Source organism: Dicentrarchus labrax, unplaced genomic scaffold (genome assembly GCF_905237075.1).
Source record: "Dicentrarchus labrax unplaced genomic scaffold, dlabrax2021, whole genome shotgun sequence".
NCBI lineage: Eukaryota > Metazoa > Chordata > Actinopteri > Moronidae > Dicentrarchus > Dicentrarchus labrax.
Genome location: NW_026136722.1, coordinates 24162720 through 24306898, shown reverse-complemented (window position 1 = coordinate 24306898; position 144179 = coordinate 24162720). Strand labels below are relative to the sequence as shown.

Sequence of the window (144179 nt, the reverse complement as noted above, 5' to 3'; positions counted from 1 at the left end):
ACATATCAAGGCTTTACCGCAGCGGCCTGGGTTTGAATCTGGCCCTGGGCCTGCCTTTCTTGTCACTCTGTTTCATCACCGTTTAAATAAAGCAAAACGCAAAAAGAAAATAAATTGGCCCTGACCGACACCCCCAATATTCCTAGTAAAAAATAAATAAAACTAATACTAAACTAACCTTTTTTAAACAATAAAAGCGAAACTGGAGTGACTAAACCCACTCTGGAAAAACTAATGGAAAATACTAAAATAACTATAATAACTACAGAAAAACAGAGAACACTTAGTACGGACCGACGGCCGCTGGGAGGAAGAGAAGATCTCCTGTGGTGTTCAGGGCTGTACCTTGGTGGTATCAGTCTGATACTGAAGACTATACTTTGTGATGCGAGGTGTATCCCTTGATGCTCTGCTGTAACTTGAGAAGTGTCCTCCTCTGTGACACCTCTACAAGAGAATCAAATTCCAGCCCGAGGATGGAGCCATCCCTTTTCTTAATGACACCACAGCATACAACAGGACACTATTAGTGCAACAAGTCAGAATCAAAGAGAAAACCATGTTTTCAGTTTATTCGCTGTATGTTTTCAGCTTTTGTTTCACAGCTTCTACTTTTTGTACTTTTGATGGTGCACATACAGCTGTCATGCCATGGCGATTTGCTCCTGTAGGTTATTTAGATTTTTGATTAGTAAATAAAAAAATAGGAGCACAAATACTCGCTGACGAGAAAGAAAAGAGAAAGAATACCAAAACTAAACCAAAACCCAAACTGGACTCAAATTAAAACTCCCGAGCCAAAGTAAACTTTATTACCTCTTATCTTCTAGCGCCCTCTGCTGCTATGGAGTGTAAAAAAAAACATCCCACTCTGTCTGTGAGTCTCTCTCTGAGTCTCTATAGAGGAATCTATAATTCTTTTACAAGATATAATGAATATTTATGAGCAGGGCCTTCGTCTGAGATCAGCCAATCAGCTGATGGCAGGGAAGGCATAAATCAGGTGACAGCTTGCCTTTTCTGCTCAGTGGCGGCAGTAAATGGCACTGAATTATTTACATTTCCATTTTTAACATTTAGCTGACGTTTTCATCTGGAGGAAGCTCAAATGGACGCGTTAAGCTGCAGTAACTAGTTGGACAACATTAGAGTACAGTAGAGGGTGCAGGGGTCAGAGGTCACAGTGCCTGATAATTGGTATGGAGGGATGAAGGAAGGGCTCAAGCATATGGAAGTCTATGACTGCCAATACCATTTAAGGATTTGAAGGTTTATTTGTCAAATAACACACTAATATATGTAGTGAAATGCAATGTGGTGTGCTTCTAAGGTTGTGCTACAGAGACCAGTGTATAATAGGGATGAGGGGAAAAATCATAAAGGAAAACTATTCAAGATAAACATTATAAATACACATAAAGGAGTAAATGTTTGTGTGCTCATAACAGGACAAAAAAGTAGGCTGCTCTTAAGAATAACACTGCCATAAGGATAATACAATTGACTTTTTAAACCTGCAAGAAAAAAATAGCAGATTGGACTTTTACACTCATGAGTTTGTATTATGACCTGATTTCAGTTCAATTATAATGAAATGGAAACTGTCTTTTTAACAGTAATTTAATTGTTGATTATGTCAGATAAAAAAAAAATGTCTGGAATAATCCTCATTTTTTTCGGTTTAATAGAATGATTTCATTTTAATATTGGCAGCTGTGGACTTCCACAGAGGAGATAAGGGACTTTCTTTAAAGCATCGAAATCAGACTTTTATGCTTGAAGCAGGAAATGTTGTGTTAAATTAAACTTTATCAATTCCAGTTGTTAAATTATACATAAGAGAAACAACATAGAAAGTTATGTAAAATGGGTCAGTTTTTTATGACATGAGTGGTGGAAAGTACTAAGTACATTCACTCAAGTACTAATCAGACGTTTCAGAGGGAAGTATTGTACATCACAACATTTGTTTGCCAACTTTAGTTAATTTGATAATTCAATACAGCTGTTGACTGTAAAACAAAACACAGTTACTGCTGGCCTACAGCTGTCTGTCTCTCACTGTGTTCACTGTGTCTCAGCCATCACTCAGTAATTACATAACATTGTATACATCATCCTTCCGTCCTTAACCATTGTTTTATTCCTTCTGTTGGGTCTTTGTTTCTTCCTTTCATAATGCCTTTATCCTATTCTCTCTCCGTTTCTAACCACGTTCTCAGTGTGGCTCTAGGGATGGAAATGCAGGTCAGTGCAGAAATATCTCAACCACTAGAATGAAATGTGATACTTTCATGTTCCCCTCATGATGAATTTTCCTTACTTTTCCTCTGACTGACTCATCTGGCGCCATCATCAGCTAAACATTCAAATTTTAATGGCAGTTGTGATACTTCAGTTTCACCAAACATTTACACATAAATTGGTACTCAATCTTAACTCAGTGTTTAAAATACAACACTTTAATTTTCACTGTTATTTCAACTACTTTCAGTATTTTGTTGTGAGTCAAAAGGTTATTTGATCTTAAGTTCTGTCTCAGAGGGCATTGAGAAATAGTTTCGCCTCTTGGGGGCGCTGTGGCTCAGGAGGTAGAGCGGGTTGTCCACTAATCAGAAGGTTGGCTGTTCGATCCCTGTCTCCTCCTGCTGCATATCAAAGTGTCCTTAAGCAAGATACTGAACCTGATGCTGTGCATTGGTGTATGAATAGATTAGTTTCTGTTTGTTGTAAATGGGTGAATGTGGTATGTAGTGTAGTGTAGCACTTTGAGTATAGTACAGTCCATTTACCATATAATAATTATTTTTTTTATTAAACTGGGGAAGAAGATTGATTTTAGTTTGTCTACCTGAAATTATCTCAAAGGCATGTTAGGCTACATTTTGTCAAGTGAAGCTAACTGTGGATGAATAGGTTGGCAATTCATTACATTCTTTAGAATTAAATCAAATAAATGATGTTGTGTATGGTAATGCATTATGTAATTTTGTAGATTGTGTTTAAAGCAAAACTGTTTCTAAGTGAAAGGACCAGTAGGACCTGTAGGATTTAGTGGCATCTAGGTGTAGTTGCAACTCCCTTGCTTCACCCTCCCCTTCCAAGCGTGAAGGAGACACTAAAGTGGCCACGAAATGCACGAAAAACACACTTCTATCTAGAGCCAGTGTCTTCAGTCTTCTCAGTATGGCCATTGAACGGGGAAAATTCCTGGAAGTCTGTAGATATAAAAGGTTCATTCTAAGGTAACAAAATCATAAGGATTCCTAGATTCAGATGATTACTAGAATGAAAACACAGTTTTGCATAATATTTTTATGCCAATAGATCTTCCTAAAAGTTACATAATGGATCTTTAATAGATATTGTAACATCAATTGTGGTATTATTACATATAACATTTTAAATGTGCATATGGATTTCTGACAATCTGGTGAGAATATCTACAAAGGCGGGACTTCCCCACAGAGTAACCAATAGGGACATAGGACACTGGATGTGCTTTGAAAGGTCGTTCCTCGTAAGTACGTCATTCCCGGCAATACTGTCCAATCAAACTAATGAAAGTTCATGTGTTCCCGCCCTCATAAACCGTACGACCAGTCAAAACATTGTAGTTCAATAAAGCTACACCCGATTGGCTAGAATGACGGCTGTAACATGGCGGCGGGCCAATTATGAGTGAAGGAGGGTTTTCTCTGACCAATGGGCGTTTAGGACGTAGACGCCGAGCTTATAAGTGACAAGGTGACAACCTGCACATCCTACATTCATTGACTGACGCTGTGTGCGAGAGCAGCTAATCCCGGACCCTCCGAAAGCCGTAACAAACCGGTAATATTTCATTGCATAGCTCCCACACTTCACATGTACTCACGTTGCTCTGAGTGTTGAATGCTGATATTTAAACTTGACGTCGGGAGTGCGTCGTGAGGAAGCGCTTGTTACACTAGCTGTCACCGCTAACATTCGGTAGCTAAGAAAGCTAGGTCGGCCATTCAATGACTTGGTTACCACGAATGACTCGTGATAGTATCTGTGCTCCCCGGTTACCTGTGGGACCGGTAACGGAGCGGTAGTGACAGGAGTGCCTTTGTGTGAACGTCAGTGGTTGTCGCTGTGCCGGTGCAAGCAGCGGGTCACACACCGGGCACAGCACGGCCGGGCGGCGTTGACAGGCTCTTGGATGTAAAATGTCTGACAGTCTGGGGCCTAGTGTGCTGTGTATCAGTCCGCCGCTGCAAGGACAACCTGTCCGAGACCTACGATCTCATGTCGGACGTTGTTCTTTCCCTGCAGCAGGGTTATTGTAGCGGGGGGTGCACTGTGTCTGCTTCCCAGGCCCACTGTGACCGTCTGTGGTTCATTTTTGACCTTCAAGTCTGCAGACTGGTTAGCTTAGCAGCATAGCATAGCTTAGCTCCGGCGCTTCCCCTCTTATAGTAGGACATTCAGCTAAAACCCGGGTCTGAACAGATGACACATTAAAGCGAGCTGACCTTCCGTCAGGCCTTGCGAGGGTTCATATCGGATTGCTGTTAACGCAAAACACTGACGTGCTGAAGCCCCACCTTGGACTAGGTGAGTCTTAGACGCAGAAATGCCCTCGAGGTTTCAGCTAATGGCGTCTGAAAGTGGGAGTGTTAGAGCCATTCATTCTGCAGCATGTGTGGATATTCAGCGGTTTATCTGGAGTTGATCCTCGCTGGAGTCGATGCAATTGGATTAGCCTCTTGGCTGAACCGGCCAGGAGCAACAGACTAGATGTGCTCTTCTCTATCAACTTGTTGCTAGTAGTCTTGACCTCTGCATACTGAAGATGATCCTTTCAGTGACCGGGGCATTTTACCTGAAACTGGATTCTTTCCTGTGGAGGTGGACTTTTTATGCACTGGAAACTTGCTTGCATGTGTACTTTGACCCTGAGCTGTGAACTGAAGGTAACTTCAGTCTACAGTGCAGCTGTCAGCTACAGGTCAGTAAAGAACAAGCTGTGGCTCAGAACTGCAGCCTCTAGCTGTATTTGAATATCTGCAAGATATATAAGACATGCACCTAACCCAGACATGCCAGTGCCCTTGTGAACACATAGATTTGCACAAATCTGCTCTCTAATACAGTGTACACTGTTTTGTCAGTGTCTGTTTGAACTCTGTCCAAACCTCTAGATGTCCACCTTTTTGTTTTCATAATCTTTCCCCCGTCACGTGTTTGACAAATCTGCTGCTTGATCACCAAGAAGTGATTGTGCATGAAAACACAGACTACAGATGTAAACTGTTTGTTTATTCTCTCTCCCCCCAGCTTCAAGCCATGTACGCCTGCGCCAAGTTCGTCACTTCTCCTGCTGTGGTACGTCAGCTGAAATACTACTTGTGAATTATATTCTGTCTAATGTAGACATGTACAAGTATAACTGTTGTGGGGTGTTAAGCTTTGTTTACTACTTGATTTAATGAGCCTCAGCAAGTAACTAATGCAGCTGTAATCTTGTGAGGGTATTCAGAAAAGTATAAACCAACCTGTGGAACCCAAAATGTTAGTGACCTGACTACATTCAGTTTAATGGCTGCCTGAACTTTTGCCATCTTTATTTGTCTTCAAGGACACAGTAGTTCTGAATGACAGCCATGTTTGGCTCGTGCTTTGACAGTTAAACAGTTGGGGTCATTTCCATGTCAGCTGACCCTGCAGCATTTAGGCATCTGTGTTGTGGAGGACAGGTTCCATATTTACATCTGACACTCTGTTCAGCAGGACAGGCAGAACTTCAGAGTGCAAGTTGTTCATACATAATGTATAAAGTCAGGGTGGGTTAAATGAATACAGATGCTATAATGCTATTATATATCAGTCTTGCTCACAGCATTGCAAAATTGCCTGCTGTGTGCCAGTTATAGCCAGAGAGATGGATACATTGTAGAACCAGCATCACTATTGTTTAAAAATGTATGTACAGTATATGTAGCTGCCTTGCTATAGCAAGAATTTAAATTACTGATTAATCTGTTGATCACTTTCTTGATTAGTTGATTAGTTAATTTGTTAAAATGGTAAAGAGAGAATTTGATCAGTTTTCTCATGCCCAAGGTAACTTCCTTAAATGTCTTTTGTCCCGGACAGAGATTCAGATTACTGGTAGAGGACTAAAGAAACACAATGTTCCCTTTTTCAGATGCTGAAATCAGAATTTAAACAGTTTTTCCAAAAATCTGAATGATTCAATAAATTCAATTATCAAAATAGTTTGCGATTAATTTCATAGTTGACAAATAATGACTGACTAATCACTGCAGCTCTATATAGCTGTACCTAAAACTACCTCTGACTAAATCTAATCGATTTAGTGTGCAATCAATTCTAGATAGTTTTGGTCTTTTTGTTTGTTGCAATAGAAAATGTACTAAAGGGTGACATTGTCAAAGTGTGCTAATATGGGTTACTTTTTGTCTTGTCTGTAGCTGCGTGGGGGGTCCAGAGTACTCGCCCGGCCAGTCTCAGTCTCCCTCTTCAACAGACCTGAAGCCACAGTGGAGCAGCAGGTCAGTCCTTTGACCTTCAATGATCCTGCACCCAATTGTCTTTAAATAGCTGCTTACAACACACCTGACAAATCCTGGGACGTGCATAGGGGTGGCAGATGTTGATCACATCTGTAACTGTATATTGCAATGGTTATAAACATCTGGGTATAGTATTTTTTTTTTTTTTTTTTTAAAGGGATTGCAAAATATCTGTATGTTGTAAAATGGTTCTGCAGTATTAAATAACATCGAGCATATCCATGAACAAAGATGTGATGGTTGGTGCTTTACTAACAATTTTGGTGTGTGCCAGCACTCCTCATATCCCATTTGAACATTCACTGTAAACGTACTAAGTACTGTATAGCAGACTGACAGTGGATACGCTTGAAAAAATGAAATGCATAAATGGCATTGACCTCGGCTCCTGGCTGATGCAGTAGTGGCATGTACTTAGCTGTTTTTTTCTCCCCTCACAGGCCCTGTTGCCAGTCAGCCAGTCTGCAGTCCTGACCCGCTCCTTCCAGACCAGCGCTGTCTCCCGGGACATCGATACTGCCGCCAAGTTCATTGGTGCTGGTGCTGCCACAGTGGGTGTGGCCGGCTCAGGAGCTGGAATCGGAACAGTGTTCGGCAGCCTCATCATTGGCTATGCCAGGTAAAGGTTTTAATTCAGTTTGTATTTGTATAGTGCCAAATCATAACAGGAGACACTCTTCAAATAGACGCCCCTCCCTCCTCAGGGGGCCAGGGGGTGAGTGAGTGAGACAACCATGATCCTCCATCTATGTACAACCTCAATCCATGGGAATCTGTGATTAGCAAGCACAAATTCTGGGGAAGAAGTGAAGTTAGTAACCTGCATTAATGTGACATGAATGTGTGCAGAAAGAGAGGAGCTCAGTGCATCAAGTCTCCTGGTAGCCATGGCTTATAGCAGGGTTCAGGGCTCACCTGATGCAGCCCTAACTATAAGCTTTATCAAAGAGGAAGGTCTTAAGCCTACTCTTGAATGTGGAGAGTACGTCTGCCTCCTGAACCACAACTGGAAGCTCATTCCACAGGAGAGGAGCTTGGTAACTGAAGGCTCTGGCTCCTGTTCTACTCTCTACAGAGACTATAGGAACCATATGTAGCCCTGCATTCAGAGTAGTGTTCTGGTGGGGCAATAGGGTACTAGCAGCTCTTTAAGATATGATGGTGCCTGACCATGAAGAGCTTTGACCATTTTTTTCACTCATGGTAAATGATACTCAGCACCCATTTGGGTTATCCACAGCACCCTTTAATGTTGCTAACTGGGGACAGCAGACGGTTTTTCAAATCCCTGATATCAGTTTTAGAGCTAAGTCTTCACTAATGTGAGAATTTCTGAAGCTCATTGAAATGGAGTAGAGGCATAATAAAATAGAGGCAGCCCTGAGAGATGGCTTTTTTAAAATTGTTTATATTAAATCAGTGCAGACTTAAACACAACAAAGTACGCACCAAAGAAATTTCCACATGTATAAACCCAGGTGTACAGCAGGTCTAGTGTACCTTTCCTCTATGCATCCCAATAAACGTGAAATTGACCGCATGTGTACAGGTGTTTTCCCTCAGGAGATGGATCTGTGTGCCTCGCTTCCTGTGCGTCATGGATATGTGCCCCTTATTAGTAGAACGGTGTCATGCGTTAACATCTCCATGTCCCAGGAACAGAAAACTGCTGTTTCCCTTGCAATCCTGATGTTAGTGCAGTGGGTATTTCACCATCACATACCAAGGTGAAAAGTGGGCAGTGCTTGATGTGCTGCACATGGAGATCAGTGTCAACCAAGGGTCAACCACACACTTGTATGCTATTGGTTGAGGCTGCGACTTTAGCAGTCAAAGTTCACCAATGTTGAACTTCACACGACGCTAGAAATGAAGCTGCTGCTTTGCTCACATAGAAGTGATGTTCTGCTATTGACAAGCCAACTGCAGGGGATGGCAACCCACCACTACAGAGTGGCTAGGCTGAAGAGTGTCCAGACACTACAGAAGTGCTGTCTGAAACACAGCGCTACTCGTATCCCTCAATTCACAGCCCAGGATTACAATATCTCAAAGTCATGAACCCCCCCACCTCGCTCGCTCTGGAAAACTCCTGACTGGAAAGACCAGCAGTCTTGTTTTAGAAATTGCAGACTGGTCCACTAATTATCCCAGTTTGTCACAGCTGTGGCGTTTGATTTCCCCTGCTCTCCAGTTTTTCGGTTTGATTGACCCTGTTTATTGGCGACTCTCAGCCCAGTGTGTAAACTAACTGCCGGCTTTTTAGGCAGAGTCCCCAATTAGCAGGGTCACAGACCAAGGAGGGAGCCAGAATGAAAAGTAAATGTGTTTTTTATATATATATTTTATTTTTTTTATGAATCACATGAAACTCTTGCAGAAGGCATCTAAAACAACCAGATTACTGCTTAGTGTTTTCTCATTTGTTGTAAATGCAGAAGAATGACTTTAATTTGTTTTCAGTGTTCGCTCACTCTGACCTTCTTGGAAAACATTGAAAATGCGTGTCTTGTGGAAAAACATAAGCTGTGTCCACAAGTTTTAGTTGTATACATGAACAGTTAATTGGCTGCATATCTGACTTTGTGCACTTCTCCTCCACAGGAACCCCTCCCTGAAGCAGCAGCTCTTCTCCTACGCCATCCTGGGCTTCGCTCTGTCTGAGGCTATGGGTCTCTTCTGTCTGATGGTGGCGTTCCTCATCCTCTTCGCCATGTAAACCTGGAAACACACGCCCACAGCTCCCTTCATGCACCCGTTTCCTCCCCGGTCTCGTTTCCTTCCTTGCTCCCTTCTTCCTCCCTTCCTTCCATCCAGAAGGGGGGTTTCCAGAACGGGAACTCTGAATGAGCTGGTTGGCCATTCCAATCAATGGAAAAATATTAAAGGAAAGATATTACCATCTGAGGGTAACAAACCTCCAATCCTACATTTTTATGTTCCTTTGCTTATTTTTGTTTTTCAGAAGTTTTATGTAAGACCTCACTTCGGTTGAAATAATCTGTCCAGAATAAAAGATTGGGATAACTAAAAAGAGTCTGCAGTGTTTTAATCTTTCTTTGCTAACAAATGAACTGTTGCATATGTACTATGAAAAACCAAGAGGAGGTTGTTGGAAAAGTCCCTCAATGTTCTCCCCTTTACTAAATGACACACGTTTGCAGCCACAAGTGTTTTTGTGAAGTGGGTTTTTATGAATTCTGACAGAATTAAGATTCCCCACTAGGACCTCCTGTAAAAACTTTACAATTTAGATTATATTGTGGTGATAGACAATGGCAAATTAGTTGCTAGTTGTGGAGAGGATTAAAAAATGTCCTGCTTTGCTACATTTACGGTTCACCTCAATTGTATAATTTTCACATGGGTACTTAAAAGTTACGTTTACTATTTTCAAATGTGCTATTATATCTATTATATTAATCTTACATAAGATTTACATTTTTACTATTTTTTGTTTGGGCTTGTATGTCTATTATTGAGTGACTGCTGAAGATGGATGGGGAAACATGGGGTGAGAGGGGCCGACATGCAGCAAAGTGCTACGGGTTGGAATTGAACCGGAGCCGCTGCACTACGGACTCAGCTTTAGGGAACGCAGGGGAGCCACTGAGCATAGATTTCATTCACTGATGTGTGTATAACTGATTGTGTTCATAGGTTTCACTCTTAATCTGCAGTTCAGACAGTTATGGAATAACTAAATATTACCAGAGAGGGACCCCAGAGACCACATCAAATATGGGTCCACGGTCTGATGTGTATCAATTTAGGGGCCCTTCACACCAAGAAGGTTGAGAACCACTAGTTTAAAGGACCCCACTTGTGTTTTGGATGTTTCAACATTACACTGGGTTAAGCTTTTCCTTCCACAGTCTTTAGTTTCCTTTCCTTTGATATCATGTTATGAAAAAACATTTGAGTTGTAAAACTTGACTGTCACTTCATTAGGGATGCAACTATTTCCAATCAATTACTTTGCCCATTACTTCCTTGGTTTACAGTTTGGTTCATAAAATCTCCAAGCACAATTTCCAGTGTCAGGTGTCCTTAATGCAAAACCTAAACATATGTTTTATGGTGATATAAAATGGGAGAGGGAGCAAATCCTCACATTTGTCTAATCTATTTGGTTCATTTCTAGAATGTATCACATGAACTGCTTGTCTGTAAATAGGTTGACTTTCATAGTGTAGTTAAATGAGTAGAAACAAATGGCTGCAACAACACATTGAACATCATAAAAATAAATATCCTACAGGAAACATACAGTAGTAGTGTCAATAGTATGTGACTGTAGGACGATATTACAAGTACAGTATTGGTGGTTATACCAGATTCTGTCACTGTAATGTTCAGTCATAATTTATGACTTATATTTTGCATATCTTAGCAGTGATTGATCTGGACGTCACATCAGAAGAGATCAGTTTTGGTAGACTATTGTAGTATCACTGGGTTTGACCCCCAAAGGCCTCCATAAAAAGTACAAAAAAAAGGGCAAAGGTTGTTAGCAAACTTACCACAGTGCATGGATAAACCATGATACTTCAAAGCAAAATAATGTAAACGGATTACCATTCATTGCCGATTTTCCCATAAATACTTTGATTTAATAATAACACGTTCATGTTCCGCGTACCACCACACGTAATATTGCAACAGAGCAATCTTACTTTGAAAGTTCCCACCGGATGTCCCGTGTTCTGTCTCTTCAGTCGGTCTGACTGCTGAGAAATCAGATCCTGAAGTTGCGTTGTGTGAATGGACTGGAGGGGATGTGGTCGGTTTAAAACCAAATATTGTGACACGATATTTCTTTAAACCTTTCCCAACCGGACGGTGGGCTGCTTCACTAGCTGTAGCGAGGTGGACGAGGTGACTCTGCTGACGACTTTACACTTTTTTGGAGGCCTGGGGGGAAAAAAACACACAAGCTAGCGATAAGTAACGTTAGCCACCATGTCGTGGGAAGAAATGCCTTGTTTTCTGGCCTCGCCTCTGCGCTCGGCTCTACCCCGTTTTTCTGCTCTCTGATCCCACTGGACAAAACAAACAGAGGTAACTTTCGCACTCAGCTGTCAATGCAGCTAACAGCTAGCCTTATAAATTAGTCAGCACCAACGGTTTTACTCTAGCTTAACGTTACTAGCTTTCGAGCCATGGCGGACAGCTTTGGAGAGCAGTCCAGCGGCGGTGCCCTTGGCTTAGGCGTTACCGGACAGGGCAGCGGGGCTCCGCTGCTGCCGACTTTGGGCATCTCTCTCCCGGGAGGACACTCGGCAGCCAGCGGTGCTCACTCCAGCGCTAACCCGGCCTCCCCTCCTCCAGCCGCGGCCGCGCAGAGTGGCCTAACCGCGGTGGTGGCCCCTATGTCCGCTGTCACTGCTACCCCAGCCGGTTTTGGGAACACATTCAGCCCTGGCTCCGTGCCACCCGTCGTGGCCGTGTCTCCGACCCTACATGCCTCCTCGGCTCTACCCGGTGTCGGGCTAGGGGTCGGCGGGGTGGCCGGGGTGGCAGGAGCGGGCCTCCTGTCCCAAATCCACGCCACTTCCTGGGACCCGACCCTCAGTACGGACTGGGACAATGAGAAGGCTTCCCAGCAGTGCATCCTGAGGATAAAGAGGTAATATAAACATTTGGGAAGTGGGAAAACAGTTTTGACAGTTTAATTCAAGGCCCTGAAATCTCAATGTGTAAAAAATCGAAAGTGAAAGCTTTCCATAAAGTTTCAGCCATCTTTAGAAACCTTTAAGAGACTATGCAAATGACGGTAGATTTCAGGAAACTTACACTGTAATGTATTATTAATACACAGACCACATGTTTAACTTGAGATATAAGGACATTTAAACAACAATGATTACTATGATGACTGTCTTTTTACAACTGTCACGTTGCTCAGTTGGCCCAAATTACAAAAATACACATTTCACTTCCTCGTTGTGGGATCTAGCCAAGTAGATTGTTTTGGATTTTCCTGCTTCTGTAGTATTGAGATATGAATCTATGATTTTCTTTGCTGCTATCTTGCACAATGAAGGTGGAATTTTATCTGTGGTCCTTAGAGCATTGAAAACTCAACAAAAGCAGTGTTACCGGTACACAAGAGTTCAGTGTATAATAGTCCCTGTGATAATTGTTTACACCAAAGTTGTGCTCAGGCCAGGGACAGATCTCTGTGTACAATCTCTCCATCTCTACCATGACTTTTTCCTTTCGGGAACCTCATTTGTGTCCCTCCCTGTCTTTCTCTGTCTCTGCAGGGATATCATGTCCATCTACAAGGAACCTCCACCAGGGATGTTTGTCGTCCCTGATCCTCAAGACATGACTAAGGTAAGTCTGAGGTCCCCTGTGACGGTGACACCACGGTAATTTCCACTGTCTCATATCTGGATTTCAATCTGGATGAGATCAGGTGATAGAACGACAGCTCATTTCACTATCGCTGCAGACACAGACACTGTAGTGGCTGTTCCTACAGAGGGCTTACTGACATGTTACACTTGGGAAGGGTAAAGATCACATGAGAGACGGATGAATTTACATCTTTTCAGCATCTGGATGCATTTACTCTTAGCTTTTTTGATATCCAGTAGTTATCCTATCCAGCCAAGGCTCATGACTTAACAAAGTGGGGTCTGTGACCAGCTTGATCAATGCTTCTCATTGATTGTGGGCAGGACCAAAGGCTCCAAACAATATCTGTAAAGCCACAGCCATATGCTGTTTATACTGATGTGCTTGTGCTTTTCCTAATGCTACTCTGATAGTGTGGTGGGGGTGGCTGTATACAAATATTCGCTTAATTAAAGGATCTTTTTGCGGTGTCCAGCACCCCATGTACCAAGGCGGAGTTCTTGCTGCAGCAGCCATCGGTTCGACTCCAAACTGTGGCCCTTTGCTGTGTGTCATCACCGCTTCTCTCCCTACTTTCTTGTCACTCTTTAGCTATCACTATCGATTAAAGGCCATAAAAGGCCCCCAAAATGACATTTTAATATATTATAACTTGGGTTTGGTCTGAACCATATGCTCAATAAAAATCTTAATTTAGTTTTTTCAAATGTGGGAACAATTCATGACCGAATGTTTTACTTTTCAAGAAAAACACAAGAAAACTAAAATATTATTAAAGCCACATGTTTTTACTACTGTAATAAATACAAGACCTGTACCACCTGCATGACTGTTTAAGTTATTTGCTGTCAGATGCTTCAGCAAAGTAAAGTGCAGTGTAATAATCACTTTCAGAACAGAGAGAGCAGGAACGTCCACACACTAATCCATCTGCTCTTGCTGTTTGTGTTTTGATAAGACACCAGCCTGATATTATGTGTGACCTGGCCAGATGTTATGGACAAACTTCAATATGCAGGTTCTTCTTCATTCAGAAAATAGAATGTGCACACTGGGCCTTTTGACTCGTAACCAGAGATAATGCCTCGTCAACACACAGAGCACAGATCAGTGTGCCGAGTCTTTTTCAGTCTGTCCCTCTCATAGGTGCGACTGCTAAAGTCACTGTGAGTTAGCCGAGCCAGCTAGCCACACTATAATCACAAGCTTTCAGATGATCAGACAAATTGAAAACAAACTCCAAGGTTAGGTAAATGTACTGTATTTGGACCGTAAACCAAAGACGTGGAAGGAGGCAACCCACGCTATCCTTACTAGCTCGGCCCCTGGCTTTTTTTTTTGTTGAAGAGTTTGGTCTCTGAGATTGACAGTGTTTTGTGAACAACATACCAACACACACTCCTAATGGACTGCCCCATTAGGGTGTGTGTGTGTGTGGTTGAGTGACAGAGAGCAAACGGCAGAGGAAAAGGGCAGCAGTTTGTCAGTGTGTTAAGTCTGCAGCTTCTCCAACTAAACTATATCTCCTGTGTGTTTGTGGTTTCCCAACCGCTGGAAGAGTGAAGGGCATTGCTGTGTTGAAGACAATGTTTGGCAGTTCAATGCGGGTGTGCATAGAGGGGAGGGTCTATTCACACATGGTCAGTTGTCTTTGTGTGTTTGAGAGAGCGACATAAGGAGCTGGGCAAGGAAGGGGCTGGCCAATCAATGCGCTGCCCGCAGCTCTACAGTCAAATAAGATATAACCGATTTTAAATAGTAAGAAAAATAGAAAATCAATATGTGGCAGTCAGTGTTGATGTTTTGGTGGTAATAAATCAATGTATGGGAAACACTGTGATCTCTCTTTGTCAGTGTTTATCACTATCACTGTATCTCTGTATCTCTGCGTCACTGTCTCTCTGCTTGACAATTCAACATACAGTCTCTTTAGAATATGAACACTTTTAATAACAATAACAGTAACATTAATCTTTGGTCATTTTTACAGAAGAAAAGATGAACTGGAAATGGTCCAACTAAACTGAGCCATCTCCATGACAACCTAACAAACTTGATCTAAATCTGATGAAGACCATTAGTTGTGGGTGACAGCTCTGGAAAAATCTAACAAGCGCACATTGAGTGAAGATTATTTTGTCCAGTAAATTGCTTTATTTATTACAGGTGTTTAAATTATTCATAGATTGTTTGTGAGAAGCAGCGAGTTTGTTGGGCGGTATCAGGGTCTTCTCCAGCATGTGTCACACTTTGACTGCCTTGATGGGGGTTTCCACTTCAACTAGAGTTGAAACCACACTGGGAACTACGATTAACAAAAAGGGAAGGAGTGAAGTGTTGAGGTCATGGAATCCCTTGAACTTTTTCTCTCTTTTCTACATGTCGTCCTCACATGTGGATGTTGTCGTATGTATTCCAGGATCTACGTACCCCTCTGATGAGCTCACTCAACCTTTTCCTTTTTCTTTCATTTCCTGCAGATACATGCCCTGATCACAGGGCCGTTCGACACACCATATGAGGGCGGCTTCTTCCTCTTCTTGTTCCGCTGCCCCCCAGACTACCCCATCCACCCACCACGGGTCAAGCTCATCACCACCGGACACAACACTGTCCGCTTCAACCCTAACTTTTACCGCAATGGCAAGGTCTGCCTCAGCATCCTGGGGTAAGTCAGGGTTCATTTATTTCATAGTTTCCATAAAGGATGGTTGGTCATGATGAGAAACAATTAGTGTGTGTTAATACACTGTAAACTACTACCGGTGTATTGTGCTATAACCTGTGTGTGTGTGTGTGTGTGTGTGTGTGTGTGTGTGTGTGTGTGTGTGTGTGTGTGTGTGTGTGTGTGTGTGTGTAGGACATGGACAGGCCCAGCATGGAGTCCAGCCCAGAGTATCTCATCTGTCCTCATCTCCATCCAGTCTCTGATGACGGAGAACCCCTATCACAATGAACCTGGCTTTGAACAGGTACCCTGTGTTTTTCTTTATGTTCAACAGTAGGAGTTGATAAGATTTTATTGATACCAATGCCATAATAAAGTCAAAATTTTTTATCGATTCCTGATCATTTTGCTGTGTGGAAAAAAAAAAAGGCCTACCCAGGTTTTCAGGGTCAACGGAACAGTTTTATTGTCTAGACACACAGTGTAGAAACAGGGTGTGAAAAAGGCATGTGACTCGGGTGTACAAATGCTCCACTGTTTAACCGCTGTTTAATTTGGAACCAGTTTTCGATTCCCATCTCTAGAAATAGGAGTATATTTGTACGGAATTAATTGTCATTTAGGTTTGCCTAGTCAAAGAAAACATCTGCTAAGCATGCCTGCACTTCAATTCAATTTAATTGAGAGATGATTCCAGCTGAATGTCAGTAGTGAAGTTCTTTAACTACTGTATGTATGAAATGATGCCACCAATGTATCAGTTACACACAAATCGATGAATAGATTTCAGTTCATCTTCTGCTTGCTTTTAAAAGCGCTTTTATTAAAGTTTGTATATAAGGCAATGGTCTGTCTGTGTGTATGTCTCTCAGGAGCGCCACCCAGGGGACAGTAAGAACTACAATGAGTGTATCCGCCATGAAACCATGAGGGTGGCTGTGTGTGACATGCTGGAGGGTAAAGTCCCCTGTCCTGAGGCTCTGTGGTGAGACCAACATACTCTTTACTTTCCTTCTTCTTCATTTCCATCTGTCTTAAACATTTTTGCCTCTCTGCACTCTTTTCCTGTCCTTTCCATTCACTCTCCTCTCTTCTTTCTGCTTGTCAGCTGATTGGTGTGTGTGCATGTGTGTTTTCAGGAGTGTAATGGAAAAGTCCTTCCTAGAATACTATGATTTCTACGAGGGAGTCTGCAAAGAGAGACTGCATCTGCAGGGACAGAACATGCAGGTGACTGTATTTATTATTTATTCAAATGCATTTTCTCATCCAAGTAAATTTTCCATTTTTACGTCAATGTCATGATGGAACAGAATCACATATGTCTAAAAAATATTAGTTATTAGAGCCAAATGTTCTGGTTTTCCATTTGCATTTGTCCTACTGACAGCACTCGCTATGTGACCTATTCACCCAGGGGCTAACCTGAATAGCATGGTTGCTAACAGACAACAGTCTCATTGCCAGAACTTTCCGGGTGGAACTTTGTGTTCCAAACGGAAGAATTTTGCATACTGAACCAAACAGCCTGTAGTCTAACTTCATATAACAGATAATGTGCTTTGAACAGATGTGAACAGCATCTGAATTTTTGCAGTATCATTTGTGCCCCCACTGCTAACTTACTATTTACAGTGCTATCAGAATCTCTGATGTCCACGGAGAGTAAACATCCATACATAAAGTTTAGAAGCAAAAAATTAGTAAGGAAAAAAAGTCACTCCTTAATATATTGGCCCTAATAATCAGATTCTGAGGATTTCTTCAGTATCAACAGTAATCCAGGTGATTGATGTCTGTACAGTCTGAAGAGGAACTGCTAGAAGCCAGAGCAACAGGACTTTGTATGAGGCAGATTTGCCATAATGTAATATATTGTAATGAGATATTGAAGCTTTTCAGATGTCAGTCAACTGGCTCGTTTGTTTTCATAGACACCTCAAATTATCTTTCTTCTTATCTGGACCTCCTTCCATTTCAACCTGATTTATTTAGATAATGCAGTATGATAAGTTAGGAGGTTCCTTTATTGATCCCCTGTGGGAGAAATTAGAGTTTGACACAGCAGCACAGGGGAAATGTAGTGCAAAAAGTACAGAACTGTAAAAATACAATAGATAAATATTATAAAGATATAATAGAAAATATAAAGACAATATACACTATATGCAGCAGTATGCAGTAAGAAATATGGTGTGCAAAAATATTTGAAACAGTGTATAACTGGTTGTACATGTGCAGTTATTACAGGGTAATGGCCCAGACCTTTTTCTTTCAACCCCTTTCTCCTTTTCTTTCTTTTTTTTTTTCTTTATATGTCCTCCCATTACAAACACAACATTCAATTTTAAAGAAAGGGCATTTATTATGGCCCAATGCAATTCTGACTTGTATTTTTCCCTGGTAATACATATTGCCGCTACTAATTTCCACTCACACCAACAGTTGCATAGTGTTTTGTTTTGTTTGTTTGTTTTAGTTTTTTTAGCTGTGGTTAAGATAATGTAAAGCTGAGAGGGACTGAAATGAAGAATATTTCTTTATAGCTGTATGCCAGCTCTTCATCTACAGTGGGTCTTGGGTGTGAGAGAGAGAGAGAGAGAGAGGATTTTCTGATACTCAGTATTCGGTGCAGTTACATCTTCCTATGTATGCCCTTTGCTGCGCGCCATCCCCTCCTTCCTGTCTACTTTCACCTGTCAATTAAAAAAAGGCAAAAATTATATTTTTTAAAATATCGCAGTACAATTGACATAAATCAATGCTAACTTTTACTTAAGCTTAAATTAGCATGCTAGCATATATTAGAGGTAGAATGCTCCACTCGCAAGTTAGCAGAGATGTGTCATTTTAGTATTTGATTGATTACATGGTTGGACCTCCCAGACATACCACGTACCCAGAACATCACTGGTTCAGTTCCATCTGGGGCCTTTGTTGCACTTATACCCCCCTCTCTCCCAATGTTTTCTGTCTGCTTCAACTGTCAACAGTCCAATAAATTAAAAAGTGATTTAATAAAAAGATGAAGATAAACTGGTAGGTATATGGTCGAAATGTATGTTGGAAATGTTATTTTCTATATTTTGTGAGCAACTATCCAAAGCAGTGTGAAGTGTAAAACAATTCAGCACAGAAAATGAATGTGTATCTTTTTTCCTATACAGAAACAGATGGTAGCCATATGTTACATCCCTGTAGCAAAGGCCAGGACATTTCTGAGTGACATGCTGTCCTTAACTCACTTGTTCATTTTTTGATCCCTCAACCCAGGACCCATTTGGCGAGAAGCGCGGCCGCTTCGACTACCAGGGCCTACTGGCTCGCCTCAGCGCCACCCACAGGAGAATACGCGAGAAAAGCCTGGCGGAGGAAGACCACAATGACGACGATTCGGACTCAGACACCAGCTCCTCTGGGACGGACCCCGACAGCCAGGGCAGCTCCCAGCCCTGACTCCCTGGACGGTGCTGGACTCAAAGCCAGGCCAAGCACTAAAGACAAAGGGACCTTTTTTTGTTTTGTTTGCAGTGGAGGAACAAAATCACAGAAGAGAATGCAAACCCCTACGTTTAAGGCTTTAGTGAGTCCAGGGTTCAGAATTGGAATCAAGCTTGTGTTGTACGGACGTTGCAGAGAGAGAAGAAATGGTAGTGCTCTCTTTACAATGAAAAATAAACACCATCCATTAGTCAAATGCTGGCAAATTTGGCCTGGAAAGGTGTATTTGTGCTACTTTTGTAGCAAAGCAGCTGTCATATTGATGCTGTCAGTTTGATTCTAAAACTCAAGTTGGCTGCCCGAATGCCTGATAGATTTTGAGATTAACCAGCCATCGTCACTTGTGGATATAGAAGGTTAGTTTCATGGCTCAAACCTTTAAAAATGCGCTGTAGGAATGGACAAAAAAACCCTCAAGCCCAAACAGAAATCCACTCAGGCTTAGAAGTAGAGGCAGGTTTGGGCCAAACGAAGGGACCTTCGTTACTGGGGAAAGTCAGGGTGAATGGCCTGAGTTGGCTGGAGTAGTGGAAGGTGATCATCAAAGTGTCCCTGTTGTCTTTAAATTCAAGAGGGGAGGAAGGAAGGACAGACCTTTAACAATGGAAAGTAGTTTGAGAAGGTTCGGCGAGGCTTTGCAAGTCACGTGCCTTTTCTCCTCTGGCCAGGGTGAGACCAAGCCACAGCTCTTTCAGACTGGACCTCATCCGCCTCTTCAACCAGGCCACATGAAACCATCAGCAGCTCGCGATTCTGAATATGATGATTCCTGTGTATTATACAAAAAAGTCCTGCTTAGCTTTCAGTTCTAATAGTGCTGTTGAAATCTGTTTACCAGGCAAGAAGCCGTTAATGTCAGTTTCATTGACGTCCACCTTTATACCCTTCGTTATGCTGTTTTCTCATTGTTGTGCTCAAACTAATGCTAATTTGCAGTGTGTAGGGTGTATTGTTTATTTGGAAACCCTGCCATTCTTTGGGTGGATGGCTCTTGTGATGAACCCGTCAAGACACAAACCAAACAATCCTGTGCTTTAGCTAGACCGACTCGGGGGAGACGACGACTGATGGAGGTGAAAGCGAAAGGAACTTTGCATGTGTTCACACTGCCAGCAACTCAGTTGCTCTGTTCTGTCTGATACCAGGGAGGCCAGACCGAAGGCAGCAAACTCCTTTAACTGGCTTTTTAATACTAATGGCATTTGTTAAAAAAGAATAGATAAACTCTTTACTCAACCAATATTCATTTGTCACTTTTCACCACTGGATATCAAGCTTGACACAGATTTGGGTTTGATCTTAGGGAAACATATCTAGGGGAAGTAAGGCAATGAAGAGATCTGATTATCAAACATTTCTCAGCTAACAGTTTATCACCCATCAGCCGCACAGGAAATGAACAGACTTGTTGACGGCTTTGCTCGCAGTGTGAACGCAGTGAGGATTTCTCTAGGTAAAGAAGAGAAGGGAGCAGAGTTTGTCTGGCTTTGTGTGCAAAGAAAACACTCCAAAAGCACAGACTGCTGAAGCCTCATCTAAGCTTCAGGTTAACTTTGCAATATATTTTTGCACTAAACATTAGGAAGAGATCTCTTTTACAGCCAGTTTGCAGAGGAGGAGTGATTATACTGAGGACCAGTAACTCTTCCAGTGTACCTACAGTATATGAGTGTTGTGTATTGAGATAGAGATGAATAAATCTGAACCTGTCCCATAAGGAGTTTTATATTTAGCAGAATACACTTATTCACTTTCTTGCTGAGAAGATTGATTCCAACACTATGCCTGAACGTTAAATAGAAAGCTCTTAGCTTAGCTCAGCTTAAGGACTGGAAACGGGGAAACAACTAGCCTGTTTCTATCTGAAGGTAACAAAATCCACCTTCTGAAACTCACTAATTAACATTTTATGTTATATATTATATAATTTGTTATATTTGTTTAATCTGTACAAAGTCAAGAATATGAGTCTCTATTTTATCGGGGGTTATGCCTCCAGTACGTAACCCCCCATAAAACCATACAATGTTTTTACACTTTACACAGCATTAGAGGTGCTACTGGGTGGATTGTGTTCCCTTTGGACAGAGCTAGGCTATCTCCTGTTTCCCGTCTTTGTGCTCAGCTAAGCTAACTAGCTCATGGCCGTAGCTTCACATTTAACAGACGTGCGAGTGGTATCAATCTTCACATCGTACTATCTACCAGAAAGCGAAGAAGTGTATTTCCCAAAATGTTGAACTGCTCCTTTAAGTCCATATACAGGCTCTTAAACTTGATACCAACCTTCTTATAGTCTTTTCTAGAAGCTTTCCACCATGGTGAGACAAGCGGTCTGTCAGGCTTGTTGTATTTCCTTTCTGCCTTCCATTGTCCTCCAGTGTCTGCCTTTAGCTCTCTGCAGCCGCGTTGATTCCTCTGCTGTCGGTGTTTTGTCCATCCCTGGTCCATTGGCAGGGGGTTAGGTCGCTAAAGATTCAAATGGGATCACAAATATAGGGCATTCCTTTTTATTTGTTTTATTATGTTATAGAATGGTTATATGAGAAGCAGCTCCTAGCAGAATATATGTGATTGCCAAAATGTTGATTGCAACACACTTCCTCAAGTGGAAGTGAAGAGATCATATCCCTGTTTGGTTGTGTTGTGTTGTGCTTAAAGCAGGGTTCTTCTGTGGCTCTATAAAGCCTGGATTACTGACAGAAGTAAGATTATTTCCAGGTCTTGAAAAATGTTGGTATTGTACAGAAGTTCTGGAAATGCAGAATAAAATGTTGTTCAGTCCTGATAAATGTGACTACTGTTTTTTTTTTTTTGCTTGCAGATGGTGGTGTTTGTTTTCAGAAATAATGTTTGGCTATCATATATTAATTTACTCATACTGACCCTATAAACAAATTAGCCAAAGTAAGGTTGTGGTCACTCTGGTACTGGTAGCGGTATCTAGTCTGACATATCCACTTGCTTCTTTTGTTAAATGAAAATTTAGTTTTTGTAGAAAAACATAGGTATTTCTCAAAGTAAGGTATCAAACAGGTATTGGTGTTGTATCAAACTATTTCACGAATACCCAGACCCAATAAAAAGTTAGAATAATCTCTAGCAATGTGAATATGTGACCGTTAGTGATTGAAATTGAAGTGCTGAAGTCTTAAAGGAGCACTCACTCCTAAAAACACTGCTCAATATGGCTAGTAGTAGATTGCTTATTATGTACAGATGAATACTTTTTACAACAAGAATTATAGCTAATAAATAAATAAATAACTTGTAGTTCTTATTTGCACTGAAACACAGGACTGTGGCAAACAGTGAATTGTGTTACTTCTCTTATTTCTAGATGCACAACCAAAATAAAATATTTGAACTTGAGTCTCAGTGACTTCTTCTTTTGTTTCAACCAAACTCAGCAATGTAAGTCAGTTTTCTCTCCAACCTCAGTCATTGTCAATGTAAGGTTTATTTTTAGGCCATTACAGTAGGACCTTTGTTTTAACTGATTAAATCATGTTAAGGCTGATCTCATTCTATATTTAAAAGATGAATTGATCGTACTACCTGTAACAAGTATTTTGTGTGTGTGTGTGTGTGTGTGTGTGTGTGTGTGTGTGTGTGTGTGTGTGTGTGTGTGTGTGTCAGAGCCTCATAGCTTCTTCCTCTGAGCTCCATTGACACATAAATGAGTCACACTGTTGCACTAGGTGACATGTTCCTTCTTTACTATGAACACACACTGTAGTTTATCTCAACTCAATCCCACACACACCGTCCTGCTGCCCCTAATACTCACTCAGAGCACCAAATGTGGATTCATCCGCCGTCTTAAACAATTGTGCTATTTCTTCCTGTTTGAGTTAACATCACTTTATACTATTTTACTTTATAAACTATATAGTTATGAGTCAGTTTTAAACCGTTACTTCTCAAGTACGAACCAAAAAACACACACTTTATTGTTTAAATTGGCAATGTGTATATGTCTAAATGCATATGGAAGGAATCTATAAAATTCTGTGTAACAACATTTGAAAACTGAAATTGCTTCGGTTGAGAATGTGAGATTTAAGAAAGAAATCCCATATGAAATGGCTCATAAGAAAGATATTTTAACCTGTTGATCATATACAGACACGTAATAACTTTTTATTATCAAAGTTATGTTACAACTCTGTTCATTTCAGTGCATTAAGACATTGATACGAAAATATACAGGCTAATAGCCACACCTTAAGATGTGACTACTGTGTGTGTGTAATCTTGTACAGTCTTGTTTCAGCAGAGGTGTTTCTCACCAGGAGCCGACTCCCCCTCCTCCATCTGACACAGAGACACTGTGGAGTCGAACCTAATCATATACTCGAACCCAAACGCAGGGTAGAGGGGTTCAGTGAACGTGCAGTAGAAGGTGTGGAGGTGCATCAGTGTGTCAGGGCAGACTTTGTAGAAGGACAGAGTGCCAGCAGGCCAGTCTAGATACACCGCTACTCTGTCAGAAACAGAGTTGGTGGTACATATGGCTGTCATTTTGTTGTTGCTAAAGGCACAGTAACGGTCACCAGAGCAGCACACGCTCCAAGACGTGTCGCTGACGCCGAGGTGCTCCCCTCCTCTCCTTCTGATTCCTCTGTAAGTCACTCCCACAGACACCCAGCCTTTCCTCTCCACCTCCCAGTAACAGCGGCCAGTCAGACCATTTGTACACAGCACCTGCTTCCAGTCGTGGAATCTCTCTGGGTGCTGGGGATATGTCTGTCTCTCTCTCACCAGTGACACCTTTGTGTTGTCCGCAGATAAAGAGAGGTATCTGTTTGCTGTGTTTGGGTCCAAGGTGAGTTCACAGGCATCTGATGTAGAACAAGAGACAGAGGTTAGCAAACAGTATGATTACAGTATGATATGACATGTATGATTTTTCCAAAAAAAAGTGTTATATTATTTATTAGAGCCTGTACATGTTCATACACATATACATAATACATGTCAGAGGGTTTGCTGTAAGGATTTTCCACTCTGCACGGCTTGTTAGTAAGGACAACAGCATCAGCCTGGTTTACTGATCCAACAGTGTGGGTCAGGAAGACACATGTTCAGAAGTTACACTTCTACACCGTCAATTTTGAATTTGGACAGATCAGTTCAGATCAGGTGTGAACGTATCGTGATATTGGCTTTATGGGTGTAGCCGTGTTGGTTTTCTGGAGCCAACAGCGGTAATGCAGTAACTAGAGATTGAGACCATAAACTCATTAGGAAACTGTTTACTGAGCTAATAAAGCAAGTGAAAAGTAGGATAATAAAGACTCCATACTATTGGACTTCTGTTTTGCAACCCATGGAACCACAGGTTTAAGACACTTGCGCGTTGGTTTAACTTCACATACTTGGAAGCACTATCCACTAACTATGTACTGTCAGTTGATTATTTCACATGAGTTTGGCTCTTTTGGGTTTTCGAAGCTGGTTTAAAGGAGCAGTGTGTAGGGTTTTGTGGCATCTAGTGGTGAGAATGCAGATTGAAACCAACTGAAACCCTTGACTCAACCAATCACAAAGGAGAAACTATGATACCACAAAAAAACACAAAAGGCTCTATCTACGGCCATTGGTAGAAACATTGGCGGTTCAACATGGAGGACTCCATAGAACAGGACTCACTACAGCTAATTCTAAGGTAACAAAAATGCAACGATTCTTATTTTCAGGTAATGAAAACATACCTATGAATAATATAATCTGGGTTTAGTTAGCATGATAACATTATTCAGCTCAGTTCCTCACTCTGGTTTCATCAGAAATTCAAATTTGTTGTGGAACATGAAAAATACAAATAATTGTAAAATGTAATAAAATGCAAATTTAGTAATGTTCAGTTGTTGTTGATACTTTTATTCCCTGTTACAGATCAAATATTTCATTTATTCTTCATTTGAATAAAAAGGGACAGCCCTAACAGAGCCTTGCTTCCCAATGGTAACATAGGGAAGCTTTCACACAAAACTTCTGTCCATTATTGGTTCATTTAGTATGAAAAGATTTCTTATGGCTGTGTACAGACTTACACTTCCTTAGACCAGACTTCAGCCAGTGCATGCCGATTTGGTCCACACTGGAGAAATAAACATAGTCAATCATGTTTTCATAGTAAGCAATTTCATTCATAACCTTGTTAAATATGAGACAATATTTCTCAGATCATCTCTGTGACTGAGAAGACTTACCTGAGAATGTCCAGTCTCCACTGTGGATCCTCTCTCACAGCCGAGAGCATCTTCACCCCCGAGTCTCCCGGATGATTGTAGCTCAGGTCCAGCTCTTTCAAATGGGAGGGGTTAAACCTCAGAGCTGAGGCCAAAGAAGCACAGCCTTCCTCTGTGATCATGCAGCCTGACAACCTACACACAAGAGAGAGGGACAGTGTCTTACTCCGAAGCTTTAAGTATGTGTCGTGACGATTTAGGAGAAAAAAATGTTCTATCTTCTATCAGACTGTATCCGGTTACTTTGGCAGTTCTTGAATAAATTGGCTGAATAATCCTCAAAATTAACTTTAGGTCTCAACACCGGAGACAACAAGCACACATATAAAAACACATTGATAAAAAGCAGATACAAAAGCCTGATATAAAACTACATATAAACTATGGTTTAAATAGTCAAAGTGAGGATTCCTGACCTAAGAGTTTCCAGTCTGCAGTGTGGACTCTCCAATCCAGCTGAGAACAGCTTCACCCCTGAGTCCTGCAGGTCGTTGTTACTCAGGTCCAGCTCTTTCAGACCGGAGGACTGTGAGCTGAGAACCGAGGCCAGAGTTTCACAGCTCCTCTCTGATAGGTTACACAAATTCAACCTAAAGAATTTTAAATAAAAAAGCAAAAATAATAAAGTTGTTTAAATGATAATAAAGAGATACAGTTTCATTCAGTTTCAGTCATACAGAATATGAGCCAGATATGGTTCACCCAGCATACTGGTTTGTGGGAGAGTTTCAACCAACTCCCTCATATCCGTTCCTCCTCTACCCTGATGCCTTATAACATAGTCTAACAATTCCAAACTCACAGTTAAACTTTGCAATTTCATGAACGTTAACCTGAGTGATTCCAGTTTACAGCACAAACTCATCAGTCCAGCAGAGAGCAGCGTCACTCCTAAGTCCTGCAGGTCGTTGTTACTCAGGTCCAGCTCTCTCAGACTGGAGGACTGGGAGCTGAACACTGAGGCCAGAGGTTCACAGCTTCTCCAGGACAGCTTACAGCCACTCAGCCTGAATAGGATTCAGAAATGGATTTTGCTCACAATACGCTTTGCTTCAAACCCCTACACCAATATGGACAGACACACAAATACATACATATTGTATATTTTGCTATATAGTAAAACTGTGTTTTGTTATTGCTATTAAAATTGAGGTAGGCTGACCTAAGAGTTTCCAGTCTACAGTGTGGACTCTCAAGTCCAGCATACAGCAGCTTCACTCCTGAATCCTGTGGGTTGTTGTTGCTCAGGTCCAGCTCTCTCAACCTGGAGGACTGGGAGCTGAGAACTGAGACCAGAGCTTCACAGCTTCTCTCTGACAGGTTACAACCACTCAGGCTGAAGAAAAATGAATTACAAATATACATTTTATAAATATAATATAAATATATTGTTAGCCAAAACCCATATTGGTAATGGGAGCTGTGACAGAAATGTATTTCATAAAGTTATAATAATAATATTAATAATAATGTCTATACTATACACCTACAAGAATACATTAGAGTTCTTGACCACTGGCAGCAGCCTGAGGAGACCTTCCTCGGAGGCAGAGTACTTCCTGAGGTCAAACATGTCCAGGTCTTTTTCTGATGACAGCAAGATGAAGACCAGAGCTGACCACTGAGCAGGAGAGAGTCTGTCTGTGGAGAGACTTCCTGAACTCAGGTACTGCTGGATCTCCTCCACCAGAGAATGATCATTCAGTTCATTCAGACAGTGGAACAGGTTGATACACCTTTCTGGAGATGGGTTCTCCCGGATCTTTTCCTTGATGTACTGCACTGTTACCTGATTGGCCACTGAAGTACTTACTGTCTGTTTCAGCAGACCTTGTAGACTATTCTGACTGGTCTCCAGGGAGAGACCCAGGAGGAAGCGGAGGAACAAGTCCAGGTGTCCATCTGGACTCTGTAAGGCCTTATCAATAGCCATTTTTTGGACCTCTGCCATAGACGTTTTGATGAAGAGCATCTGCACACTTTGAAACTTGAGTTGTTGTTGCGCCATTACATTTTTGTTTTTGTTAATGAGTGACTGCACCACATAAACAGCAGCAAAAAACTCCTGAATGCTTAGATGGACAAAGCTGAACATTTTGCACTCATCCATGTCCTTCTTCCAGCGGCGCTCCTTTTTAAAGATCTGCGTGAACACTCCTGAGTACACCGAGGCTTCGTTGAAATCAATGCCACTCTCTTTGAGATCTTTTTCATAGAAGATCAGGTTCCTCTTTTCCAGTTGGTGAAAAGCAAGTTTCGAAAGCGAGTGAATGTACTGAATGCTCTTCACCATGCCATATTTCTCTTTTGTCTGTCTGATCTGAAACATCAAGAATTCTGTGTACAACTCAGTCAGGGTCGTGGGCAGCTCTCCTGCATCACAGGTTTTCAACATGTCCTCCAGAACTGTAGCAGTGATCCAGCAGAAGACTGGGATGTGGCACATGATGTGGAGGCTTTGTGATGTCTTGATGTGGGAGATGATTCTGTCGGCAATCTCTGAATCTCTGAATCTCTTCCTGAAGTACTCTTCCTTCTGTGGATCAGTGAACCCTCTCACCTCTGTCACAATGTCAACAAAGTCAAAAGGGATTTGATGGGCCGCCGCCGGTCGTGTGGTTATCCAGAGGCGAGCAGAGGGAAGCAGTTCACCCTTGATGAGACTTGTCACCAGGACTTCTACTCCAACTGCCTGTGTCACATCAGTGGTGGGATTGTTATCAGTAGTGAAGTCGAGGTGAAGGCGGCTTTCGTCCAGCCCATCAAGCACAAACAGAAGTTTAAATTTACTTTTGTTAAAGTTGGTATTTCCTGAAGCCTGCAGTTTTGTGAAGATGTAATTCAGTGCTTCCTCTGTGATATCTCGACTTTCCCTGATACATTTGTGAATGAGCTCTGCAAAACTAAACCTTCTCCCCTTCAGTAAATTCAGCTGGCGGAAGGTGAAGGGGAATGTGAGATGCACATCTTGATTGGCTCGTCCTTCAGCCCAATCCAGGATGAACTTCTGTACAAGGAAGGTTTTGCCGATTCCTGCAATCCCATTGGTCAGGACCGTTCTTACAGGCATGTTTTTTCCAGAGGGGTGTTTGAAGATATCACTGGGATTGACTGGTTGCTCTGTTCCCCCTGGTTCTCTAAATGCCATCTCAACCTGCCTGACCTCATGCTGCCTGTTAATGGTTACAATGCTCCCATACGTGATGAAGACCTCTGTGTAGACGTCATCTAGGTGTTTTTTATCTGTCCTTTCTGTCCATCCCTCTTGTGCACACATAAACCTGTTCTGGAGGTGTGACTGGAGTGTGTGCTGGTGTAATGCAATCAGTTCTGGAAGGCCAGGTTCTGGCTCCAGCAAATCTGTGCAGAACAAATTAAGTATCAATAACCACAAACTACAGGGGTCAAATGTTGCCACGGAACAGCTACAATTATTTAATTATGTTTCAGGATGGATTGATGATTAAATAGATGATTAAATAGATAGAAAATATGGCTAAATATAGCCATAGAGAGAAAATGAGAGGACCTTTACCTTCAGTCTGACTGCTGCTGGAGCAAGAAAGGAAAGTGGAAGATGCTTCCCTGCTCTTTGACATTTCCCCAACATCATGCACAATTACTGAGAGAAAAGAAAAGAAAAGAAAAGAAAGAACAAGACCCAAGACCTTAATTTTATTCAAGCCAGGACTTTATTTTGTGTCACATTGCAGATTTGATGACTTACGTTTGGGTCCTGAGCTGATGTTGGACAAACTCTGCACCAGATCATTCCTGTTGATCTTTGTCAACACTCTCTTGGTCACCTCCACAGACTGTTCATTGTAGGTCTGCACTATCAGGTCCAGTGTGTCCAGCCTGTCAGCCTTCTCCAGGTGGCTCTTTGGGATGGCAGGGAAGTCTTCCAGGATTTCCGCTTGCTGCAGAAACCACTTGAAGATCTTCAGCTCTTCATCTCCCAGATCATCAAGTGTTCCCAAAAGCAGCTCCGTAACAGAAGTCATCATTGGTTCCCGATGTTTTTACCTCCAGCGACAAAATGATCAAAAGAATATCATCTCACAGCACCGGACTTACAGTGTTTTCAATATGTTTCTCATTTCATTAGCATTATAACATGCAGTATTAGTACTATGCACTAGGCTGTGTATTGGCAAGAATTATTCAGCATCACGATACAGGGTAACGATTCAATATACTGCAATACTATAGGCAAGGCGATATATTACAATTTTTTCAAATACAACCACCTTATACATCAAATCTGAGTTAAAAATGTACTATGGGGCACCCTGGTAGCTCACCTGGTAGAGCCTGCCCTAGCAGCCCACCATGCCTGAACAAAAACAACCAATCATTGGTGAGTCTCATTACCAGCATCAATATTTGACAACAGGGGAATGAGACCCAACCATCAGCTATCCTATATATTATAGGAAAGGGAAGACGACAGCTTTTACAAAGCTCAAAAAGTGTAATGAAAGAAAAGCGAGTGCAAATTATTACTTATTGTATCCAGAACATTTGTTTACCCTTTAAATTGAATAAATTGTCTGATACAATTTATCCCATATTGAAATGTATTTTGGAGTAGACAAGGCATTTTGATGGCACATGTCATACATTTCTTACTGTAGCCCACTGATCATACCTGCTACGTGTTTAATATGTTGCTGGATTCAGCACAATCAGACCTTTCTAACAAACACTGGTTGGTGTGTCTGGGACTATCCCAGACAAAGCTACCCTAAAGTAATTGAATTGTATATTTCTGCCCACTGTGAACGTCCTTGTGTGCATCAAGGTATTCATATTCTGTTTTTTCAGACCTGTAGAGGCCCCCTGCCCACGTCCCCACCAGATCTGGAATCAATCAGAGCTTGCATTGTGAAATTACAGTGTGTTATCTCCCATTCGGACTGGCTTTATTTGACACTTTATTCAAGGGGTGTGTCACAATGTCTGTCAATTTAACCACTTTTGCAATCAAATATATTTATAAAAGAATCAGATTCATATAAAGGTACGGAAGCCGAGAACGGCCATGGATTTTTCTTTTTTCAAGCACTGTTATCTCGTGATAACGACTTATTATCTCGTTATCTCGACATAACAAAGATTGTTTTCTCGTGATAACTATTTCATTAATAATGTGTTCGTCTTGATTTCAACCTACAAGAGCTGCCACGGACGGCTTCCAGTCAAATAAACAAACTAAAGTGTAACTTACCGGTAGACTACAGCTACCAGAGACCTTCACTATGTATATAGGAGACCTTAGAGAACACAATAAACATTGTTGTGCTTTGCTCTACCTCCGGCAGCGCTATCTGGGTGCCTTCCCACGAGCCTACTATATTTGTACAGTTGTTGAAATCAAACGAACTGTGAATGTTGCAGGAGGACTGCTTCTGCTTTCGCCCCACATCTTCCAAACACTTACACCCATAACGTGTTGCAACTTGTTGGCCCCATTCTCGCAGCACTGAGAATATCATGCACGATGGTCACATGACTCAAATGAATCTCATCTTCTCAATAACTGCAGACTAAATGGAGATTTGCTCATTAAACACAGAGAACTCACATCCACATGAAGAGGTTTTCATTCTTCATCCGCAGGAGGAGCACGGCTGATGTTGTGTCAGTCTTCTGTGTCTGTATTCATTTGATCTCATACTGCTGTCACTTCCACTTTATGTCCAGAACCGGCAGTGTGATACAAGCTTGGAGCCGTTGTTGTCCTGAGTGCAGCCTCCCAGGCAACATGTCCTCAGATGCTGTTTTCCTGCCGCATTCAGCTTGATCGGCAGGTACAGGTACCGAACCATCCGCTATCTTAATCTAATTCATTTCATCATTTAATTAGTATTGTGTATCTTGCTGGCGGCAGTATAGTACGTAGGAAGTGTTGCCTGAGAGGCTGTGCTCAGGGAATAACACTTCCATGGTAAAAAGCAGATGATTCTCTTTGTCCACTAGATGGTTGTCTCAGTCTTCTGCAGACTCGCATACTACCTACTCTTCCCTTCCACTCAGGAATCAAGTTATCCTGAATTGAGGCTCACAGGTACAGCTCAGTGTCAGTTTCTCCCACTTCCACTAGCATTAGTTTTAGTTTCTTTCGTCATGGTATGGAGTTATTTGTCAGGGGCCTGTCAGATTTAAGAAGGCATTATACAAACACAACACTGTGAAGGCAGCTGATTTACAAGTTTGACCAAACTTGACAGATTAAGACATTTCCTGTATATTTAAAAAGAAAAAAACAAAAGTTAGTTTTGTACATACACATTTCTGCGTTTTTAATTTAATTTCAGTTAACTGAAAGGTTTTTTCACACCTAGTTTTAGTTTTTAGTTTAGTTTCTGATAGCCTTGCTCTGTAGATAAAACAACTCATTCTAAGGTAACAAAGACACAATGATTCTTATTTTAAGTGTCACTTGTTGTTTTGCCTTTTTTTTTTTTGAGCTATTTTACTTTTGTGAAGCACTTTGTGACCTGCTGTGTGAAAAGTGCTGCATTAAATACACTTACTTTTCTGTGTGTTTTAATTGTTGACACTACAATTGGGACAATGTGCTAATGTCCCCCGAATGTAAATTAGAATTTAAAATTTTGTGTTACAGAAAAAAAAAAGCAAAAAAGACAGACAGACAGACAGACAGGAAGAAAAAAGTTGTTCCCATGATGCACCTGTCCTGCCGTTACACCTGTGTGAAACTGTGCCACGCGCGCGCAGAGCCAGCAGAAGGACGGCGCTCGCGCCCGCAGACAGTGTGAAGAGGCGCTTCATCAGTTCAGCTGCTGCTCTCCTCGCGGCCACGACGCTCTCTCCGTGTTAAAACAGGTCAGCAAAATGGCTTCACGCAAAGTTAAATGTTTGAAACCTTCTCAGTTTGCAACGTACGGAAGAAAGTTTTCAGAAATGATTTGGTGGTTTGCTTCAGTTTTCATTTTTGTTTTAAAATAATGTGACTGACTGAAACTTGGCTTGACGGCATGTTGGCGTGTAGTTCCTTTGGACATTTGGCAAGCTAGCTAATGTCAAAGAGTAATCTGAAATGTCTGTGTCGGACATATAAAATGTACCTTAATGCTGTTTCTCACGCTGTGGGTTTGTGTGGGTTTGGTGTTTGGGGTGTTGTTCACTTGAATCAAACCTGTTTATTAAGCCTACTAATTGTCCCCAACAACACACTCCTCACACACCCTCCTGTCTGTGTGCCTGGATGTTCCCCAACAGCCAGTTGGGTGTGTTGTCTGGTTTGTCTGCTGCTGAATTCACACTGAAAAGTCCTACTCTTTGAGAAGGTGTGTTTCTACTGCTATTAGAATCACTGATTTAGTTAACAGTCAGTAGGCCTACCTGGTTCCAAAAGGCCAGAAGATTTTTCCAGAACACTCTTCTAACAGTCGTCTCTGGCCCAAATATAGACAAATGAAACTTTTTGCTTTTTTATTGCAACACAAGAAACATATTTACACATTTTGTATAAAAATGTGGATTTTTGTGCAGAAATGAAAATAGACCTTTTCTGTGTGGATTGTGAACAGATTTAGCATTTTGTACAAGCAGGTACTGAGATTAAACATTACCCACTAATTAATTGATCCTGGAAATAATAATAGTAGTAGTTTTTTTTTATTCCTTTGTGTGCCACAATGGAATTGAGGTTTGAATGCCAGCACTAATGGCTGCCGTTGATGACTTTTTGTCTCTTTCCTCCTGTCACCATAGACTGCAATGGAATCTGCAACACAGCTTAACTGTGAGCAACTAACTAAAGCCACAGTGTGCTTTTGGTGGTATTAGAAAATAAGATCTCCTCCAGACATTTATTATGGCATACATCCTATACAAACAGTGATTGCAATATGTTGCAACCAACCGAATACCGCTCGCCTTCCAAGAGTTTAGGGGAAACTACAGTGGCCATGAAATAGGCAGAAGGGACTATCTAGAGCCATGTGGGCTACTGTAGAAACATGGCGGCCCCAATAGAAGAGGACCTGCTCCCCCTGTAGATAAACATGGCTCATTGTAAGGTAACACAAACAAATTCTTATTTTCTGGTGATTTATACACTGATAACATACCTGTGAATATTAGATTCTGCCAATAGATCCTCCTAAATGTTAAACACTGGACCTTAAGCACTTGACCTTCCTTTTATCCTACATATAAAGACAAAACTGCACCCATAACTGCAACTTTGGGTTGTAAACACTGTTCTAAACCTTGAGAGAACTCCCATCAGTCACGTGTGGCCAAACAACCTGTGCATGTTGCTCTGGAATGTTCCTGGAATGAGTGAGTGAAAGATGGAGGATAGGGAGGTGAGAGGGAGAACCAGTCTGTTCAGGTTCTTGGCTCTGACTGCAGTGACATCACATAGACATGAATGTGATAGAACAAATTGTTCTGGACACTTAAATCACACACCAAGATACAATCTGCATCTGTTTATATGCTCCGGTCAGGTTGGTTCCCATTGCTACTATTATTCACTAGAGGTTCTTCTCATTTGCCTTATTGTACGTCTTCTTGCTCCTTGGGTGACCTTGGAAATCTGTTAGTGATTGGATGCTGCAGCCGCTCACACTGCTAGGACATTGCATCATCACAACACCGCACTTCCATACTGGAACCAACAGCTGAACCAACTCAGGTCTAATATCACTCTCAATGTTAAAACTCTGGATCTGTGTTAACTGTGAGTCTGACAGCTTTGCAATGTGTGTGTGTGTGTGTGTGTGTGTGTGTGAGACAGAGGTTGTTTGTGTGAGGTGAGGTTCTGTGTGCTTGTTTTAGGACTGTTCCAAATCACAGAAGTTGTAATTTAAGGTAAACTGTGAGACAAACCAGTTTTATAGTGAAGTAGTGTAGTGCTGCAGGGTTCCCCCTCATTCTCCAGATGTAACAAAACTGTTTGTTTGGTACAGACACCAGTAAATGTCACATCATCATGGTTTTCACTGGAGTGATGCAGCAACACGGCAGCCATATTGGTGAGGGGAAGCCACGCAGCCTAATGCATGCAAGTCTGAAGAGGCAGGCGGTTTATCCACAATCAATCATCGTAACTCGCTGAATTCTCAGACCATTTTTAAGCAGTTTATTATTTATGATACAGCATACTTAGTTCATTTTATAATATATTGTTATTTATTGTTTTTATACCAAAATCATTTCATATTATGTACCTTATGTGCAAATACCAAAGCATCAAAAGTGCCACTGCGATCAGTAACTGACATAACTTCAGATGATGCATGCGAGGAAAGTGTCTTTAAAAACATTTTTCCTGGAGTCTTCTTTCCTTGGATATTTTCCCTCATACAGTGGAGGGACTAAGACCCAAGGAAAAAGATGCAAGTTCAGGAAATGACAAGACAAATGACAAGCACCCACAGTCATGTTTGCACAACTACTCACCATCTGATTTAAATCAGTCACTTTCCTGCTGACTGTGGCCATTGATCAGAAATAACTTTTATTTTTTGTTAAAATGTTTTAACATTAATAAAAACATGGCTGTAGCGTCTGACATCACTCATGTTCCAAAAGAAAGGTTTGAAGCTCAGTTTGTCGTTGTTGCTGTCATGCTGCCAATTATTTCTAGCCAGGAAATCCAAATTTGGGCAAAGGCGACGACCAAAAAACATTATAGACTGTTAGCCAGAGAAACCTGTTTGTCAAGGTGAAAATGCTTCAGAATATTTTTTTACCAGTGGTTTTACATGTAGAAGCCAAATAAAAATGACCCCTTATGTTGTCAGTCATTTCCCCAAAAAAACATAGCCTTATTTTAGCTTTTTTTAAAATATTTTGTATACATTTTCAAAATAAATGTTTAAGCATAGACCCACCTTTTTTGAATACACGTCCATTCATAACTCACTGTAATTATGATTTTGCTCCTAAAACAACCTTTACCTTCAGACTAATTTCCATTGCAGAGATATACATTTCTTCTGTGTCATTTCATGTTGGAACTACAGGCCAGATGTTCTGCCTTTGAGTAGTTCTGATTGTACAAGCTCATCCACTGCATTGCTTCATTTTGACTCAAGCGTTTCCAAAACATGGCAGCAAAACTCTTCTTGTCCTCTCCTGTCTTGCTTGCCACATCAATTCTTTCCTCTTCACTGCACCGCTGCAACAGTGGTTCTAAGGCTTTTATGCCACCGACCAAATTGCTCCGATACTACCGAGCAAAGACATTTTATTGTCAAAGTATTTCTACTTTACAGAGTTACGTCTTTGTTGTATTGAACTTGAACAAGTAATCGTTGTTCAGAATGATACTGGCAGTGACAAAATACAGCCCTCATTCATTTTAATGATGGCCTACATTCAATGACTTGCATAGAACGTGCTGGTTTAAAAAAAATAAAATGCAGGGTTGTTCTGCAAAAAAATTTATTTGTTAGAATTTTGTTGTTTGCTGTTGTTGAATGAGTTCACAGTAAAACACCAAATTGTACACCTGACACATGCTTTGTTTTCTGCTCGAGGCAGCGTTAGAGGTGTTTGTCATGTTGTCAGGGCTGCTCTTTGGCCTGTATCTGAGCCCCGGCTCTATCTCTCTGGTTTACTGGTCAGACCACATGCTTCTCATAGTAGTTCAGAACATCTTCCTCTGTCCTTGTTGATGACTCAACACATCATTGTCATACCTGCATTATGACAACAGCTGTGAGGTATTGTTGTAACCGCGGGTGTCCACCAAAGAGAGGCAGATGGAGGGGAGGGGGGGGTAGGGGCTATTGGTATTGTGTATGAGTGATAGCTGTGGTGGGGAAGAAGCTGATTGTTAATTTAAGTCCCTGGTACTCATAGCTGTATTTAATCTTTTTGTAGATATATTTAGTTATCACTGTTTCTGTTGCATGATCATAGGAAGTGTGGAGAAATGTCAGAAGTTTGTTGTCGTGGCACTGTGAGCCTGGCTCCCTGGAAGCATTTCACTAACAGGATTAGCCAGCTAATTAGATAAGGTAGCATAGCATGTTGCTGTCTTGCTTTTCTGTGTTTTGAGACTAAATATCTCCAAACTAAGGACATGTTGAGTTATCAAAGTGTTACAAGATCAGACTCTCATCTGCCTGTATTTGTTTGTGCATCTGCCCTTACCACAACAAAATGCTGGTGAATGGGATTTCACTTGTGGTGGTCACAGCTTTGAAAAAATGCATTCAAAATCTACAACTGCAATGTCTCATTCCATAAAAATCACAAAAGTTCAGTGTTCATAGACAGTTTCAGTTTAAAGTAGGTCTTTAATTTAGTAGATTTGTGATTTATGTTGAATACCATAATAACATTGACAGTGTTTTTTGGAAAGACTTTTTTTTTTTTTTTTTTTTTGTGCTGTGACTACCACAACAAAATTCCATTCAGTGCAATGCTATCAGAAATCTCAGACAGGTATCTAAAAATCAAAACTACCTGCATTATCAGATCCCGTAAGTGACTAATGAAAAAATCAGTTTATTTCTAATTAAGGTGAACCAACGTTTTCAGCATTGTTTCTTCCATATGATTATCAGTGTTAATCTGATGGCTTCACATCATTACTGAAAGGAGCATGTGATATGACCAATTCACATAACAAAGCAGACCGGCATAACGTGGACAACGCAGCTTTATAAGGCTGGGTGTTAACAATACAACGCCACTTATGACTTTGTTGATTGTTTTATACAGTGAGTCTGTAACCAAGATGTATAACTACACAATAATGATGACTAGTACAAAGCATGCAGGGAATGTTTTCTCCTCCAGCTGCTTCTTCTCTGGATCCAACAGGTAGTACAGTAAAGCTCCTTCCAAAAACCAACCGGTTTACTGGAAGGTTGGTAACTAGGAAGAAATTCCAGATGTTTCATAACCATGTCTCTTCTCTAAGTCCCCTTGTTTGAAGATGTAAAGGTCAACACAATCGCAGAATCACCAACGTTACAAGTGGCAAAGATGTGAAGGCTCAGGTCATCCAGAGGTAATGCTGTGTTCATGTGTTGATGGAAAGTCAGAAATGGGACAGTTGACGGTTGGCTGCTAGACGGTGCTGCTGCATGTACTGTTCTGCCATGTGAAAAATACATACGAAGTAAGCAAAGCACTCCATGCTTAATGCTGTACTATTTTTATAGATTTTTATATCGGTAAGATACAATGTTTAATACAAAGTTAGTTTTCCTAATGAACGTGTGGTATTTTGAAACCAAACTCTTTAGGCTGCGGGCTGAGCACGTTTTCCTCTCCATCTGCGTCATTACAAAGTAAATACCTGCTGTTATTGGGATACTGAAGACATAAATAAGTACAAACAGGAGGAAATAGTGCATTTGTTTGGGACTATTTTCAGGGGCGGATTAATCCACATTTGGTGCTCTCTGAGTATTAGGGACTGTGTGTGTCACATGCTGTTTGTTAGGATACATTACATACAACATACATGTTGGTTTAGTTCTGCATGTGTGATTTGTTGACATTGTTTAAGCTTCTATTATTCTATCTATATCTATCTCTTGAACTACTTTCTTAACTAAAGTAGTTCTGCAAAAGTAAAATTTTACATTATTTCAAAGTGGACTGCTTTTTATATAGTGCTTAAATAACACATGTCAACATTCACCTATTCTCTCACACACGCACACACACGCTGCCTCCTTCTGAAATGTTGCCCCTTGACCTAAAGTTTGACCCTTTTTAAATCTCTTACAGTAGTTGCTACTGTTGGCCTTTTGTAAGGCAGAATTGATTATCTACATCTTCGCACTGGTGTTTTTTTATTGTACTTCTGCTGACAACAAATCTGTTACATATTTTGTCATCCTCGTGATGACCGAGCTGGCAGGCCTGTTCGGTAAGGTAGAGAGAGAGTGTTGCTCCACTTTCAGCCCCGCCCAGATACCTGCAGGCTTTGATATGCACCAACCTGACAAGCACAGCACCAGTCAGGTGTGGTTCTACTCTCGGTTTAACACAGGAGATCTGACAGGAGTTTCTCAGAGGACATTTTGATGCTGAAGGAATGTTCAGAGGAAAATCTCTTGTGTGATATATATTTTTTTTTTCTTCTTTCAAACTGGAACTTTGAGGGGAATTTAAATTAATTGTATGTGGTCTACTGAGGAAGCTGCTTGATAGACATCAAACCAATACAGGTGTGTTTCATTAGTTATTGATGCACCAGTGCTTTCCTGGTTGTAAGTGTTGCTGCATTATGGTTTTGTTCACTAGGTTTTCATCAGTATTGCCTCTTATTGTAGTTGTGCACAATTCATGTTCATGGTACAGCTGTAATGAGTCGATTAATTGATTAGTTGTCAACTATTAGATTAAATATTGATGATGATCATTTTGAGTCAGTTTTAGAGGGAAAAAATCCCAATTGTCTGATTTCAGTGCCTCAATTGTGTACATTTTCTGGTTTCTGTAGTGTTCTGACAGTAAACTGAATGTCGTTGGTTAGTGGACAAAACAAGATACTTTAGGGTGTCATTGGGCTTTGTGAAGTGATCCTCATTTTTCTGACATCAGTGTAGAAGTGGGATGAATGTGGATAGAATCAGTCGCATTGAATTTCACAACACGTTATCAATGCATTTGTTGATATATGTAATGGTATTGTACATTTTAAACAGCATTGTCTGCAATCCCTAATTCACCGTGAGCTATAACAAGGGAAGTTACCAGAGTAAGGACCGTATAAATGGATTCAACGGTATTGTACAATCTCTGAAGGTTGTAAAATGTACAGTTCTACATTGTGTTTTTTTCATCCCGATGTCCTTTGAACACACCATGTGACGATGTCTTCTAGCAACAGACTTCAGGCTTCTCAAAATGTTCAACTGGAATTTCAACATTGAACACTTCCTCTTACTGACTGTTTTCACCTGCTGAATGAGAAAGGGAATGCTAGCAGTTGTGGAGGAGGGGGTGTGTTTTTCTCCAGAGGAGCAGGAAGAGCCACCACAAATTCAATGGGCCACCTGTCGACACTGCTTTCATCCTAATTATGCATTTCATTGTCTGTTGGTTTGACCTAATGATCTTGCAACTTATGGACACTGATATCAGGTGAAGGTAGCTCTTACTGCCCTTATATATGTGTGTATTATGTTGGAACTGTGCAGATGAATGTTGTATTCATACTTTGCACGTGACGTCACAACGACTAGCTGGCGGGCAAGAACATCGTTCTCCAGCAACGAAACCCAGTAAACTAATCAAGGCTCTTGCCAGGACGTCGCCAGTTTTACTATACAAAAGTGTGTGTGTGTGTGTGTGTATATATCATATGTATGTGATTTGATATGATGAGAAGAATACATGTTACAGTACACTTACATTAATGTTGTACTGCGTCTACTTAACGTTAATTACTTACTTACAGTTACTTTGCATACATACCATCGTACAGTTATTACTACTACATTAACGTTACAACCTAACAGATTGCTAACAGGATTGTAGGCATTTCACTGCCCCAGCTGCTCTTGTCTGTTGTCTGATGATAAGCAGGTAGGCTACAATGTTTGACATCCTGCTAGCCATATATGATACAGCCTAGTTGGCATACGTTTTTTTTTAAACTAACGTTACTTATCAAGCTGTCATTGGCTGGCAGGCAGGGTGTACATATTCAGATGAAGACTTCATCACACGACGGAACAGATGTCACTTTGTGTATAGCTACAAACATGCCAGCATTAGCAAACATTAGCGGGTAACGTTAGCTAGCTAACTAGTAACACTCACGTTTGCTTTGATTATGAAGATATTCCTGTTTTTCACCTCCCATACGACAGCGCTGTTTACCCATCCACTCTTGAAGAAAAGATAGCTATCCGTACTTTTGTAGGCTTTCATTTTTTGTGACGGATATATGTAAATATGTTTCTTGCCCGTCAGGTAACCATGGTAATCACGTGACTGCAAAGTATGAATAACATAACTGGCCTTCTTTGTTTCAAGAGATTCAACTGACAAAATGCGACTTCTCAACTGATGACTCGAAACCTCAATTCTTAGGTGGCAGCCCTACTAGAGACACTAGAGAGAATTCCTGAACCAGCACCTTCACATTAGGTGTGTGCATCCTTTAAGGTGTACTTCATGTGATGATGATTTAATAGAACTATAATTAATATAACTGAATGTTCAGAGCATGTAGAGAAGCGTTTTGCTTAATAATACCATTAGAGTTCTAACAATATATTGTCATCAGATGTTCCTCACTGTTCCTAAAACTACTTCTACTTTTCATCCTTCCTCTTGACTGTTTAGCAGAGCATAGTTTGCAGTCTGCTCTGCTTTTGTCATCATTTGTCTTAAAATATGTGCTTCTCCTCTGCCTACGTGTTCATCTAACGAGAGGTGAACGTCATATTCCAAAAAGTGATATCTGGTGCGGTGGTGTTGATACAGATTCTAAGATTGCAATACAGCATTGGACCAATACTGGTATCTGTGCATCCCCAATGACGTGGTGCAGGAGGCGTTAAAAGATGGGAGGAATGCAAAATATTTGTTTGTGCCATGGATTTTCTGTTTGCAGTGGTAAACCCGTTGGCCTAAAAAACAATGCTGGAGAATGCAGTTTTTCTTTCCTTTGTGGAAATGTTTGTTTTCCTTTTATTGCTGCAAATCAGTTTTAATTATGCAACTATGACTTAATGATTATTCATGGGAGGTTTTAATCAAGCTTTCTTGAAAAGGTGACTTTAGCAATAAGGTATCTGGAGCAGACTGAGAATATATTTGCATATTTGTTTCATTGTCTTTTGTAATGTTAGTTATACAGAAAAGTTATTTTAAATATTGGAATTTACATTTTGTTTTAAGGTCTTACTCTGAACTTTCATAACTATTTTGTGTCTTTGTGATTGGTTTATCACTGTACTGTTTACTTCCACAGTGCTACGTACTTTGCCATGAGACACAACCTGCCCTGAAGTTCCTTCGACTTCATGCAACGCTACCCAAATCACATTCTACCAATGGACCCTCAGGTTTGTCCGCCCCCTCTCAGCAGCAGCCAGTCGGTGATCAGCGGCATTGACAAATCCCCAGCCAGCACGTTCAAACCGAGCCACTCGCGGAACAGCAGCACAGGATCCTCCAAACAATCCAAACAGGTAACAAGACCCACGGGTACAAGATCTGCCTGTACTGTGTTGTTTTTAGTATGTCAAAAAAAGTTTTCCAGTAATTTGGTTTATTTGGCACTAATGAAAGTGTTTCCTCTGTCAGTCTCGTCACTGGGAGGTGATGGACGACTTGCAGCATATGGATACGTGCTCAGTTCCTGGCTCATCTCTTGACCTCACTATCCCCGGGATCTGTGAGGGCTACTTGATGAAGAGGAGGAAGTACCCGCTCAAAGGCTGGCACAAGGTGAGCACAGCCTCGATGGCATCTTTTCTGCTTTGTCTACACTGCTTTTAAGTGTCATCCTCTACGTTACTGTCTGTTCATCCTGTAAATAATTACAAGTTAACATGATAGACTGAATTAGACTGAAGCAATCTTCTAACCAGTGTCCACTGGAGCCTCTTTGCTTTGTTTCTAACATTTCACTGTAAATGGTCCTTTGCAGAGATACTTCCTGTTAGAGAAAGGAATTCTGAAGTACTCAAAGACACAGCAAGATGTAAGTCATGAACAGAACTGCACCTGCTAACAGCGCCATTTAAACATACTGTACATAACATACGGTAATGAAAACTGTTTAAATACTCTTTGTGGTTGTGTTTTAGATTCAGAGAGGGAAACTCCATGGCTCTCTGGACGTCAGCCTGGCTGTCATGTCCGTCAACAAGAAATCTAAACGCATAGACCTGGATGCTGGAGACAACCTCTACCACCTCAAGGTAACTGACACAACACAGTTCAGATAGATTTCAGGACCCCTCAGGTGCTTGCAGAATTAAGAACACAGACAACATGCTCCAATTCACTATCAGTAAAATCTAGAAGAATCCAAAGTTTACAACTAAATGTTTGGATATTCTTTAACGTGCTGTTAACTGAACTTTTATCGCTCTCTCCTCCTCTCTTCCTGTGTGGTGTTTTCTCTCTCTCCTGTCCTCTCCATTAGGCAAAGAGCCATGACATCTTCTACATCTGGCTGACAAAGCTGTGTGCTCATCGAGTGTTTAGGAAAAACGAGGCAATGAGTGTTCATCATGGCGTCCTTCATGCTCTCTCCTTGGGCCCGAGCACCCTGCCAGGCATGGCCACTCTGGCCCAGAAAAACAGAGCAATGGTCAGTAAAGACTGCAGCCAATGTCACACCTTTTTATCATAAAATAGTTTTTAAAAAATACACGTCTGAATGAAGTTCCTCCGCTGGCAGGGAAACCAGGTTTGTATCATTATTATGAAAATGTGCCCTTAGTGGGTTGTTTCTACGGTAACAACAAAGCACAAAGAATTGTGGCAGGTGGGCTCTATACATGTTTTTTTTAACCACCAGTATGTTGTATGCTTATTCTTACCGCGTACAAAAGATCTGTCGATTATGTTTTCAATTACTTGATCCTTTGCCTAATCAAAAAAAATCTTTTAAATGTATTTCTTAAAATGCTTGTCCTGTTTGACCAAAAAACAACGGTATTCAGTTTCATATGATCATATGAGATGGAGAATTGCAGGTATTTTTGATTGATTATCAAAGTTGTGACTGAATTCTTGTCACTCGTTTAGCTGAGTAAGTGACATTATTAACCGTGTGGCCCACAATGACAAGGTTTTTTTTGTCATTAATTTTATTTTTGACTTAAACTGTGCTGTGTTTGTGGTCCAGCCTTCTCACTACGCCAGCTCAGCATCAGTGTACCAACAAGAGATGGGAAGCCCCGCCCCTGCCGTCGCCTCTCACCCAGGCGTGACCAGCAAGGTGTCAGCATGGCTGCAGCAGACCCACGACATCGATGCAACCTCAAACGGTAAGAATCACCTGTAATCTGTAGTAGTAGTCTGGTACAGTCATATTTCATATTTAATAGTGACAGAATGCATGCATGGATACAGAAAATAAACATTTTTTGACGTGATAGTCTCTGTCTTTGATAGGAACATATTCAAAAATATGTGTGTTTTCCCAATTTGTTAACTGTGACCTTTGACCCCCTGTTTGTCAGACCTGGCTCGCTGTCAGGCAGAGCTGACAGAACTGGCTCAGCTCATCCAGCGACTGCATTGGCTGGAAGGAGGGCTGCCAATCACAAACACAGACCTGGAGATGCGGATCAGCATGCAGGTGAGAACTGTGGTAACAACTGTGAATGTGTGTGACTCTTCAGATTCAGTGGAAAATATTAAAACCGTAGCCTGAGATCACTTGTATGGTGTCTAATCCAATACTATAGTCTTCTTTTAACTACGTGTTCTGTAAAATAGATTGAAAGTATAGATTACAGAAAGTAGACCTTAAAAATACAAATGAACATTCAGCAATAGGATAATGTACTTTTGTATCTGGAAAGAAGCTATAAACCCTGATGGTCTGTTTTAGAATCTCTCCCTGGAGAAACCCAAGAGGAAGGCGGGGAAAGGGGTTGGTCACTCCAGGACTTTGTCCCGTGTTGAAGCCATGGGGGGATTGGTAGGACTCACTTTAAACTCTTTTTCAGGGTTTGGATTCACCTAAATTTTAAACATCCTCCATTCAACAAGTTTTCTCAGTCTAACACATTACATTGCTCTTCTCTTTGTCTTCTCCAGTTCACTTCCAGCCACTTGAGTACTAACAACAGCTCTGGTTTGGGAGCATCCGTTCAATCCATCCCTGGCTACGTCTACTCCCAGCTGTCCAACCCTCAGGTCACCTCACCTGAGGCCAAGAAGCTTCACCATGACATCTGCACTGCTTCTCAGAGGGGTACGGCCCTCCCACCCAACACCTGTATTTCTGTGGCTATTAGCTTTAATTGAGCTAGTTTTGAAAGACAACTTAAGGCTAGAAGTTGCACTAGAGCACCAGCATCTTAGACCAAAACAGTGGGCACTACTGCCGCAAAACGGTCAGCTATGTTATTCCTTGGGGACAAATGTGCCTGTAAAAGTACATCCACTGAAGCTTGTTTTTGTCACTGAAAGACTCAGATTGTTGTAAGTGTCTGATAACATTATGGGAAGGATCCCTACATATTGCCACCCGACTCAATAGACAAAAACTGTACTTTTAGCTCGCATATCTGTGTAACTTAATTTAAAGTGGACAGAAACCATATAAAACTCACCCAAACCACCTTGTTTGTTCCATCAATCACAAACTCTGGTTAGGTTTAAATAGGTGAGATAGAATTGCTCAGGACACCATGACTCCACTATATCTTTACATAGCAAATAGTTTGCTGCTATGTTAATGTTCTGAATCGCATCTCATTAAATAACTGAGTAATCAACAGAAATTGATAAAGTGACAACTTTTGATATGGATATCAATGATATGGATGTAAGCAAAAAATAGTTGGAGTCAAAATGAACCATTTCAACAAGGTGTCTTTTTAGGTTTTGATTAACACTAGTCAATGTGTTGACACTTTTATAAACTAAAATTAATTTTAAAAGTTAAATGCTCTAACCCAATGACTTGCATTTCTACTCTTTATTACAGGTAGCATTATATGTTCATAAACTGAACTTGTAGTTCATGCTTTCTGTGTTGTAGTTCACGCTTCTCTCAAGTCCGTTCACGACGTTTTGACCTTAGAGAGGGAGAGAGTTAGGCAGGCCTGGACCGCCCCGGACCTGAGGCAGAACACCTCACAGCAGCTCGCTTCTCTGTGCACCACACTGTCTGAGGTAACACACTCACCCTCATACACACACAGACACACACACAGAAGCTGAACTGGCCGACATAGAAACAAAACTCAAAAAGATCCTTATTCGTCCTGAAGCTAAAAAAATTTAATTACAACAAAGACTGACTGACACGAATATAGTAATTCCTAACCCTCTTTCACTCTATGTTCACTTAACTCTTTAAGTTAAAAAATACTGATTATAGTCTCAAAATATTAGTATCGGCCTGCAAAGAGACAATGGAGGCCAAGCCCTCGCTGTCTGTTGGTGAGGTGCTGTGTGAAACTGTTAAGCAGGTTTGGGTTGTTTCTAGGCAGAGCAGACACAGGTTATCACAGGCGCGACCTGAAGGAACACACCTCAAGTCTTTCTCTCCTCCATTTCCGCACACACACAAAGACACAAACTGCACGACTGTTATCACACACAGAAACTGAGCCTTGTCAGTCTCAGGGCTCGTTAATTCCTGCTGTCAAACTGCCGGCGCTCAGTAATCCTTCCTGTTTGGTGTTGCATGAGGTTTCTTCTTGGCTGCCTGTTTGCTGTCCATGTTGTATGTTTTTCAAGCATTGGGACAACGCTTGTTGTGACTTTGGTCTTTATTTTGTTTTTGGTTGCCTGGCAGCTGACTGTCACCCTGCATTTTCACAAGAGTCAAGAATTCAGATAATTTTCTCTGCATTGAGAAGAGAGTGGGAATAAATAACTCGTATATGAAAACTTTGTAATTGTTGAACTTATTGATTGGGTGATTTTCAAAGGAGAACTCCACCAATTTTACATATTAATGAGTTTACTCCTCGTGGTTAGTACCAGCCTGTGAAAGGTGTTGGTATAAGGTGTTTTGGAGATTTTGTCAAGAGACAAGGCATGGCAGGAGAAATGAGGCTGTTTACCATTGACAGGGTTATATTTTTCATTTTGACTTTTACAAAGAAAAGCAAATATGTTTTGTTTTGTTTTTTGGCAAAGTTTATATACTACCCAAACAATTTGATTAAGAAAATTCTATTTTGTAAATTTCAGTCTGATAAATAAAGGAATATATTTTTATAATTATCATCTCATTTTGTTAAAGGGAAAAAAAAACAGTGTACTGTTACATCCCTAATTTTGACCGTTGTTTTTAAATCTTGCTCTGGAATGCTCCATAAAACCTGACAATGTTTTCCTATTTATTAAACCTAATTGGTGGAGAACTAACCTGCTAAAATAGTTTAGGCACTTTTAGTACAAAAAAAGTCATAGTTGACCAATTCTAAATACATTAATAGCTGTAGACCACAACAAAGATGCAGCTTTGTCCTCTGGTCCTGCTAACCGTCTGGAGTCTGCATGACATTGTGACTATTTATGTTTGATCATCTGTCTTGTTGTGTCTTGCATGGCTGGTCTGTGTACGTGTGCATGTCCATGCATGTGTGTTTAGCTTGACATACAGTCACGTCTGACCAAAGTCCACTCGCTATCCTTGTCCTCTGACTCTACTGAGGATTCCTTCTGCACCGTCCGTCCTGACCAGGTGTGTACTGTGTTGTGTGTTGGTGTGTGTGAAACAGTCTTTTGGTGAGTCTCAATTTCATTGACTCACTGTCACTCATTTGCAACCATTATCATCCTGCATATGAAATTAGTGGATAAAATAATTTTTCAGAAGCTGTTGTATCACAGCAGAGCACAAAGTGGACGAAGTACAAATGAATGACAGTGTTGTCATGTGGTTGGTGTGGCTCAGGTTAGTTCACTTCATGCTATTTGGACACATCAAGACAATGTGTGTGGACATTTTGTGGGTGCCCGGTTTTATTGGACCGGTACGGTGTACAAGCTTAATCCAGTTTAACTTTATGCAAACCAAGTCATCTATTCAGGCTAATTAGACAAGAAGCAGCTGTCAGCAATGTCAGCCCTTTAGTGTATCAGAGTAACGTTACACACCACAGCTGAGCAGACGGCAGTGTGGAGTTAAGTCTTCACAGTTAGATGCTAACTAGTTTGTGAAATGCATTGTTGGGATGTTAATAAACAATGACCCCACAGGGCTCCAGAGTGCGACCAAAATTTTGAAGAGTGCGACTAATAATTTTTCTAGGTCGCACTGGTGCACCTGACGCTGCCCGGGTGAAAACATAAATTTATTTCGTATTGTGTTCTAAACCAATAGGAGACAGAGCTCGGGCGGATCTTTGCCTCTGATTGGCTGTGGTCCTGTTCACCGCACTAAATTGTGTGTGTTTAAAAATTGCGCGCGACCTGAGCGCGAGAGTAGCTGACTAACTGAAACGGAAAAATAAAATAAACGCAACAAAACGAGGGAAAATGAAGAGAGGCAGAAATATTGAAAGTTTTTTCATAAAGAAAACCAAGCCTACAACCAGCCCTACTACTATAATCCCATCCATCCCCACTACTGAGAGTCCATCCCGTCAAGACACGGAGCCCTCGGTCCCTGGTCAGATGCCAAGCCCCGGTCCTTCTGCGACAGCATCAGACTCGGAACCAGAGGAGGAGACTGAGTCTGGGATAGAGCCCGGCTGCAAGACCCAAATTAAAAAGGCTGAAACAATTTCCCTGGCTGAGGTACAACAAAGGACGTAACGCAATGCACTGCGTGTACTGTCAGGACTGCGGTCAGAATATGGCCGGAAATAGTGCATTCGTGAGCGGGTCAACTACGTTTCGTATCGAAACTTTAAAAAAACATAATGTGTCTAAAAAACACATGATATGCCGTGACAAGTGTGTGTAGAGAAAGTGGCCCCTCTCCCAGCTGCATTTCAGTGGCAGGTAGTAGTAATCATCATTATTATTATCATTAATATTTATTGTACTTTTGAGTGTGAAGCAATTTAAGCACAAGCACTTTTATTTGGAAATGTTTTATTTTGCTTAGTGTTTTAATTTGAAATGTTCAATTTCAGCTCAGTGAAGCACTTTAAACACTTTATTTTTTCTTCAAATAAAGACAAGCATTTCTCTACACCTTATTCTTGTTTAAAAATCATTCACATTATATGAAAGTTATGGAGAGCAATAAAAAGGTGACCTTATGGCGTTAAAGGCGACGCAATGAAAAATTTGGGTGCACCTAAATTTTGTGCTGGTGCACCAAAAAAAAAAAAAAATTAGGCGCACCAGTGCAACCAATGCAAAAGGTTAGTCTGGAGCCCAGCCCCATCATTTTCCCTTTTTAGTATAATTCTGATTAAACCTGTCCCTGACAACTGTCATGTCACACATGCTTATCACATCTTTTTGCCGCGTTTGCACGGTAGCTAGCCAGCTATGTCTGTCAGTACAGTGAGTAGCATAGCAGATTGAAAGGGAACAGGTTGTTCGCAGGGTCTCTAAAATCCAATCATTTGAATTTCAGGCCTCGATCTATCTTAAACTGTTAAATATGATTTTGACACGTCTTGACAGGATTAATAAAATTGATGCTCCTTTTTATAAAGTTGCATTTTTCAGTCTTTGTTTTGATCTTTCTTTTGATAATGCTGTAACAGCTACAATATGCGACCCAGATGGAAGCAATATTGATTTTCCTTTTTATACTGTTTTTTTTATCTATATTTATTAATTTTTATTTTATTTTTTTGTTTGTGTGGATGTAAAATCGGTCTTAAATTGCTTTCATAATGGTCTTAACAGCATAAATGTAAGACTTTTTAATACAAACTCATCACTTTCTATCCATTTCAAATTAAAAGCCCTCTAGCCTTTCCATGGACAGAAAGCCTTCATTTATTAACAAGGCTTTCATTTAACATTTGCAGGAACATGTTATGGAAAACTCATTGACTTGCAACTCCACCCATTCATGGGCTTTTATGTTCCACTCAGGAGCGGTTCTGTCACATACAACACCTAGTGGTAGAATTTGGTATTACCTGTTCAGTATTTAGCTTAATATTCATACTTTGCAGTCACGTGATTACCATGGTTACCTGGCGGGCAAGAAACATATATATATTTACATATATCCGTCACAAAAAATGAAAGCCTATAAAAGTACGGATAGCTATCTTTTCTTCAAGAGTGGATGGGTAAACAACGCTGTCGTATGGGAGGTGAAAAACAGGAATATCTTCATAATCAAAGCTAACGTGAGTGTTACTAGTTAGCTAGCTAACGTTACCCGCTAATGTTTGCTAATGCTGGCATGTTTGTAGCAAAGTAACTGTAAGTAAGTAATTAACGCTAAGTAGACGCAGTACAACATTAACGTAAGTGTACTGTAACATGTATTCTTCTCATCATATCAAATCGTGTGTGTGTATATATAGAGACAGACAGACACAGCACACACACACACACACACGTATAGTAAAACTGGCGACGTCCTGGCAAGAGCCTTGATTAGTTTACTGGGTTTCGTTGCTGGAGAACGATGTTCTTGCCCGCCAGCTAGTCGTTGTGACGTCACGTGCAAAGTATGAATCAACCTTAAAATCAGCCCAACCCTAGTGTGTGTTCTAACAAGTTTCTCGCCTGTGTGTCTGATACTCCTCCTGCCTGTTGGCCCTGACTCTTACTCTTACAACCTGTTAATTTGAAAACTGAACAATAGTTTGAACCACAAATCCTTTCCTCCTCCGTGCTTCCTCACAGAGAACACCGTCTATGGGTCGTCACAGTCGCCGTGCACCCTCAGTGGCAGAATCCATGGCAGAGTATTTTGATGCCAGTGAGGTGATAGTGTGCGAGACCTCATCGGAGGCCGAGGCTTCGGATGAGTCCGGCCTGAGCGACATCACCACCACCAGCACCTCAGAGCCTGAGGAGGGACATGGTGAGTGATTACCTGCAGTCCAGTAGCAGGCAAATTAAGATCAACTTTGACTGGTATGACTGACTGAGTCTTTCTTTCTCTTTTTCTTTCCTTCTCTCTGTCTCTGTCTGTCTGTCTCCCCCCCCCCTTCAGCCACTGCCACCCTCAACTACCGGGCCAGTCTGAGCGCCGCTGATAAACCCAACCCAGTGCCCACTAATACTGGTAAGACCACCGTTTTGTCTCATCTATACTTTGACTGTTGTCTACTTCCAGTCTAAGCTCTTTGGAACTGATTTCAGACCAGAAATGGAAGACACTGCTTCCTGATGTTAATAATGAGCGGACTGGCTCGGCAGTGAAAGCACACAGCTGTTCCTTACAGCACAAACCTGACTGAAAGTCTAAACTCTTTGATATACATTAATTTTGAATACAAGGAGGCATCACTGCATGCAACGAACATTCATTGGATCCAGCTGCTCTGGTGTCACAGTGATACTTTTTCTATTTGAAGTCTTTGTCACAAGCATTCTCAAATTTAACAAGTTAGCCTAAACACACGTGGTATCACACAAAGGTATAATTTGTCAGTATAAGTCCTGTAACATTACTGGCCTGATATTCCACTGAAGTGAAGTTCTGTGGATGCTGCTGTGTCATCTTTACAAAACAGCTGACTAAAGACACATGTCTAAATTAGTCTTTGTTTTTTGTTTTTCCAGGGATGCACCTTTTGGTTGATACGATGTTTAAAGTTACAATTTAGCTGATGGCCGATAGCAGTGTTTTTGTTATTTTCCCTTTCGTGCCAGGGGGGAAACAAAAATCTATAAAGATGGGTTCTGTGCCTTGTTGCAGCTCCATTTATTTCTCTTCTCATCCAAAATGTGAGACGTAGACCTGAACAGTTGGAGTTAATTATTTCTCCAATATCAGTTGTAAATGACCAACACAACATTTAGCCAGTGCAAAATGTATGTGACACAACAGATAAACACCGGCCACTGATATTAGTGAATGCCATTTTATTTGCCGATAGGCAGATATCAGCCGATCCTGATCAAGCCAATATATCACTGCATCCCTAATATTTTTTTATTCTTTGTGGATTATTGGCTTACAAGAAACCCTTTGTGATTTGATTTTTTTTTTTGGATGATTTTTCCTTTTTAATTGTATGGATTTGTGTTGCTGTGATCCAGGCCGTCGCACAGCCCTTCCCGCCCCAGGATCAGACAACAACCACATTGGCATCATGACCATCCTGTACAACAACATCGGCAAGGACCTGTCCAGAGTCTCCATGCCGATCGCTCTCAATGAGCCATTGTCTTTGCTGCAGAGACTGAGTGAAGAGCTGGAGTACTCAGAGCTACTGGATATCGCCAACCAGATTGACGATCCATATGAGAGAATGGTTAGTTTGGTTTACTTCTAGAGTCTTAACCAGCTGGAGCTGAGAAACAGTTGAGTTCAGTGGCAAGTTTATTTAAAAAAAAAAAAATCTTTCCCAGGTTTATGTAGCAGTGTTCTCCATCTCTGGATATGCCTGGGCAACCTGGAGGTATGGCTACAAACCATTCAACCCTGTTCTGGGAGAGACCTACGAGAATCCCAGAGAAGACAGAGGCTTCAGCTACGTCGGTGAGCAGGTAACTAACAAGGAGGATGAAGCAGCATGATGATCAAACCTCTGACTTAAGAACATAGTGGAATCATGTGTTATATGTATATATATTTATATGTATATGCTTTCAGGTCAGCCATCACCCTCCCATCTCCGCCTGCCACGCGGAGTCCGAAAACTTCACTTTCTGGCAAGGTAGGAGCCGTGCGCATAGAGATGAGTGCTGGATCTGTCTTTACGGTATGAGTGGACCTAATGCTATGTGTGTTTCTGTCTGCTCTCAGATCAGAGATGGAAGTACAAGTTCTGGGGGAAGTCGGTGGAGATCATCTCTTCTGGAATGGTCAATGTTACCTTGCCCAAGTGAGCTGCTGCTACATTGAACAACAACTGTTACACAATGCAGATAACAGCTAGACGTACAGCAGTAGTATAAATCAGTGATTACCAACCAGGGAACTGAGAGCCCAGCTCTAGATGGTTAAAAAAAAACTAAAAAACAAGTCTGTAGAAAAATGCTCAAAATTATTTGGAGTTTAATATTATTGCATTAATTGTGTGTGTGTGTAGGTACGGTGATCACTATGAATGGAACAAGGCAGTGACCTGTATCCACAACGTGCTAAGTCAGCAGCGCTGGTTGGAGCACTATGGTGAGGTGGTTATCAAAAACACAAAGAGTGACGTCTGCACCTGCAAGATCACCTTTGTCAAGGTCAGGCACACACACACACACACACACACACACACACACACACACACACACACGTCTTCATTAAATTAGCCTTTCCTCTGCGACTGCTACTTCAGTTGGAAAGCAGAATAATGCACATGGTTGTCCTCTAACCACACTGACCCTTTCCTCCCTGTCTTCCAGTCTCGCTACTGGAGCTCAGACAACAGTAAGAACGAGGTGCAGGGCGTGGTTCTGGACCGGGCCGGAGAGGTGGTTCATCGTTTTGGAGGCCTCTGGCACGAGGGCATCTTCTGTGATACCCTGCCTACACCAAAGTGCATCTGGAAGCCCAGTGAGTAGCATCCATTCCTGAGTTTTGGGAATCCTTAAAAACCCTGACATATCTAGGTTGTTGACCTCATCTATTGTAACATTACTATTAAATACACACTAACTTTCTACAGAGCCACCACTGACTGACACCCAAACACTGAGACACACTTCCATTTTCCCACATTGTCTGATGTTTAAAGTCTCAATATGTATGATGTTATTTCCTATTTAGACGTGCAGCCTGATGACTACTCCGACTTTTACGGCTTCTCTCAATATGCCAGAGAACTAAATGAACTGACGCCTGAGCTGAAGGCAGTCCTCCCGCCTACAGACACCCGCTTCAGACCAGACCAGAGGTACAAACAGGATTCTTATTTATTTAAACTGGTAAATGTGGTGCTTTTCACCCCACTTCTTGCACCATCTCCCACTTGTTTAATTCCTGCCCCTCAACTCTCCATCAGGCTCCTGGAGGAGGGGAAGTTAGCAGAGGCAGACAAAATGAAGGATATGGTGGAGGAGAAGCAGAGGGAGAGGAGGAAGGAGATGGCCAAGAGAGGGGAGGAGCACGTCCCCAGGTTCTTCAGGTGAGGGGCTCTGCTATGGAACATTTGGGAAAGAAAACTTAACATTACACATTTATCCACAATTTGTCCAAGTTTGTAACTATTAAAATGTTAAAGGAATAGTAATCGGTCTACCAGTATCTCTAATGCAACAAATTACTGGTACTGTAATGGTTTTAATCTGTAACCCACATTGTGGTTTTATGAAGTAAAGAAGAAAAGAAGTCACAATGAAGTCAAAACGGGCAGAATGCAGACAGTGCACAATTTTCTCCCAAATGAATGTCCAAAGGAAGTGGAGGAGCTGAAAAAATGTTTAACATTTTGGTGACTCTGCCTTTTGCCAGTACATACTAATTATACAGAGTACATACTATATAGTAAAATAAATATACACGGTATGTTGAATGTTTGCTTGGCAAAAGGCAAGTCATCTGACCAAGATGTAGTCCAGCACATATCCTCCCCATAAAACCACTTGTCTTTCATTTGCTTCAGTTTTTGTACAGATTAAACACAAGATATTTAATGAATTTTGTTGGACAGAGCCAGACTAGACTAATATTTTCCAAAATGTCACACTATTCCTTTAAATGTTTAACGTTAATGTTAACAGAAACAACATATTTCCAAGATGATTGCTCAACAGCAACACATTTCTTTTGTTTACTATCTCAGGAAAACTCTGGATGAGGCCGGCAGAGAGGTGTGGCTGTCCAATGGAACCTACTGGAAGCTCCGCAAAGACCCAGGCTTCGCCAAAACTGAAAACCTGGACCTGTGGTAGAACACTGCACCTAGTGTGAAATGAAACTAGCCAGGTGCTAAACACATGGTAATGTGATGAACAATAACGGCCTTCTGTCAGTAAAAATGATGAATTGTACCTCTTAGTCTAATAATCTGTGCATGAATATACTCTAGTAACTGCCATTACTGTGAGGATGAAGAGGAGAAGAGCGTTTGGAAGCATAAATGAACCTCTCATTGGGTTTTTTAGTGCCATGTAGGGGTGAGGTGCCACTATGGAACAAATGAAGACTGATTTAGATGAGGCCGGATGTCTTTCCAACCTTTCGCCTACCTCTTTCCATAATGGAGACCTTCAAAATAATCATTCATGATTCAAAAGCAAATCTTAACTTGAAATCCAGTTTTATTGCTGCCCTTGAGAAAATTGTGGGTAAAAGTTTTTCTGTCAGGACTGAGGCCTCTCTCTGTGTAAAGTGTCTTATATTTGTGGGACAAATGTCAGATTATATGTTTTAACATATCTGTATAAATATTTTTAGTCAGGCTCATTTTTATGACATTGTGATGAGCTCAGGAATAGTTTGAGAAGCTCGATTCCTGCGGAGGGATCCAGAACACATGCAGGGCTTATTCTGGTGCTTGTGGGGTATATTCTAGGTGAACTGGTGCTGTCCTGCTTGTTTTCTCAGTGGGTCTTACTGTATGAACTTGTGTTGATTTGTAAATTCAGTGTGTATTTTCTGATGTTTAGTTGTGACACATTGGTGATGCATTGTTTTTACAAGCTGTCCTTGCGCTGGTTAACCCTAGCAGCCACGTTGGCCGTCTTTCTCTCGCCTGTATGAATTGTTCATGTCCAAAATGAGCTGACAGACGAGGATTTTGTCTCTTGGACCCTTTATGCTATCAGTTGATGCAATGAAGTATTTTTATTGATGTTTCAACAATGGATTTTAATAAGGAAAAGAGACTACTGTTAAAACTTAGTGAAATGTTTTCTTCTTAATGGTTTAGTTTCAAATAAAAGGTTCAATAATCAACTGTTTTGTCTACTTTTGAACTTGTATTCACTCACTTATTCATTTTACTGGCTTTTTAAGAGTTATAACTGCCACTCATTTGACTTAAAGGTCCAGTGTGTAACATTTAGGAGGATCTATTGGCAGAATTTGAATATAATATTTATAGGTATGTTTTCATTGGTGTATAATCACCTCAAAATAAAAATAATTACTTTTTTTAGAATAAGCTAGGAGTGGGTCCCCATGTTGAACACTGGCTCTAGATATGGCCTTTTGCGTTTGTCATGAGCTTTGAGACCACTGTAGTTTCTCCTACACGCTTGATTGAGGCAAGCTGCATTCAGTTGGTTGTAATCTGCAACTTCACCACTAGATGCCACTAAATCCAACACTGCTCCTTTTAATTAATTTGATGTGATCATTTGAATGTGGCTGGAAGGAAATGGGCAGAAATCATTGAGGCATGATGGATCTGTTGGTACACATTCTAGTAAGGCACTCTATATAGAAAGGGGCTTATCTCACTGCTAGTGTTGAGGGGTGGGGGCCGCACCCTTTGTTGGACTTGTAGGGAAAATGGTTTACCCAAGAATGCTTGCCCAGTGTTGCTTGGGTGACCTGGACCCGGACTGCCTCCATGTTTGTAATAAATCCTTGTGGCAGGTTTATTATATGCTGAAATGTTCATGCTTTAGTTTTAAAATGCACAAATGGTTTGCCTAACTGGCCCACTATAAACAAAATGTGTCACAAATAATCTTACATTTTCTGTGCACTTTTCCCAACTAAGTAACTTTTGTACAGTCCCAAACAAAACCTGATGTCTCTCGGGATGTTTGACACATGCTGCTCACACTATTGAACCACATCATTATTACTGACCTTCAACATGTAACACACTTATTTTTTATTTAATATTACCCTTTATTATTTTTTATATTATTCCAGATCATTTACAGCACAAATCCCTGTCCACAGTTCTACATATGATTTATTAAAGCATTCACTCTCTCTCTCTTGCTGATGTTGTAAACAGTGAAGTAACAGTGAGGTATTCATGACTACAGTGAGTGGAACAGTGAGCGTCCCCTGCTGGCTGCGTTCAAATCCTCATTTAACAAAGCTAAAAGTGCATAATCAGTTTGTCAGAGTAAATCATTCTCAGTGAAGCTTGTAAACACAACTACGACGTATAATAAAGTTAACTGCAAAAGATATTGTCAAAAGTCAATCTAGTCAACAATACACTGTTAAAAAGTAAAATAGTTGTAATATAATGAAGGAACTCCTGTTGAAATGTCCTCTGAATGCAACCAGCACCACCAACACAGGACGATATGGCAGTTTCCCCCTCTAACATCTGAAAACTTCAAATTAAATCTACAGGTTTGATGGCATCTATAAACCAGAGCGTGCAGGTAACAGACACCAATTTTCAACCGTTTAAGCCGAAAGGACAGAGTTTTACAGTTTTCTGTTTTTGGTGTGCTTCTTTACTTGTACATACTACACACATTATGTTACGTCTGACATCTACCTGGCTGAATGTCTGCACAGACACATATGTAATGTAGCAGACTTTTGGCTCCATCCACACTGCGGTGTTTCTTGATTGCCTCCAATTTTCTTCTCAAATATGAGACTAGATTTCAAACTGACTTCTACATTTTTACATATTTGAGGTTGTAACCAAATGACAATCAAAGGTACCCTGTGGGGGGTTCATATAATATAAGGACTGACATGGACATGTCAAACACAGTCAGGGTGCTGCTATTGTACAATAATACCACTGGTAACACCTGTATTTACCCTACTATTCCAAGTCAAAATGGCTGCTGTGAAGTTAAAATAACTTGTAGTTATCTTTTAAGCAGACATAAAAAACGCTTAGACAGTGCCAGCTGCAGTGTGAATGGAGCTGTAGTTCAAGAGAGAAGCAGCTACATACAGTAGCACCCAATGTAACACAGCTAACTGCTAAATCTTAAACATTACCAGAAATAATAAGAAAAGAAAGAAAAAAGAAAAGCCTTTCACCTTATTCACTTTCCAAGAGGTTTTTCCGAGAGGTTAAAGTGACAGAGATTCAAACATTTTGGAGAAACACATCAATAAAGTGTATCCTGAAATGATGTCATAGCCCTAACCTAGTACTGTATGTACAATGAGTGTAATATTGTACATGTTACTATGTACACCAGTGCACCTGCACTTAAACTCAATGTGTCAAGTCCACATTTTCAGTTTGGGACAAAGCATACTTGTGTAATTCCACAAACTGTGTTACAGAAAACTTTAAATTAAAAGTATGCCAGTATGCATTCTCATCAGTATACTGAATGCAGTGTTGAGAAGAACCACAGATATGATCTGTGCCAAACAAGTGACACACTCCAGTGCTTCCTTGGCAAACTTGTCACGCAGGCCATGGGAACAGCATCATATCCAGCTCTGTTTGTCTTTGCAGATGTTGTAATCCCTTGTCCCTTCACCAGGTGGAGACAGACCACCACACTGAGGCTAATGGAAGACAGCGGGAAGCATTCCAACAAGCATTATTTTAAGTATGAGGTTTATGAAGTAGTCTGTGTGGTTTGTCCAGACTCCCACAGACATGAGAGGATTACAACCTGAAATAAGTTTAAAAGCAAATCTTTGGGACAGTTTTCTGAGCTGTCTCAGAGATTCCTGACTCCACACCAAGGTCACAGGTACAGAGCCCCCCAGGGGTCATTTAATAGAAATACTGGCTTAGATATCTGTATCTATACGTTCGTTATACGTATTGTATTTGTTTTTATGCCATAACGCCACACAATTCCATGACACTAAACATGAATAGAGCTTTTTCACAATAGCCATTTTGACTGCTGTGAAAAAGGTCTACTGTGTTTTAAAGGTAACATCATGCCTTACATGCCTGAATCTTTACAAGCTGGCATACCTGTCTCATGGTCACCATCAACTTCTAGCACTCGTTCTTTACTTTCACTCTCAAGCCACAAACTAGTTCTAATCCTATAGAAGTTGCTTAGTCCGGCACATTTGGCCAGCTTGTATTCTGGCCTTTTCAGCTCCACCACTTCTCTTTTTCTCCATCTTGTCTTTTTTTATGTCTTACTCACATCTTCTATCAAGTACCCCGCCCTTACTGCAGTGGGCAGGGCATTGCTTAATGCGGTCGGAGTATAAGGTCAAATGTGATTTTGTCATCAATCACTTGCTCAATTGTAACCTCTTCTGCAAGTGTAGCCTTCATGATATATTTATAAAATGATTGTTTAATGTCACAGTCACTGGTCCTTGTGGTGGCCCACCTGGAATCTTCCCATTTCTCCCAATGAGTCCTAATCTTAATGACTGGTGATCTCCTGACTTTTCACCTCGTACCACCAGCAGGTCCAAGTTTTGACTCATCCAGTAAAACAACTCGACATCCACCCGATTGACTGGTACACAATCTTGTGTCATTCATGAATGAATTCTACAGACTTCTGTAATTCTGAGACATTTTCCTCTAGCAACAATTGGAGGAACTGTTAAAACGTTGGTGATCCTCTGAACGTTCATCGAGCACAATCCTCTGGTCAAAATTTTCACTTGTTCAATACTTTGGTTTATGACCAAATACCTTCCAAAAATCCCATCAGCCTCAGCTGTACTTTGTGTTTAGTGCTAATTAGCTAATGTTAGCACGCTAAACTACTATGTTAACATTGTTGTTATTAGCACGTTAGCATGCTGATGTTAGCATTTCCGGGCACTTGAGAACCAACAATGATTCTGGAGTCAAAAATCTCAGAGACAGCTATCTCAAAACAAATGTAATCAACTAAAGAGTCCCTTACTAGCTTAAATGGAGCTTTAACCACATTATATGGTCTTCATCAGCAGATTGAATCAGCAAAATCTATCCATTGTATCGTCTTGAATTTGATGTGATATTGTTGAAAGCTCTGGCTAGAAAATAAACACATCATGGACACACAGAGGTCAAACTGTGACCAGTGTTCCTGTCCTAAAATTGTAACTTAATAAAGATGTCACTGCGTTTCTGAGGAACTGTAACGATGGAATGAAAGGAGGTTCAATTCTTGCACACACTGGTGTCCAGCTACCGCGTGTTCTGGTGAAGTGTCCTTCCAAGGTGGTGGATCCTTACCTGCTGTTCATCATACCATAAATCCTTCTAAATAAGAGCGAAATGTATAAAAATCTCTGCTGTCCCAGGAACGACCCACTGTGTAGTTATAATGAAGATTATTTAGCTTCATTAATAGTTTATATTTTCCTCATTTTTTGCTTAATAAGTTTGGCTTTCATCCTTGACACAATAACAGCTTTAAGTCAAAAAATCTGTTTCAGTCTCTTTAAATATGTGCCCATACTCCAGATGAGTCCAGGTCTTTTCAGCGCAGGAGCCCAGATGTGAGGGAAATTATAAGAGATGTGTGATATTTCTGGCTGGTGGCTGATCTTGACCTTATTCTATCTTTGTAGTACCATGAGAGATTTCTGGAGCTACATTTCTCTAAAAGCAATATGTAAACTCACGAGTGTAAAATCTAATGTGAAACTGGATTGTAAAACATCTTATGCCTTATGTTGTCATTTCTTACACTTTTCTATGTATGTCCATACAAGTTAGATGATAGACTTTTTAAAACTTCGGGACTAAGTCATAAATATCCTTTTATAACTTGTCTCATAGTGATAGGAAATATTACTATGACTTGAAGATTAAAATGTCATAATTTTGATCAAGTATCTCACAATTTTAAGCTGCGATACTTGGCATATATAGCATATATTATGAGTTAAGTTATAACATTTCTATCACATAATTATGAAGCATTAAGTGATCATTTTAAGATACTATGTCATAATAACTAGATAACTCATAAATAACAATTGAAGACATAAAGTTTCCCACTAATAATTTATTATGAAATACTATCTCATAATTAGAGAAACGTTCACATAATTATGAGATACAAAATCATAATTACGTCATAACAACATGTTATAAATTAGATATTTTGAGATTATGAGATAATTATGAGGGGGGAAAACTATAATCATTAGATATTATGCGATATCTCATTATGCACAATGTTCCCATAATTATAAAATAGTAAGTCATAGTTATTAAGATAATATGTAACATTTATGAAGAAAAAACATTTAATAATTTAAAAAATAACTTTTTTACCAGTGGCAGAAATGGGCTTCCATAGGTCATTACAAAATAAAGGTTGTGGTTGAACCAAGGCACTTTCATTACCACAGCAGGAGTTGGCAGTAGGTGCTTGTTCAATTTCTTTTCATTCAATTACATTTTTACCATGGGAGCATTTCACACTCTTGAGTTTACATATAGATTGTTTTGGAGGTCCACTAGCCTGTAGATTGGCCCCTTTCACTGTTATCTTGTTTGCTGTATCCATTAAACTATCATGTAACCATGAACTGTTCTATATAGCCTGTGTCATATGTTTGGAAACTGGCTATTAGACTACATCGTGTTCATTTTGCCATCACATCCAAACAAGAGGACGATACTAACTAAATCACTTCTGCCAACAATTCTTAACCTCTGAATCATTTTACCTCAAAATAGTTTGTAGCAAATGGTAATTTTGATCACCCACAAAGCAACATGAGAGCTGTGACATCCATGTTGAGACATGAAGACAACAGGCGCCTCTGACATTGCATGTGTCGGATGTTACCAGAAAGTCCTCTCCCTCCAAGGCTGCTCCCAGACCAGCATATGTGACGATACCAATTGAGCTTCAGCAGTGTATGTCAGATGTCAGTGTATCCGAGAGATGTTGTCTTTTCTACCTCTGCTATTTCCTTAGCACTCAGGTCTATGTACAAATGAAGAGTTTGGTTGTGATACAGAATGTGATACCGATATGGAGCGTTGTGAGGAATGTTAGGCAATGTACAGATGTCCTCAGTGAAGAAAAAGGAAGAGAATGACTCTTGAGCCTGGAGGGTAGAAAAACAAACTTGGTCTATAACTGGAAGGTCGCTGGTTAGATTCCACAATCAGGATGGAAAGGCAGAGGTAAGTGCCCCTAGAGCAGGGCATGTAACCCCTGTACCAGAAGACTCCAGCTGTACTGGGCAAGCTCCATAGAAAGAAGCATGCAAGCTCATCAGACCATTCCTGGATAAAAAAAACTATCATGGTGGGCCTGGTGTCCATCTCGGGTGAAAATGGGTGTAAAATGCTTAATTTAAAAAAAAAAGGAAAAAAAGTCAGATCTTGCTGTTCTCCAAGTGGGAGTCGATGTGTTTGATCAGGGCATCATCAGGGTAACCAGTTGGGAAGGTCAGCTGACACAGAGGACAGCTACGAACAGCACTCTCTTCTGACTCCATCCATAACTATAAGCAGAAGAAGACACAGGTGTCAAATTACTGAACCTCAAATTGCAGCAAAATCACAGAATTTATTCTTAATTTTAACAAAAAATTACGGAGCAGCGTTGTAGTTGTGTCTATTAGAGGATGTGTCCAAAGCAATAATCAAGATATTAATATTATTCACATGACTTTGTGTAATGTGTAAGGTGTTTCACAGTTTCATTTTAGTCTGTATTTTGGTCCTCCTCAACTCAAGCTATATGAAGATTAGAAAATGCAAGGGATGTCCTGTATAGTTGACTAAACTGTCTTACATGAGGCACTTTTCATTAGTTGGATATTTGCATAAAAACTAAAACAACATCAAACTCTATTTAAAAGCCACAAAACTCAATCGTCCTGTCTACTAACCAAGCCCTCTGGTGGTTAGGAGGATTAATACCTAGATACATTTTTCTCATCCCACAGCAACAATAAAATAATACAGCTAACAGCTAATAAAAAATTAAAGCAGACATTTAAAAGCAACCCAAATAAATAGTTCGGATTGGTGGTCATAAGTCCTCCTCCCTAGTGCTCAACACCGGAGTCCCTCAGGGCTGTGTGCTCAGCCCCTTCCTGTTCAGGCTGTACACCCATGACTGCATCCCCTGACATGCAGACAACTCTGTTGTGTAGTTTGCAGATGACACCATCGTCATTGGCCAGATTTCAAACAATGTTGAGACTTCATGTCAGGAGGAAAGCAACAATCTTGTGGTGCACAGAGAACAACCTACTGCTTAAAGTCAGTAAAACCAAGGAGCTGATTGTTGATTTTAGGAAAAACGAGGCAAAGACACATACCCCTCTACATCAGTGGAGCCGAGGTGGAGCAGGTTTGGGAATCAACATCACAGAAAAGCAGTCATGGTTCATCCCCACAAGGACTGCAGGGAATTAATCAATTAGTTGCTTTATGTAATTCTCATTGTTTTCTACTCACATTAATGGAGGGCCATGACTGAGCATGCTCATTGTTCATGTAGGGAGGCAGATGGCAGGAAAGGGTTGCAGGGCCCTCAGGGGCAGAGAAGGAGGGATGGTGGAGTTGTTTCCTGGGAGATGGGAATGAGGGGTGTAGGGGCTGGTCCCTAGGCGACGATGAGCCAATCCCAATTGCGCCGAGTGTCCGTGGCGGGCTGGCAGCCGGCGATAGATACGTACACACATCCTGTAAATTAACACAACACACACATCCTCAAGATGAATAACCCAGCTTTAAAACTACGAGAGGAGCCACACATCATTATCATCGACATCACCTCTTCATCATCAGAAGACTGCGGCGGTGTCACCAGTGGGGTGGGCTCAGGCGGGTTGTCAAGGCGACAGAAGTGATGTACCTGGGTGAGAGGAGGGGCAGGGGAACACTTGATGATTTCTTCAAAAATAATGCAGTTTCAAGGGTTATAGAAGAGCTACAGAGGTGAGGCAAACCATCATCGACTCCAGTATGCTGCAACTTGTACAGTGTGATGTAGAAACTTGAAGCCACCAGTGCTCATCCACAGAGAATGGACTTTACAGTGAAGTAGGAGACATTTTGTGTCAGGAGGAAAACTTTAGAAATGAACATTTGCATATTCACAGATTCTGGAATTTTAAGGATTTTAATGTGAAAATGATCATTTCTTTGAGGAAAAAAGGCAAACATTATTGTTCCAAGCAGACTATTTGTATATATGTCTTAATACATGTCTGGAGGGGATCTTTATCTACATATGATTGTGCATATGATATGTTAACAACTTGCAAAGCTCTAGGTATATTTTAATTATTAATTATCCAGATTCCTAACATGCCGATGTTTAGCAGGTAACGTTAACCATGTTATCAATTTTAGTTAGAATGCTAACATTTGCTAATTAGCGTTGAACATTTTCTCACCAGATTGATATAATTAAGGTATTTGCTGAATCTATGAGTAATAGTATGAATCAGGTAATTAGGTATGAGAACATATCAGCTAATTAAAGTCATTTTCTATGAGCCCTTTGAAACTATGGGGACACATTAAGACTATTAACGTTGAGGAAATTTACTGAAAGCTCTCACCTCAGCAGCCAGAGGGAAGCCCAGGTCCAGAGCACAGTGATGAGGACTACTGCTCAGACTGCTGCCCCCTACTCTCTCTCCTCCCCCTCCTCCTCCTCTCTCCCCTCCAGCTCCATGAGCTGAGGCTGGTCTGACCAGCCCCACCAAGGAGGCACGGAGCTGAGATTTGGATAGGCCGTAACCCTGCGTCTCCCCCAGGAGGGGCCTGGGCTTGGGAAGAGTGGATACTGGATCCCTCATCAGGCGAGCTGAGGGTCTGTGGATGGCAGACGGGTCAGATACCTGAGAAAAGGGGAGGAGGTCAAAGGTCATTATGAAAAAGTTAAGAATTTTCCAACTAAGTTACACCAAAGATTTCCAGCCTCACCTCCGAGTAACTACGGCGACCCTGGAATTTTGCTCGTAGACGGCTGCTGGTTGGCTGATGGGAGTAGGAGGCGGGGCCATCGTTTGGCGACAGAGGAGGAGAGGGGGCTGGGAGGAGCCTGTCAGGGGAGAGGGAGGGGCGCTGGGGGGAGGTGGGGGAGAGACGCTGAGGAGCAGGGGGAGGACGAGAAACTGGGAGAGGAAGAAAGAAAAAGAGAGAATGGTAAAAGGATTTAAGCTTCGTATCATTTCAGTTGTCTTTAGTTTGGAGAGAATCAGAAGCAAAGCTTGGGATAGAAACAACATGTGACAAAACTTCATCAGAAGCTGCCTGGGGATGAAGAATTTCCTAACCAGAACATGGCAATTAGTGATTGGTAATTAGGGGCACTGGCATGGAGATACACAGCAACTGGTGATCCCTTTCAAAGTAAGGCTAATGTCAGCTTAAAGAGTTGCTACAGTTCAAAAGATTTGTTTTTCTAAAATAAGCCTCTACAGAAGTGTGACCCGATCGGGTGAGTCAAGCAGCAGGGCCAAGCTCTGTAGTCTTTCTACAGTCAGTTGTTTTTATCACAAAGCTCTAATAAATCATAAGGGGCTACGTAATATGGTACATCCCAAGTCTCTTAGACACACAGAGAAGCAATATTTCCAACTGCTTTGTCCGCTGTTGTTGTTACAAGTACAGCGCGCTTGTTAATCTAATAATGATTAAAGCTGTTTGTATGTTAGTTTCACACATATCGGAGAGGACAGGAGGGATACTGTCTGATGTCTGTGTGTTTGATGTCAAGAATATGATTTATTTTACTAACATTTTAGATTTGTGTCCAGTGAGATATTATTGAGTTTATATAGTAACTTTGCTGACGTTACTGTTACTTGCTCTAGAAACAATATTTATGTTTTATACATAAATTCTTATCCACTTTAGGACATATATAGAGGAAGTCACACACACACTCACATATATAGACAGATATATATGAGGCAGCCATATGCTCTAGTGTTACTAGTGTTACTTATTCTCAATAGCTCGAACATAATCCCTCCCCCCAAAAAATTGGTTTGACCTACTGGATGGCATATTTAACAGCAAACTAAGCTAATAAATAAAACTGGAGGATACAATAATGACCAAAGCCCAACACACTACATGGGTTGCATTCAATTTAGTTAGAGCGAAACATGAAAGAAAACAGATGTTGGACATTTCTGTTTCCATTTTATGGGTGCACTAATGCTTTCCCTCCACTGGTACCTGGGTGCAAACACAATACCTTCAATGACATTTCACAGGCTAATGTGATCTGTTCTCTGCGAACAGACACTGGGAAAAATCATGAAACTGTATAATGATACACTAAAACATGGATATATGCAATAAAAGCACACACACATGCTTTGTTAGTGAGCCCCAGTCCATTTTTCTGAACTTTCAGGCTAGCAGAGTTTCAGCATAGACAGTCTCTCTAACCGTTCAACTACCCTTCAACTGCTTTAAAATATCTAATGATGCTATGACGTCCATGAGCCAAGAGGCCAGTCAGGTGACCTACCAGGCTCCTGTGAGACATGTCGCAGAAGGTCACTCTGTTTCACAGCCAGACTGCGAACACGACCCAACTCCTCTGTTAGCTCAGTGTAGGCCAACGCTAGGTTCACCCTGCAACACAAGGAGAGTGACTGAGTAAATAAATACACATAAACAAACTGACACATAACTGTTCAGAATATTCTCCTGTTTGAACTAAGACTCACTGTTCGTCCCCGGCTTTCTTTATCCACTCTACGTCACAGTGCTCACAGTGTGGGGACAAGTCCTGTGACTGACAGAGAGACAGACACACTCCAGTTAATTATCAAAAACATTTTATTTGTTTATCGTTTGTCTATATTCTCTCTAACGCTACAACTATATTTATTAATTTTGTCTACGTAGAGCACTTAACAGTCCTTCAACCTCTACTCATGTTTAAGTTGGATGCTGGAGTTTAAACACACATTTATAACTCTGTTAATACTGAGGAAAGTCTGTTACACTGGACACCAGTATGCAGAAATATCCAAACAAACTTGGGAAAAATGATACCACATGCAAAAAACTGCATGGTTGTTGCCCAAAAACTATATGAGATTAGCATAAAGTGGGTATGTCTGTAAAGGGGAGACTTGTAGGTACCCATAGAATCCATTTTCATTCAGATATCTTGAGGTCAGAGGTCAAGGGATCCCATTGAAAATGGCAATGCCAGTTTTTCCATCACCAAAATTTAGCCCAACTTTGGAGCGTTATTTAGCCCCCTTCCTAATATGCTAGCATGATATGGTACCAATGGATCCGTTAGGTCATACGATACCAGTATCTTCACTCTAGCTTCAAAACGGCCTAAGAAACACAGTGCGAGTGGAAAAGGTAAGGATTATGGGGGGGCCAATCATATTAGCCAGTGCCACCCCAGGCCCCCCCATTGGACACGCCCCGGACAACAACTGACTAATCATCTGCTGATGAAGACTGTGAGATGCAATCAAAACCTTGGAAATAAGCTAGTCTGCAGACTTTGAGTCAAACTTATTCTGTCAAATGCAAATAGTCAGTATCTAAGTGGAATTTATGTGATGGGTGGTGGTGTCACTTTTCAACTGAACTGTTCTGTTTTTATCAAATGTAAATGATGTAAATACTGCAGTGACAGATTAATAATGAAAAACAATAATAACAGCAACTGTCAAACACAGGCACATAAAACCTGTGAGAGACATCATGCATTAATAGGTTGGTGTGGTCCAATAACCAATTCATGAATTGAAAATCCATTCATTCTAGGTTCATTACATTTTGTTTTGTCATCTCATGCCCTACCCCATTACACAAATTACCATTCACCCAAAAATGCATTTGCAAATAGTCCCGGTGTCCCATCCTCTCTAAAAATATCCATCAAATGTGAGCACCACAGCTTGGAGGCCTGCAGTAGAGATAATGTTCCCGAGGTGTAAACATCCAGCCTTGTCCATCCTACCTGTCTCTGTGTCTCTTGTAGCTGGGCTACCTCCTGCTGCAGCCTCTGAAGCTCGGCCCTCAGCTCCTTCTCCCTCTGACAGGCTCCCTCAGCCTGGTGCCGAGCCCCCTCCAGCTCCGCCTCCAGTCGCTGCAGCTTCAGGTCTGACAGGGCGTCCAGACTGCGGGAGCTCTGCAGCGTCGGCCCACGGCCCTCTGACAGCACCACACACACACACACACACACACACACACACACACACACACACACACACACACACAGTATCAGTCTGTTTCATCTTTACTCCCTGGTTCTAGTTTTTCTTCCAAGTCACTGCTGTACAATGCGACGAATGTTCCTGAATCATTAGTATTGTCTTTTTACATGTTTGTGGTTTGCTGTCATGGCCGGACAAGCTTTGGATTTCTCTGCATGTTGAAGTGGTGTGCATGGAGTTGTAGTAGGAGAGAGAGTCTGGATGGTGGTTTCTCTTTTTTTACCTCCTCCAAAACCAGAAACACAAGACAATGGTGAGGAATGGTGTGTTTAACATGTTCAGCTAACTAGCTTACTACCTACAGTTTTAACCTAACCCAGTGTTATTCCCAATGCCAGGAGCATATCATACTAGCTGTTATATTATATTATAGACTTTCAGGTTAAGACCCATTCAGAACTAGCCCATCCACTGTAGAAGCTGGTCCATGATGCACTACATCAAAGTGTAGGCTTACGTTAACAGCTCTGACCTACTACAGTGAATTTTAGGTTTCCATTACCTGAGATAGCCTTATGTTCGCCAAACACAATGGTTAGTCTTAGTCCTTGTGAAAGTTGCTAAATATAGCTACTTTTGAAGACTTTTTCAGTAAATAGTTATTTTACTCAACCCATATCAATGTTGAGCTTTAATGAACAACTTCCAGTTAGTCCCACCCACATATGGTTTAGGCACCACCAGTGTCGAGTTTAAGCCCCGCCCACTATGAGTACAGATCATTTTGTTGGTTGAACAGATGCAGATACTGGTGTGTTTGCTCATTCCTACAATTACACAGCAAAGTAGTGAAGCAGCTAAACAGCGTTATGTTACAATAAGATACGATTCTGATTTTATACTTTCACTACTACTACTATGACGACCAACTCTACACTGCAATACAAGAACAATGCCATTTGTTTATTAATGTGTTGAAGATGCTGACCTTTTGCCCAGGATCTGTTAGAAGAAAACCACAGTCTTTTCCCATATCATGTACAGTATGTAACCATTAAGTGCAGAGTTCACAACTCAGCTTGAATAATTTAAACGTCTGCCAGAGACAGCATTTTCAACCAACACATGACTCAACTGAAATCTTCAAATGGGATTGTTATTTCAGCCGACAAAGTTAACAACAAATGTCTGAAAACAAATTTCAATGGTAAATCTGCCACTGCTATCATTGTAAACTGCATATGTGTAAATTAAGGAGCAGGCATTAGCAAATGGATTTAGCATTTTTAACTCATAACTGAAACTGAATCTTGTGGTAAAATGAGATTAGAGCATCCATTTGGAAAACCCAATGATTTAAACTAGTACTTTTCACCTGCTGCTATATGACTGCTAGCACTGCTACTTATTATTATATAACTTTCTGCTGTTGTATTTCTCCTCTTACGACTGCTAACACTACCATGATCCAAACAGGACCCACCTCTGGGTACATCCAGGCTGGCGTGGAGTTGAGACTGATGAGCGTCCTTGCTGCGGAGTTGAGCGCTGAGTTTCTGAAGGGAAGTTTCTCTCTGTCTGAGAGCCGACTCCAGACTGCAGATCTGCTCCACATGCTGCTCTGCCAGAGTCGTCTGACACACACACACACACACACACACACACACAAACACACATCATACATGTGAAACTGAAACCCAAAGTGCCGCTGTAGTCCAGTGTGTAGGATTCAGTGGCAACTAGTAGTGTAGTTGCAGATTGCAACTCATTCGCTTCCTCCTCTCCTTCAAAGTGCGAAGGAGAAACTATGGTGGCTACGAAATGTGAATACGAGAACGCCCCTATCTAGTGCCAGTGTTTGGTTTGTCCCTTCTCGGCTACAGTAGAAACATGGCGGTTCAACATGGTAGCCTCCGTAGAAGAGGACCATTCTAAGATGATGAAAACATAATGATTCCTATTTTCAGGTGATTATACACTAATAAATACATACCTATTAATAATGTATTCAATTCCCGCCAATACAGCCTCCTAAATGTTACAATGTTACACTGTAGCATAAAATATTATTATTACAAAGAAACACTGGTGTACGTGTGTGTGTGTGTGTGTGTGTGTGTGTGTGTGTGTGTGTGTGTGTGTGTGTGTGTGTGTGTTTACCATCTTATCTAGGTCTCTCTGGACGTTGCTTTTCTCCAAGTGAATCTTCTCATAAGCCTGGATGACTTCCTCCAACCTCTCCTCTCTCTCCTTACTCTTCTGGAGCTGAGACAGAAAGAGAAAGGAAAACCTCTCAGAATTTGCTTAATCAGGAAACAACTTGGCTCTTTTTTGTTGCTGTTTTTTGTGTTACTCATGAAAACACAGTCCTCAAGTTAATTGCTGAAATCTGCAAAAGAGACATCACTATAGGCAGACAGCAGTCCCTCATTCTTTCGTATTTGCTGATATTTAATTTTAGCCCAATCTCAAAATTCCTAGTTTAGAGGATGATTCTGTCTGAAGTCCTCAACAATGATTGAGGGCAGCTTGGTGCATTCCCATCTTGGCCAATCAGTTCTTCAAGGAAAAAGAGAGGTAGGGAACTGAACCCCAGAGCATTTACGAATGTAGTGATCAAATGTAATAAATCTACAAACATTTTACATTGTGCCTATTTGAAATGCTACTAAGAAGCACAATGGAGAACATTTTATATCGCTAAGTAGATAATATAAAGTGAATTAGTGCCCTTTGAAAATCAGCTAGCAGGACATTGTGCTAAAATAGTGCGCTCCCTTTTGTTTCACTTCTAATGATGGGCTGGCTGCTCGACAATGCTGCCTTCCACGTCCCCAGATTCCAGCAATTATAAGTACAACACTGATAACATTAGAGAGTACCTCCTGAGTGAGAGAGTTGATCCTCTGCTGTAGGTTGGTGGTCTCTGATTGGATTACACTGGTGTCCTTAATGATGGGCTCACAGGAACAGCACAGTGTCCTCTCCTCTCCAAATTCACTGATCATAGGAAACTGGAGGACAGGACAGAAGAGGAGATTGACTCTCCAGAAAATATCACATTCATACCACAAGTGTCTCTGCTCTATTGTATCCTATTGTGTGTGCGTTCATTTGTGAGTACTGTGTGCTGCTCTCCACCTTGACCTCGTAGTGTTTGAGCTTCCTCTTGATGCTGCTGTTCTCCCTCTCCAGACTGGCCAGTCGGGTTTTGATGTCATGATAGGCGGCAGCCAGGGCCAATCCTGACGCCGGGTACATATCCTCCGGCAGCCGATTGGCCGACCAGCTGATCCCGGAGACGCTCACATCATCTCTCAGCCCCTCTCCTCCTCCCAGCAGCCCCAGCTCTCCTCTGCGGAATAGATCCATCATCAGTTAGCTGTAGAAGAGGAAAAAAAGAAGTTGAAGTCAGTCTTTGGCAAATGTAGTGTGGAAAACACAGACTGGATGCTGGGCAGACAGTAAGTCACTTTGCACTCTCCACCTAACACAGCAGGGGCACTAATGGCAATAAATCTGCCGAACCCCATGTCCTGGCAGAGGAGACAGTCAGAGTGAGTGTGTGTGTGTGTGTGTGTGTGTGTGTGTGTGTGTGTGTGTGTGTGTGTGTGTGTGTGTGTGTGTGTGTGTGTGTGTGTGTGTGTGTTTTTTCAAACTTTAGCCAGGAGCCCTCTGAGCCCGCCAGCCAAAGGTTTGGCGTTCCCCATCTGCTGTCTTAAAGTCTCTGCCCTGCCCCCTGCCTCTCACTGGCGGTTTCCATGGTTACTGCGTAAAACTGATCACTTGAAAAATAAGAGGAAGAATCTCATTTCAAAATTACACCTGCCAACGATGGGATCAGTAAGGATTAATGGTGTTATGTTATGTGGGGCATCACTGTACCATCACTTGTGAACAGAAATGGTCGGCCAGTGTGTGTGTGTGTGTGTGTGTGTGTGTGTGTGTGTGTGTGTGTGTGTGTGTAAGAGCTTTGGACCTCCAATATGGTGAACAGGTGTGGTGACATGGTGGTCATGACAGGCTGGATTTGTTGACAAGAATAATATACTGTAAAATAACAACAATCTGTATCCTTTAAAAAAACATAAATAAACAGCTTAAATGTGTTATATGTGTGCGTTTTATAGGGCCCCTCCAGTTTTAGGCAAGTGTGAACTTATTGTGATGTCACCCATTGGTTTGTGGAGTACTGATTTGAAGCCTTGACTTTGGCGTTATGGTCGGTGTTTGTGAAAAGATTAGGGAATGCAGTAACAGAGGGTTGATTCATATTTGACCAGCACTGCCTAGTTTGACAGTTTGAACTGATTTCCGTGCTGGACACACTTAAACATTCTTAAAATTAAATCTCCTCCTTCTCCCATATTGAGAAAAATCAAAACAGAATCTACAACTGATGCACAAGCCAACTGAAAAGTCAATTTTCAGTGTATGTGACCTGGAGATTTCAGGTTTCCACATCACACGTGCGTAAGATGAACACCGAACCATGACTGGCATCCAAACTAACTCTGATGTCATAAAATCCTGCTGGTACTGTACATACACACACTTTAAACTGAGATTTCAGAAGAGCACAGAGAAACTTTCCCTCTTCAGCAGGTGATTGTGAAAACAAACTCTGCACTACATCATTTGTTGAAGTCACAGAAATAGTGTCCATATTTTATTCTGTGGTCTTTATGGATGAGACAGAGGTCTTACTATGTGAAATAAAAAGAACATTTCTCCTTGTGTAGAACAGTCTTCAGATGCTGAGTAGATCTGAGCAGCTGTTTGATGAGGATGGAGCGTGCAGCTCTGCAGTACATTAACATTTCATACATGAACATCTTACACAAGGTTCACAGCAAACTTCCTTTACAACAGCAAACAGCCAAATATGCATTCACAAATCCCCATTCCACAGAATACAGTGTTTTACAATCATGTAACAAAGCAGGCAGTGTTGTTCTTGTGTTATATTTTAACAAAATAACTAAAGACTGTCTTTAACAGAGGAATGAGACCTATATCTATTTCCCTGACAACATACCTCCTTTGGCTGTGTAAATAATGACTGCTGCCTCTGAGAAACAAAAGTGGTATTGGTGTGAGTTGTAGAAGCACAAAACCTCTTGAGCTGTGTTCTGACTGAATGTGAAGTGAATCTTAGAGGCAGTGTGTAAAATGCAAAGACGTGTGTTGACACAAATTATGCAAATGTTCACTGGTTGGCCAAATTGAGGCGAAGACATGTCCACAAGAATTATATATGTTTCCACTTGAGCGAAGTTTATCCTGAGGCTTTATGACTCCACTGTATCAGGGAGGAATATTACACAAAGAACTGGAGTTCCTTGTAGGTTATGAGTATGTGCTGGGCGACAAGCGGGATGAACCAGTATACCGGTTTTAATGTCTTGTATGATACGAATTTTTCATATACCAGTGCATGGTTAGAATCCTAAATAAATACTGTGGTACAATGTTTTTAGCTGACACAGTATGTTGACATATTTTTAAAAATGAAATTGCTCGGGCGCTTCGGTCACCTGGTACTGTAGAGCATTCGTTCCGAGAGACTGGGTTGTGACCCACACATGGGTCGGGGAGACAAATAAATGTGCAGAATTTCTTCCTTATAAAGTCTTTAAAATGTGTACATTGTTGTGATGACGATGGAAGTCCCTCAACTCCCACTGAATGCACTTAAATCGTCTCATTTATAAAGTGAATGTACATTCTGTAAGGAGATGGGGTCTCCAAATTACCACTAATGTGAGGGAAAAAATGAAAGCCTGTTAACTTAAATGCCTTTATTTAGTTAAGGTATTTAAAATGTGTACATTGTTCTACTGATGAGGTAATAAACAAGAGTTTTCCTAAATGCACATATTTTGTCTCATAAAGTGAGCGCACATTCTGTTTGTTTCACTGGGAGCAAAAAAAAGGTTGTCTAATTTATAAGTATTTGTATTTGTAATTTTTTTAAGAAGAAAATGCAGAAATAGCAGCTGAAACGCACATTTCATTTATGCACAAATTTGCTCTTCTCACTGTGAATTGGTTCGCCATGGTTTGTCTTTTTTAAAACATGCGTCCCCAGAGAACAAGTTTGGGAAAATTGTAGAGTGTGCCCCCCCATGTACAAAGGCCTTACCACAGCGGCCTGGTTGGATTTCCGCCCGCAGCCCTTTGTCATTCCCTGTCACTATCTCTCTCTCACCCCTTTCCTGTCTCTGTCCTCAGCAGCTCTTACCTAATAAACGCATAAAAACCATTAAAAAAAAAACAACACACATTTCTATTACAATAAAATAACGAGATACTCCACAACCTGCCAACTACTGAATTACCTCCTGGGGTAGAGTAACCCCTGGCTGGGAATCACTGGTTAAGTTCTGTTGGACATACTGGTGAATTTATATTTAATTAACCTTGATGGGGTTAATCTGCCCCGTGCATCTCACACATTGTTACTGTTAAGGAGCAGCAGTCGCCACATTGCAGTGCTCAAAGGCCAACTCCAGTTCTGAGGCCAGCGACTTGGTTAAGGGCAAGAGCATTTAAACCAATAGAATAATAAAATGTAGGCTGCTGTGATCATTTCAACTGAAGCGGCTCACAAATCGAACTCTCCCTCTCTCTCCTTCACTGATACGCTATTACTCCCATGTTCAGTGTGTGTGTGTGTGTGTGAGTGTGTGTAGAGCCTAAAGGCAGCTGCAGTACAGAGGTCAAAGCATCTCTCTGCAGATAACTCCCACTCTTACAGCCCACAGACTCTGTCTCTCTCACACACACACACATTCAGCCCACACACACAGCACTGTCTATTGTCTATCTAGCTCTTCCTCTACATCTCACTCTCAGTTTTCACTCAGCTCTCTTGACTTTTTTTTTTGCAGGAGCACATACACACACACACACAGTATCAGCCAAGGGCAGATCAGAGCGGGCCATATGTCTTTATCACATGGTTGTTTCATTTATTAATGGACTAACGGTCCGCGTTACCCACAACCCCCCTACGGTCAAACAAAAAACCCACTTGACGGCCTCACCATCATAGTGTGTGCAGATATGGCACCCATGTTGACCACATAACACTAATGAGACTATCAGTGTTTCATTTCATTTACTGTATTTGGTATTTTTCAACAAAGAAAATGCAAAATTAAAGGACAGCACTTTATAAAACAGGAATGATGTTGTAGCAGTCATACTCAACTTCAGGCCGGAGGATGCCAGCTGGCCCTCCGACCACTTTCTAATTCACACTGAAAATAAACTGACTCACACTGGGAATATTTTTGTTTATACCAATTAGTAAAAGTTCAGTAATGCCCCTTGGCAATCTGTGCAGTGCGTAGAAGCGGTGACACTAAATGTGATGCTAAATGTTCACTTACACCTGACATGGCTGCTTCGATTGGATTTAACACTTGGTATAAATGAGTGAGGACAGCAAACGTAGAAAGGCTGACAATGAAAACTCTTTTCAGTGAAAAATGGACAGATGAAATTGCCTTTATTTTGTCACCTGATCCTAATCCTAAATGACTGTGTTTAATTTCCTTCATTTGTTTCATTTACTGTATGCAAGGTCAATATCAGGCACCATCACGAGTCAAAACATGCTTCTCACCTGGTAGCACCACAAGAAAAGCCAAGATTATTTGAGGTTGTCTTATTCTGCCACATCAATGATCCTAATGTTTATTCATTTCATCTGATAAACATTATTATTGTTTGTCATTTGTGTCAAGTGGCCCCCAGGCAAAGCAGGTTGAGTATCCCTGCACTAGAGAAACATGGTTCATAATGGTCATAATTCAGTGGTCATGAGCGTGGGTGATAGTGACAAGTACTTTTCATGTTCCTTTTTTGAACTTCTACTCTTTACCCAAGTATATTTGCGAGCCAGTCCTTTTTACTTTGCTACCTTTGAATTTATACCTTTGTTACAACAGTCTGCTGTGAATGCTGGGAGCTCCTCTGCTGCAGAGGCCAGTTTGCCAGCTTCCTGGAAGAAAACTAAGCACCACCTGTCTTTTGACCATAATGTGATGATGACGGAATAAAACCCAGAACAAGAAGCAGCTTCCAGCAACAATCCCTGAGTACATCTGGCCGCTTTTTAAAAAACAACAGTAACATGAATGGCTGCTGTTCTTCCTGCTTTTAAAAAGTCCTCTTCTAACCTCTGCAAGCACATTGAATCTGCCCTCCAACAGATTTGCATTTCCCACAATTGTATGATATTTATAAAAAAATGTACATTTAGAACGTAGTTTTGAGGACTATATTGACATTTGAATTCACATTTAAAGCAATAGTCGGAGATAATAGCTGCCTGTTGTGGTTGCTTGCTGTTTACTGACCTACCAACTAGAATTATACAATTTCCAGTTGCAGCGAATAGGATTGCTTCCAATGGGAAAAAATCACACGGTTGCTGGTAGCTTTTTTTTTTTTCTTTTTTAAATAAAGTCGCTAAGACAGTCACCAAGCTGGCAGCAGTGAACGAGGGTACTGGGTGCAACCAAGTTGGGGAAGTCACACAGATAACAAGAGAAAATGCTCAGAAAAGGAGGACATATTTAACATGTTTGGTACTGTATATTGTTTGGGGCAGATTGGTACTTTTGAGTTCAGTCATAATAAAAGAGAGAAAGAGAGAGTCCTTGAGGACAGGGCGCCATATCTGTGAGCACAGCTAAGGGCTAATTCATTGTGTGTGTGTGTGTGTGTGTGTGTGTGTGTGTGTGTGTGTGTGTGTGTGTGTTGGGGAGTGGGGGGCACACTTACACAGTGAGCAGTCAGCTAGAAAGCAGAGAGAGACAAAGGGAGAAGAAGACTTCAAATGAGGGTGACAGAGACACAGAGAGATGAGAGATTAGAATCACTAAGGAGGACAGAATGTGTCATGGGAGAGAGAGAGAGAGAGAGAGAGAGAGAGAGAGAGAGAGAGAGAGTCATGGCGGAGGGAGAGAAAGGCTACATTCAGACACAAGTGGCTCAAATCTGATTGTTTTTGCTAACATGCGACTCAAATTTGTTCTTTTGATGACAGTGTGAACAGCATAAAGCACATTGAATCTGGTCTCTCAGATTTTGGTCAGATTCTTTTGTAATGCGACTTCAGTGTGCTCATCTAGACCGACTTCAGGACCATGACCTGTTGTCCCTGGAATCTGATTATGAAAAAATAGTTGAGACCTCGAATCTCTGGTGAAGTGTCGCTGCAGCCAGCTCATAGCTTGAGACGCTAGCTAACATTAGTGAGCGAGCACGTTAGCCCCGCAACACCAGCTGACAAAGTAACCTGCAAACGGCAAGTCAGCCAGTTTACCAGCTACACCAGTATGGAGGCTGACTGTATTTTGCTACGTTAGCTAACGTTAGCCAGTTCAAACCACAATATCGCAGTATATTTCACTAGCTTGGCAGTAATGTTAGCTTGGACTTTGGACTTGTTGGACCAGTCGTTCGTTGACGTTAGCACACTCCAGTTATAAGCTAACGTTAGCTAGTGTTGTGCACTGTTGACACTGTAGGGCAGTGAGAGAACGTACTCGGAAACACTTAGAAATGTAACATTCCTTGGATATTTCGCAAAGAATCCAACCCGCATCCCTACGTAGAAACACAGTCAACCAGGAGAGTCCAAGAAGGTTTCATTTTTTAAGTTGTTACAACCCGTTCACTCATAAAAAGTCATTTATACCTAAACACAATACATGAAATGCTTCACAATCTTACATTTAAATAACCATGTCTGTGATTATTCTGTGGTACTGTTTTCAATGAATGAGTGACTGTCTTTGGGGCAACAGTCAGTCACTGTCAGTCAAAACTCAGTCTTTGAAGCTTAGGTTTACAATGGCAGACATCATATCTCACAATCTCACAAAATGTCCACGTCTTGGTCTGATGCACATCTTCTACATTTGCATGGATGATTTTACAGATTTGACAGATTTTACTGATTTTCCTACCGTTGTATCCCCCAGACAGCACTGGCAACTTTAATTTTACACAGTAGGATGTCTCACTCAGCACATATCTTGGTCACAATTGATTATGTTACTTGCTTATGTGAAAACTGATTTAAAAAAGTCAGTATACAGTAGGTTGGGACACCTAAATACTGGTGATGGCATGAATAATTTGTTCAGGTAAGAAAGCTGATTAAATGCTGTCACCCCATTTCTAAACGAAGAAGAAGACAGATCACTGAGAATTTTAGGACAACTGAGACAACTGATTTTGCCTTATTTTACTTTCTGTGTTTGTAGTCAGTTCTTGGGTACAGTGTGTTGTGTTGTAGGTCTTCCTTTGCCCTCTCCTCCCACACATGTACACACCGATACCAACTTAAAACATGCTCTCCAAACCCCTTTATCTCCCTCTACCTTCTGCAACTAACGGTACTGGTGTTACGGCAAACTACATGTAAAGCAAAGCTCTCTGCTACTCTTGGCCCTTTTGGACTTTATCCAGCTGCTGTACCGGAGAATGATTGAGCAGACCACCCACCTCCAGCTAGTTTTAGTTTTTCAGATAGAGAGGAAAGTGTAGTGAGGACAAAATGACAGGTAATGCAAACTGAGATTCAGTCAAAACCAAGAGTAAAGCAGATGTATGGGTGAATAAGAGAAAGCCAAAGTGTCTTCAGTTCAGTTGTGCTATTGTGATTCATTTAGACTTTGGAGAGAGAATTGAGAGCTATTATTATTATTTAATATAAATTTCACTTAAAAAGCAATCACAAAATCAGTCGACTGGCAGTGCCTGTGTTGAAACAGGTCTTTATTTTTCAATAGCACTTTTGAAATGAGACTATTTTTTTGTTTTTTCAGTTGCATCACAAACCCTCTATTAACATCTTGTGCACCTGAAGGTCCCTCAAACTTAGGGCCACTCAACTGAGACATCTTATAACCAACTAATAGCCTAACGGGCTAATTCAGGTAAATTATGCTGAATTCACATAGAGCAGGCAGATGGTGGACGGCAAACCAGATGTCATGTTAGCAGATGAGAGCAGGGCGCTAAATGGAACTGCTGTCCAAAGTTATATTATTTTAACTTTTTGCTGTCTCATGCATATTTTGTTTGGCTATCCTTCCATTTTGTCTGACTCTTTATTTGTTTTTCCCATGCTGTCTGGAAGGTGATGCCCTTCTGCCGTCTGCCTAAATCCATGTGAGTGCAGCATTAATCAAAGCAACTAACGTTAATGTTAACATGTAACTATCAGCCATTGGTAACAGTTCTGCTTTTTTTCTCCTCTCTCCTCTTGTTTTCTTCCCCCTTTTCCTCCCCCCTACAAGTAATTTCCCCACGGGATTATTAAAGTATATCTGATTCTGATTCTGATTCTAGAAGGGGCCTAAAGCAAAAAACCCAAAGCTGACCCCAGTTCGACCTGACTGAACCTGACGGCTACTGCCAAATTTGAGACCCAAACCTTAAGACAGAACCCAAAGCTACTGTATGTGTATTGCCCTATTTTATTAATATTTACAATTGAAAGGAAGACAGAAGCTTTATGCACCAAAATGGCCCAAATGTGACCACTGACACCGGGGCTATATAAAGTTATTACTAATTAGAAGATGTTGTTTGTTCCAATAATTTTAAATGTAACTCATACAAACCAAGCTATAGAACTGTTGTTGTTTTGGAAATATGCGGTGCCTCCCCTGTGAGTGACAAGCTAACATTACAGTAAGACAGATGCATTTTGCAAAGTCAGCAATTTTGGTCGCTAAACACGTGAACGCCCCTATTTAGTGCCAGTGTTTGGTTTGTCTCTTGGACCTCCAACATGGCTGCCATTGGGTTTAAATAAAAACTGTTTGACCTCAACCAACACACAGCGTACACACAGACACACACTATGTGAACTGGCTTGGTCAGTGAATCGATCAGATCCTCCACAGCTGTTAGAGAATGTCTGAAAAGCCAGTGACTAACAGACAGCCCATTGATCGACCTATGTGTGTGTGTGTGTGTGCGTGTGTGTGTGTTCACCAATGCATGATCAGTGTGGTTAGGAGGTCACCGCACAAAGTCATTTGTCTGACTCCCAACTAATCACACTAAACAGTGATGTGGACAGAGAGGAGGTCCCTGATGGTGCGACAGAAGGCACAAAGCAGATGGAGATTTAAAAAAAGCGTATTTGGGGTCTTATTTAATTAAAATCATAACTGGGTCATTCTGGTACTGTGCGATTTGTTTCATTCTGATTTAGTTCAGAAATACTAGTGGACTATTTCGTTGCACTGGAGTGTAATGTCACAGTCCTAGTGTTTAAAACAGAGGTGTTTCCATGCTGGGGTGCACACAATTCTTAGTACTTTTGGTTATTATTTACATGTTAGAAATGAATGATTTTTGATAGCAAATATTTCAGCTCAGCAGCTTCATTCTAACATACACAATTCCAACCTTACAAACAAACCTACAATTTACCCTGCAGGTTGTGAGCATGATAAAACATGCACCCTGCATGATAAAAACTCTGTTTAATCCAAGTTCTCGTCTCTTTCTGAAGCAGAACAATGACGGCAGCCTGCCATCTAATACCTGAACAGAAACTTTGGAAACTTTAGTCTTTGAGGATTCTGAACATATAAAGTGTTTTTTATCAGTGGTTGCCCCACTTTGGGTCGCCAAAGCTTCACAGGGGGTCATGTGGCTTTCTTGATTTTAAGGGGTGTAAGAATTATATACAGTTGGCGTATATCTGAGCCATTTATTTCAGTTTTCAGTGAACACCTGAGCACACGCTATATTCACAGAGCCTTCACTCTCTGATAAACCGCCTCATCCTGCATTAGAAAAGGTTTCAGTTACAGCAACCAAAGAGCTAATAAAACAATGAGTGGAAAACACTGAATGTGTTTTTTTTAAAAGCCTATTACGTATGATTGTTAAAAATTCAATAAATACATAATACAGACAGATAATTGTATAAACAGCTTATACATATATCAGGAACACTCATCTCAATATTCACAGGAATTGGGTCCATTATACATTTCATCTGTTGTTCTGTATTGTTATTGTTATCTAACATTAAATATCCATACAATATGCCACTCAGTGGGGGGTTGTTAGTTTACTCAATGATAGAAATGGGGGAAAAGGTTGGGAACCACTGCTCTGGAGAAACATGCTCATACATGGAAGGCACAAACTGGGGCTACTGAAATGCTCATTCTCTCCAATCCTACAGAAGGTGTGTGTATGAAATGGAGCCGTGTTTCCTTTCATCCCAAGTGACATGACGGAAAAACCCCATCATTTCCACAGATTTCGACATTTCCAGAAAATTGACAGCACGTGAACGCAACACGTCCATCCGCGCTCTATATCAGCTTGGTTAAAACCTCTCTCTTAATACAAATGTTCTCCGTCTGTGTGTTACAGGCAGGAATAAATCATCAGAAAGACACAGAAGCTACGGTACTAAATGCACCCAGTAATCGTCCCAGAATATTCCCACAGCGCCGCATAGCGCATCTGTGGGACTGAAGAGAGTTTCCATCAACCTTATCGATCTTAGAGGTATTTTTTTCACTCTTTCACAATCTCTCTGTGATGTTCAAGCGCTATTTGTCTGGGATCTTTCTAATATGCATTACAGCGTCACTGCTGAGCCTTTTCCCCGACAGCACCCAGCGCTGCGCAACCAAAACATCCCAGCCTGACCCGCTTAGAAAGACTGAACCCTTGTTTTCACCGGTGAACGAGGCTTTCGGCGGAGAGAACCGACAATACGAGCAGAATACGAGCGGCAGAGACACAATGGGAAGTTGGGGAAAGGACGCGAACGACGGTGGAGCCGGGTTACTTACGTCTCTGTAGAAAAGCCATGAAGATGATGGTGCTGATGGTGCTGAGGAGGGTCGACATGACTGGAGTCTGACATCAGCAGTGGATGCTGCCGTGTGTGTGTGTGTGTGTGTGTGTGTGTGTGTGTGTGTGTGTGTGCGCGCGCGCCTCCTCCTCCCCTCTTTGACCATGCAACGATGAGGGGAGGCGGGGGGAGGACTTTCAACGGAGGAGAAGCAGCTTACATTACTTAGATATTGCTGGATCCACAGTGGGAAAGGGTGATTGTAGTGTTTAAAATCAGAAGCTGAAGAATTGATCAATATTTCTGTGTTGCACAGATTCCTTTATGGTTACAAAGTACAAACTATATGCAACATCCAATGTTCTATATAGGATAGGATAGACTTTATTGATCCCACACTGGGGAAGTTCACTTGTTACAGCAGCTCCAGATGTCTAACACAGAAAAAGAAAGAGATACACATTAAATAACAAAGAAATACAAAATATCAAGAATTTCTTTTTATTTGCATTGTATGTACAAACTATATACAGTATGATTATACCGATATGATTTAAAGTTAAATTATAATATTGCACAAGTTACAGAGGGAGGTAGTGGCATATTGTAGAAATAAATGATACAAAATTACACCGGACAAAAAAAAATAAATATATATATATATATTATATCATATATAAATAAATTATTTCACAGGGCTATGAACAGGTCTAAGACTAAGTGTATGTAAGAAATTAGTTATGTATATATACATACTTATGAGGACTTTACAGGTAGGGCAAGCAAAATTAAGTGACTATAGTATAAAAAATGACTATGGTATTGTTGCTGAGTTATAAAGTCTGATTGCTGCTGGGATGATGGACCTGCGGTAGTGCTTCTTCTTGCTCTGTGGGTGCAGCAGTCTGTTGCTGAGGGAGCTGCTCAGGGTTCCCAGAGTTTCATGCAGACATCAAGATTATCTTCGTCTCTTTCAGGCTTTTCATCTGCCATCATCTGTTTATTGGAAGTTTTCAAAAATTATAATGAATTCAGCCTAATGAAAGATATCCTAAATCTGTTTGTTAAGATGCAGATCATGTTCATACACATCCACTCCCAGACACTTCAGTGTTTGTATGTGGAAGGGGCAGGGGTTGCAAAGCAGGGGCGCCACCGCTACAATTCTATTTATACACGTGTTTTGTTTCTCTTTTTGTGACTTTATTTATTGTGGAGAAATATGAAAATCAATAAATATACAGAGTGAGGTCCAATAGTATTGAGTCTTGTGGCAAAATGGCAAAAAAAAATCTGACTTCTCACTTGATTTATGAGCTCAGTAAACATTTTCCTAATGAGTTCCTAACAACACTTTTATAATTGTTGAAGCAAAAGCTAATATTAGGCTATAAAAAAACTACACATGGTTGCATTCAGGCCTTCATCATCACCCCCTCTAACTGCCAACGTGTAATTAAATCTAATTTAAATCTACAATTCAGAAAGTTTGAGTTAGAATCGTGAGCAAGAGCATGTATACAGTATACAGTAAACACAACGAGGCTGTAAAGGAGGACTAATGAGTGAAAAGACCTCTGTGTTTGGCATGCAGATGTTTAATGTCGCCTCTGTATTCTCATTTGACCACTTGTTACCTTTTTAAGACATTTTAAAGCTTTGAAACTCTCAGGTAGTGTATTCACTGACATATTTTCTGTTGTAGAACAAAATGTGAATATTGACCACAGATCTCATTTAACCAAAAACCCATTCAAAAAACCCGTTGACTTCGAGGCGACGGAACCAGAGTTGCTAAAATATTAACTCAGTTTCGGGTTTTTGGACTCATTCCTGAAGTACTCTATTCGACCAAGCAGCCGATTGACGTCAATGTGTGGTGTCGCGTGTAGATAATAACATTAGAGTCATCTTGAGGGCTCTCTCCATTGAGACCCTGGGCAATTACTGTAGTTCCACTCAGCAATGCATTCAAATTGTGTTACAGTGATCTAACACTGCTCCTGCTGGTTCAGTGGAATGCACAGAAGAGCTTTCACTGCTGAATGATGCACCAGTGTCCTGTCTTTTATGGAGAATATGTTTGAGTTGTATTTGTGTGGATGTATAGGCAGTACAGTGTCACATCTGCCTCATCACTCAGACACACATGCACATAGGCACACTCAAACATGCTGACGCGTCATGACGTCAATGTTATAAATAGGTTAATGATGAATGTGGAGAAGCGCTTGACATGGAAATGGAGCTTACACACACACACACACACACACACACACACACACACACACTACAGCACAGATACAGTGTGTTGTGTTGCTGTTAATGCAGATGTGTATTTTTCGAGTGTACAGGGGCGGATCTAGAGAAATATTCATGGGGTGGCAAGAGGGTGGCATGGAGACTTTAAAGGGTGGCAGAAATATATGCTGATTTAATCCCAAACAATCACATTTAACAATATTTGCTTGGAAAAGCTTTTTAATATTTTAACTCAAAAGTATTACATTATCGTAGCTCATTAAAGCATTGAATAGAAATACCAAAGGGGGCATTAGAAATCAATACATAAGTTTTATTTCCAAATCTTCAGACAATTTTATCTAGCCTGTAAGTGGTCTAAAATGTGGCTATAACAAAAATGTAGCCTACATTAGTTTTAGTCATTTGTCACATTCAAACACTAAAGACATATAATTTAGTTCTAGTCAGTGACATTTAGTCATTCTTATTGTGCAGGCTATGTCTTGTAAGCATTTAGAGCCTACAGCTGTTGCCATCTTTGCGGCCTACAGTTTCTTTCAGGTGTTCTAGTTTATTGTGACGTTAATAGAAACGGTAATGTTTACTTGTTCACACACAATGTGACTCAACAACAGACTGACTCTCTTCAGTATATAGGCTAAGCATATTATGATTCTAAACTCTAAACCTCTCTCTCCCTCTGTCGTTCCTGCTCAGCCAGCATTAGCATTAGTGCAGGTAGCCTAGCTGTTCGTGAGTGCTGCAGAGATGATGTCATTTTCTAGGCCAACCTGGAAGTTGGCATTGTGCTGGTTTTTGTGTGTGTGCTTATTTTATGAAAATCAATAAATATGCAGAGTAAAGTCTGATAATATTCAGTCTTTTGGCAAAATGGCAAAAAACCAGATGATAAAGCTTTTGGGCGTGGCTACCTTGTGATTGACAAGTCATTCTCAGTGAGAATACACAAAACTCCTACTTGTACCATCCACACATGACTTCAACAATACCTTCCCCCTTTACTAAAAGTTAATGTTACCAAGCTGTCACACCGATCAAGACTGTGAAAAGTGAGTGAATTTTGAAATGAAAGTGAAATTACCCACATGTGCACTTTGGAAAGGATTAAAATCACTGACCAGGGCAGGCAATGAGAAAATCACCCCACCTCCACTACAGAAATAAATCCTCCCTGAATCAGTCACTGCTGTGTTGTTGAGTCTGATTTTCTATTTCCCTGTGACTCGAGTGATAAATTGTCCAATTTTACAGTCTGCCCTGCACAGATCCACGCTGTGTGGATGTTTCTGTGTGAAACTTGTTCTATACACTGTAGTCTATTATATGGTGATTTTTGAAGCAAAATGAAGAAACGAAGAATTTCAGTTTCAGGGCTGTTTTTAGAAAATAGATATATACATATATAAAGTTTTATATAAAATAATTACTGAGAGCTGTTGGATTTCCATTGGTAAAGGGTATGGACTGGCACGTCAAGACAAAGCAGCAGATCAGTGCTCAGATATACTAGCAATGCTTTTGCATCACTTGGAGGCATTTGAATGGAAGATGAAATAAAAAACTTGAATCATTCATTTGAAAGCATAAGCACTTTCTCTGTGGTTAACTGGTTTAATGTGGAGGGATGCCATTTACCTTGTATTGGTATTAAAATTAGATCCCTGCTGGACTGCATGCAACAGTTAATGAACAGTTAAACCTGGACACAGTCCCTTTGGTTTGCTGTCTCAGTGGTTTTAAGAGCGGGGGGGGGGGGATGTCTGTCTGCTCGTCAGCTCTGCTGCTTACTGTGTCAACTTCTCAAACATGAGTCCACTGGCCTACATTCAGCACATCCCTAATAGCACTTCTGAGTCCAGGATCTTTGCTTTGTTGGTCTAGATTAGAAGCTGATTAATCAGAATTAATTAAAACACATCTTTTCACCCGATGTGGTATATGTCATGTAATAATTAGCTAATCATGCAACAATAAGCCCAGGTTATGGAGATGCCAGTAGAAATCTGAAACAAGTTCATTATGCCCATGGGCATGTGGTCATGTTTATTGAGTTCGCCAGGCTAGTTTGCCAGCTAGCCAGGTGATTCGCCAGTTAGTTGCTTTGCTAGCTGGTGTTTCGGTTTAACTGGTGACTTTCACGTAACGTTAGGCGTTCTCCTAAAAAGTGCTTTATAGTTTAATAATTTTTCATCTGTCTTTAATATCTAAGTATCTAACCATTTATGTAAGTTCAGTTGTGTTCAGAAGACGTATTAACCTCTCGTAACTTAACGTATCTTAAAATGTGAGAAAGTCACCCGTTAACACGGTCACCAGTTAAACCGAAACACCGGCTATAAATGAAAGCGCTTGTTTTTCCTGAAGCTTTTAATGTTAAATGTAGAGATAACGATAGATAGATAGATAGATAGATAGATAGATAGATAGATAGATAGATAGATAGATAGATAGATAGATAGATAGATAGATAGATACTTTATTCATCCCCAAGGGGAAACTCACAGTTTCCAGCAGTATCCACAAACTGAATAATAATAATAATAATAATAATAATAATAATAATAATAATAATAATAGTAATAACAAGAGGAGGTCAATTTAGAAGAACTAATAGAATAAAGTAGAATAAATAGCTAAATAACGAGCATGGGGCTAGTGTCCTAAGGTGCATGGTCAAATCCAGTGCTTGAAAGGCCTAAGGTGCATAAGTAGTGTCAGTCAGTCAGTGGTCCAATAATGCAGGGTGCACTGCGTCAGGTGGTATAGTTAACTAAAGGGCAGACATATTGGAGTTTAGAGTTTTCCTCCCCTGGGTGGAGTTGAAGAGCCTGATGGCGTGGGGGAGGAACGATCTCCTCAGTCTTTCAGTGGAACACGACAGTGACAGCAGCCTGTCTCTGAAGCTGCTCCTCTGCCTGTAGATGGTCCTGTGCAGTGGATGCAGTGGATTGTCCATGATTGACAGGAGCCTGTTCAGCGCCCTTTGCTCTGCCACAGATGTCAGTCTGTCCAGCTCTGTGCCCAACACAGAGCCCGCCTTCCTCACCAGTTTGTCCAGACGGGAGGCATCCTTCTTCTTAATGCTGCCTCCCCAGCACACTACTGCCTTCTGAGGAAGTATAATCGGCTCTGACCTCTTCTGCACAGGGCATCTGTGTTGGCAGTCCAGTCCAGCCTATCATCCAGGTGTACTCCCAGGTATTTGTGTGTCTGTACCAACTCCACACAGTCACTGTTGATGGTCACAGGTTCTGGGTGGGCCCTGGGCCTTCTGAGGTCCACCACCATCTCCTTGGTCTTGGTGGTGTTGAGGCGCAGGTGGTTGGAGTCACACCATGTGACAAAGTCCTGAATGAGTTTCTTGTACTCTCCCTCCTGGTCATTCCTGATACAGCCCACAATAGCCGTGTCGTCTGTCGACTTTTGCACGTGACAGGACTCCGAGTTGTATTTGAAGTCTGACGTGTACAGGGTGAACAGGACCGGAGAGAGCACGGTCCCTTGCAGCGCTCCCGTGCTACTGACCACAGTGTCAGACCTGCAGTCCCTCAGTCGCACATACATGGGTCTGTCTGTTAGGTAGTCCATTATCCATGCCACCAGATGTGAGTCTACTCCCATGTCTGCTAGTTTGTATTGCAGAAGTCGAGGCTGGATGGTACTGAAGGCGCTGGAAAAGTCCAGAAATGTAATTCTCACAGCACTGTTTCTCCTATCCAGGTGAGAAAGGGATCTGTGCATCAGGTACACAATGGCATCCTCTACTCCCACCTTCTCCTGGTAGGCAAACTGCAGTGGGTCAAGGGCGTGGAGGACCTGTGGCCTCAGGTGGTGTAGCAGCAGCCGTTCCATGGTCTTCATCACATGTGATGTCAGGGTGACCGGTCTGAAGTCATTTAGCTCACCAAGATGTGGTTTCTTTGGGATTGGGATGATGCAGGATGTCTTCCACTGTCTGGACCTCCCCTGTTCCGCTCGGTTGAAGATGTGTGGGGAGTCCCAGCTCCAACGCACAGGCCTTCGAAGTTGAGGGGATATTCCATCTGGACCTGCTGCTTTGCTGGGACGTAGCCTCATTAGCTCTCCACACACCTGGGCTGCTGTAATAGTGGGTGGGACAACCAGCTCCTCTGTGGCTCCTGAGGGAGCGAGAGAGACAGCAGCAGCAGAAGGGGGTATGGTGACCTGAGGTGTTAACGGGATGGGGTGGTCGAACCTGCTGAAGAATTGGTTCATCAGGTTTGCTCTTTCTGTATCTCCTCCATGTGGACCCCCTGCTTTGCGCTGCAGCCGGTGGCATAACATAGTGTTTGACTGATTAAAGTATGTAAAAGTGAGATAATCTGATATGTCTGACTAAATGCATTTATGTGCATTTATTTAAGTAATGTGGTGACCCACAATAGATACTGTGAGAGGTTAATGGTTACTAGTTCCAGTTGACAGTTAATTGACAGTTTCAGTTAGAGTGCAGTTGTTTAGGTTCTCGTCAATTACCTCACTCCACAGTAAGCTATTTCAAATGTGTATATGTTTTCAATATAAAACTAAGTAGTAATTTATCAAATCTATGCTATATCTTCTAAATGGTGGGTTCATCTGTTGTAGATACTAATAACATTTTTATTTTTTATTTTATTTCACCTTTATATAAGAACAAGTTCTTATTTAAAATGGCGGCCTGGCAAACGACAAGGGCCACTTGAGTGAAGGGAGTTGGGCTATGAGATTAAAACTAAATAATAAAAAATGTACAACAATGACAACAAACACAGGCAAAAAAAAAAAAAGGGAGATAAACAACAGTTAAAAGAATATGGTGGGGAAAACGTATGATTATTACATGGTGGAATATGATGTTAAATGGCAGTAAAAATGGTAATTTTGCTCAAATTTGGTCTTCTCAGGATTTATAGATAAGACCTGATATGAATTGGGTTGCAATGGTTTTAAGTTTTTAAAAAGCTGGTCCCCTTGAATAAAAGTTTGGAAACCACTGCTGTAGACTGTTATACTGAAAGTCGTGCCCTGAAGGCTATGCTGTGAGCAGCCACAATTATTCTTGTGAAGTAAAAACATAGACAATTTACATGTATGCAATTTATCATATGAATTATATAAGGAGAGAGGGAGGATTGTTTTCTCTATATTTTGTGATACTAAATAAAATGGCTGTTATCTTCACTAAAATCTGTTAAACCAACGACCAAGGTAGTTAAACAACGGTCTCCACAAGCAATCTCTGCACTCAGGGATTGTTTCGATAACATTCTTAATGAATTTGCTGAGGTGGTTAATGCCTATATAAACTTTTCTGAAAATGTGTGTGTACCCACTAAGTCTGTGACTGTGTACAGTAATAATAAGCGATGGTTTAAAAGTAAAACATCTATGGAAAAATAAACATAATGCCTATAAATGTGGGAGTAGAGATCTATACAAGGTGGCTAAATATGACTTTGAGAGAGCTGTTAGTAAGGCCAAAGCTGACTACAGGTACAAGCTGGAAAGCAAACTTGAGGCTAATGACTGTAGAGGGATATGGGAGGGTCTGAGGCAGAGCACCAACTATACAAGCACAGCGTCAGTGGTCAGTGACGATCCTAAGCTGAGCCCAGTTATCACAGACTTGTTTAACTGGTCTTTGAGGGAGTGTAGACTCCCTCAATGTTTTAAGTCCACTGTCATAATTCCTGTATCCAAGAAACCCAGCATTAGTTGTCTGAATGATTACAGACCTGTAGCACTGACATCTGTCATAATGAAAATCTTTGAGAGAATAGTATGTAAACATCTGTCCAGGGTGGTCAGGCTAGACCCCTTCCAGTTTGCATACAGGGCAAGCAGGTCTGTCGAGGATGCTGTATCCCTATGTCTCCACTCCATTCTACCGCATCTGGAGACCCCATGTAACCATGTAAAGGTCTTATTTATAGATTATAGCTCTGCTTTTAACACAATTTTACCCAGCAAACTTTTTCAAAAACTCCAACAAATGGGTGTCCATAATTCCTTATGTCACTGGATCTTGGATTTCCTATTGCAGAGAACAGTGGTGCGGCTGATTTCTGGGGATGATGATGATGCCTATAGAAATGAGGTCTTCTCACTGATTGAATGGTGTTCCATCCACAACTTAGAGCTTAATGTCTCCAAAACTAAGAAGCTAGTGGTCGACTTCCGCAGAAGTGGGAAGGCGTCCCAGCCATTGTACATCAATGGAGAGGTGGTGGATCGTGTGGACAGTTTTAAGTTTTTAGGCACTACAATATCATTCTCTTTAAAATGTGAGGATAACATAAACAACATCACCAAAAAAGCCCACCAGAGGCTTTTTTTCAGTTGAGGAAATTTGGGGTGGCCTGTAAGGGTATGTTGCAGTTCTATCGAGCCGCCATCGAGTGTCCTCACTTTTTCTGTTACTGTCTGGTATGGCAACCCTACTGTTCAGCAGAGGTTGCAGCTGGACAGGATAGTCAATACGGCCTCAAAAATCATTGGCTGCAAACTCCCCCCCATCTGTGAGATCTATGAGGCCCGTATCCACCAGAAAGGCTTAAAGATCCTTCAAGATGAGACTCACCCTGCCAATTCCCTCTTCACCACCCTCCCATCAGGGAGAAGGCTGAGGGATATTAAAACAAAAACCTCCCGCTTTCTAAACAGCACATACTTTAGAGCCATTAAACATCTAAATAGCTCTTCATCCTTGAACCAGTACCTCAGGAAAAAAGGTTCTTACAACGAGCATGTATAAATTGTATATCTTTTACATTGTTTTTATAATACTTCTCTATATGGGTTTATGCTACCCATACTAGTTTTATTGATTTATTTATTGTAAAGTTGTGGTTGCGTTCTGCATCCCTATGCACCATGTCCCTTAACTTGACATCTGTCACTCTAGCCTTCTGGACTGTCATCCAGGTATGCTGTGAACAGTATGCCTTTTTATCTGCCTGCGTCAAGTATGATCCTGTGTGAGATACCGTATATGTACTTATATGTTCTGGGGCCCTTGTGTTGTATATGTATTTACATGTTCTGTGTCCTTTGTTGATGTCCTGAGCACACTGAAGCAAATCCCTAGCAACTTGCACCAAGTTGTATGGCAATAAAGTATTGACTCCTGAATCCTGAATTACATTCTGCTGCTAGTCTGCATTGCTTTTGGCATGGTGATATCTGAATAGTTAATACAATAGCAATTGTATTTTTGCTTAAGCTCTTTTTGTGTTTGTTTCAGATCAATGGACAGCTTTGTCATTAACACTTTGACAGAGTGGCAGCTGACAGACCTTGTTGAAAGATTTAAAGGTAAGAAATATTATTTTTCCCATCCACAGCATATCAAGTCTGCATTGCTACTCAAGCCTTTTTCAGACATGAGCAACGGACAATTTCCGTTTAATCAGCCACGGACATCACCCGTTTATACTCTTTCACACGTGTAGCACACATCTGCACATTGTCCATGATAGAAGTGTTCACACTCACTGGATATATATTGTTTAATTCAGGCAAGTGGCATGAGCTGGGTGGAGCGGGTTAGGGTCAGAGCATGTCGCAGAAAGTATGCAGCGGATATGAGTCCCTGTGCTGTGTAACCTGCTGTGTTCAAAAATGTGTTCTACATGGACATGATACTAGGGAGCCCGCAGGTAAATGTCGGATACAGGTCCCGGCCGTTTGATACGCACATTTTCGTTCACACATACTGCCATAACTGATGTCTGCAAATTGTAGTATTCAGTATTCAGTGCATGTGTTGAAGGGGCTATAGTGATAATTTGGACAGTCATGGTGTTGACTGCATTCCTTTTTTGTATAAATTCTTATGAAATATAATTTCCTCTTTTTTTCAATAGCTTCCATCTAATGTGTCAAAGTGACTCCAATAGGTGAATAGGGCACATGTCTTTTGTAGGCTTTCAGTGCTTCATTCTATTTTGTAATATATATTACATGTTATATGCATAGGCATGTTTATTACTACAGCTTCCATTTAATTACCCATACATTTTTGTTTTGTGCTCCTCTGTTGTAAAAACAAAGATGTCTTTGTGTTTTCTATTTTTGTCTTTCAGAGGAGGGGATTGATGAGGAGAGTTTTCTTCTTTTAGATCAGGCTACCATCAACCAGTTGATCCCAAGAGCTGGCCCTAGGTTGAAGTTCCTCAAAAAATGTAGAGGACTTGTAAGTAGTTAAGATCAATGTAGACATGAGAGGCTCAATTCTTAAGTTTTCCACACATCAGATAATGTGGCAGTTGACATCATGCATGATGTACTGGAAGGGGTGGGGCCCTATGAAGTCAAACTTGTGCTGAATTCGCTAATTGAACAAAAGCATCTCACACTAGAAAAGCTCAATTACAGAATAACAAGCTTTGACGATGGATTTTGTGATAAGGGTAACAAACCTTCTGTCATAAGCAATCTCAGAAACCCTGAAGGCTCCATGCGGCAGTCAGCATCTCAAATGTGGTGCCTACTTAGGTTACTGCCGACAATGATAGGTGACCTTATCCCTATGGATAACAAGCATTGGGAACTTCTACTCCTCCTACTCTTGTGCATGGTGTTCATCTTTTCTTCTTCGCTTACTGTAGCAGCCACACTGTACTTAAGCAAAATTATTGAAGAGCATCACTCCCTCTTCCTGGAGCTCTATCCTCACCTACATTTATGGCCAAAACACCACTTCATGCTCCATTACCCAGGAGTCATTCAAAAACTCGGACGGTTGTGGCAGTTCTGGCGATGAGATTTGAAGCTCGACATGCATTTTTCAAACAGGTTAGCCATGTAACTTGCAACTTCAGAAACATTTGTAAAACCATGGCATTTCGCCATCAGATGATGCAGTGCTACAATTTCCTGTGTGGAACTGTGTTGTGCCACAATACAGAAGTTGGTCCAGGGTACACTACATTTCTGGCCAACAATGAGGGATTTAAAGAGATCCAAAGTGGTCTAGAAGGTATTCTCCTTTTTAGTGAATTGTATGTGCCAGCCTGGGTTACATTTAAGGGAACTGAATATAGAGCAGGCATGACTGTATTCCTGTCCTATGATCCGTATGGAGAGCCTCAGTTTGGTGTCATACAATCAGTTTTAGTACTGGAGCAAACATCACATACATCAACAGTAAAGCTTGTTGTAAAGAAGTGGGAAACACAGTGGTTTGATAGGCATTTATTTGCATACAGTGTGATTCCCACTCAAGTTTTGGCAGCTGTAGATGTGAGAGAGCTGCTTGATCACCATCCCATCCATGCAGTCAAGTCGCACAGAGAGGATGATGACAGTTTATACATTTTCCTGTGCTATAGACTTTTTTAGATTATCAGCCAACTGCCACCAGGTGTGTGTGTGTGTGTGTGTGTGTGTGTGTGTGTGTGTGTGTATGACACTTGTAAATAGTATTTTGACAGGTTTATAGATGTTGAAGAGGCCTAGCTTGACATTGTCCCCCATATTAGTTTAGTTTTTAGCCATACATGCTGCGAAAAATGTCAGGATGCTTGAGGATGATCAGTATTTGACTGATGGGATGGGAAGAACTACTGGACTTCTGGGATGGGATGACGTTACTGAACTACTGGGATGTTCTTGAAATTATTACTGGGATGTTATAAGTTGTACTGTAAGTATTTTTTGGTTTAATTACTTAATGTCTATCTGCTCCATATACAGTCTTAGTCACTGCCACAGTTATGTTTTAGAAGTCACTTTTTTAAGGACACCTGCATGGTACAAGAAAGCAAACGTGTCACCTTTTACACCTAAAAACAGGGCACTGGGGTGAAGAATTTCGGAGCGGTTTTGTGTCTGAAACCATGTGCCCTGTTTTTAGGTTTGTATTGTAACAAATGGCGGAGAGTGCACCCCACTGGTCTTAAACCCGGGTCCCCAAGCCTGCTTCCTAACCGCAACACCAAGAGAGGAAGCTCTGCTTGGCAGAGCTGTTAGTTAGCCTCATATACTGCCCAGAGTTCGCTACAGTATAAATCCTTAGGCAGTGAGAATGCCAGCCAGTACACATCTGTCACACCATGCATACTGTATGCAGTCTTCTGAGTCCACTAGTCTAATGTGGCAAAATGCACAGTTTTATATCTTGACCCCCCACCTAATCTGTCACCTTGTTCACTATCCATCCAGGAGTTTACATTACTGATGCTTAACAAGCTATTCTAGGTGGCTGCCACTGTTTATCATATTAACCTGGATTTTCTGCATAGGTTGAACCTGCTGTTGTGCCTGCTATCCCACCTACAATCTCTGATGTCACACCAACTGCCACTCCTCCAAACCCCATGGAGGAACAAGCAGCAGCTGTGGTACCAGTGAATCAGCTGATACAGACAATACACATCATTCCACAGTTTGTAAGTTCCACTTTAAGACTTGGGTGTCACTTTGTTTAATCAACACTTATAAGCGACTAAATTAATTTGATTAGCCTTTTAAGCCCCATGCTTGTTTGGCATATCTTCACTTAATATAGCCGATCTACAAGCTTGGCCGGAGTCCATATCTGAGCAGAAAATAGCCGATCTACAAGTTCACAACGCATCGCATTTCAATTCTGTGAGCTTGTAGATCAGCTAATTTCTGCAAAAGCTTCCCTAAAATATGGATGCTGGGGTTTACGTGGTTAACCCCTTAAGCCCTATGTTATATTTTGCTGTGCAATGGTGGTGCTTGAAAAGAGTGAAAATAGCTCTCTACAAGCTCACAACACATTGTGATGCGCTGTGAGCTAATCGTTCATTAATTGTAATCAAGGCAAAAGTTTGAAATAATGGTGATATTGATTTGAATTCATATCACCCTTCCCTTAATAAAAAGTGAGATATCTGCAATGTTGTCTCTTCTTGCAATTTTCTCAGGATGTCCGGCAGATTCTTACAGGCTTACATGAGGGCAAGCAAATTGTTGAGGGCCTTGATGATGATAATGTCATCACAACTAGCCAGAGACGTCTCCTCGTCCGTATCTTGGTGTCGTACCTCATTAAGACGTTTGGAGAGAAGTACTTTATTTATTTTTTATGTTGAATAGGGTTCCTGTTAAATACGCCAACATTCTCATTTGAAAAGTAAATTAACATGTAGTTTATTTTCATTTCACTTAAGATAAAACAGGACACTACTTTGAGGTCTGACATTGACCTAGATTTGCTAGGCAGAACCAACATTTCACCTTGGTGACTTTTCCAACTGCTACAGCTTTTTTTTGGGGATACGACACATTTTTCAGCAGTACTTTAAAGGGGTAGTTTGAATTATAGGACATAAAGAAAGATAATTAATTAATAACCCAAGTCCTGTGTTTTGAATTTTGATTTGGTTAGTTTACGTTTACTCCACAAAACTCATTGCATTTGTATTGTTGACTTTGTTGACATGCTGTCACTAGGCACAATTTTCTGTATTTGCTATGCAACTTATCAATGCGCCTCCGCTGTTCACTGCCTGCAGGTGACCACAGCACAACGTGTCCTTACGCGAGCTTTTGCATGTACATGCACATTGATAAGAGGTTGTACAGCAAATACAGAAAATAGTGCCTAGTTGAATGGACACAGCGGTTTTATAGAAGAAATAAGTCAACAATACAACTGCAATTAGTTTTTTGTGGAGTAAGGTTTTTTAAATTTCTTTGTTCCAGCCAACTCACTGGAACTACTTGATATGAATCATAAGCAAATCAAAACTTTGAACACGAAACTCTGGTTATAAATGAATCCCTTCACATTGCATATATTAACTGTAAGTATTTCATACATCTTTATGTCCTACAATCCAAACTATCCATTTAAATCTAGTTTTCACTTTTTACTTGTGTTTTTTCTGTTTTACGGTCCTACGACAGATATCATAAAGGCACTGGCATCGGCTTTGGTTCAGTCATTTGCCAGTTTGAAAGACTCATCAAGCAGTGGCAGCGTGAGTGTTTTTTGAAAAATGTCATTGAGATATTTATTTGGGGTGTCATGATCCTCAAACTGATTCAGTTTGATTTTTAAGGTTGCAATCCAATTAGATTTTCAATTTAAACTTTACTTAGTTAAATGGAGTAAGCTGAGGGCTCTATACCAGGCCCCCTTCTGTTTTTGCTAAACAATAATTGGTCTACTTCTCTGAGGACAGACAGACATACAGACAAACCCTGTTCTAACCGTAGCCCACGCTGTCAAAGTCAAATATGCCTCATCTCTATTCATTAAAAATTTAGATTTCTTGGCAGGAAATATGGTACACCCCAGGACGGAGCCACCGGCCAGCCACTGGATTCCTGGAGGAAAGGCTGCGGAACATCATGAAGAGGCTGAGATCAACCAGCAGGTCACGGAGCACGGCACAGACACCACGCAAACGCCAGATGATCGCGCTCTTGCAATGGCTCTCATATGAGATAATTATTAAACTGAAAAATTATTTGATGAAGCAAAACATCCATATTTCAGTGACTGACAACTTTCTTGTTCTTTTTTACAGAATGTACCATATCAGACGAACAAGCTTAAAGAATGGTTGAGAAACAATTCTCAGCCCCTCAGCCAGATAGAGACCTATAGTCTACAGGGCCAAGTGGATTAGGGACAACAATTGGACTATCGATCAGATCCTCGAAGAGTTCCCTCGCCTAATGACCAAAGGCATGGTAGGTTTAGGGAAATATGATCTTTCATATGAGGATGCATTGTTTATAACGTTTTATTAGTGTGCCACATTGAATTGGTTTAAAAATGTGTTTTCCATTTTATAGATTGCACAGGACTTTCTTGTCTTGGCTACCCATTTATGCTGAGAAGATCCTGCACATGGCAAGACGGGAGGGGCAGCTGACATTGCCCCTGGATGGATTAACACCAGGTAATATATTCTTGTCTGCAGACCTTGTAAATGCAGGGTTTTCCCTGGGTTTTTAGGGGGCTTAGGGGGGTTTAGCATTCCTCTGTCCAACATTGTTGAAGGTTTTTGACCAAAAACAGTGCAATTTCACATCATTTTGGCCACTATCATTACTATAGGTAACTAAAAAAGAAGTGTAAATTTGCTTTAGTTATTAACACCTGTATTTGCACAATTCACAGCCTTCTCGAACATTTTACACAGTGTAAAACAACATGAGCTCTGAGAATAGTGAGTGATATCATCATAGGAATATAGTTAAATAAATCTGTCAGCCTCTTTATGCTAATTGGTACAAAAAAGTCCAAGTTTTCACAGCAGAGTCAACACAGCAGTACCGGTGTAACTAACATCTACGAATGCTCTGTTCCAATGAGAACTGAGTTAAATGCAGTTGTTATTAATTCATGTAATTGATTGACTGAATGAATTGAATTGAATAAGATTTATGAGCAAGTCACTCAGTAACTCAGAATTGATTTGGCAAATTTGACCTTGCATTACCAGATCGCCATTACCCTCCGCTTCCATAGGGAGGCGTTAACAGACTGGTGACGGTAAGAAAAAATACAAGCAAAACAAGCCACGGTCAGCTATAATCAGACTCTCCGTGTACTCACGCTGCTAACAGACAAGTCGACTGGAGCTTTGACAGTCACTATAAGCACATTAATAGCCCTTTGTGAATGTTTTTGTGTGGTACTGTGTTGTTTTAGCTGAGCTAGTGACTCTACTATGAGGCATGTGGGTTTTATTTTAGTTGAATATTGAATGACAAAATCACAGGTATGCCATTCCACATCATATTGATACCTATGTCTTCCAACAGATGGCTTTGGGGAACTCGCCCTGAGGCAGCTGCCAGCCTTGCTTCCACCTACAACTTACAAAGTTGGCCGTGGCTGCGGTGCTAAAGTGGTTTGCCACACCATTCAGGAGTGCAGCTTGGCCTTCCTCGACCATAAGCCTGTAAGTCCTCCAGCACATCTAGAGGGGAAACTTTATTCATTTTATTAATATATCTGGGCCCAAGATTGTGTACATGCATATCCAGGTTTGTTTTATTATACTTGTGGGGACAGGCATCAAATATAGCTTGACAGTATTTGGAAAATAGCCGATCTACAAGCTTACAACGCGTTGGTCACTATCAAAGCATCCTGGGCTTCTAGAACACCTCGGCAGTGCCACAGGCTGTTTACCTCTGTACCACACCGCACTGATGCAGTAATTTGTTCTAAAACAGGCCCCAACAAAGTATTGAGTGCAGAAATTAACATATTTATCAGAAGGTTGACACTTTTGTATTTTAACCCATTTGGACCTGACTCTATGAGGTTGACTCTAAAAAGGTCTTCTAAATCTACAAAGCATTTGCGGCCCACCTATCTGACCACCTAACCCAGCTGCCTATTGGCCAGATAGGATAGTCAGATAGGTGGGCCGCACGCATTTTCAGAGCATGTTCATTGTAATGATAAATCATCAATCGATTTATGGCTTCTTAGTTCAGCTGAGGTCTGAATCCTTTTTTAAATTGTTTTCTGTAATGTGAGCTATATGCCATAACCATCAAGAATATTTTGTTATGTGCAATGAAATGTAGACTATTACAGTTCTACTTTTTGAATTAGAGATGCACTGAATCTTTTCCAAATTGTAAAGCTAACTAGACTTTATCATAAAACAATAATTTCTTGGTAGACATTTGGTTCTTACTCACTCGCACTCTCTCACTTGCTCTCTTGTATTATTTCTTTTTTAGCCTGGAATAAACATGGTGGAGTACCTCCATGAGGCCAAGGCATGCAAACCATACCCCTACATCCTGACGCTGGGAATGATCAGAGTGCATTTCAGGCCTTCGTCATCATAGCTGGACAGGCCTTGGAACAAGAAGCACTGCTTCAGGCCATTGATGTCTGTTTCAAAGCATTCTTTGTCTTAGACATTAAATACCCGAAGCAGTGTGAACATGTGTGGGAATTCATACAGAGTGTAATCTATGAAATGCCAGGAGGGGAGTCCAAAATGGTAAAGTTTCTTCAAACTAGAATACTTGCTTGCAATTCGAGCTAATGGCCTCAAGGACAGCTTTCTAATACAGGAATTTGAAAAATGTTCACTATAGACCTGTTGACTGTTGGCCTGTTGAATGTTCAGCCCGGTCATTCATAATTGTTGTTTTGCACTGAATGTTTTACTCCCTGAATGATTTTAACTGTTCCAGTTCCACTATATTGTTGATATTTTCTAATAATAAATGTTTTCAAAGATTCCAGTATTGTTTAAGTGTTTATTGCATAATATATGCATAAATCTAGCATGTATTTTGTTATAGGTTTGTAGTTTAACAGTTTTATAGCTATGGGTAGTCTATTGCAATTTATTTTCTTAAATTGTACTGTAATGTGTTAGAATTAATCTGGCATATTGGTTTATTTGACCCAGCATTTGGGTAGAGTATATAACAAATATGTAGTTGAAACAACCCAGAATTGTAATTGATTTAACCCAGCATTTGGGTAGAATATTTATCTCATCTGTTGGGTTAAAAAGGACCAACCCATCTTGCTGGGTCAAATTAACTACTGCTGGTCCGATGCAATATTGATCCAGCGGTTGGGTTATAAAACAACCCAAGTTGGGTTATTTTTAACCCATCATTTTTCTGTGACTTTATCTAGCCAGAGTCTGCAAGTATGTCACAGACAAGGTGCTATGCTGTTCTTTGGAGGCCCCTATTTAGTGAAACTTTGGAGATTCTAAATCATCTAAAGTCCAGAGCCATGCTTTTAAAATATATATGCATCATCTGGTGCACGTTAAGAAGAATAGTGGCTAGGTCTGTGAAAAATTCAAATCAAACATCTCAAATTGACACCAGCAATTTAAACCTAAAGAAAATGATGATACACAAGGAACACTACACCCAAAAACGTACAGGATTTACAGAATTTGAATCACATCTGCTAAATGAGCATAAATGAGACAGATGCTTCATTTTCCCTAAAATGTTTATTTTTACTGTGGTTGTCATGGAAACCAGTAGACTTCAACCAACACCTTACAGCAGAATTACAGTTGAATTTGTGCTAAACCATGTGTTTGTGACAAGTAGCCTAAACTGTTAAGGAGGTAAATAAATATCAGAAGAAGAAGAAGAAGAAGAACAGAATAATTTACCTAAACATCCATTCAAACGCTTCAGATATTTGTAATCAATATGTTATTCAGTTATTTTTAACAAAGTACATTTTAAAATGTTTGTTTTGTCAATGGAGTTTGGAATGTGTGACATCTTGAACACACACATCTACTTAAAAGCATCTTATTATAAATGCACATTTAAGTCCTTTATATCTTGTAATTTGAGGCCAAAATGTTCCTTTAATTTGCAGGATTAAGGGAACATTTTGGCCTTGAACATTGATTCAAAATATTCAAACGTTACTTTGACTGTGAGGACAGAAGCAACATTAGGAGCCTCAGTTTATTCAGTTAAGGATCAAATTCAGCTTTTAAAGTTACTGATTCTCCTCTATAACTGAAGATTAAGTTAGTTTCGATTAGTTATTATAAATTAACCATTAGACACTATTTACATGAGGGTGTTGGCTACCAAAAGAGACCAGTAATTTTAATTTCTTAAAATGAATAAATAAATAATAGACTGTATTATAGCCTACCATCTATACATAAATTGGCAGCTTGGGCAAGGGAGGGAATCTGTGTGTCTCCCTCAAAATTGCCTGACAAAATGCACCTACCGCCCTAATAATGTGTGATACTTTAAATTGTGAATTATATTTAATGTCATTAGAAACACATTGAAAGACAAAGTCACAGACAGATCAGAATAATAGGTAGGTAGCTGATTTGTAAAGTCTGAGAGAACTGTTGCTCTATAAACAGCAGTCAATGGTTGTCAGACTGCTGTAGAAGAAAGTCTCTCATTTTCTTCCAGGTGATAACAATATCATAAGCCAACACCCCCTTCCCCTTCTTTTCTTTTCTTCTGTTTGTGTATAAAATACAAAGACACATATATTGGACATTTTGTGGTTGTACTGAATAATTTATTGCCATAAAAGTATAACTAAAAATGTCTTTGTGTTTGGCCTGCAATATGTCATTACAGCTCCATTCAATAACCACTTCTGCGAGCCTTCAAGTCTATGACTTTATATCCGTATGATTACATCTGTATGTATGTGTGTGCCTGTTGTGCAAAATGTTATCTGTGTGTACGTGGGTGTTACTTTAGATGATCTGTTCAGATATGTCATTGTTACACTGCAATGAAATACTTGAGTATTCTAACGCTGTGTACTATTACAAAATAATTTCTCAGTATCTATATGATCTAAACAAGGACTTTATGTGCTGTGAGAGCCAAGGTCAGCAGCGCAGCGCTGATCCTGACACTCCACGGTGCTCCACAGACGATCGTGGCGTTTGAACCAAACAGAGCTTCATGAGCGACCTGCAATGTGCAAAGGTTTCTGGACACACAGCCGAGCTCCAACACCTCTTTGGAGTTTGATGTTGCTATGGAAGAAGTGCGAGAAAGATAGGGTTATTAGAAATAGAAGGACTTCATTAAATAAGTACATTTTGTCAAATTATAGTAGTATATTAAAGCATTTTGGTGGTGATGGTGACATGTTTACTGATAACTAAGATACAGTCATGAGGGGGAATTTAACCTGATAGACACAGGTATCACAGTGATGGGTCAGATTTTTTTGTTTCACATTCCAGGGATCCAAAGGAGGCCATAACAGCAAAAAGTTTCATGAAATAATTGACTTACACATTAATTGGCGACCTCATTGATCTTCATGTTCAAAATTAAAATTAGATTTTGTATGGTTGATAATCACTGTATAACTGTATTTTTTAGTAGTATTATTTGTAGCTTGAATAGTGTTTTATCAATAAGGTTTGCTGTGCTAGCATGAACATCAATAGCCTCTATATTTAAGAGAAATCACATCACTGTACAGTCATTTCCCTGGGGAACTCACTGGTGCCATTGAAGCAACTGTCCTCGACTCCAGCACAGGAGAGAGTGGCATTGCAGGTCCCCGCTAGGCTGTCAGCTGAGCTTGCACACGAAGGACATTGCTTCCCATTCTCTGAAGGATTGGGAACTGGAAACATGGAAGAGAAGGAAATGAAACATGTACAAATTAATCTTATAACACCAATCCTCAAGCTGAAAGAATTTCACTGAATTGATCCTTCCTAAGCCCCGCCCTTTTTTGTCTGTGCTCTAATAACAGTAGAACAAGCCTCGATTAAAACCTTGGTATATTTCTATATGCTATGTGCTAGCCTTGTCTATGTTGAAAATACAAATTTTAAAGTTAGATGTTATTTTGAAGATGGTTTCCCTCTGCTTCCGGTCTTTATGCTAAGCTAGGCTAAGCATGTTCTGACTCCAGCTTCCTACTTGCATGAGAGTGGTATCAATCTTTTACATCTCAGTGTCAGAAGGGAAAGAAAATAATATATTTCCCAACATGCAGAAATCTACTTTTAAAATAAATGGTGAGACTAATGTTTAAGCTAGCCCTGGGCTAGGAAATGCAAGTGCAAGAGGCTTTAGTAAAGGCCACAGACTGGTTTATGACCCATAATGAAAAGTAGCAATAGATCTTACTGGCCAGTGTCTGGAAGTTGCAGTTGTCAGTAACACAGCAAAACTGGGTGTGGGCTTCTTTCTTAAAACCTCTGTTCACAGACCATTCAGTTTCAATGAGGAGAGGAGTGAAGCAGGACACCAGCGATGAACAGTTTTTATTCACTGACAGATTAACGATTGTATTGGTCACTGTCACTGTCAGGAGAAAAAGAAAAAAATGGGTATGATAGAAGAACAAAATTATTCACTCGTGTTATTTGTCGTGAGAACAGTATGAAACTTTGCCTTATATTTCATTAACATGATTGATGATAAAGCATTGGATAGACAATGTTATGAATAACTGGCACCAACCTGAAGTGACAGTTTTGCACACTATACTCGTAGCAGGACATTCGACTGAGGTGGAGTTTGTACATAGGTCATTGTCACACACATGGCAGCGCAGCGACTCAGCTGGAAAGTGAACAAAATCATTTATTTAGCATTTAACTAATTTCTGTATTATTATTATTATTATTATTATTATTATTATTATTATTATTATTCTGGTCAAGAAAACCATCCAAAACCCAAAGATAATTACTTTACAATTAAATAACAAATCCTCACAGTGGAGAAGCTACAATCAGTGCATATTTGGCATTTTGCCCAACTCAGCAGATCAATTTATATTTAAAAAGGTGATATATCAGAATTGTATGTTGTATAAGTCTAAATTTCCTGCTCCACTAATTCCTCCTGTGTAGAAATGTAGAAAGCTCTGAACTTCACATGCAAATAAAAAACCATGCAGCATGGAAAACTGTGCAAGGCTCCTGCTTTGTGTGGTAAAAATGGCATTCCAAAAACCTTAACTACATCAAATAAATACAGAACAATAACATACAGTATGTTTTGCATTGATACAGATACAGAAGCTTGCGTGTGTCAGACAACTCTGATGCCTGGAGAAAGCCAGTTACCTGTGTAAAGCAGAGTGCAGGTCAGACAGACAGTCAGCAGCAGCTTCATGTTGGATGTAAGTTGTAGCAGTTTGGTGTTTTGAGGCAGAAACCCCACAGCTTATATACAGTCAGGTGGTGCTACCATAAGATATGGACTAGGAACTTCCTGGTTGATTGAAAAGAAACAAATATTCTTATAGTTTTTTTCAAACCCAACAGGAAGTGTGAATGGGTGGCACCTGAACAAAACTTGATGTTAACTGTTAACTGATATCAGCTTTGGAACCAGTTTAACGGCTGTTTATCTGATCATTTAGGTTTTGACTACTTTCTATTCTCTCTCAGGACCATAAGCTTTAGCCGTTCTACATGTGAGTGCAGGGGCAGCCAAAGCTATATATGAGGTTGCTGCAAAAGAAAATCAACGGGCAAGCAAGGTGTACCTGGATAATCAATTCATTTTTCTTGGTTTTCCTGTTGTGACACTGTGAAGAATAAGCGAATGTCATTTAAGATATGCAAATAGACCTGTCTGAGGCAGATAGCACCCACAGCACAGACGGCATGCCTGTGTCGTACTGACACGCATTATGCCTTTGATTATCATCTCCTGACGCAGGTTTATATCCTCACAAGGAAGGAGTTCCGGTCAGGATTCCTCGATAAGAGCTTCGTTAACATCTTTACAAAATGCTGATGTTCAACAAACACAGGCCTCAACTCGGCACGAACGTGTCATTTGAAGTTGGTTTTAAATGGGTCAGCATACATTACATTTATACTGACTGCCACCCATCCATCCATTTCCGGCTGTTGGTCAGGTTTGCAGTGCACTGTTAGCCCGGATTTCATATCTAATCAAACAATCAAGTAGAATGTAATTAATACATTTAAGTTTGATTGCATTACTATCAAATGTAAGTATATTCTACTAATTAGAAGTAGAATATACTTAAATTTGATAGCAATATAATGTGTGAATAATTTTAAGTTTAATGGGCTGGAAGTGATTAAAGGTCCAGTGTGTAATATTTATGGTGATTTATTAACAGAAATGTAATATAATACATATAACTATATTGTTAGTGCTCTATAGTCACCCTATGAAACGAGTCGTTATGTTTTTATTACTTTAGATTTCCACTACTTTGCCAAGCGAAGAAGAAGGCGGATGTGACGTAGGAGGCGGAGGAAGCCGTGTTTACTAGTTTCTAACTTTGTTGTGTTTTGTTAGTTTGAGAAGTTATATTTATTCTCCTTGTCTGTTTCTTTCTGTCAGGACGCAAGTGACAAGGACTTGTACAGTCAGATGCCAGTGGGAACCTTCTGCATTGACGAAAATCCTCAGCTCAACCCATCCAGAGCAGGCATCGTCCTGGAGGGGGTTGTGGTCATGGAGGAGCTGGCCAACCTACCACAGGCCTTTTTGGACTGATTTATGCCTTGCACTTAGATTACCCTAAGTTCATGAAAAACACCTTCCAGTTCATTCAGCAGGTAATGCTCAACCTGGGCAGAGGTGAGCTTGCACCAAAAATCCAAACGCTGAAAAATCAACTGTGTCTAAAACGGTGTTCTGAAATATACCTGTCATGTCCAGGAAACTTTGTTAAGTTAATTCATTCAGTTTTGTCTCGTGTCTATGTTGTCTTGTGATTTCCTGTTTTATTTTGGTTCCACTTCCTGTCTGTCTCTTTTACTTTTCTTTTTTTTCTTACTTTCTCCCTTTTGTCTGTTTTCCCGCTCTTGGCATTACCTGTCTCCGCCCTGATTGTTTCCACCTGTGCCCTTACCTTGTGTATATATATATAGTCCGTGTCTCTCTTTGTCCTATGCCAGTTCATCTTGTCCCATGTGTCAGAGAACCAGCGCTTTATCCATACCACTGCCACTGCCATTGTCAGGTCTTGTTGTTTTGTTACTTTGTTTAAGAGTGATTTTCTGTTTGTTTTCTTAGTCTTAGTATTACCTCGTAAGAGTGATTTTTTGTTTGTTAATAAAAACTTTATTTTGAAACTTTCGTCTGAGAGTTGTGCATTTGGGTTCTGGTCCATAGTTCAGTCGTGACAATACCACTGTTCCAGATATCAGTGCTTGGTTCTGTTGCACGTCTGAAATACCATGTTTACTGTTTTGCACTGTTTGTGATATGTTTTTAAGTATTTCCACTGTCTTTCTGATGATCAGATGATGGTATTTGTACTGATCTAGCAGTTTGGTTCCATCTGTATTGCTAGGCATATTTTATGGTTTTATTGTGGGTTTTTTATTAACGGGACTTAGGGTCCTTGTAGTGCTCCAGCAATCCTGTCATAGTGGGAGCGTGGAAGGAACTGGCATTGTGCACATCAAAGCTAAAGTTGTGGTTCCACTTTCCAATTTGTGCATGTAGAGAGCAGCAGAAGTTAACAGAGAAGAGGCAGTCTTCTTTCCCTTCTAAAATATACAGAGCGTTGACGGGTGGAACTATGAACCACACTGGGCCCAGGGGTGGCTCATCACCCTGCGCAACAACCAGGATCTGGAAAACAAAAGAGAACAAAACGTATAGAGTGGGATAACATGTTTTAAAAACATTGTTAAAATGTTATGTGGTAACTTTTTTAAATGATTACAATATTAGGAAAAACTAATATTTTATAAAAGAACATTTCATAATCTGTTACCATAATGTTACCAAACATTCTAAGAATATGCTTGCAGGCGAAATGTTTGTATACATGTCACATTACACACGTTTTCTCAAAAAATGCCTTCAATAACATGCTTAAATAATTTTGCATTAAAAATGCTTAAAAACTGCTGCCTCAATAATGTCCCTAAAACATCCTCAGAATTCTGCAGGCAAAATGTTCTACCTTTGTTAACATTTCACATTATAAGAATGTTTTAAAAAAAACTTTCGGTCATCTCAGGCCTCAATAAAATCCTCAAAACATTTCTCAAATGTTACTTTTGTTATTCTGTTGTTATCATGTAACATAATGGGTGCCTCTGAGAACATCCTCAAAACATCTAATGATATTTTTTTTAAACTTAGCCTGGATTGTCACCCTGTGAAGGACATTCATTTTCGCTACATATATCTTTTTTTTTTGTCATTAACCAAAGAATGTGACCATAGGAGAGGGTTGGAAGGCTCAGCTTCCTCCTCACAACAGTCAGGTACAATGATGGCATACCTGCAGACACTGTGATCACTCTGTCGGTCTTACACTACACCTTACCTCGCAGTTGTTATATAGTATAATGTGTGTTGCTTTACCACTGCCCTGTTCCCTCTGGGTGCTTCTATTCCAGGTATCGCCCTTTCCTTCGACTTCGTCAGGCAGTCTGGCAATTCATTCATTCATCAGTCCAGCCGGCTTCATAAGAGAGCAACAGCAAGCAGACGGGAGCAGTGGGCCAAACAGCGAACTAGAGCTGTGTGTTGTGCTGTTGTACTGAGTGGCCTTCAGTGTTTATTTGCTTAATTAATAGTTTTGTGTTTATAGTAATTTATTTCCCCTTTCTCTTTTAAGGAAGTAGATTTTAGTTGAAACTGAGCTTTTCATTTCTAAGTATTCATGGCTAATAAACATATTTTGTTTGTACATATAATTCTGTTTTTGCATCTATCTTTTATGCTGGGTTTATTCTTTAATTGTTACTCCTGTCACCCCTGGATTTGACATCTGAGGTCGTAACAGCAGTACACAAGACCACCTCACATTTGGCGACATAAATGTTCCAGTTTTTCTTTTCTTGCTAGATTGGAATTTTCTACAAAGTGTGCTTGCACACTATGTGCTGGGACATACGTAGACAGCATGCTGCAGATATCCTGTGGTATCACTTATCACTGAATGAGGTGTACACGATAATGATCAAATCTTAAACAGCCAGGTGGTGAAACTGCATTCCATTCTGGATATCTATGTCACCTGTCGCAAACTAACTAATATTTTCAATGCTTTCAACATTAAAAGGATAGTTTGTGGTTTGAAATGTTATTTAGAGATATAGATTCTTGTCGGAGGGACTGACTCAGCTTAAAGAGAGACCGAGAAAACTTTTTACTTGCTCCCAAGTCCGTTTCACACAGCCAGGGTTTCTGCTGGGAGAATAAGGCAAAATCTTTCCACACTGAGTTTGCCTTTAATAAATACAATCAAAGCCTTATTAACAAATGCATAGATTCTGTCCACAGAGACACTAGGGGGCTTTTAATCTGAAACGGATACAGGAGGTGTGAAGTTAACCCATAAGAACCCATGGTGACATGTGTCACACACACTTTAAATGTCCTTAAATCTTCCATATACAGCCTTATGCTTGACCTGAACTCATTAAGTCCCTAAGTGACATATACAAAACATTGTGGTGTGGTGGTCATATGACAGTCATGTGACTGTGACAGGAAGTGTCCTTTCCAAAACATGGGTGTGGTTGTAAAACAGAAATGAAAGAAGTAGCTGAAGTCAAAAAGCTTGTTTTTTTTTACTAAGGTAAGTTTAAACCCATTTAACAATTCTAATGCTTTAATAGTATGTCCTGTATTGCATTTAACCTGTTCTGACCATATTTCCTGAACAAAATAATATAAAACAAGTTACAAAATACGTCACAGCGGGATAAAGTCATCATGGTAACCCTGATGTGACGTCTGTGTCACAATAACAAAAAAGTTAAAAGGCCACTCAATTAATTTCACTGTTTAAATTTTTTACAATTAATAAATGCCCTGTTGTTCAATTTAAAGTATATTTGAAGATATATAAACAAAAAAAAATCTAATTATTTAGGTATTAATAAAATATGTTATGAAACAATTTTTGCATATCGGTAAAAAAAATAATTTTACAATCCTATGCTGGTCCCATTTTAATTTAACTGTTTTTTATTAATTTTTATTTATTTATTTGTAGTATGAAAAGGAATGAGGGCTACACTCTTCAGGATGCACTGGAGATTATCTTGGGAGATGAGATTGAGTTTGAGGGATGTGAAGATAACTCGGATGAAGACCTTGACGATCCTAATTACACTCCCAATAACGAAGACATGGAGAGTGATGAGTCAAGTGATTGTGGTGATTCAAACAACAGTGAACCAAATGATTTAGATGAAGTACCACAACCAAACCCAGGGCAGGTAAATACAACTGTCCAAGGAACTGAACAAGGAAAAAAACAATTTTCTTGGAGAAAGAAACCTTTTGAAGCCCCTGACTGCACATTCCAAGGACCAAATGTCACACCTCCAGAAAGTCTTCTTACTCCTCTGGAGTATTTCAGAAAGTTCATAACACCAGAAATGCTTGACTTACTGAAGGAACAAACAAATTTGTACAGTGTACAAAAGTCTGAATATCACCACAATGTTAACACCAGTGTTAAAGAACTGGAAATATTGATTGGCCTCTACCTTTGCATGGGTCTTTGCCAACTGTCGGGAAATTGTGCATACTGGGAAAATGACACAAGGTGTCCCATGGTGGCTGACAACATGTCACATGACCGTTTTCAGTACCTGCTGGCATCTCTGCATTTCACTGACAACAGTGATTTGTCAAACAGGCAAGCTGGGGATAAGTGTTGGAAGATTCATCCATGGCTGGATATGGTTCCTAAACAATGCCTGGATATCTCCCCAGAAGAGCACAACTGTATTGATGAGCAAATGGTGTCCTTCAGAGGAAGACACAGCCCAATAAGGCAGTATGTGAAGGGCAAACCTCATCCTTGGGGATTGAAAGTCTGGTGTCGCTGTTCTTCCTCAGGACTCCTCTGTGATTTTGCAGTCTACCAAGGTGGCACTTTACTTGGCATGGGAGGTGATGTTGTGGTCAAGCTCTGTGAAAGTCTTCCATCAAACCAAAACTACAAAGTACTTGCTGACAATCTTTTTTCTTCAGCACCACTGGTCCTCAAGCTTTTCCAGCGACAGATCTACTTTGTAGGAACACTGCGCGTCAATCGCTTGGCTGGATGTCAGCTTGAAGATGAGAAAAGTCTTGCTAAGAGAGGCAGAGGATCTGTTGATGCCATGGTGGAGAGAGAAGAGGAAAGCATGGTCATTGTCAAGTGGTATGACAACAAATCTGTTACACTGATCTCCTCCTACTGTGCAGTGGACCCTCAGGACAACGCTAAACGCTGGAGCAAATCAGACAAGGCATTTGTTGAGGTCAACAGGCCACACATTGTGAAGAAGTACAACACATTCATGGGAGGGGTAGATCTCCCTGATGCATGTATTGCAAGGTCAAAGTACCACATGAGGTCACGGAGGTGGTACCTCTACCTGTTCTGGCAAACCATCATGTTAGGCCTTGTTAAAGCATGGTTGATCTACCGCCATGACTGTAAACTACTTGGTCTCCTAAAGACAATGAAACAAAGGAGCTTCCAGGCAGAGGTTGCCACCAGCCTCATTCTTTGGCAGGCAAAAAGAGGCCGCCCAACACTCAACACCTCACCTCCAGCACCACTGCCCAAGAGAGTTCGTGTCAGGGTTCCAGATGATGTCCGCACTGACCAGGTTGCACACTGGCCTGTGAAATGTGACAAGCGTGGCCGCTGCAAATTCTGCAAAATCAATGCAACCACCTCCCTCTGTGAGAAATGTGATGTGCGTCTTTGCTTCACGGAGGAAAGAAATTGTTACAGATCTTACCATTTGGCCTAGGCTAAACTGCTGAAGCTGCTTAACAAATGTAAGAACGGAAAAAATTGGTTCAAACATGGTGTTGATTATAAAAAGATTTTGTTTCTTGTTGTTTTTTGCACAATGTATGTTTTATCAAGTAAAAAGTCTGTTGTTCAGTGTTCTACAGCTACAGTAGCTTGTTGAGAAGCCGTCCAATGAGGCAGTTATTTATTTTTATCTATTATTGATTTATTATCATTTCGTTACTTAAACAAATCAAAAAAATAATTTGTTGTTAAACAGACAGCACAAGTAAAGTCAGAGCTTTGATAAATGTTCATTTTGTAAATGAGTTGCAAATAAAAATGCAAATTTCTGTTTCTGTTAGCAGAAAAGCTGTCAAGTGATTTATTTTCAAATAAGGAATACATTTACCATAAACGCCCATTGTGACTTATATGTCACATTACAGATCTTTGACATTTTGGGGTAGTATTTAAAAAAAAACATCAGAAATGTGTTCTAGGAGTTCCACTTGGTCTGTGGAATATCCCCCATAATTTTTCTTCAAGGATAAATGGGTCTGGGTTCTTATGGATTACAAAAAGATATTTATTTCTTTGTCATGTCTGTGACAGATATAGACATTGACTGTAGTGAAAGGTGTATATGTTGCTGGTATGATGTTGATATGACTAATAAACAGGTCGATTAGTGTTGACAGACACACTGTAGCCTGTTACAAATGTAGAAGTGAAAAGGTGCACATAAAAAGCATTTTTATGACCTTATAGACCCAGAAGTGACATTTTTCTTCCTCACAGATATGTTTTTAAACATGGGAGTTGAGACAGTTATCCTGTGATGCACTAAGGAGATAATAAAGTTCTTCAATTTGACATGCTCAAACGTTACAGCGGCATCTTGTGGCCACAGTTGTTAAAGCAGCTCCATTAATTATTTAATACAGTTAGGATTATTACTGCATGCCTTGGTGAAATAGGGACCTTGTCTTTCCAAAATGTATTCTGTCAACTTCTGGGGAATCAGTTCTGCTTGTGACGCCCAGAGTCTAGGTAAAAAATCGCTTCCTCCTTAAACAATGTGATGACAATATGTGATGTGATACTTTTAAAAAAACTGAAGCTCATTACGTCATTATCATTACAATGCTTGTCCTATTGTAGCTAACCTCAGAATATTTCTGGTTTAATAATGCCTGTATGATTATTACATAAGCTATAGGCCCCTCTTTTTATTCAGACTTTTAAAGGGGCTCTCTGTGATTACACTTTTAGATTACCCCTTTGTTGGCTGGATATTAGATTTTCTTTTCCTGTTCCTTTTAGTTATTGGGCTATCTATTTTGATACCTGTTTCAATGTATGCCTATTTTATGTGCTATTTAACCTGAAGTAACAGTGGTCATTCCATTCAATTCTTTAATAAAATTAACACCATGCTGTATGGAAGACAACTCGAGACCATAAACTCATTAGGAAACTGTGAACTGAGATAATAATAAGTAAGTAATAATAAGGAATAAGGTTTAAGGTTCTGGCTTCATTTTACAGACCCGGAAGCTCTGTCCACTATTTATTATACAGTCTGTGAGGCTACTGCAACTTGCTGTGCTGCACTTCCACAGGACTCTGACAGTGTTACTTCAGCCTAACACTAGATGTCTCTATTGCCATGATAACTACCAGCAGTACAAGGGGGCAGGGGTGGCTCAGAGGCAGAGCGGGTCGTCCACTAATTGGAAGGTCCCCGGCTCCTCCTGCCACATGTCGAAGTATCCTTGAGCAAGATACTGAACCCCAAATTGCTCCCGATGCCATGCATCGGTGTGTGAATGTGCATGAATGAGTTAGTTTCTGTTTGGATAGTGATGGACTTCATCACTATCATAATTGTCACTATGATATCACTTCCATCACTATCATGATCGTCACATGATATCACTATCATCATGAGTGAATGTGTGTGAAAGGGTGAATGTGGCACGTAGTGTAAAAGGCATACAAAATACGCTATACAAGTACAGGTCCATTTACCATCCATTACCATTTACAAGGAGCGTTTGTGAGACCAAAATCAGCTCTGATCTTCTGTCTGCCTGCTGTCTACTCTGTTTACTGCACAGTGAAGTGTAATAAGGTGTGCTGTCACTTAAGTAACAATGCTGAGGGTATGTGCAGATTTTCAGAAAACCTGGACATTCAGAAGTGGGGTTCAGGATCTTGCTCAATTACAACCTGTGGTTGAGGAACCAAGGATTGAACCATCAACCCTATGATTTACATCTAACAAAGAGTAAAGCCTGTACCAGTGTCAGGTCAATTAGGTTATTCAGAACAATAAAACAAGTACATCTGTTTTGTACTTGCAAAAAACACAAAAGGCCCTTTCGACATCCAGTTTTTGGTTTGCCTGTTCTGGGCTACTGTAGAAACATGGTGATTCAACATAGCAGTCATCAAGGTAAGCAAACCTGCAGTGTCTGCAGACAAAAATACCATTCTATGGTAACAAAAAAGATTCCTATTTTCAATTACATTCAATTCAATTCAATTCAATTTTATTTGTATAGCACCAATTCCTAACAGAAGTTATTTCAGGACACTTTTCAAATAGAGCAGGTCTAGACCGAACTCTTTAAAACATTATTTACAGAGACCCAACAGTACCACCATGAGCAAGCACTTGGCGATGGGGGCAAGGAAAAACTGCCTGTTAAAAGGCAGAAACCTAGGACAGATCCTTCGGCTCTAGGTGGGTGGTCGTCTGCCTCAACCAGTTTGGGAGAGAGAGAGAGAGCGAGAGAGAGAGAGAGAGAGAGACAGGTGCACAGCAACAACAGCAGCAACAACTACACTAATAGAAGTGACTGATGATGATGAACATGAACATGCCGATGACAACAGCAACGATGTGGGACAATGAGCAGTGACAATAGTGATAATAGTAACTGTAGGAATAATAATAGTAATAATAATAATAATAATAATAACAATAATATCAGTGATATTAGTAATGGCAATCTAGCAGGACCATGGCAGGAGGCTCCACCAGGATCCATGAGAATCTGCGAGACGAGAAAGCACAAGAACTCCAGGGAAGAAGTGACGTTAGTAACATGCATTAATGGGACATGAATGAGTGCAGAAAGAGTGAGAGAGGTAGAGAGGAGCTCAGTGCATTATGGGAAACCCCCCGATAGTCTCTAAGGTTTTTGGGGCCAAGCCGAGTTTAACATCAGAAGAAGAGGTGCAGGAAAAAGATGTAGGTAGGTATGTTGGGACAAGATGTGGGGAAATAGGATGTAAAGAAAATATGTGGGGAAAGGAGAAGGTTGGAAAAAGATTTGGGTAAAGATGATGTAGTGAAAAGATGTGGGGTAAGGAGAGGGTAAGGAAAAGATGTAGGGAAAGGGGATATAGCGAGAACTACTTTTACTCCAGATTTTTTCCAGATTGCATATATTTTGACAGTGGGAGGAAACCGGAGCACCCGGAGTAAACCCACACAAACATGGGGAGAATATTTAAACTCCAAAGAGAAAGGTCTGGCCTGAATCAGAACCTGACTGTGAGGCACCAGTGCGAACCACTAATGGCCCCATGGTGTCCTCAAAAAAGTGTGAAGAAGATGATTAACTAGAGATTGTAAAAAAGGGAGAAAAGATGAGGTGCGAAGTGCAGGAAAAAGATGTAGGGGAAAGCTGTGGGGAAAGGAGGAAAGAAGGAGCACCGGACTTTCTATTGACTCTAATGTAAACCCATCTGCGGCACTTATAGAAGCTTACAGAAACGTCCACCACTACAATATTAATCTGATCGCAGAACCATGTTGCAACATTATTAGGATAAAAAAGTATAAAGTGAAGTTAGTTAGTTCTGTTAGCTGCACAATTAGACATCGGCACTGTCAAATTAGCAACAACACATAAAGCTCCTCCAGTGACAGGCATGAGGCAAGAGGTCTTGATTAAAATACAGTTTAATTGCTGGTCAACCCGTAAGAACAGGTTAAAGTGAAAAAATATAATTAAAAAAAAATGCTGTATGCATGTCTCATACATCGTGTTATAACCAAGCATATATACAGCTAGACACTTTACAGTTTGATTGATAAATCGAAAATGACACAGGTAAACACAATAATCAATTACACCTTCACAGCAGATAAACAGCCAACAAACCTCATTATATATCACAAAAAGTACATAAGTTAACTTATGTAATTATGACAACAACTGTGGAATCGGTATTCTCTTTCGTGGGCGAGTTTTCAAAGTTTCACCCACTCAGGCGGAACAAATAATACATTTCCGTCTAATTCATTCCGTCTAGCAGATCTGTCTACAGCTAGCTGTACAGCTATACGGAACTAATTATTTGTCTAGCTGTAAACATACAGCTAGATGGAAATGTATTATTTGTTCCACCCGAGTGTTTCGCCTGAGCGCCTTTTAGCGTAGGATGAAACTTTAAAAACTCGCCCGCGAAAGAGAATGCCTATTCCACAGTTGTTGTCATAATTACACAAGTTAACTTATATACTCTTCGTGATATATAATGAGGTTTGTTGGCTGTTTATCTGCTGTGAAGGTGTAATTGATTATTGTGTTTACATGTGTCATTTTCGGTTTATTCAATCAAACTGTAGTGTGTAGCTGTATATACTGTATGATTGGTTATAGCACAAGATGTATGAGACATGTATATAGCATTATTTTTGTTTCTTTTCTTTCTTTAACCTGTTCTCACGGGTTGACCAGCAATAAAGCCCTGTATTTTAATCAAGACCTCTTGCCTCATGCCTGTCACCGGAGGAGCTTTATGTGTTGTTGCTAATTTGACAGTGCCGATGTCTCATTGTGCAGCTAACATAACTAACTTCACTTTATACTTTTTTGTCCTAATAATGTTGCAACATGATTCCGCTACCAGGTTAATATTGTAGTGATGGACGTTTCTGTAAGCGTCTATAAGTGCTGCAGATGGGTTTACATAAGAGTCAATAGAAAGCCCGGTGCGTCCCATACAGCCGCATATGGTACCATCAGCGGCTATATGGGATGCCAAAGAAAAAGAGACAAACGAGTTGGGAATGAGAATGGGTTGGGGAAAGTAGATTTTAAGGAAAAGATGTGGGAAAAGGGGATATAGGGAGAATTACTTTTACTAAATTTTTTTGCCTATAACATATATTTGGACAGTGGGAGGAAACCGGAGCACCCGGAGTAAATCCAGACGGACATGGGGGGAATATTTAAACTCCACACAGAAAGGTCTGGCCTAAACTAGAACCTGACTGTGAGGCACCAATGCTAACCACTAATGCCCCCATGGTGTCGTCAAAAAAGGGTATAAAAGATGATTAACAGGAGATTGGAAAAAAGGGAGAAAAGAAGAGGTGCAGGAAAAAGATGTAGGGAAGCTGTGGGGAAAGGAGGAAAGAAGGAGCACCAGACTTTCTCTTGACATTAATGTAAACCCATCTGTGGCACTTATAGATGCTTACAGAAACGTCCATCACTACAATATTAATCTGATCGCAGAATCATGTTGCAACATTATTAGGACAAAAAAGTATAAAATGAAGTTAGTTAGTTCTGTTAGCTGCACAATTAGACATCGGCACTGTCAAATTAGCAACAACACAAAAAAGCTCCTCCAGTGACAGGCATGAGGCAATAGGTCTTGATTAAAATACAGGGCTTTATTGCTGGTCAACCCGTGAGAACAGGTTAAAGAAAGAAAAGAAACAAAAATAATGCTGTATGCATGTCTCATACATCGTGTTATAACCAAGCATATATACAGCTAAACCCTTTACAATTTGATTGATAAACCGAAAATGACACATGTAAGCACAATAATCAATTACACCTTCACAGCAGATAAACAGCCAACAAACCTCATTATATATCACAAAGAGTACATAAGTTAACTTGTGTAATTATGACAACAACTGGAATTGGCATTCTCTTTCGCGGGCGAGTTTTCAAAGTTTCACCCACTAAAAGGCGCTCGGCGAAACACTCAGGCAGAACAAATAATACATTTCCGTCTAATTCATTCCGTCTGGCAGATCTGTCTACAGCTAGCTGTACAGCTATACGGAACTAATTATTTGTCTAGCTGTAAACATACAGCTAGATGGAAATGTATTATTTGTTTTCCCCGAGCGCCTTTTAGCGCTGGGATGAAACTTTAAAAACTTGCGCGAAAGAGAATGCCGATTCCACAGTTGTTGTCATAATTACATAAGTTAACTTATATACTCTTTGTGATATATAATGAGGTTTGTTGGCTGTTTATCTGCTGTGAAGGTGTAATTGATTATTGTGTTTATATGTGTCATTTTCGGTTTATTCAATCAAACTGTAGTGTGTAGCTGTATATACTGTATGCTTGGTTATAGCACAAGATGTATGAGACATGCATACAGCATTATTTTTGTTTCCTTTTCTTACTTTAACCTGTTTTTACGGGTTGACCAGCAATAAAGCCCTGTATTTTAATCAAGACCTCTTGCCTCATGCCTGTCACTGGAGGAGCTTTATGTGTTGTTGCTAATTTGACAGTACCGATGTCTAATTGTGCAGCTAAAATAACTAACTAACTTCACTTATACTTTTTTATCCTAGTAATGTTGCAACATGATTCCGCGACCAGGTTAATATTGTAGTGATGGACGTTTCTGTAAGCGTCTAAAAGTGCCGCCGATGGGTTTACATTAGAGTCAATAGAAAGCCCGGTGCGTCCCATACAGCAGCATATGGTACCCATCAGCGGCTGTATGGGATGCCAAAGAAAAAGAAACAAATGAGTAGGGAATGAGAACGGGTTGGGGAAAGTAGATGGTAAGGAAAAGATGTGGGAAAAGGGGATATAGTGAGAATTACTTTTACTCTAATTTTTTTGCCTATAACATATATTTGGACAGTGGGAGGAAACCGGAGCACCCGGAGTAAACCCAGACGGACATGGGGAGAATATTTAAACTCCACACAGAAAGGTCTGGCCTGAACTAGAACTTGACTGTGAGGCACCAGTGCTAACCACTAGTGCCCCCATGGTGTCGTCAAAAAAGGGTATAAAAGATGATTAACAGGAGATTGAAACAAAGGGAGAGAAGAAGAGGTGCAGGAAAAAGATGTAGGGAAGCTGTCTGGAAAGGGGGAAAAAGCAAGATATATGGGGAAATGGGATGTAAGGAAAAAATGTAGGGGAAAGGCTAAGGTCGGGAAAAGATGTGGGGAAATGAGGAAAGAAGGAGTACTGGGCTTTCTTTTGACTCTAATGTAAACACATCCGTGGCACTTATAGAAGCTTACAGAAACTTCCATCATACCCATCAGCGGCTGTATGGGACGCACCGGACTTTCTCTTGACTCTAATGTAAACCCATCTGTGGCACTTATAGACGCTTACAGAAACGTCCATCACTACAATATTAATCTGATCGCAGAATCATGTTGCAACATTATTAGGACAAAAAAGTATAAAATGAAGTTAGGAAGTTATGTTAGCTGCACAATTAGACATCGGCACTGTCAAATTAGCAAAAACACATATAGCTCCTCCAGTGACAGGCATGAGGCAAGAGGTCTTGATTAAAATACAGGGCTTTATTGCTGGTCAACAAGTGAGAATGGATTAAAGAAAAAAAAAAAAATTTAAAAAATAATGCTGTATGCATGTCTCATACATCGTGTTATAACCAAGCATATATACAGCTAAACCCTTTACAATTTGATTGATAAACCGAAAATGACACATGTAAACACAATAATCAATTACACCTTCACACCAGATAAACGGCCAACAAACCTCATTATATATCACGAAGAGTACATAAGTTAACTTGTGTAATTATGACAACAACTGTGGAATTGGCATTCTCTTTCGCGGGCGAGTTTTCAAAGTTTCACCCACTAAAAGGCGCTCGGCAAAACACTCAGGCAGAACAAATAATACATTTCCGTCTAATTCATTCCGTCTGGCAGATCTGTCTACAGCTAGCTGTACAGCTATACGGAACTAATTATTTGTCTAGCTGTAAACATACAGCTAGATGGAAATGTATTATTTGTTCCGCCCGAGTGTTTCACCCGAGCACCTTTTAGCGTAGGATGAAACTTTAGAAACTCGCCCGCGAAAGAGAATGCCTATTCCACAGTTGTTGTCATAATTACACAAGTTAACTTATATACTCTTCGTGATATATAATGAGGTTTGTTGGCTGTTTATCTGCTGTGAAGGTGTAATTGATTATTGTGATTACATGTGTCATTTTCGGTTTATTCAATCAAACTGTAGTGTATAGCTGTATATACTGTATGCTTGGTTATAGCACAAGATGTATGAGACATGTATACAGCATTATTTTTGTTTCTTTTCTTTCTTTAACCTGTTCTCACGGGTTGACCAGCAATAAAGCCCTGTATTTTAATCAAGACCTCTTGCCTCATGCCTGTCACCGGAGGAGCTTTATGTGTTGTTGCTAATTTGACAGTGCTGATGTCTAATTGTGCAGCTAACATAACTAACTTCACTTTATACTTTTTTATCCTAATTAATGTTGCAACATGATTCCACGACCAGGTTAATATTGTAGTGATGGACGTTTCTGTAAGCGTCTATAAGTGCCGCAGATGGGTTTATATTAGAGTCAATAGAAAGCCCGGTGCGTCCCATACAGCTGCTGATGGGTATGATGGAAGTTTCTGTAAGCGTCTATAAGTGCCACGGATGTGTTTAAATTAGAGTCAATAGAAAGCCTGGTGCGTCCCATACAGCCGCATATGGTACCCATCAGCGGCTGTATGGGATGCCAAAGAAAAATAAAACAAACAAGTAGGGAATGAGAACGGGTTGGGGAAAGTAGATGGTAAGGAAAAGATGTGGGAAAAGGGGATATAGTGAGAATTACTTTTACTCTAATTTTTTTGCCTTTAACATATGCAGTGGGAGGAAACCGGAGCACCCGGAGTAAACCCAGACGGACATGGGGAGAATATTTAAACTCCACACAGAAAGGTCTGGCCTGAACTAGAACCTGACTGTGAGCCACCAGTGCTAACCACTAATGCCCCCATGGTGTCGTCAAAAAAGGGTATAAAAGATGATTAACAGGAGATTGAAACAAAGGGAGAGAAGAAGAGGTGCAGGAAAAAGATGTAGGGAAGCCGTGGGGAAAGGAGGAACAAGGAAAATATACGGGGAAATGGGATGTAAGGAAAAAATGTAGGGAAAGGCTAAGGTCGGGAAAGGATGTGGGGAATTGAGGAAGATGGGAGAAGATATGGGGAAAAGAGGAGGAATAGAAAAGATGTAGGGAAAGTAGATGGTAAGGAATTACCTCGAACTTGTTGCGATCCAAGTATTGTTTCATGGACCGAATCTGATCAGTGCCAAACCTGGGCAAAGACTCCCCTTTTTTGCACAGTAGTTTGAACCCTCTTTAGGAAGGGGGTTACGCCGTCTTTGTGCTACTTCCTTTGAAGTGTCTTTTGATTTTAACTCTCATTTCTTGGAAATAGTTGGTTGGCAGGTTGTCTTCCGCTTGACTTCACTGGCTGCGTGGTAGCTCAGGTCCAGTTTGTTGCGATCCAAGTGTTGCTTCACTGACCGAGTCTGAGTAGTGCCGAATCTGGGCAAAGACTCCCCTGTGTTACCACAGTAGTTGGAACCCTCTTTAGGAAGGAGTTTACGCCGTCCTGCTGCTACATCCTTTGAAGGGTCTTTCGATTTCAACACTTCTTTCTTAGAAACAGCTGGTTGGCAGGTTGTCTTCAGCTTGTCTTCACTGGCTTCATGGTAGCTCAGCTCCAGTTTGTTGCGATCCAAGTGTTGCTTAACTGACCGAGTCTGAGTAGTGCCGAATCTGGGCAAAGACTCCCCTGTGTTACCACAATAGTTGGAACCCTCTTTAGGAAGGAGGTTACGCCGTCCTGCTGCTACTTCCTTTGAAGGGTCTTTCGATTTCAACACTTCTTTCTTAGAAACAACTGGTTGGAAGGTTGTCTTCAGCTTGTCTTCACTGGCTTCATGGTAGCTCAGCTCCAGTTTGTTGCGATCCAAGTGCTGCTTCACTGACCGAGTCTGAGTAGTGCCGAATCTGGGCAAAGACTCCCCTGTGTTACCACAGTAGTTGGAACCCTCTTTAGGAAGGAGTTTACGCCGTCCTGCTGCTACTTCCTTTGAAGGGTCTTTCGATTTCAACACTTCTTTTTTGGAAACAGCTGGTTGGAAGGTTGTCTTCAGCTTGACTTCCCTGGCTTCATGGTAGCTCAGGTCCAGTTTGTTGCGATCCATGTGTTGCTTCATCGACCGAGTCTGAGTAGTGCCAAATCTCGGCAAAGACTCCCCTGTGTTACCACAGTAGTTGGAACCCTCTTTAGGAAGGAGTTTACGCCGTCCTGCTGCTACATCCTTTGAAGGGTCTTTCGATTTCAACACTTCTTTCTTAGAAACAACTGGTTGGAAGGTTGTCTTCAGCTTGTCTTCACTGGCTTCATGGTAGCTCAGCTCCAGTTTGTTGCGATCCAAGTGCTGCTTCACTGACCGAGTCTGAGTAGTGCCGAATCTGGGCAAAGACTCCCCTGTGTTACCACAGTAGTTGGAACCCTCTTTAGGAAGGAGTTTACGCCGTCCTGCTGCTACTTCCTTTGAAGGGTCTTTCGATTTCAACACTTCTTTCTTAGAAACAGCTGGTTGGCAGGTTGTCTTCAGCTTATCTTCACTGGCTTCATGGTAGCTCAGCTCCAGTTTGTTGCGATCCATGTGTTGCTTCATCGACCGAGTCTGAGTAGTGCCAAATCTCGGCAAAGACTCCCCTGTGTTACCACAGTAGTTGGAACCCTCTTTAGGAAGGAGTTTACGCCGTCCTGCTGCTACTTCCTTTGAAGGGTCTTTCGATTTCAACACTTCTTTCTTAGAAACAGCTGGTTGGAAGGTTGTCTTCAGCTTATCTTCACTGGCTTCATGGTAGCTCAGCTCCAGTTTGTTGCGATCCATGTGTTGCTTCATCGACCGAGTCTGAGTAGTGCCGAATCTGGGCAAAGACTCCCCTGTGTTACCACAGTAGTTGGAACCCTCTTTAGGAAGGAGTTTACGCCGTCCTGCTGCTACTTCCTTTGAAGGGTCTTTCGATTTCAACACTTCTTTCTTAGAAACGGCTGGTTGGCAGGTTGTCTTCAGCTTGTCTTCACTGGCTTCATGGTAGCTCAGCTCCAGTTTGTTGCGATCCATGTGTTGCTTCATCGACCGAGTCTGAGTAGTACCAAATCTGGGCAATGATTCACCTGTATCTTGTGAACGGTAGTTGGACCCCTTTGCCCTTGCATTGGAACTACACTTTGTTGAAAATACAGCCTTTGCAGCTAAAGCATCTTTGGATAGCTTGGCTGCACTAGAAAGTGGTGGTAGAGGGGCACTGTTCACTTTAGTCATGCTGAGTTGAAGCATCTTGCTTTCCATATTATTTTTTATAAAACGTGTCTGGTCAGTGACAAAACTAGGCAATGGTTCCCCAGTACTGTTACAATAGTTCTTCACGTTTTCTTCTTTCCTCCTCAGTGTTCTGTCGCTGTCTCTCACTCTCTTGCTCCTCTTTGTCCTTGTTGTATAGTCTTGTGTTGGTGATGACATCATGACATTCCTTTGATGTCTTTGATTCTATGAACATTGTAAAGAATGAATCTCTTTTTTAGGCCCCGCCCCCTTGGTTACTGTTGCTATGTCCATGATGCTTGTTATGATTCCAAAATTAGGGTGTTTTTCAAATTCCATACTACCAGAGAATGTCTAATAAGGGGAGAAGTTCCACTCTCGGTACACTTCCGGCTTCTGAACTGTTGCAGTTCCACTCTGGTTCCATATGAGGGCGCTCACAGGATGAGTGCAGAATGAATGGCGGTCTATGGAGCTATACCCCTCAAAATCCACTTTTCTCAGGATATAATTTTTTGCCTAGTAATTTGAATGTTGCATTCAAAAGGGAAAGGAAATTACACATTGCTGGGTGTTTGATTTTTTAGAGTCACTTATTTGCTTTAAAAAGTCTTTTAAAATGTCAATGACGTCATACACATCGTATGGCCAGAGATACTGCTTTACAGCAAGCCTCGAGTCACTTTGTGCTTCCGCACTCTGCACTTACTTTTCTCTCGAGGCATCGACAACACAGACATAACGATAAGCAGATAAAAGTGCCAGTGCAAGTGTGTTAAAAAAAAAATCCGCCTTAACATTCTGGCAACATCAAGCCAGGCACAAACATTCACAAACACCTGTCACCTCCCGACAACCAGTCTGAATCATGTCCTCTAGTCGAAAGATTTCCGTAGCATCTCTGCTGCACAGGATTTATCTGATGGGAGATAGCTAAACAATAGTGCAGCTACACAATACACTGCGGTCAAGCCAAATCAGCCACACTTTCAATTTCGAGTGTACAAGTATTCTCAGCATTATGGTAAATGGGGAAAAACAGTGTATTTACTTCCGGTTTTCAAAGTAAAGGTATTACTAACAGTAAGCTAATTTGAACCTACATTTAAAATAAAATATGTTACATTAAAGTGTTTCGTGTGCCCATGATGAATAAAAAACACTTAATATCAAGTATCTTTTACCATATTTCAGGTGCTGTAAAAACACAGTATTTCCTGGCTATGGGTGATATACTGTATCTGATTTCTACACATTTAAAAGTAAAACATTTTTTGATAAATAAATAAATGTATATCTTTTTAACTTTTATCTAAATATTTGATGCTGTCTTGCATCTATCTTAATAAATTACATTTATTTTTAAGAGATTCTATCAAAGGTAATTCTAAAAGTTTTGGAGTATACCTGTAATGACTTTTAACTTGAAGTGGAGTGACAGATCTTGGGGTTTTTCCACACCTACAACGGATAATTTACTAACCTGTTTGTGTATTACACGTTTATTACATGACAATGCCTGGAAAGAGTGGGTAAGTATTGCTTTAACAATTATTTTATTTTTATTTGATAAAGAAACTCTGAATTTGAACTTTTAACTTACTTACTAATTACTTAAACTCTGCCAGGTCACCGACGTCCTTGTCCGACATTTTTTTCTTTCTGAGGCCAAAGCATAGTTTATAATGAGATGATATGATATTGAAATATAAGACATAAGGCAACCACTAGTATCAAAAATGTCATGTTTACTTGTCGGTAGATGCTACATAACTAAATATGCCACAAAAAATTATGCCACATTTTAATGATGAACAAACATGCATGGCCATTGTCAAAGGTCCTTTGACTTCTTACCATAAAATAACGAATGGGTTCTGTGGCTATCCGCCACTCTCATCTTTACTGATATCACCATTTCCCGCTAATTCAATGCAGTTTACAGCAGTTATTTAAATGCTTTTGCATGCAGAATTAATATATATATCTTTCTATAAAACCAAGGAATCTCTGTCTGTGCGCACCAGAGCCAATCACTGCAGAGCCCACCCCCATGACACACCTTAAAGGAGCATTTCACCCGTGGAAACATTAATATTTATTGAAAGTGGGTTATATATGTAGTCCAAATGTAACATACATTTCGAATTTGGTGCCTATTTGACCGATAAAAAAGACAGAAAGTGACTTTAGGGCGTATTTGTATTAAAGACAACAACTCCCACAATGCACAGCTCCGCAAGCCGCTCCCACTAACACTATCAAGGACTACAACAACGTGAACGTAAACCATTTATTTACAGAAATATATCAACAACAACAAAAATAAATATGTTAACAATGACAGTTATAGTTCCTCCTGAGCGTCCTCAACTCCTCGGTGCCGCAGTACTGGCCATCTGGAGCTGGATATTTCTGTCGGATAGCCTGCACCACATCAGCGGGTAAAACGACACGATGGCCTCGACCCAATCTCTCGCCTTGCAGGACCCATTCCAGAAAGGCTGTTAGCGATATTGTCTACAAGACATTGAGCACACAGTTAGCGATGCATGGTCTTTGTGTTTAGCGTGCCACAGTAGTTAGCAATGCAACTGCAAGCTGTGCAGTAAAGAAGCTAACGTTAGTTCAGTTGGCTGACGTTATGTATTAATAACTTTGTGATACTGCTTGAACAAATTGTGTACATACATGCCACGTTGTTATAAGACAGAAAATAGAAACACTCACTTTACAGTCAGACGCCCTTAAAAATGTCCTGTAGCCCAAAAATGTCAAATGTTATAATACAATAATTGCATTTCAGAGAATGCATTATTCAGGCGCCCGGTTAGCTCAGTCGGTAGAGCTTGCGACCCATATACGAATCTGACCTGCGGCCCTTTGCTGTGTGTCATCCCCTCTCTCTCTACCTACCTTCCTGTCTATCTTCGGCTGTCTCTATCAAATAAAGGCATGAAAAGGCCAAAAAAATTACTTAAAAAAAAAAAGAGAATGTATTATTCAGTCATTAGCAAATATGTGTATTGTATGACCATTGATTATGTTAAGTGAACATATTCACATTTATGTTGGTTAGTCTAAATCTGAATCACATGTTTCAATGATTATTTTATTTATTTTCCCTCTTCCCTTGTGTTTTTTTGTGACATACAGACACTATGTTTTCTCTAGATTTGGACGGGTACGTGTTAAGCAATTCCGTTGTCAAAAAAAGATCTTGAGCTTCTTCAAAACAATATGCTTTCTAATAATAGTGTTTTCTTAATAAATCATTGTTTGTTCTTTGTCCTAAAGTCCAGCTGGTGTGTCCGTTGCTGATGAATAAACCTGTTCAGCTAAAGGCTTCTGTGGAGATGTATGCCTTGATATAGCAATCCCTAATGTACACATAAACAGGGTGAGACTGAAACAGGTGTACCTCAAATATCAAAAGGTAATGTTCTGTATTTTACATATTTGTAATGGAACACATTTGTAATTTATTTAGTTAATTTGTATTCATGACTGTGTTGACATTTCTTTTCTTTTTTCAACCACCTGTCTTTGCAGTTTATTGAATTATAATTTTAATTGTTAATAATAATATTTATTATGTAGTGGTACGAGGCACCACTGCCATGTGGAACATGGTCTTCTGCTTCACCGTGCCCTCTCTGGCTTATTAGCCAATCATTGTTCATGTCGTGGGGATAAAAGTAGACCGTGTCCCTCCTCCTGAGGGGTATTGCACAAAACCAAGATAAGGGATTAAGCCGGGATATGTTGGTTATCCTGGCTTAATTTAGCCTCAAGTCAGTTGCATGAAAGCAGGTTAAACTTATCCCGGCCAAGTTACTATGGTGATTTATTAATCCTAGTGATTCACCTGTATTTCCACCGTCAATCCTGTGAGGAATTAATGTGTTTTACAGCATGTCCATGGTCTTTCTAAGTATGTTGCATCGTTTTAATTATCCTGCATTAAAATATTACATATATTGTCATTTCTTATTTCATTTAAATCTGTTGGCTGTTTGTAATTGCAACAGTCTTTTTATATTGATTCAAGTGGTAGTATTATTACTCAGGCCAAGTGTTGTATTGCTATGCTAATGAAGACTGCTTGTCAAAATGCATAAATATGTGTTTTATTGCAGTAATTGAGATTACAAAACACAGCTGATGAAGTTGCAAAGGTGTTTTCAATGAAATCTGTGACGAGGACAATATAGTATATATAGGTCTAACTCCCATTCATCTGTTCCCTCTTCATAATGGCTTGCCCTTTCTTGGAGGATGTACTGGATGAGGAAGCCCTAATCCTCATACGAGCATTTAGTCATGAAAGAGTCTTCTGGGACAGGTCAGACCCATTGGCCTTTGGAGATGACTATCTCATTGAGAGATACAGATTCTCAGGTGATGGACTAAGATATTTATGTAGGCTGCTGGGTCCAAAAATACAGCACCAGACAGCACGAAGCCATGCTCTGACTGTACCACAAATCTGTGTTACATTGAGATGGTTTGCAAGTGGGAGCTTCCTTTATTCTGTTGGGGATGCAGAGAACCTCAATAAAGGAACCATTTGCCGCACAATAAGACGTGTTTGTCTGGCGCTGAAGTCATTCAGCAACATATTCATCACCTTCCCTGGCCACAGAAGACTCCTCTACATCAAGGAGGAGTTTTACAAGATTGCAGGTAAGCTCAATTTAAACCTGCAACCATTAGTTTCTAATTTGATCAGTCACAGTTGGATACTCACTATTTTTTGTTACAGCTTTCCCTAACATCATTGGTGCAGTGTATTGCACACACATCAGGATCAAACGCCCCTCAGGAGAACATGAGGGAGATTAAGTTAACAGGAAATCCTTCCACAGCATCAATGTTCAGGTAAGAGTGATTTGTGGTTACTATGACCTGCATCAATTAATTCTGTGCATTAAATGACCTTAATAGGTTACAACTTAACATTTCAGGTGATATGTCATGCTGACTGCCTTGTCAGCAATTTAGAGGCAAAGTGGCCTGGCTCAGTGCATGACTCCAGAGTCTTTCGGGCTAGTCCAATTTACGAGAGACTTTCACAAGGTAAGCCACACATTTTATTTGTGCTGTAAGCACCTTGGACATCATGAGTGTTTACCTCTGCCGTGTAGTTTTCTAAATGATATCTTGCATTATCAGGCGAATTCTCTGGTGTGCTGCTGGGAGACAAAGGCTACGCCTGCGAGTCATTCCTCTTGACTCCCCTTGCGGACCCCCAAACCCCACCACAGCAGGCCTACAACCACGCACACAATAAGACAAGGGCTCGAATCGAGATGACCTTCAGCCTTCTGAAATCTCGGTTTCAGTGCCTGCACCACCTGAGAGTTTCCCCGGACAGGGCCTGTGATGTCATTGCTGCATGCGCAGTACTGCATAACATTGCAGGCCTGAAAAAGGAGAGGCCCCCCGAGTGGCTGTTCATGTTGACTGGGAAAATGCTCCCATCTTCCCAGACAACATTAATGGCAGACTTGTCAGGGAGCAATATATTGCAAATTTCTTCTCTTAATTTTTGGATTTAGTTAATAAAAGATCTTAAATGTTATTTTTTGCTTTGTTGTTTGGCATTGGTGGTTCTTTTAAATTCTACTTCACATTCATGAAAAAGGGAGGACACCACAATGTTTTCTAGTTGAATTTTTATTTGGCAGCCCTCATTTGCCTTGGTTGCTTGGATCCTGGAATAGAGAGAACAAAAGCAACAAAGATTAAAACACTGTACGGCAGTTATGGTTACTGTGTGCACTGAAATACTCACTTCTCTTTCTAGTTTCTGGAATTCCAGGTCCAGTTTCCTGAGTGTCCGACGTTTAATTTCAAGATATAGCTCCATTTCTTGGAGCTTTCTCTTCTTCAGTTTTATTTTAACATCTGCCAGCTCTATCTGTCTCTCCAGGTGCTTCGCATAAAGCCTTCTGACAGTTTGTGAAGTCTGTAAAAGAAATGTCAAATAAGCAAAGCAGGATTTGTGCATAATATAGATTTACTTTGGCCAATACTCACAATGTTACCAGGCTGCTTAGGAGACTGTGCATCATCTGGGTCCTGTTACACATATTTTCTATTAGCACCACATCACAGACTTCATATCCTTTATGGACAAGCAGGATATTTCCATAAAATTTACATACCTCAAGCCTTCTGGAGTCCAGTGACACAGTCTCCTCATCTGCAGAAGTGCATTCTGCAGCTGCACATGTGCCTTCCCCCTGCCATATACATACATACATACATTTGAGAGAACTTGAATTAAGATTTCACAGGACATACCAAGCCTGTGATTTCAACACAATGTACTAACCGGATCATCTTCTGGTGGCTCCAAAAGTGTTAGTGTGTTCCCAGACACTGCAAGGAAATCTAAAGTCAGACAGTATTATATATTTATTTGATTGTGGTCTGTGTGCTGTATATGTACATGTGTACCTTGTATGAAGCGGACAGTTTCTGTGGCTGGGACAGAGTCCGTTACAGTCCCTCCCTGGATTCCCTCCATCACTGGCCTCCCTTTATTTAAATGGAGTGCCAGCTCCTCCGCTTGGGGTCATATCCTGGCTTGGTGGGCCGCCCCCTGTGCCAGTTCTATGGTCTTTTTTTAACTGCTACAATCATACAGACATTCAACATGTGAGCAGACACCTAATCTATTCACCTCATTTATTCACTGTTATCTACTTTAAAGTCACTTACCAGCCTGCAAAATGTTCTTGTATTTAACTTTAACTTGCTGCCAGGTCCTTTTATGGCCAGACAAGTTTGTTCTTTATGAAAGATAGAAAGATAAAATAGATAAAAACGTAACATGACAAAAATAGATTAAATGACACACATTGTGGATAACTGTTTGCACTTAATCATACTCTACATTTTCTGAGTAACATGCACCTCTACTTGCCACATTTAAAGCAAAGTGTACAACAGTTGATTAGTGGACTTAAAGTAACTCCTTTAGTCCTTTAATTGTAGCCTAATTATGACAGTTCCAGTGGAGCACCGTTTATTAATTGTACAGTTTTGGACTACTTAAGCATTAAGCCGGTCCGCTATTGTCTGTCAGGCTTTCTCTCTTTCTTTAATTATGGCACTGGTATTGCCTTTTTTTCTTATGGTATCTTTCACCTCTTCATAGAACTCCATCAGGAGCTGTTGTTCAGCGGGCGTGGAATACGAAGCACGTGTTTTATCCATGTTCCCATCGGTGTTTCTGTGAGCGATCGCGAGGTCTATTTAAGTATGCCGTGAACCCGCACTTATCCCAACTATCTACACCTGGCTTAACATAGCCGCACCTTTTAATCCTGGCTCGGCAAATGTGCAACCAATTAAGCCAGGATGCGCCGAGCAGGCTAAGTCAAGCCGCGCTTGCTCAATTATCCTGGATTTCTTTATCCTACTTTTGTGCAATACCCCACGGATCTCTCGCTTCTTTCGGTCCGCCTACTCCCGGACCGTTGTGTGCGCCGCACACGTAGGCACACCTTAGCGTGCTGTTGGTGTACATTCGTCAGCGTTTAACTTAACTGAAACCGTAACTCCTTTTAATAGATCCGATGTCTCCATTGCGGTCGAGGCAATATTTTATTTGGGGTTGTCTACTGCCGGAGCATAGGTGAGTCATGGTGAGCTTCTGTTGTTAATTGCTGTTAGCCAGGTGTTGAGCCCCCTTTCCGCTCCTCTCCCTCTAATGGTCTGCTGCTCGCATGATACGTGGTGGCTGTCTCACCTGCTACGCCGACCCTCTTCACCCCTCTCTTCCTTTTTTGGACGGGACGCAAATTAACCGGACTGGGGACCGGAGTTTATGCTTCATTGCTACTGCTGCTTCGTTGCTATTGCTTCGCTGACGCTGCTGCTACTTCGGCTGTCACTACTACTTCGTTGCTACTGTTGCTTCGTTGGCTTGGTTCGAAGTCCTGTCAGCTGTCTCTGGTCGGTTTTCTTCATGCTGCTGACCCTGTTTCCCGCTGCTGCTGTGCGTGTGTGTATGGTTGCTGCTCCGGTAGGCTGTTGCGAGTTCCGCTGGGACTCTTAGCCACTCGTCTGGACTGTGTGTGTGTTTTAAGGGTAATCTGCCAATGTGTGGTGTAAATGTTTATTTATTTTCTCAGTAGCGGTATAATTTCTTTTTGAGTAACTTTTTAATAGTTTGGTTGCTTATTGTTTTGTTTAGGTAATTTTGTTTATTTTAGGAGTTTACTGTAATTATTTAATTTGTACTTGGGATGGGAACTTCTCAATTTGAGCCTTCCTTTATTTGAGTTCAAAGTGGGTTAATGATGGTTAACTGTTGAGTTGATATCTCTGGCCAGAGACTCTTTAATTTTCTTTTTTGGTTTGATTGATTTCTGATTAATATAAATCAATACTCTTCAGTTCCTTGATTATTCATTAGTTTGTTTATGTCAAGAGATATTGTTTGTTTTAACTGTGAGCCCTCTTAACTGTGCCTCTCATCTTCTCCTAGAGCTGAAGGCCGACAGTGGCGGTGGTGGTTCCCCTTGGTGGTGGTGGTGATCCCTTGTGTGTGCGTGAGCCTTGTTCAAGATTTTCTTTGTGTACACGTCACGTTTTTGCTGTGTGAGTGGGGTGTTCTCCTTTTTTTGGACATCACTTTCCCCTGCCGACCCCTCCTCCAGCCGGTAAGCCTCAGCCGGTACCCCTTCCCTTCCCTAGTTGGGCTCCAGTCTCCGATTATTCGTTTGTGCCAAACTTTGTGTTCATTTACACAATGAAATTGTGAAAGTGATCATTGAACTCTGTCTCCTGCTCTCCCTGAGTGAACGAACCTGAGTGTCCTTTTGTAAGAGGTGATAATTGACCTTTAGTACGGGTCCTTGGGCCCTAACCCAAGGTGGCGTTGTCGGTAACAAATAAACTAGAAAAGATCGTCTGATAACTTAGTAATCATCCCACCCTCGTTTCACCTCAATTATAATTATCATTGTTATAATTATAACTATTATCATAATATTATTATTGTCAGTATTGGCATCTGTAATGTCAACCTGAAGTCAGCTAAGCATGATTTAATGTGTGGTTACGTCTTTAGACGTTTGAAGAGTGTGCTTTACTTAAGATATTATTAATCTCTTGTCTTGCAATTTGCTGAACAAGGGTCTAACAGAAAAGACCCCACCTGATGGCGGCAGCACTTGAGTCCTCCTCCGTCATTTGACAGCAGCACTTTGGGTCCTCTCCCTCTTCTGGTGGAAAGTAGCACTTTGAGTCCTCTTCCATTTGACAGCAGCAACACTCCTCCTCCTCTTCCTTCTCCTCTTCTTCCTCCACTGGACAGTAGCACATTCAGTCCTGCTCTTCCTCCTCCTCCTCCTCCTAAAGTTGTCAGCAGCACTTTGGGTTCTCCCCCTCTTCCGGTTGACAAAAGCACTTTCAGTCATTCTCCTCCTCTAGAGGAGGGCAGCACTTTGAGTCCTTGTCCAACTTGAGATGAACATGGCACCTTCAGTCGTCCTTCTCCTCCTCCCGAGGACCAAAGCACATTCAGTCAATCAGACAATTCAGACAATCACACACCCTCTTCAGGTAATGCAGAAGATTCGGATACTTTATTTTTTATCAAGAAACTGCCACAGCAGCCATGCTTTTTTTTCATTTCTGCAGAGGACTGGGCATATCTTTGCAAGAGACAACACAAGCATCAGTTCAAGACATCTCAGTGGACAAATGTCATGTCAAAAGGGATTTGCATAGTTCATCCCTATTGCAGTTTTGCATTGAAATGCCACAGTGTCAAACAGATTACGTCAACAAGAGACACCCCACTCTTCACCTGTTTGGGGTACTGTATGTTTGGTGACTGTCCTGTATGTGTGGAGGTGAAGTTGGACAGTGAATCTTCATGATTTGAAAGCAATGGTGACCTTTCAGGGAGACTGTGTCAGACACGGCCGTGACGAGTTGAAAAGGAGGCCTGTCTGTGGTAAACAAAGGGAAGTCACTGCAAAAACATTGACTTCAAAACTCCCCTGTTCTCTGTACCTGGAAAACCTTAGTCAACTAGATGAAACTGTGGAGGACTCCGGGTGCAGGGATGAAGTACCAACAATGGGTGTCCTGAAGAAAATTTCTTGGAATGCAAGGAAGAAATAACGCAGAGACAAGAATGAAATTATTAGCCTCCAGAAGATCATCGAAGAGGAGCTTCAGGAAGAGGGGGGTGTAATCCAAAAGGTGCTCCAGCACCCAAAAGGAGTGATGCTGTGGTCTCTAGAGACCATTCAGCTTTTTGCTGAAAGGACTAAGGAGGACATAGTTTATGTTGATGCAACAGGGAACATCATTAAAAAGGCAGAGGGGGAAAGTGCACCATTTTATATTTATGAAATAGTGGTCAGACATCCTTTGAAGGGTGGGTCACATTTGTCACATGCGACCACACAACTTCCTCTGTATCATTTTTCGTGGGGTCATTCATGACGGATTGCATCAGATGCCATGGAAGGCATATCAAGAAAAGGTGTGTGATGTACATATGTGATGGATCTCTGGTCCTCATGGAGTCCATATCACAGAACTTTTGTGGAATGAGTCTTCGAGAACTTCTGTCCATGTACTTTGACATTGTCACTGGACAGAAAGAGGCCTACCACATACCTATTCTACACCGATGCCTCAGCCACATCATGAAAAAGGCATTCACTCAAAGCATGGTAAGAGGAAGCAGTGTGACAGAAATGGTTGGAGAGACTGGACTTGGGGAAATAATGTGTCTATCCATTTGTCTCGTAAATCCCCCGCCCGAGTTCTAAAGTGTAAATCTCCCAGCTATCTCTCGACATTTCACCGAGACACACCCCCTTTTGGTCGTAATATCAACCGTCCCACTCGAGGCTCCTCAGAGTACACCGAGCTGAACGAAGAGGAACGTACGACCTGCAAAACAAAGATGGCTGTGCCCATATTTCATGGTAAGTTGAGATGTATTTTCTTTGTATTTGTACTACGTTTGTTGTTTTAATGTCGATTTTAAATGCTCTTACACACTTGTTTACATTGCTGCTTTACTCCGGCCACTGAGTGCGTGTAATACAATGTAAAATTTTGTTTTCGGGCTAGTTTGCTAAATAGGCTAATGTAGCTAACAATAACACTAGCCTGCCACTGCCCCTGGTGGCCCCTGGTGGCTCGAGAAAGAATATAACAAGACATCTGCTGCACTGGTGGCATCCATGTTCTTCCCGACTCGTCGTGTAGCAAATGCCCAAAGAGAAACTTGAACACTATCAGTGGTACACGCACAGACGTAATTTGAGGGGGGGGACACAGGGGACATGTCCCCTGCACTTCTTTAAAAAGGCCGTTTTGGTCCCCTGCAGTTTGTACTGTCCAAAAACAATGTTACGCTAGTAAACAGAGACACGTCAAGCACTAGGACCAAGCGGAAAACGGCTGCTCAAGCTGAAGCCTGCTTAGTTTAGACCCGCCCACAAGCTCCTCGATTGGCTCTGCTGTTTCTTGTGTGATTGGCCGTCCCCGCTGTCACTCCATCTTTCTTGCACACCGGTACTGCTATGTAAATGAGGTCTGTTTACCATATATTCCAAAAATAAGTGTAAAATTGGTGGTACTGAAGGGAAGTTGACTAACAAGGTGAAGCACAGAATTGGGTGATAATGTTTTGCTACATGCTTTACAACCAGTCAAACCAAAAAAGGGAACAGGAAACTTAAAAGTAGCAAAATAAAACTAGAATAACTAATAGAAAACACAGTGAACTGAAAGAGTTAGTTTTATTAAAAATACAGTGGGTACGGAAAGTATTCAGACCCCTTTAAATTTTTCACTCTTTGTTTCATTGCAGCCATTTTCTAAAATCAAAAAAGTTCATTTTATTTCTCATTAATGTACACTCAGCACCCCATCTTGACAGAAAAAAAAAAAAAAAAATCAGAAATGTAGAATTTTTTGTAAATTTATTAAAAAAGAAAAACTGAAATATCACATGGTCATAAGTATTCAGACCCTTTGCTCAGTATTGAGTAGAAGCACCCTTTTGAGCTACTACAGCCATGAGTCTTCTTGGGAATGATGCAACAGGTTTTTCCACACCTGGATTTGGGGATCCTCTGCCATTCTTCCTTGCAGATCCTCTCCAGTTCTGTCAGGTTGGATGGTGAACAGCCATTTTCAGATCTCTCCAGAGATGCTCAATTGGGTTTAGGTCAGGGCTCTGGCTGGGCCAGTCAAGAATGGTCACAGAGTTGTTCCGAAGCCACTCCTTTGTTATTTTAGCTGTGTGCTTAGGGTCATTGTCTTGTTGGAAGGTGAACCTTCGGCCCAGTCTGAGGTCCTGAGCACTCTGGAAGAGATTTTCTTCCAGGATATCTCTGTACTTGGCCGCATTCATCTTTCCTTCAATTGCAACCAGTCGTCCTGTCCCTGCAGCTGAAAAACACCCCCATAGCCTGATGCTGCCACCACCATGTTTCACTGTTGGGATTGTATTGGGCAGGTGATGAGCAGTACCTGGTTTTCTCCACACATACCACTTAGAATTAACGCCAAAAAGTTCAATCTTGGTCTCATCAGACCAGAGAATCTTATTTCTCATAGTCTGGGAGTCCTTCATGTGTTTATTGGCAAACTCTATGCGGGCTTTTATATGTCTTGCACTGAGGAGAGGCTTCCGTCGGGCCACTCTGCCATAAAGCCCCGACTGGTGCAGGGCTGCAGTGATAGTTGACTTTGTGGAACTTTCTCCCATCTCCCTACTGCATCTCTGGAGTTCAGCCACAGTGATCTTTGGGTTCTTCTTTACCTCTCTCACCAAGGCTCTTCTCCCATGATTGCTAAGTTTGGCTGGACGGCCAGGTCTAGGAAGAGTTCTGGTCGTCCCAAACTTCTTCCATTTAAGGATTATGGAGGCCACTGTGCTCTTAGGAACCTCAGGTGCTGCAGAAATTCTTTTGTAACCTTGGCCAGATCTGTGCCTTGCCACAATTCTGTCTCTGAGCTCCTTGGGCAGTTCCTTCAACCTCATGATTCTCATTTGCTCTGACATGCACTGTGAGCTGTAAGGTCTTATATAGACAGGTGTGTGCCTTTCCTAATCAAGTCCAATCAGTTTAATTAAACACAGCTAGACTCCAATGAAGGAGCAGGACCATCTCAAGGAGGATCAGAAGAAATGGACAGCATGTGAGTTAAATATGAGTGTCACAGCAAAGGGTCTGAATACTTATGACCATGTGATATTTCAGTTTTTCTTTTTTAATAAATTTGCAAAAAATTCTACATTTCTGTTTTTTTCTGTCAAGATGGGGTGCTGAGTGTACATTAATGAGAAATAAAATGAACTTTTTTGATTTTAGCAAATGGCTGCAATGAAACAAAGAGTGAAAATTTTAAAGGGGTCTGAATACTTTCCGTACCCACTGTACTTGTGACCCCCTACCTCTGAAATCAAAATTTCGTCCTTGGGTACAAGCCAGGCAATTCAGAGCAACTCGGGCGGGGGATTTATGAGACAAATGGATAGACCCATAAGACTGCAGGACTACAGCTTGTTTCATCAAGGAAGAAGGAATCGGTGAGCATTTATTTAGTTCATTTAGGTTAAAATGTGATGTATTAAAAAGTCATGTGATTTAAATGAAAGTTAAAATGTGTGAATTTATATATGGGTTAAGAAGTTAAGAAATGTGGTATACCCAAAAAGTATTCAAGCTAAAAGTAATTTGATAAATGTGATTTATGTGTATTTCAAAGCTGCTAAAGATCACTAAGTTAAAATCATCATTTAACAGTGCTTTTAAATGTATTTAATTTATTTTGGGTACTTTAAATGTTGGTTAACTACTTATTTTTTAGATTAGGGGAAGGAGGAGTAGGTAAAACAATAAGTACTTGAGTTTGGTTTATGGAGATTTATGGTTTCTACATTTTCTTAAAGACTATTTGTTTGTATTTAAGGTTCACCTGCTATTGGCCTCTGCAACTTTCAAATAAAAGAAAGAAATGAAAGAAAACTGAATCTTGGTCATTGAGTGAATTCCAGTTATAATCCTCTGAAGCAAGCTGCCTTTTCAAGTGTGGGTAACTGCATGTCAAACCTCACAAAAGTGAGGGCCACTTCACAGACATGATAAGGTGTTCAAATGTATTTAACTTTGAATATGTATTTACTTTTTTTCCACAGTACTTACAAACACTACCACCTGGCTATGCACGTCTTCGGGCTGATGACACAAGCCACCACGCTCCATGAGCTTGATGACAAAGTCTGCAGCACTACTGTGGTGTTCTCAAGCTCATGCAGCGGGCAGAAGGTTGAAAAACATTTTCACAACCAGCAAAGACTTCTGACCACAGCTGGAGCCCCTGAAATAGATGAGAGAAGAATAGAGGAGTAAAACTTTGTGGTAACTAATCAATTTTACAAATGGCGCATAGCATTTCGCTCTGTTACTCAAAATGTATGATGAAAGAAGTTACAATATTTATGACGGAGAGCTGTTGCTTTTTTCTACTAAAGGCAGGTGTCACTATTTTGGCTTAGTGTTGTCAAGTTCTGTGCTGATAAATAAAAGTTTAAAAACAGGTAATCATAAAACGACTAGAAGCTCCCACAGTCAGTTTTAGATTTTTTTAATGTTGGCATTGGTTGTGTCATGGTTATGACGTTTAATTGAATAAACAGTGTTTACTTGTTTTATGTAACTTGACTCAGTGTGAATGTACATGGTAATAGACGATTATATTACAATTCCTTTGTTGTAATATAAGTGAAATAAAAATGTAGATGGTTATACAGATGGTTATATAAAGAAAATCATTGCCTTTTTGGTGCTCCACACCACAACAAACTTGCTATATTTTTTTCTTCCAGAATGATGTGGGACCAACACCAATCCAAAAACACAAACATACAAACATTTGTGCCTTCACTAGAGAGGTACTTTCTACCCCACGCAGCTCTGTGGTCTAGTATCATGCTAGGTGAGTTCATCCTCTGCATTTTCATTACCATTTTATTTTTAATACTTTCCTCATTGATCTGTCACTATTCCTGTCATGGATACTTCATAATGTAATGTATTTCATTTGCTAGGTGACGTTAGTCGCCATGGTAAAGGCCCTTTGTATGACAGGCACAGAAAAAGACACAAAAGAAGTACAAACAAAAGAACGCAGGTAAAATCAATTCAATTCTTAATGTATGACAAGTGTGTTGCTCTTATGTACAGAGCACGTATTGAGTTGATAAAAGAATAACATTAGTTACAGTTTGTTTTGAATTTTTGGGTCATAACAGAACTTCCCAAAGGATAACCAGACCCAAGGAGTCATGGAAAAGAGCCAGTGGGACCTGAAAAGGGTCCGTTTCCAACGTCGCGCACTTACACAAGACTTGACGACTTTGTCCAGGCATATCGGTTGACCCATAAAGGCCTTTTAAGGGAATACAAGGACTGTCTGCGTTCGATTCAGAGGGTAAACTACAAACATTGATTTCCAAGTATATCTAAAAGGGAAATAATCTTTTTCTTATTTATGGCTAACAAATACATATGCTACATCATAAAATGTACGTAATTAGTCTGCTAAAGAGTACATAATAGCAAAGGCAGTGTAAGATGTTACCCAAAATGTAATTTTGAACTAGTCACCGGTTCTTTAGCCATTAATTACAGATCATGATAAACATGGTATGTTAAATCTGGTAGTATTATCTTTTAACACCTACTATTCTAACCTTGAAACCTTAAATGATGCAGTGTACAGTAATCATACCTACTCTCTCCTGAAAAAAGAAACAGAGTTGACCTTGAACGCTGGAAGCAGAGGAAACATAAGCGAAGAGGAGTTTATGTGACCCCTCTTTCAAAGGCATTTGTGTTCAAGAGCCTCAAAGCAAAGGTAACTAGAGACCGTTTAGTGATCACACCAGCTGTGACACCTGTCAACATGTTTACGTTCAAGCCATGAATACTCTGAAGTCACTAGCCTACTACATTATTACAAGAGTTCATTAGTAGTCATGTGTATATCATTGTATACATTTTATATTGCTAAGATGACACACATAGACTCACATGGTACCAGCCACACGCTGTTGCAGAAAATAACATTTTTGAAGGGCTCCTCAACTTGCCATTGTAATTCTAGATGAGAACTCAAAAAAAACACACATCGATGTCTTAATCAAGAGCGTCTGACACCAAAGACGCTACACTGAAAGAGGACACTCAGGCCACAATCACAGACGTCCCAGTCCATGCGCCAACACAGGTTATATTACACACTGTTTTAATAATATAAAAACATAGCTGAATTTGTTGTGTTTTGAATACAGTTTACATTTAGTGTTATGAGTCTTATGACTTTTGTCTTGCACATCTGTGATTTTTTTTCCCTCCCTCAGCTCTGTATTTTTTCTTTATTAAAATATTTGCTTTAATTGGCAATGATATGGAGGAGCGTTGTGAAAGTCTGTCATAATGTAGTTGCATTTGTAAACTTTACTTAGTATACAGTTCATTGCAGTTATCATTACTATGTCTATGTTGGAAAACTATTTTCTTAGGCGATTGTCTTGTGAATAACGAATAACACAAATTTTATTGCACTAGGAGGGTGATGTAGCACTGGACACAATGAACAACGGCAAGAGACTGTCAACACAGCTTTCGTCACAACGTCACAATGTCAGTTTGGAAAGCTGACTTCACTGACTTAAAAGTTGATGCAGTTGTGAATGCTGCCAATTGCAATCTGGGACACAACGGGGGACTTGCGAAGGCATTGTGTGATGTTGGTGGACCAGACATCCAGGCCGAGAGCAATGATTAAATTTAAAAAAGGACAGTTACAAACAGGACAAGCTCTTGTCACAACAGCAGGAAATGATTGGAATGGCAAAACCACTTTTGAGGAAGGCTGTAGTAAGTCTCCTTAAAATCGCACAGAGCGCAAAACAGCATAACTTATGTTCTGTTGCCATTCCAGCAATAAGTTCTGGAATTTTAAATTTTTCACTGCCATTATGTGCGGACATCATAGTAACAACAATAAAACAGTACTGCCAGCGGAAAAAGCCAACCTGTCCACCGTTTACACTTCACCTGGTAAACAATAACAATAAAACAGTGAAGGAAATGGAAAGGGCATGCAAGAAAATACTTGTCATGAGGAGAAGGATGTGCCAACAATAGCGTCCACCTACATACGGATATCGAGAGATAGATAAATCTTAATTTTTTTTTATGAGTGTGACAGTAAATTGCCTTAGCATGCAATTACCTATGCATATTTGAACATGATGATTAAACCCTTGCATGACTTTTTATTTATGATAACATTATATTTAAAAATGGCATCCACAAGACAAGAACCTTCAACATTGGAAAAGACTGAGCTTCATGAGGAGGAAGCACAGGTAAGAACCACTCAAATTACTCTATCACACACTGTAAAACCGAACAGTAAACGCTTGTTAAAGAAAATGGCTTGTGTTACCTCAAAATTTTAAAAAAGCTATTTCACCACTAATTTTCTGAGTTATTAGTACTGATTTGTAATTTAAAGTATACAGTGATCAACCAATTTAAGTCATTTTAGTCATTGTGCTCAAATAATTTGACGGTAATCCCTGTGTCTGACGTCTGACGTCACGCACGTGCGTACGTGCTTCTTCACCAAGGCCGTGGAAAAGTCTGCCATGTTTGCTGCATGAATCGGATGAGAAACCTGTAATTTGTAAACAAGTTAGTTAACTAGATACATTTTGAAGTGAAAGCAGAAAAGGAGATATTTTTTCTTGGTAAATTTGCCGTGGGACAGCGAATGAAGATATTTTAGGTGAAACGTTCTGTGACATGCAGCATTTCTCTCAACCTGCTCAGCTCACTTTCTCCGCTGGGCTGCTGACCACTCTGACCGCCGTTATGTTGATGTTGTCTATGAGTGCACTAATCTGGTGAGTAACCTGTTGATTTAACGTTAGCACCATATTTACCAGCTGCAACAGCGACGGCTAGTATAGTTTAATGTTTATTATTTTCTGCATTAAATGCATTTATCTTCATGCATTTGAAAAGTCAATGTATTATGAGCAAGCTTAATTTGTTATACTGCTTCATTACACATGAGATTAAATGCATCAGCCTGTTTAAATGGTTTGGAATTTAATTTAACAAAGCTTGTATCATGCACTGAGGTATTAGCAAGACGTGCATTAGTTCACTTAGCTGTCTGCTCGCTATTGGTCACATTTCTGTGTTGCTCATCACCTTTGAACCTTTCAGCGTGAACGTAAACTCTACAGTATAAAGTAAAACAAGAAGACGGTTTTAGGGTGTTGTTGAGGAAAAGAGTATCTCTTTAAACCCTTATCCTCGCGTGTTCTTTTAATGAAGCAATAGGAGAAGATTTAGTTTACTCAATAATCAGCTTTATTCTTAACACCAGTAGAATGTGCAAAGTTTACAGAGCTCTGGGTCCAAACTATAGTATCCCTGACAAGCCACAAAGTGTGTGTCAGTTCACGAAGTCCGACTCTCTATCTGTCCCTGACCCAGTGTATTACAGTACATCCGTGAGAAACGTCACAATAAGGCGTCGTCTTCTTCCCATCAGCTGTAGGCGCCTTCCATCCTCGTGGTATCTGACTCCAATGTCATGCTGACGCCTCCGGGTGTAATCTGAAACTTCACATACAAATAGACATACATACACCTGTTCTTAGCTACAGATTGACTAACACTCTCTGTTCTCTGCAACATATTGATTAACACTATCTAATCTTTGCATGTAACTGACAACTTGTTCATTTCACAATATGGAGTTGTTTTGCATGATTATGTGGCGCTCCCTATATCTCAAGATCCTGTTGTACGGCTGCAGGGAGAAACTGTGATTAGTGTGACCCTAATCGTTGCTGTGAGTTTGCTGTTTGTCCATCCTGTTTCTCAGTATAGAGTTCATGCAATGTATCAGCCTTGTCTTTATTACATGGTACTCAATCATCCTTATTTGCTAATGCAACTTTAATCAACTTATTCAAGCATATATGTTTTTAATCATTGGTCACATGATGGATATAAAACATAACATATCTTCAGTGTGATTTTGAACAATAAGCTTTAATAGACATTTATTGCATATAGGTACTAAAATGTAAATTAATGTTCAGTGCACAGCATTGACATTGATCTAAAACCTGACTTGTGGGTGGGATTTTGGGGAAATATTCTTTAGTTTTCCAATGGCGTGGAAGTGCAAATTTTGTGCTGCTCCTGTCTTTGATAAAAGGGCACAGTTGCTTGAACACTTTCGTTTGCATCATAGCAATATTTCCTCAGTCAGCCCATTGCCTTGTCTCTATGATGACTCTATCTGCGCATTTCAGTCAGTAAATGCATTGAAAATTTACTTAACACGGTCACATACTCAGACAGTTGTGCCCAGTGAAAGTCAGGTGGGATGTGTGTCATTCATCTGTCCTGTGTGGATTCAAGCAACCGTTTAATGATAAAAGTCTTGTCAGTCATTTAAGGACACATTTAAAACAACACGAGATGGTGGATTGTCCATTCAAAAATTGTCACTACCGTACTAATGTGTATTCCTCTTTCAATGCCCATAAAAGTAGGAATCATCCTGACTGTGATGTCTCAGATTTTAAGAATGAGATTCTTTTGACCGAAACTGACAGCTAAACCAAGTTGAATCTGATGAGGGTGGTCCCTCACAGAATTCTCCTGAGCTGGATGCTCCTGAGTGTAATCATCCTGAGTCTAGAGATGACACTGGTGAATTGCAAGCTCAATTGAGAAACAATTTGGCTTCTTTATTCTTGAAAATGCACATGTATCAGAGATGGCTATACAGGATATAGTTGAAAACTTGGCACAAGTATTCTCATTGTCCAAACCTCTTGTAAGAGACTCTGTGCTCAGGGTTTTTCAGGAGCATGAAGAGTCTATTAATGATGTCCTTCTTCATGAATTAGTGGAATCTATCATGAAAAGTAATGTTTTTGTCAGTGCTACATCAGAAGGGGCAGAGCTGTCAACTGCAAAGCGAAGGAAAACATTTGTGAGGAGTAACTACCCTTTGGTAATGCCAGTGCAATATACTGTAGATTCCAGTGGACACACAGCAGTGTATGTTCCAATACTACAGATGCTTCAAACAATGTTTAAAAATACTGATCTTCTTGACAAGATTGAAGAAGCCAAACCATCACCACCTGGAATGTACATATCCCATGAAGATGGAACATATTTAAAAGAAAATCAGTTATTTTCAGATACAGGAGAGCTGAAATAGTCACTGATTTTGTACGTGGATGACATTGAAATAGTTAATCCTTCAGGCATATAATCCAAAGAAAGATCCACAAGCTTTTGGCAGTATATCTGGCTGACGTGCTACGGTAAGCGTACTGACTCATTTCCGGTTTACTTCCTGCTCTGTGTACACTGTTCGGTGCTGTAGCTCTGTCAGTGAACACTAAATCAAAATTTTTTTTACTCGTTACAGCGGTTATTTTCCCGCTTAACATTTAAACGTAGACTAGTTCTACCTAAGCACTCGGAGTTACTTCTTCTTTTAGCGACTAGTTTTTCATACACGCTAGCTGCATTAGCAGTTAGCTATGGCTTCTCCCTCTCCCTCTCCTCTGTCCTGCTCAGTGTGCCAGATGTTCAGTTATTCCTCTGCCTCCTTTAATGATAATGGTACATGTATTAAGTGTAGTTTATTTACTGCGCTGGAGGCGAGGCTTAGTGAGTTAGAGGAACGGCACCGCACCACAGAGATATCTTTAGCCGCTATAGTTAGCCAGCCCCCAGTAGCCGGTGCGGTCCGACCGAAGGTAGCTTCTGTTAGCCGTCCTCCTTGTCGATAGTGCTGCAGGCTCACTACGATCAACATTAGACTCTATCACTCCTATAAAAAGGAAATTATTAAAACATAGGAGACTAGCACAGTGGTACAACCACCAAACCCGCCAGTTAAAACAAATAGCTAGGAAATCTGAAAGGAAATGGCGCTCTTCCAAATTATCAGAATATCGCTCAAATTGGCAAGATGATCTTAAAACTTATAGAAAGGCCCTCCGTAATGCCAGAGGAGCCTTTTACTCAGCACTAATAGAAGAAAATAAGAATAACCCTAGGTTCCTCTTCAGCACTGTAGCCAGGCTGACAGAGAGTCACAGCTCTATTGAGCCACATATCCCCATAACCTTAAGTAGCAACGACTTTGAGCTACTTCTACAATAAAATTATTACTATTAGAGAGAAAATGAATCACCAACTGCCATCAACAGTTATCAGTGGCTCTCCAAGTTCAGGGACTTTTGCTAATGTAAACTTAGATGTATGTTTGGACTGTTTTTCTGCTGTCGATCTTCATCAGTTAACTTCAATCATTTCTTCATCGAAGCCATCAACCTGTCTATTAGACCCGATCCCAACTAGGCTGCTTAAAGAAGTTGTTCCCTTAATTGGCACTTCTTTACTGGATATGATTAATCTTTCTTTATTATCAGGATATGTACCACAGTCCTTTAAAGTAGCTGTAATTAAACCCCTTCTTAAAAAGCCCACTCTTGACCCAGGGGTTTTAGCCAACCATAGACCAATCTCAAACCTTCCTCTCTAAGATTCTGGAGAAAGTAGTCGCCAAAGAGTTGTGTGACTTTCTACATAACAATAGTTTATTTGAGGATTTTCAGTCAGGATTTAGAGTTCATCATAGCACAGAGACAGCTCTGGTTAAAGTTAATAATGACCTTCTGACTGCTTCTGACAATGGACTTGTCTCTGTACTTGTATTATTATATCTTAGTGCTGCATTTGACACCATTGACCATGATATTCTTTTACAGAGACTTGAGCATCAAATTGGCATTAAAAGAACCGCACTAAGCTGTTTAACTCCCACATGAAGCAGACCTCTAGGACTGCCTTCTTTCATTTACGTAATATTAGAAAAATTAGACACATCCTATCACAGACAGATGCAGAAAAACTAATCCATGCATTTGTTACTTCAAGGCTGGATTACTGCAACTCTTTATGATCAGGTTTCCCCAATAAGTCCATTAAAACGCTCCAATTAATTCAGAACGCTGCAGCACGAGTACTGACAGGAACTAGAAAAAGAGATCACATCTCTCCTGTACTAGCTTCCCCGCACTGGCTCCCTGTAAAATGTAGAATAGAATTTAAAATCCTCCTCCTCACCTATAAAGCTCTTCATGGTCAGGCCCCTTCATATCTTAAAGAGCTCATAGTACCCTATTACCCCTCTAGAACACTACGTTCTCTGAATGCTGGGCTACTTGTGGTTCCTATAGTCTCTAAAAGTAGAACAGGAGCCAGAGCCTTCAGTTACCAAGCTCCTCTCCTGTGGAACCAGCTTCCAGTTGTGGTTCGGGAGGCAGACACCCTCTCCACATTCAAGAGTAGGCTTAAGACATTCCTCTTTGATAAAGCTTATAGTTAGGGCTGGATCAGGTGAGTCCTGAACCATCCCTTAGTTATGCTGCTATAGGCCTAGACTATCGGGGGTTTTCCCATGGTGCACTGAGCTCCTCTCTTCCTCTCTCTTTCTGCACTCATTCATGTCCCATTAATGCATGTTACTAACTTCACTTCTTCCCCGGAGTTCTTGTGCTTTCTCGTCTCGCAGGTTCTTATCGATCCTGGTGGAGCCTCCTGCCATGGTCCTGCTAGATTGCCATTGCCAATACTGTTGTTGCTGTGCACCTGTTTGTCTGTCTGTCTGTCTGTCTCTCTCTCTCTCTCTTTCTCTCTGTCTCTCTCTCTCTCTGTCTCTCTCTCTCTCTCTCTCTCTCTCTCTCACCCCCCAACTGGTCGAGGCAGACGACCACCCACCTAGAGCCGGAGGATCTGTCCTAGGTTTCTGCCTTTTAACAGGCAGTTTATCCTTGCCCTTGTCGCCAAGTGCTTGCTCATGGTGGTACTGTTGGGTCTCTGTAAATAATGTTTTAAAGAGTTCAGTCTAGACCTACTCTATTTGAAAAGTGTCCTGAGATAACTTCTGTTATGAATTGGTGCTATACAAATAAAATTGAATTGAATTGCCAATATACCCAGTAAGTATAGGTCGAGCCTGCATGTCATACAGCTAGCTCTGCTATGCAAAGTACCTGATCTGCAGAGTTGTGGTTATCAAAGTGTTATATCACCTTTGTTAAAAGACTTGCACACTCTTGAGCAGGATGGCATTTTCATTGAAACTGTTGGTCAGTGTGTCAGAGGCACTGTGTTGTGTGTTGCATCTGATAATTTGGCTGCCCATGGTCTTGCAGGCTTTGAGCAATGTTTCCGAGCACACTGTGTCTCCCGATTCTGTTGCTGTAGTACAGACCAGATAAAGTCCAGTGAA

General features: G+C 40.7%; 6 protein-coding genes, 2 long non-coding RNA genes and 1 pseudogene across 12 annotated transcripts; 5 read left to right on the top strand and 4 right to left on the bottom strand.

Annotated features, from left to right (window-relative positions):
* Positions 1–3680: 3680 nt before the first annotated feature.
* Positions 3681–9597, top strand: atp5mc1 (ATP synthase membrane subunit c locus 1). Its single transcript, XM_051389217.1, has 5 exons — positions 3681–3834; positions 5305–5352; positions 6462–6542; positions 7004–7182; positions 9168–9597. Exons 2-5 carry the CDS (start codon positions 5314–5316, stop codon positions 9280–9282), a joined length of 414 nt encoding a protein of 137 aa, XP_051245177.1. The 5' UTR covers positions 3681–3834; positions 5305–5313; the 3' UTR covers positions 9283–9597.
* Positions 9598–11280: 1683 nt separating this feature from the next.
* ube2z (ubiquitin-conjugating enzyme E2Z) lies at positions 11281–21890 on the top strand. Its single transcript, XM_051389159.1, has 7 exons — positions 11281–12192; positions 12833–12905; positions 15410–15597; positions 15790–15901; positions 16470–16582; positions 16737–16827; positions 18871–21890. Exons 1-7 carry the CDS (start codon positions 11726–11728, stop codon positions 19051–19053), a joined length of 1227 nt encoding a protein of 408 aa, XP_051245119.1. The 5' UTR covers positions 11281–11725; the 3' UTR covers positions 19054–21890.
* A 1322-nt stretch (positions 21891–23212) lies between these two features.
* Positions 23213–31100, bottom strand: LOC127356976 (NACHT, LRR and PYD domains-containing protein 12). 3 transcript variants are annotated; one of them, XM_051389084.1, is made up of 10 exons: positions 30943–31100; positions 29083–29381; positions 28891–28977; positions 26846–28715; positions 26518–26691; positions 26189–26362; positions 25772–25945; positions 25317–25490; positions 25158–25204; positions 23213–23942 (listed from the first exon to the last, which is right to left on the bottom strand). In XM_051389084.1, exons 2-10 carry the CDS (start codon positions 29360–29362, stop codon positions 23371–23373), a joined length of 3552 nt encoding a protein of 1183 aa, XP_051245044.1. In that variant the 5' UTR covers positions 29363–29381; positions 30943–31100; the 3' UTR covers positions 23213–23370. The 3 variants fall into 3 exon arrangements, with proteins under 3 accessions (XP_051245044.1, XP_051245045.1, XP_051245046.1); XM_051389085.1 differs by lacking the exon at positions 30943–31100 and adding an exon at positions 30586–30924; XM_051389086.1 differs by lacking the exon at positions 28891–28977.
* A 954-nt stretch (positions 31101–32054) lies between these two features.
* Positions 32055–54960, top strand: LOC127356325 (oxysterol-binding protein-related protein 7). 2 transcript variants are annotated; one of them, XM_051387973.1, is made up of 23 exons: positions 32055–32207; positions 41293–41512; positions 41628–41771; positions 41974–42027; positions 42134–42247; positions 42475–42642; positions 43183–43324; positions 43520–43638; positions 43894–43983; positions 44103–44259; positions 45052–45185; positions 46618–46710; positions 49800–49980; positions 50113–50184; positions 51165–51379; positions 51477–51614; positions 51721–51784; positions 51874–51952; positions 52160–52304; positions 52467–52617; positions 52831–52957; positions 53066–53188; positions 53846–54960. In XM_051387973.1, exons 2-23 carry the CDS (start codon positions 41345–41347, stop codon positions 53952–53954), a joined length of 2787 nt encoding a protein of 928 aa, XP_051243933.1. In that variant the 5' UTR covers positions 32055–32207; positions 41293–41344; the 3' UTR covers positions 53955–54960. The 2 variants fall into 2 exon arrangements, with proteins under 2 accessions (XP_051243933.1, XP_051243934.1); XM_051387974.1 differs by lacking the exon at positions 46618–46710.
* Positions 54961–55866: 906 nt separating this feature from the next.
* LOC127356326 (TANK-binding kinase 1-binding protein 1-like) lies at positions 55867–81288 on the bottom strand. Of its 2 annotated transcripts, none has more exons than XM_051387975.1 (13): positions 80871–81288; positions 70153–70393; positions 69894–70025; positions 69172–69276; positions 68495–68645; positions 66816–67009; positions 65551–65618; positions 65349–65455; positions 63788–63978; positions 63421–63702; positions 62628–62708; positions 62309–62536; positions 55867–61344 (listed from the first exon to the last, which is right to left on the bottom strand). In XM_051387975.1, the coding sequence occupies exons 2-13, from the start codon at positions 70384–70386 to the stop codon at positions 61216–61218; spliced, it is 1902 nt and encodes a 633-aa protein (XP_051243935.1). In that variant the 5' UTR covers positions 70387–70393; positions 80871–81288; the 3' UTR covers positions 55867–61215. The 2 variants fall into 2 exon arrangements, with proteins under 2 accessions (XP_051243935.1, XP_051243937.1); XM_051387977.1 differs by having other exon boundaries at positions 70159–70393; positions 80871–81287.
* Positions 81289–95401: 14113 nt separating this feature from the next.
* LOC127356496 (uncharacterized) lies at positions 95402–98224 on the top strand. Its single transcript, XR_007881999.1, has 5 exons — positions 95402–95493; positions 95647–95812; positions 95918–96024; positions 96893–97032; positions 97829–98224. It is a non-coding gene; the product is annotated as an uncharacterized LOC127356496 (long non-coding RNA).
* Positions 98225–99062: 838 nt separating this feature from the next.
* Positions 99063–102826, bottom strand: LOC127356924 (phospholipase A2 inhibitor and Ly6/PLAUR domain-containing protein-like). The gene is made up of 5 exons (XM_051389004.1): positions 102679–102826; positions 102068–102169; positions 101732–101908; positions 101094–101219; positions 99063–100614 (listed from the first exon to the last, which is right to left on the bottom strand). Exons 1-5 carry the CDS (start codon positions 102725–102727, stop codon positions 100430–100432), a joined length of 639 nt encoding a protein of 212 aa, XP_051244964.1. The 5' UTR covers positions 102728–102826; the 3' UTR covers positions 99063–100429.
* Positions 102827–124858: 22032 nt separating this feature from the next.
* LOC127356800 (putative nuclease HARBI1) lies at positions 124859–126624 on the top strand (annotated as a pseudogene).
* A 314-nt stretch (positions 126625–126938) lies between these two features.
* On the bottom strand, positions 126939–127289 carry LOC127356489 (uncharacterized). The gene is made up of 3 exons (XR_007881995.1): positions 127224–127289; positions 127099–127145; positions 126939–127006 (listed from the first exon to the last, which is right to left on the bottom strand). It is a non-coding gene; the product is annotated as an uncharacterized LOC127356489 (long non-coding RNA).
* Between the last annotated feature and the right edge of the window lie 16890 nt (positions 127290–144179).

Coding starts and splice junctions, on each gene's coding strand:
- atp5mc1 (XM_051389217.1), top strand. CDS start 5,314: ATGTACGCCTGCGCCAAGTTCGTCACTTCTCCTGCTGTG. Junction 5,353..6,461: donor TCGTCACTTCTCCTGCTGTG/GTACGTCAGCTG, acceptor TCTTGTCTGTAG/CTGCGTGGGGGGTCCAGAGT. Junction 6,543..7,003: donor AAGCCACAGTGGAGCAGCAG/GTCAGTCCTTTG, acceptor CTCCCCTCACAG/GCCCTGTTGCCAGTCAGCCA.
- ube2z (XM_051389159.1), top strand. CDS start 11,726: ATGGCGGACAGCTTTGGAGAGCAGTCCAGCGGCGGTGCCCTTGGCTTA. Junction 12,193..12,832: donor TGCATCCTGAGGATAAAGAG/GTAATATAAACA, acceptor CTGTCTCTGCAG/GGATATCATGTCCATCTACA. Junction 15,598..15,789: donor GTCTGCCTCAGCATCCTGGG/GTAAGTCAGGGT, acceptor GTGTGTGTGTAG/GACATGGACAGGCCCAGCAT.
- LOC127356976 (XM_051389084.1), bottom strand. CDS start 29,362: ATGATGACTTCTGTTACGGAGCTGCTTTTGGGAACACTTGATGATCTG. Junction 26,363..26,517: donor TGTAGACTGGAAACTCTTAG/GTCAGCCTACCT, acceptor AATCCTATTCAG/GCTGAGTGGCTGTAAGCTGT. Junction 25,205..25,316: donor TGGAGACTGGACATTCTCAG/GTAAGTCTTCTC, acceptor TTATTTCTCCAG/TGTGGACCAAATCGGCATGC.
- LOC127356325 (XM_051387973.1), top strand. CDS start 41,345: ATGCAACGCTACCCAAATCACATTCTACCAATGGACCCTCAGGTTTGT. Junction 42,248..42,474: donor ACAACCTCTACCACCTCAAG/GTAACTGACACA, acceptor CCTCTCCATTAG/GCAAAGAGCCATGACATCTT. Junction 53,189..53,845: donor CACGTCCCCAGGTTCTTCAG/GTGAGGGGCTCT, acceptor TTACTATCTCAG/GAAAACTCTGGATGAGGCCG.
- LOC127356326 (XM_051387975.1), bottom strand. CDS start 70,386: ATGATGGATCTATTCCGCAGAGGAGAGCTGGGGCTGCTGGGAGGAGGA. Junction 70,026..70,152: donor TCAAACACTACGAGGTCAAG/GTGGAGAGCAGC, acceptor CCTGTCCTCCAG/TTTCCTATGATCAGTGAATT. Junction 61,345..62,308: donor AGTCATGGCCCTCCATTAAT/GTGAGTAGAAAA, acceptor TTCTGCTTATAG/TTATGGATGGAGTCAGAAGA.
- LOC127356924 (XM_051389004.1), bottom strand. CDS start 102,727: ATGAAGCTGCTGCTGACTGTCTGTCTGACCTGCACTCTGCTTTACACA. Junction 101,909..102,067: donor GTGCAAAACTGTCACTTCAG/GTTGGTGCCAGT, acceptor TTCTCCTGACAG/TGACAGTGACCAATACAATC. Junction 100,615..101,093: donor CAGTTGCTTCAATGGCACCA/GTGAGTTCCCCA, acceptor CTTCTTCCATAG/CAACATCAAACTCCAAAGAG.